The sequence below is a fragment of the Telopea speciosissima genome, chromosome 1 (assembly GCF_018873765.1).
Source record: "Telopea speciosissima isolate NSW1024214 ecotype Mountain lineage chromosome 1, Tspe_v1, whole genome shotgun sequence".
In the NCBI taxonomy this organism is placed as follows: Eukaryota; Viridiplantae; Streptophyta; class Magnoliopsida; order Proteales; family Proteaceae; genus Telopea; species Telopea speciosissima.
In genome coordinates, this window is record NC_057916.1 from 29,766,287 (window position 1) to 29,904,486 (window position 138,200).

General features: G+C 39.9%; 5 protein-coding genes, 1 non-coding gene and 2 pseudogenes across 7 annotated transcripts; 6 read left to right on the plus strand and 2 right to left on the minus strand.

Annotated features, from left to right (window-relative positions):
* Window positions 1-4,518: 4,518 nt before the first annotated feature.
* LOC122663629 (structural maintenance of chromosomes protein 1) lies at window positions 4,519-85,175 on the plus strand. 2 transcript variants are annotated; one of them, XM_043859233.1, is made up of 18 exons: window positions 4,519-5,212; window positions 7,018-7,254; window positions 17,314-17,547; window positions 20,424-20,662; window positions 24,492-24,758; window positions 24,920-25,190; window positions 26,463-26,587; window positions 38,730-38,839; window positions 38,931-39,038; window positions 39,107-39,246; window positions 47,366-47,455; window positions 47,556-47,764; window positions 73,357-73,526; window positions 80,949-81,058; window positions 81,179-81,552; window positions 84,064-84,315; window positions 84,546-84,770; window positions 84,889-85,175. In XM_043859233.1, exons 1-18 carry the CDS (start codon window positions 4,775-4,777, stop codon window positions 84,935-84,937), a joined length of 3,648 nt encoding a protein of 1,215 aa, XP_043715168.1. In that variant the 5' UTR covers window positions 4,519-4,774; the 3' UTR covers window positions 84,938-85,175. The 2 variants fall into 2 exon arrangements, with proteins under 2 accessions (XP_043715168.1, XP_043715175.1); XM_043859240.1 differs by having other exon boundaries at window positions 26,511-26,587.
* Window positions 85,176-93,777: 8,602 nt separating this feature from the next.
* Window positions 93,778-97,661, plus strand: LOC122643372 (patellin-4-like). The gene is made up of 5 exons (XM_043837018.1): window positions 93,778-93,787; window positions 93,880-94,412; window positions 96,834-96,958; window positions 97,050-97,191; window positions 97,395-97,661. The coding sequence occupies exons 1-5, from the start codon at window positions 93,778-93,780 to the stop codon at window positions 97,659-97,661; spliced, it is 1,077 nt and encodes a 358-aa protein (XP_043692953.1).
* Window positions 97,662-101,897: 4,236 nt separating this feature from the next.
* TRNAR-CCG lies at window positions 101,898-101,970 on the plus strand. Its single transcript has one exon. It is a non-coding gene; the product is annotated as a tRNA-Arg (tRNA).
* A 2,563-nt stretch (window positions 101,971-104,533) lies between these two features.
* On the plus strand, window positions 104,534-106,652 carry LOC122648056 (11S globulin seed storage protein 2-like). The gene is made up of 5 exons (XM_043841328.1): window positions 104,534-104,978; window positions 105,209-105,492; window positions 105,617-105,684; window positions 105,748-106,147; window positions 106,257-106,652. The coding sequence occupies exons 1-5, from the start codon at window positions 104,570-104,572 to the stop codon at window positions 106,638-106,640; spliced, it is 1,545 nt and encodes a 514-aa protein (XP_043697263.1). The 5' UTR covers window positions 104,534-104,569; the 3' UTR covers window positions 106,641-106,652.
* Window positions 106,653-109,365: 2,713 nt separating this feature from the next.
* Window positions 109,366-114,084, plus strand: LOC122643439 (12S seed storage protein CRB-like). The gene is made up of 3 exons (XM_043837077.1): window positions 109,366-109,605; window positions 112,702-112,890; window positions 113,767-114,084. Exons 1-3 carry the CDS (start codon window positions 109,366-109,368, stop codon window positions 114,082-114,084), a joined length of 747 nt encoding a protein of 248 aa, XP_043693012.1.
* Window positions 114,085-118,723: 4,639 nt separating this feature from the next.
* Window positions 118,724-120,802, minus strand: LOC122643565 (11S globulin seed storage protein 2-like). The gene is made up of 5 exons (XM_043837205.1): window positions 120,709-120,802; window positions 120,384-120,615; window positions 119,874-120,157; window positions 119,226-119,702; window positions 118,724-119,107 (listed from the first exon to the last, which is right to left on the minus strand). Exons 1-5 carry the CDS (start codon window positions 120,790-120,792, stop codon window positions 118,724-118,726), a joined length of 1,461 nt encoding a protein of 486 aa, XP_043693140.1. The 5' UTR covers window positions 120,793-120,802.
* Window positions 120,803-131,685: 10,883 nt separating this feature from the next.
* On the plus strand, window positions 131,686-133,746 carry LOC122643649 (annotated as a pseudogene).
* A 2,023-nt stretch (window positions 133,747-135,769) lies between these two features.
* Window positions 135,770-137,716, minus strand: LOC122642761 (annotated as a pseudogene).
* Window positions 137,717-138,200: the final 484 nt, after the last annotated feature.

Here is a 138,200-nt window from a genome sequence, read left to right on the forward strand (position 1 = left end):
TAAATGGGATCTGCTACATGGATCCCTGCCCTCCAATAGGCTCTATCCGAGGTCATACTTGGGACAAGACCTAGGCAGCGATACATGTCCTTCCTCACAACTTCTCCTATGGTCATTTTAGGTCTGCCCCCAGTTCTTTTGCTATAGTAAATCCAAACATCCTTCATATATCCAATGGTTGGATTTTTCACATTTCCCTTCCATGCAACATAACTATCGTTAATTGTTTAACATTTGGATTATACATTAGTTCTATCTCTTGAATCATATCAGGTAATATGAATTTAACCTGGAACATCACTGTTTTTCCATCATTGATATGTCTCAAGACATAGATGTTGGTCCACTGGAGTGTGTGGAGTGTTGTTATCATTTTTGGCAACATAGTTTCTCATATTGGTGGTATGGCATAGATACCGGTGATTTGGCAAAGCTGGAATGGTCAAACATGCTTCTACATAGTATCAACGGTAATTTGGTCATTTGAGTAGGTTACAACGGCATTCAAGCATGAAGGATGATTATTGGTAGTATATTGGGTCCCTAAGAAGTGTTTGGAAAAGGCCCTAAGTAGCAGTTGAAGGCTCCTACATCAAAAGTTGTGATTTCATAGGTTTACATAGTGGGATCCACTTTGAAGCTATTTTAGAAGTTTTAATGGTAGAACCAGGTGAAACACTCTTCACAATAGATGTTCCTCGTTGAATCATGATTACAACGCAATTTGCCTCACCTCTTTTCTATGTCAGATGAGGAAGTTATAGAGTTCTTCGTGTCGTTGCTTGAAAATGAAGCGAATCTGGAGAAGGACGTTTTCTCTCATACTTGGCCAAATTTTTTGCCTTAAATTTAACGACCATTCCATAGACAGTCATTTCCCTTTAATTTACTAAAGTTCCAGAATGTTTCTATCTGTTGGATCAAGATCTATGGGCTAGATTCCAATTTAAAGGCATACAGTGAGGCGGAGAAGGGTTGATATGAGAGATGCTTGCGCATGACTTTTTAGTGGCTTGGCGCATGATGTGTTATTCACATGTGTCACATTGCAGCAATGTTCTGGTGTATAAGCAGGTGATTATCTAGTGCATCACAGAAGTATAGTTATCAAGTAAAGATTTTATTTAAATCCATGAGATTAATTGTTGAGTTAAAGTATAAGGAATATTCTAAAGAATATTTTCATCTTGGATTAAAAGTAAAACGCGTTTTGCAATTCGCGTTGACATCATCAGGCAGATAGATGTACTACCGAATATTTGAATTGACGTCGTTACACATGGATTGGCATGAATGATCTTAAAAATTACGAATTGTGCCATTTATTTCGAATTTCGGGACATCCATCTTTGGAAGGTTGTATCTTGGCCATCTGGGGTCCAAATTGGACGGTTTTATTTTTTTTTAAACTGCGTGTTTTTTGGAGAGCTATCCATTGGAGCCACTTTCAGAGGTAGAAAAAGCAAATAAAAATATGTTATGCATGGAATACACTAATTGATCGATCTGTGAAGCAATAATGAACATTGGGATGTGTGCATCGACTCTCGAAGGGGTACTGCAGTAGATTGATCGTTGGAATACATATGATAGAGGTATTCTTTTATTCTACAAGTCCTATTATTGTTTTTTTGGTTAGCTTATGTGTTGAAAAAAACTCTAGTTTTGTTTATGTATTGGGGAAGGACTTGTAATTGATTTTCAATTTAACATTGTAATACCAATCAAGTTGGGGCTTGATTGGCTTTGGGGTTGTAGCCCTAAACTGTGTAGGAACATAGTCAAAAACAGGTGTTGTTGCACCTGGATTGTTACGGCGATCAGAATTTGAGTAGTGTATTGGGAAAATACAAAACCCTTTACAGGTACTCCTCTGTGGACGTAGGCACTCTTTGGCCGAACCACGTATATTTGGTGTCGTTGCATTACTTTTATTACATGTTTTTTAAGTGTGTGTGCTGCAGAGTGGTGGTGCATTGTCCAATAGATCTAGCCACACAGTGGTTGCAAGGTGGACATGCATGTATGATTGATAAATTCAGAATTGCCCCGGCCAATCTTGTTTGTGCAACCTTCACAGGGCTTGAAATAGATATTTGTTGAAGCATTAATTCACCCCCCTCTTAGTGTCAACCTAGGATCAACAATAGCTGTAGATATCATGTACCATATCAAGGTATCCATATTTGTCTAGGGGTGCAAATCTCTCTATAGTACGTCCATAGAATTGGTAAACTATTTTGCACACTACTACCATTGTGTCAACAACTATTCAAATAGTAGCTTGTAGTGGTTAATAGATACACATAACTCATCATCAATTAAAACCAAAAAATGATGTTATTGACTACCAACATGCTAAATCATACAACACTGACAAATCATCTTACAACCACATACATTAACAACTCAAAATTAGTATAAATCACTCAAAATCATTATACAATGAGAATCCACAGGTTTGAGTATAACCAACTAACACTTTCCTACCCAAAACTAGTACGAAATCCCTCAAATCAATATAAAGTGTCATAAACAATACTGGGATTTTATGCCTCCACATAAGCAGTTTCAACATACAGTTAATACAATGTTTTACTTGCACTATAAACAATACTGGGATCAACCATTGATTCATTGAGTTAAGCAAGGATTGATCCCACATAACAATTCAGGAATCGTTCATAACATTCAGTAGGGATGACTTCCATGGATGAATTATTCAGGGATTAAAAAATCACAAGGATTGAAAGATAACATAACATTCAATATAACTAACTCAATAATTTAGTAATTTTTGCTAAAAAATGATAAGGAAATGCAAGTATTTTCCTAGCAAGTATTTTCCTAGGGTTAACCATTGATTCCAAAAAAAGCTAAATAAAAATGGGGGTTTAACTTACAGTGAGGGGCTGAACTTGGTTTCCAAGTGCAGGGATGAGTCACCAAATTCGAGTAGGGATGACTTGCAGGGATGGGTTATTCTCTCCTTCTATTTTTCCCCTGTTGAATCACAAGTCCAGGTACAAGGATGAGTATCACCAAAGAGCAGTAGCCATGATGGATATAGGGTTCTGGAGGAAAAGATAAGTAGGGTTTCAAGAAGGTAGCGAATCAACTAGTTAACCTTATGAGATCATCCCACCGCAAACCGAGTGCTTTCTTAGGTTTTTTTCCATCAGAGAAGAAAACAAATCCACCTAGTGCAAACCAAGGGTTGAGGGCTTCCTTAGGGTTTTCTGCCAGAGAAGAAATCTTCTTTTTCTTTGCATGCAAACAAGGCTAGGTGCTGTGGGTGGATCAATTAATTTGAGGTGTTGTGGATGGATCAATTGGATTTGCAAGTTATGGTTGGGTTGAGAGATTTCATGGAAGGTAGATGAGACAAGATGTCAAAGATGATGGATTGAGTTAGCATTTCATTAAGGGCCAAAGGGCAACTTAAGGGGCAAAACGGTAACATCAACCCTATCAAGGGTAGTATGGGCAATAAAAATTCGATTTTCTAACTAAGCTGTTACCTAACCTTAAAACACTAATAGATTGGGGTTGAGTGTAATGAAGTTTGGAAAGTAGGAGTGGTTTGAGTATTTGTCAGAATTGTAGGGAAGGTCCATGTATTTAAGGCAAAGGTAAGGGGAGGTTAGAGTAATTTACTCTTTTTTTTCCTCCTCCAATTTCGTGGTTGAGTTGCGGCCTTGAGGGTTGGGAGTAAGGGTGTTAAACGGTCCAATTTCGGTTAAACGGCTCGATTTGGTTCGGTTTTGACTGCTTGAGGGTAGAAACCGTAACTAGACCAAACTAAACAGTCTCATAATCAAAACTTGGACCGTTTGGTAAACGGTTTTACATGGTTTTGGTTAGACGGTTACTAGATGGTTTCATAAACCATTTACTAAAAAGTCTAATTTACACTGGTTAGCTGCTGCATTTTTTTATAGAAAATGGGGGCCTTTGGCAGTGTATATAACCATTAAGGAAGACACATATAAAAATTAAGAATGAAATAGAAACAATGGAAGCCATGGCTAGAGCTTCAAAATGGAGAGACCTAGAAGCACATAACAGTATGAATCAATAGCTCCCTTGAAACCAAGGTTTTAAACGGTTAGACGGTTTGGTTATAATCAGTTTAATTGGATTACAGTATTACACAGTTTGAAATCGTTGGATTAAACGACCTAAATCAAACCGGTGTCATTTCTAAAACCATAACTGGACCATTTAACTAAATGGCCTATTGGTTTCGGTTTGGTTTTGACACCCTTAGATGAGAAGACGAGAGGGTCAAATGTATTATTAAGATAGGAAGGGGTGTATAGGGAAATTTTAGAAAAAAAGGGGTTTGAGTTAAACAAACAGGACGCGAATTAATGAAAAATGTAACTGAGCTTTTTCTGGACATTTGGAAATCCGCTCGGTTCAGAATTCAGATGATACGTTCGTTAAGTTTTTATTCCCGCCATTTCAACTCCTTACGTTTCTCGCCCAAAATTTTCTGATGAAAATATTTCTCGCCCAAATTTGCTACCCTCAGTTTTCCAATTTCCATCTATTCGTCTCCGAAGCTAGTCGCCCTAACCGCCTCCCCTCCCGATGATACCCTCGAAAAAACGCTTGATGCTAGAAGTCCACGCAGAGGTAGCTTAAAGTGATAATTTTCCCGAAACCCTAGTTATGATACCAGTACTCCTTAGAGACACTCGCTGCTGAAATCATCTCAAAATACTAGTTCAGAAATATCTACCAGAGCTCGAGGTAGGGTTTCGTGAGGATGCCGTCCCTAATTTCTCCGGGGAAAATAGTCCGTCTGGAGCTCGAGAACTTCAAGTCTTACAAAGGCCACCAAGTCATCGGTCCATTCTATGATTTCACTGCAATTATTGGCCCCAATGGCGCTGGAAAATCGAATCTCATGGACGCCATAAGCTTCGTACTTGGTGTGAGGTCGGTGCAGTTGCGAGGTGCGCAGCTGAAGGATCTTATATACGCATTTGATGACAAGGAGAAAGAGCAGAAAGGAAGAAAGGCGTTTGTCCGGCTTGTTTATCAACTCGGAAATGGTTCAGATCTTCAGTTCACGCGGACGATCACGACTGCTGGGACCAGTGAGTATAGGCTCGACGGGAAGGTTGTGACCTGGGATGAATATAACAGTAAACTGAAGTCGCTAGGCATTCTTGTCAAGGCCCGAAACTTCCTCGTCTTTCAGGTAGTCTCATTCTTTCATATTGCACTTTTTTTTTTCTTTCTATTTTCCCTAGAATTTTCCGGCATTTTCACGTAATAAGTTAGTTCCAATACATTATTTATGCCCGAGATAGTACATTTAACACCCCCCCTTTGGGTGAAGGGGGGGGGGGTTACTGCCTCACGTCAAATGCTTCATAGCGAACATAAGGGGATCCAATTAATGGGTGTTGCTTTTGATTTATATCTCTATTGAAAGGGAGGACTAGTTTCAAATATATTATTTTCGTTCATGGTCCCATTACTGTTAGTTTAGATACCAAAGCAAAACCATTGGGAGTGAAGAATTGGACACTGACTTGTGATAATAGGCCATGTTTTTTTTTTTGGGGGGGGGGGGGAGGGAGCCATACCAGAAAAGCAGTTATATGTTGCAATATGGACAAAAATACCATTGACCTTATGTTAGATACTTTTATAGTGGTGATGACAGGATCAGCTTGTGTGAGTTTATGTTCAAGTCTAATATGAATCAAATACAAGTATTAATTCCTGAACCAAACTCCAACCCAATTGGATTCTACTATGACAAAATTGGGCACTGCTTGGGTACAAGCAATGGTTTAAAACCCAATACAGGTGTTAACCCAGGATGGGGCTGGGTTGAGATAATATGGATTGATTATTTGATTGTCGAGCTAACTGAGTGATCTGATAATGCAAGGTCATATGTATGTGTAGAATAAGTTCTCTCAGTCTCATGGTTCTCAAAATAATAATGTTTTTTGGAACTAATAATAGTCATTTTTATTTATTTTGTGTGAGGAACTAATATAGTAGCATGTTCTCTATATATTTGTTTTGTTTAATAAGTATTCAATGGAAAAAATAATTTCCACTTATTTTATCTTATTTATTGTAGATTTAATTTTTCAATAAGATGGATTGTGTTGGGAACATTGAAAACCCACACAAAGAAACTGCATATCTGTAAAAGAGAAAATTAAAGTAATTGATACACCATTAAGTTGAATTCACTATTATCACAAATTTTTAGGTTATTTTTTCTCAAAAAAAAAAAAGGAAAAAAAAATTACAAGGGAATTAAGACTCCCAATAAATTGATTCAATTACTAAAAATAGACCTCCTCAATAAGTTGTCGCTTTTTCCAGTTCATTTAAAATTACTAAAAGTGGACCAAATGCAATTGAATACCTGAAGAAACCCGAGTAACTACTGAACCCTACTACCATTCATGACCCAAATTTGAAAAATATCATTTGTTGCCTAAATAAAACTTGTTATATATAATCAAAATGAGAACCTAAACCACATAAACAACTTATCAGCCCCACATCATTTTCATGTCCTAGAATCCATGTGGGTTCTGTCTTTTGTAAATAAAAATTACACCAAAAGACCCATGCTATATTTTAAATGATCCATACATGAGCTACACCAACTGATAAGTATATGCTGATGGTGATGCAAGAGAAAAAACTCCTCTGGACAATTGCTAAATGGTGATTGTCTTTTTCATTACTTCATCTTTTTGATGATTCTGATCTGCACATTCTTTTCTGGAAACATCCTCTTTGTGAAAGCAGGGGTAGGGCTGCGTACATTATGACCCTCCCCAGACCCTGCAGTGGCAGAAGCCTTGTGCACTGTGTACGCCCTTTTTTGGTCTATTTATTATTTTTTTATCTTCTTGTGTTTTTATCCCAATAAATATTTAGGTTTTTGTATCAAGCTAATTATGCCACAAGTTATTAGGATTGGATTACTTGAAATTTGAATCTTGTACCATTAACTTTCTTTTGTAGGGTGATGTGGAGTCAATCGCCTCCAAAAATCCGAAGGAACTTACTGCGCTTCTTGAGCAGATCTCTGGGTCTGAAGATCTTAAGAAAGACTATGAGGACTTGGAAGAACAAAAAGCCAGGGCTGAAGAACAATCAGCACTTGTTTATCAGAAGAAGAAAACGGTGGTCATGGAGAGGAAGCAGAAGAAAGAACAGAAAGAAGAAGCGGAAAAGCATCTTCGCTTGCAAGAACAACTGGTATGCATTTTAAGTTCTGCTTCTGTTGACACTTTTTATGATGTCCAGAATTATACCAGGCTGTAGCTGAACTGCGGTAGACTTTGGTAGCTTCTGAAGCTTACTCTCCTATCATCCGCACATCACTTTAAGCAATTTTACTGATGTAAAGAGTAAACGAAGCTGTATAATACTGGGAAGCAGGGTTGAATAGAAAAATAATGTGTACGCAGTCCTCCCACTAAAAATCAGCTCCTTTTTCTACCAAATGAAAGGGTCACTACTGATGCAGGCTTAAACCTACATCCTAAACCAACCCAAGGCCCACATCAGTAGCTTGGTTTAGATATGCCAAATCACCAAGTATGTGCCTGCTATACCCAACAATTCTTGGTTTATATGGAAGACCTGTGGTTTTATTTTTAGTTATGAGGAAGGAATACTTAGTTACCTACTAAAGTGGGATTCATACTAGTCAAATTGACTTCTTCCTAACAAGAAGCGCAAACAGAATGGTGTGTAAGGACTGTAAGGTTATCCGTGGGGAGAGCCTGATAACCCAACATAGACTGGTGATCCTGGATATGTGTCTCAGTGCCCAGAAGCATAGGAGCAGAGAACCTATGCACCCTAAGATAATGTGGTGGAGATTAAAAGGGGAGTACCTAAGGATACCTACTAATAATGTGGTCAAACAAGGAAAGTGGGACTTTGAAGGGGACACTAATGCGATGTGGTACGAGTTGATGATTTGTATTCAGAGGGTTGCCAAAGATGTGCTAGGGGAAGCGAAGGGTGGTTGTCAGGCCCTTAGGGAGACTTGGTGGTGGAAAGATGAGGTCCAAGCATCTATTAAGACCAAGAAAATGTGTTTTAAGACTTGGCAAAGGACTAAGGAAGCAGAGGATAAAAAGAAGTATAATGATGCCAAAAACGAAGCAAGGAAGATCGTGGGGATGGCTAGGGCAAAGAAATATTAGGATATCTATATCAGCCTGAACATAAAAGAAGTGGAAAAAGCTATATATAAGATAGGGGAGAAAGTTCTCTGTCCGGGAGTGTGGCCTACGCCAACACTCCCATGTGTCTATCTCTCTCCTCCTCAAAACAAGGGAGCAGAGGTATCTTTTCATATGGGGAGGAGAGAGATAGACTCATGGGAGTGCTGGTGTAGGCCACATTCCCGGACAAAGAACATTCTCCCATAAGATAGCTAATATGAGAGAAAGAAAGAGTAGAGATTTCGATAAGGTGAGGTGTATAAAGGGTGATGACGAAAGAGTTTTGGTTAGGGATGAGGACATTGTGAAGAGATGGGATGAGTATTGGAGATAGGTTGAGTAAAAATGACCTGGACGACTACATTATTCAACAAGACACCACACGTCATAGATATTACTAAAGGTTATTGTGGCAGAAGTTAATGAAGCCTTAAGAAAGATGAAAGCAGACAAAACACTAGGTCCAGATGAGATTCCAATTGAAGTATGGAAAACCCTAGGAGGTTGTGGGGTTTATTGGTTAACCAATCTATTTAACAAGATTATGAACACAAGAAAGATGCCAAATGAATAGAGAAGAAGGATTGTAGTCCCGATCTACAAAAATAAAGGTGATATCCAAAATTGTAATAACGATAGAAGCATAAAGCTGATGGCGCACTATGAAACTGTGGGAGAAGGTTATTGAAGCCTGTTTGAGAAGAGAGACTCATATCTCGATTAACCAATTTGGCTTTATGCTAGGTAGATCCACGACAGAAGCTATCTACTTATTGAGGAGGCTCACGAAAAGATATAGAGATAGCAAGAAGGATCTCCATATGGTCTTTATCGACCTGGAAAAATCCTATGACCGAGTCCCTAGAGATTTAATCCAACATGTTCTAGTGAAGAGAGGGGTGTCAAGTAAGTATGTGGATGTCATTAAAGATATGTATCAGGGAGTGGTAACTAGTGTGAGATCTCTAGGAGGTCAGGGCAAGGAATTCCCAATTATGATTGGATTACATTAGGTTCAGCCTTAAGTCCTTACCTTTTTCGCATATCATGGGTGATATAACCAAGAGCATTCAAGACGAGGTCCCATGGTGTATGCTCTTCGCCGATGATATCGTTTTGGTGGATGAGGCAAAAGAAGGGATTAACTCTAAGTTAGAGCTTTGGAGGTCAACCTTGGAAACAAGAGTATTTAAGATTAGTAGAACGAAGACGGAGTATATGATGTGTAATTTTAATCACGCTATAAGGGATACTGATATGGTGCGAATTGAGGAAAGAGAGATGCCGCAAACTGGCTATTTTAGATATCTGGGGTCAATAAAAAATAAAGAAGGTGACATAGAGGATGATATTTCACAGAGAATTAAAGTGGGATGGATGAAGTGGAGAGGTGCGTCAGGAGTGTTGTGTGACCGATGTATTCCTTTAAAGCTTATAGGAAAGTTCTATAGGACTGTTGTTCGACTGGCCATGATGTATGGGGCCGAATGTTGGGCATTTAGAAGTGTCATATTGATAAGCTTTGTGTAGCAGAGATGAGGATGTTAAGATGGATGTGTGGAAAAACAAGGAAGGATAAAGTACGGGATGAACATATAAGAGCGAACTTGGGAGTTGCCCCGATCAATGACAAGCTCTGCGAGAGTCATTTAAGGTGGTATGGTCATATTCAACGGAGGCCTAGGGATGCACGCCCTAGTAAGGAGGAGTGAAGTAAGGAGGAGTGATATGGTTCCGATTGAAGGTGCTAAAAGAACTAGGGGCAGACCTAAAATGACCATAGGAGAAGGGGTGAAGAAGGACATGCATAGTCTAGGTCACAAATCCCATTTAGCTGAGTTTCTCCCCACGTGTGAGGCTGTGTCTCTTTCCTCTTTCATTTTTCATTTGTCATCTCTTTCCCCAACCCTCTTTTCCCATCTTTTCTTTCCCTTTTTTGGTTAGAACTTTGTTTTTCCCTACTTTGTTTTGTTTGGTTCCATGTAGCCGACCCCATTAAGTTGGGATAAGGCTGAGTTTGTTGTTGTTGGTTTTGAGGATGCAGTTTCCTAGTTGTAGAAGATGACTTGCGGTGTTTTGAGTACCCTATCTTCCCATTCCTATATTTTAGGATTTTGGAGAGCTATCCAAGGAGTTGCGAATTTGAGAGGATTGGGTCAGCTCTACATGGAGTTTTTGCTTTATTACCTTCCTACATTTTAGGAAACTATGTGAAGGTTGGAATGTCCAAAAGGAGAGCTCTACAACTTGGGCAATCTTGAAACAAGTTTTTACCTCCCCCTCCTCATTCCTACAAGTTAGGAATTGAATCTTATCTTAAAGATCACCAACTCGCCAAGCACATGGAGGCTACAGCTCACGCTTTTGGAGCCCCCTTCCTTATTTTGGGTTTTGTTAATTTTATTATACATTAATTTTCAATGAGTCTAGGTTAAATTGGGATTTACTTTGTTGTTTAATTGTTGTCTTATTTTATGATGTAATTGCAATTAATTTTAGCCTTAGGATTTAATAGGCTTAGATATTCGAATTAGGATTTTGAAATTTTATAAATGTAAGAGCTTTTCTCATTGAGGGTAGTGAATGAATGAATTAGAATTTGCTTTGGCAGACACTATTGGTGTATAAACCTGAAACCACGGAGAGTTTCACTACAGTCTTGAAGAACTGTAGCTTTCCCTTTCGCAATTTTCTTTCTTTCTTTCTTGTGTTTGTTTTGCATGGTTGCACATCTAGAAGAGTATGTTTGAGTCTCCTGAGCCGTAGCTTCCAACAAGGCTGCATCAAATACTCAGTGCTGGTCCCTCCTATGCAGGGTCCTGGGAGGGGTGAGTTGGAGTTGTCCCAACCTTTGGCATTTTTTGCGCAAAGTGGCCGTCCTTAAGACTCGAACCCAGACATTTGCCCTGACAGCTCGACCCTTTTACTATTGCTCCAAGCAATGGCCCCTTGCTCCTTTTCTACTAAATGCCAACTGATAAATAACTATAAGCCTCTTAGGTTACTATCCAATTGAATTGGAGGGTGTCAATTGGTATTTAAATTCTTCGTGTAGCAGGAAATGTCCTTGAAAATTCCTATACTTATTTCCCTCTAGAAACCTTGCATATTGTGGAAGAAGTCATACTCCAATACTGTTGCTGCCTTTACAATGTATCTGTAGGCTTGACTAAGGCCCATTTTCTGCATTGGGGCATCCACAATTAGCCACCAGGGACACAAAAAACCTTTAATGCAAGGTCACAGTGAAGGGACTGGTAAGTGGTAACTCACTCTGTTGATTTCTAGGTTTTTCCATTGTTGCTGCTTTTCAAGAATCATTTACCAAGTTGATGTACACACATCCTATTCATCTATGGGGAGTCAAATTTTCTTCGTCATCGCGAAGCCCTCTTTGTGCAGCTCAGATGAATTGGGGTTTTATGCTTCAGAGGCAAATTTATATTTGCCTATTAGAGAAACTAAATAAGATGGATTTTTTTGCTTCTTATTTGACATCAAGATCGACTTGTACTAAAATTCCTAATCAAATTAAACTTTTGAAAATTATAAGTGCTACCACGTAACCCTATCAATAAATTGGACGTAAGTTTTCTAATACAACTAGCAATTATGAGATTTTCGTCTTGTTGGGAAGGTAATTGGTTAAGCTTTGAAATGACACTAGTCATGATGAACAGGCAAGTTTTGATCCCAAAAATAGAACCACAAACAGTGAGAGTAACTCATATAAATTCAAAAGAGCAATTAGTCGTGTTGTTCCATGCATGCTCATATGTTCCTTTCAGTGGAAAATGAACTTTTCAGAGAAAGAAGAACTCTTCAACACCGCAGGGAAGGAGGCAGCATCTATCAATCAGAAAAAACTTCAAAGCATAGGATATAAAGGAGGTAAGATTGAGGACAGCATCTAGATCGAAAGATCACCTCATTAGAGCTGCCCTTGAGTGAAGAAGGGAAACCAAGAGAAGAAGAGAAAGGAGATCGAAGGTAGGAGAAGGAGAAGAGAAGAGAAGAGTGGAGATGGAGGCTGAGGAAGCTTGGCTCAGAATAGGGTTGGTTCTGATACCATGTTAGCTGAACTGAAAAATGGTAGAATGGCTTGAGTAAGTTTTGTCTCTCCTCAGTCCTCTATATATAGATTTCATTAATAGGAACAGAATTACAAGTATACCCTCCATAGTCGACTATGATAGCTAAGGAGAGAAATAAGAAACAAAATAACAAAGAGAAATGCCTAAAGTACCCTTATCGGGTTACATAACTTAAACATAAAAATCAAAGTACCAGTCCATTTGCCTGATCCAGTCTAGCAGGACTTTGGCATCGATCTGGCCATCGTAGGAGGATGCATCTACCTTTACTAGTCTCCTGGCGTCGAATCTTCTATCATATGGCTCAAGGTCTTCATCATCCTTGTGTGGGGCATAGTTTCTCTGGTCACGATGCCCACGGGGAGCATGACCTCTACCCCTACCTCTACCATGACCATTTCCTAGGACGGGAACCTCTATTTTGCCATCAGCCTCAGAGTAGGCATCATCATGTTCATTGAGGTTTGGCTGCCTGTCGGTGTGTGGGATTGATGCTTCCACAACAGTAAGCCTCTCGGTAAGGGCGTGGAGGTTCTGCTCGAGGGTACAGAGGTTATTGGCTTGAGCTTCTCGGGCTTCTCTGCTCACACGCAGCTCGGCTTGAATTTTTCTAACTAGTTCTTCAAAGTTGAGGGGGATGGATCCATAGGTTGATATGACCTACCACTACGAGTGGTCATGTATGGGAAGACATGGGAGATCCTAGGACTCTTTGTCCCTAGAATGAAATAAAAGAAAGCTAGACTTCTAGACCATGCTCTAATACCAGGTTGATGTAGGACAAATCCTAGAAGTTAAGGTACCCTGCAATAGGACATGACCACAGGTTATAACACCTTAATATGGACTTGAAACAAGGGCTGGAATTTACACAACCACATTCAGCATTAGAAATAATTAACAGAATTTACTAATAGCAACTATCATCATAAATCAAATGAATAAATACCATAGGCTTTAGGAAACAATTCTAGCAACAAGTATGGTTAGTTCCTCAAAGCTAGGTTAGAAGATTCAGGGCATTGCATTCAAAGAATCATTAAGCATGCATGACAGTCCACATAGATTAAATAACCACTAATTAGAAGCATTAGGAATATAAACCAAGATCAAGACAATGCAATTAATTCAAAATTTGGTATTGTTTTAGTGCTGAAAAGGGTGGGAAAATCATGCAAACACAATTATAAAATTCTGTTTTAAGGTTAAGAGAAGGGATAGGTTCTAGAGTTTAGTTTAGGGTTAAGGTTTTCAAGATAAAACCTGGGGAATGGGGTGGGGATGGCTAGAAATAGGGTTAGGATGGGGAACAAGGGGTTTCGGTCGAGAGAGATGGAGGGGAATGGTGATAATGGGGGCTGGAATGCTTCAGCCGCAAGGGACATGGGGGGGGGACAGGATTTTGGCAGCAGCAGTGGGGGGAAAGGGATTCACGACAGCAGCTGGGGGGAAAGGGAGAAGAGAGCGAAGAACTAAGAAGTGGAAGAAGAGAAATAAAGAGGGAGAGAGAAGAGAGAGAGAGACGTACCTTGAGGGAGAGAATCGTAGAAAGGGGGAGGGGGAGACGCAGCTCTTGGCAGCAAATTTTCTTCATTCATCAATAATTCCCATAATGTGGCTGATTACAACTTAAATAAAGACATAAATGTAAATCCCTAAAATACCCTTAACCTAATTAAAACAAAAGAAACTAAACAAGTGCTCTCACTTAAGTTGTAAGGACTGAAACGAAACTGCAGAATTAAACAAATAAAAATACTAAAATGCCCTTCACTTATTTAACATAAGTACTAAAATAAAATGACTAAATGACCCTAGATGTCTAAACAGCCTCGCGTTAGCCTGTAGCCTCTGAAATCATCATCGAACCATAGCAACTGGCTCCGTGGAAGTAGTCTCTTGTGCCTTTGGTAATGGTGCACAAAGGGCCTCTGGTAATGGTGTGACATGATGTCCCCATCAGCCACCCAATTGTAGGATCAATTCTTTCTATTCATCCTATATCAGTATCACAAATTTTGACTAGATTTAAATAGTTAACCAAAAATAAAGCCGAAATTCCAAAAAAAGAGTAGTTTTTCTAGTCTGGCAGTTCTAAGTAGTATCTCTAACTGGCGTAAATATTTGCCACGTGGCAGGTTGGATAGAGCTGAAATTCTGTAGACAGACCAAGGTCCACATTTCACATGTCAAATAAGAGTTGACCAAGTGGCAAAATAGCTTTAAAAATTCCAGTGAAAAATTTAACTTTTCTAAAAAGAAATGGATGGCTAGGGATACAAGGGAACCGACAATACACAGGAGGGTATACGGATGAATCTGAGTCTAAAATTTTACATGTGGCTAATCTAGAGTCTAGACCATTTTCAAGATATGGGTTGAACTTGCCACATCAACCTTCTATGTGGAAAGACTTGGTGTTGCATTAGAGATACCCTCTAGTATTGCCAGACTAGAAATTCTTTTGCCTTCTGGAAATTACCTTTGCAACCTCAAGAGTAGATTTTGTATCTCATTAAGGGTCCATTGGCAAAGGCTAAGGGTTCTCCAAGTTGTAAAGCTATGGCGAGGGATATCGCCTTTGAACCAGACTAACTTATGCCAAGGGACGAGGATATACCCCACCTTTTTTTTGACTGCCCTTTGTCCTCCTCCATCTGGAAGAAAGCCCCCACTACCATTTGGCCCCGGTGCAAGAGACCTCTGGCCTTTCATAGAGAATGGCTCAGGCTTGACATGACATGCTCTGGTAGCTCCATCTGCGACATTGTTGGTAAGCTTGTTTTCGGTTATGCAATTTATCACATTTGGATGGAGCGGAATCTTAGGAGATGGATCTCCAAGTCTAGATCTTATGATTTGATTTGGAAAACCATCTCTTTTGACGTGTCCTCCAAGCTCAGCTTTAACCCCCATAGGTCCATTTTAGATACCCCAAGGAACAGGCATATTGTTGTATCCTGGGGTCTTGATATTTCTCTCTTGCAGCCTCCTACCTCTTGTTAGGTAGCTTGAGGCTTGTTTCCTTTCCCCCCTCCCTTCTTCTTTCCCCCCTTGTATCCCCCCCCCTTTTTTTTCCTCCGCCCCCTCCTGGGGTTTGTTAATAGATTTATTTATTCACCAAAAAAAAGGGGTCGATTGCACTGTCCTGCTTTCTGCATCACAAATTGAAGTGCTTTATGTTGGCCTAAGGTTTGAATTATATTCTGGTGCTTTTAAGAATTAAAACGTGTAATGTAGTCCTAGGTAGGAGTATTTCCACTAGGAACCAAGGTAATAGGATCACCAACCAAGACTGCTGAGTTGGCTGGGCAGAATTAGGGTTTTAAACTAAATTCTAGGGTTAGGTATGGGGGAATAGGACACTGGATATCTGATTTTAACATGCAGGCTTTGGGAAGGCTTTTACAACCGAATTGATACAGATTTAAATCAAAATTCAGATTCCAGGATTTTAGGGTTAGGGTTTTGGGTTTTAGAGCTTAGGGAAACTACCAAAAATAGGGTTTACAGTGGGATTTATGACCAGGGCTTGAGGTCGAGTGTGAGGGACAAGGGAATGGAAGTTCGGCTGTGATTTGAAGGAATTCTGTCGGTTGAATAAGTCTAGACAGAAATTAGGGTTTTTTTGGGTTTTAATGGAGAAGAGGGATTTAGGGTTTTGACTGTTGATTATGGGCAGCAGCTAGGGTCGACTGTAGATAATGGTGTAGGGAGGCTATGGCCTAAGTTTGATTGATTTCTGATGGAGAAACAGATCTGGACAGAACTCAGCAGGCTAGGGTTTATGAAAGTAAAACAGAAAAATAAAGGGGGATCGAATGGGGAAGGAGAAGGAATAAGAAAAATAGAATTAAAATTCAAACTTACCACAGGAATCCACCAGCAGCAGCTTGAAGGATGAAGGATGAAACCACCTTCAGAGAGAGAGATCCTCCCAGCCGTCACGGTGTAAGGAGTCGCAGGAATCGACCCATCCTTTCCCCCTTGAAATCCACAAGGATGCACACTCCAAGGAGTAGGAACAGCAGCAGCAGAAACAGTATTTTTTTTCAAAATTTCAATGTGGGGGAGCCTCCCACGATTTCTACTTTTATAATACAGGGCCAATGGCCAAATCCTAGTACAAATTAAAGTCTCCTCCTAAAATCGTGGAAGGGAGAGATTTAATCTAACTTAACTAATTTAAAACAGTAAATTGACTAAGATACCCCTACTAACTTAAAATAAAAGAATCTAACTAAAAACCACTAATTTAAAAGAAGATTTCATACTAGCCAATAGGATATAAGGACCTATTGACCAATAGGAACATTTCACTTAAATTAGACCAATTGAACCAATTGGATGCAACCAATTCTAAACCGATTCAATTTAAAAACAGGAAAAATAAACTAAGTATGGAAAATAATAATCCTAATCTATGGCTCCCTATTTAAACCCTAAGTTCAGGGCTTCTTCTTCTTCTTCCTTCTTAGAGCTGCATCAACGTGTCTGTGGAAGGCTAATGCTGTTGTTTTGTTTTGGATTTTTATAAGTTATGCAATTTATATCTCATTTCTGAAATTCCATATTTTTATAGGTCCAACGAGCAATGCTCACTCTAGTGCTGTTTGCTTGGTTGTTATTCACATAATCTTGAGATGAGGCACTGGCTCATTCAAATAAACTAGATGACGTGTTTGTTCATATTTGTAACAATGAACATCTGGAATGATTTTGATGATAGTTATTCACAAGAAAATGGTTTGGTCATTGCTTTATTGAAGAAAATGGTATGGTCATTGTTTTATTGGTAGTATATACATTCATACAATTTACATGTCGTCACACTTGTGCTTCAATTTACCATATGAAATTCAGTTCTTGTAATGGTGCTATTTTCTCAGTAGCTGTATTCTTTGCAGTGCAATAAATTGATACTTGTGAACCTCTCGAGATTTTCACTGTTTTGATTGGATATTGTTCAACCTTTCTGTGTGCAGAAATCTTTAAAAAAGGAGCACTTCTTGTGGCAATTATCGAATATTGATAAAGACTCGAAGAAGATACATGATGAAGTTGAAGCAGAAAAAGGAAACCTTGAAGATCTTAAAAAGGAGCAAGATATATGTGAACTCGAAGTGAGTGACAAGAAAAAAGAAAATGCTGGATATTTAAAAGAGATTGCTTTGTGTGAGAAGAAGGTTGCTGATAAAAAGAGTAAACTTGATAAGAAGGTGAATTTCCTAACCTACTTTTCAATGTGATATATATTTTTCTTCTGACATGAGGACCACGTTTATATTCTTCCTATACTTGGTTTTTCCTGTCATATTTAATCTATTTGTACTAGGGTGGATGGCCACTTAAATGGAGCAACACAGAGCCTTTGAAGTGAGATTTGGAAAGATCCAAAGTTTTGGATTATCATTGGTGCTTGTATGCATGCATTGCACTTGGCGCAATCATAAGGTTGCTCCGTTGCGACCTAGTGATCACAGGTTTGAGTCAGGAAATAGCCTCTCTGCGAAGCGGGGGTTAAGGCCGTGTACATTATGACCCTCCCCAGACCCCGCAGAGATGGTAAGTAATTTAGTGTTGTGGGTGGCTGGGAGTGGGGGGGCATACGATGTGGGGTTTATTTACTTTTCTGATAGTATATGTTGACTTTAGAGGCTGTGTGGTCTGCAAATTTCCCTCCCCTGTTTTTGCAATGAAGTTTCTAGAGTAGCACAACTCAAACATTTTTTTTGGATTTTGATATGGTATGTCTGCATGTATTCTTCAAGACCTAAACTTGTGCTTATTTTTGTAACCTCAAAGCTGTTTTTTTGATGCAGTCAATAAAAGCATATTAGCATAATAGCTGTCATCTCCATACTTAATGATTTTTTAAGCCTGAAAGATGAATCTTTGTGATGGTGACCATGTTAAACGGGAAAACCTTGGATTGTTTTGTTGAAGATCACTGGATTTGCCTACGGGTTTACTGTTGCACTTGTGAACAAGGGAAGTCTTCCAGGCTTTTGGAAAAAAATTTCTGTAGCTTGATCAGGATTGAGTTGAAGTTGATTTATTAGAACCTTCAATTTGCAAGAGCCCAAGTAGGGGGTCTCTTTTATGATCCTTTGTCTAGTTAAAGTCTGATGGAAGGGGGCTATGTTCTAAGTTAAAGTTGTAGTTGAAAGATGAAGTCGGAATTGATGTTTTATCATGAAATTGAGAATAATTGATTGTGGATTGCAATCTGGTGAAGGGTGAAGCAGTAGGACAGTCGTACTGCCAACAAAAGATGTCAGATGGGAATTGAATCGTTATTGCCATCATGATGTGTCATTCAGAGCTCATTATTCAAATGCCTGTGTGGTGAACAATTAAGATTTTTGGCTTCAAATTTCAAATTCGATGACAGACTCATTAGGTGCTTGGTACTGCACCTCAAGGTCAGAGCCTTCTGAGGGATAGAAATGCAAATTTTCACTCGCATAACTGAAACTAATTGTAGATGCATCTTGAAGCAGAAGCCTGATGTAGTTATGTACTGAGTTTACTTACAGTTCCTCATCACAGGCAGAGTGGAAGAAGTCTTCAATGTCAAGGACGGAAGTGTCCTAGGCAGCACAGCCCATTGTTTTATCAGATGGATGCATGTTCTTAGACTTTCTTTGTTCTGTGTTTAAAATATGTGGTTGCAATATCCCACCTTTGTAGACTTGGTTGCAGATTGGTGGAAAAATTCGATTCTGAAATAGGAAACTGCAAGGCCAACTGATATAGGATCTTTGTCAGAAGTAGTGTTAACCTCATCCTTTTGGAGGTTTTGTTTTCTTTTACAATTGGGTTACATCAAGGATCAGCTTTAAGCCCTTATTTGTTTGTGGTTATCATGGATGATTTAACCAGAGACATACAAGATGAGGTTCTTTGGTGTATGTTTTTTGCTGATAATATTGTCTTGGTGGATGAGACAAGAGCAGGGATTAATGCCAAGTTGGAGTTATGGAGATCAACCTTGGAATCAAAATGTCTTAAAATAAGTTGATCAAAGATGGAGTATATCTTGCGTAACTTTAGTTACACTAGGATGGTTAACGAGGTGGTGAATATTGAGTGGGAGGGAGATTCCATAAAGTGATTATTTTAGGTATCTAGGCTCCATCATAAATAAAGAAGGTGATATAGAAGATGATGTTGCTCATAGAATTAAAATGGGATGGATGAAATGGAGAGGTATGACCGGAGTGTTGTGTGATAGGCATATTCCTTTAAAGCTTAAAAGAAAATTTTATAGGACTGTCATACAACTGGCTATGATGTATGGTGCGGAATGTTGGGCACTTAAGAAGCTTCAAATAGATGAAGTGTTGCGGAGATGAGGATGTTGAGTTGGGTGTGTGGCGAAACTAGGAAGGATAAGGTAAGGAATGACCATATTAGAGCTGATTTGGGATTAGCTCCGATACAATATAAGTTACGAGAAAGTCGTTTGAGGTGGCATGGCCATGTAAAATGGAGGCCTTGGGATGCGCCAGTACGGAGTGATTTGATTCAGATTGAAGGAACTAAAAGAGCCAGGGGCAGGCCTAAATTAACTATATGAGAAGTGGTGACGAAAGACATGAATAGCTTAGGACTTGAATCGTATATGATTTTGAATAGAGCTGATTGGAGAGCAAAGATCCATGTAGCCGACCCTATTTAGTCGGGAGAAGGCGATGTTGTTTTCTTTTACAACATATATGTATGTATACACATAGATATGTATAGGAACCAATATTCTCTGCTTGAGATTTTGCTTATTTTGTCTTATACCATTGTCGAATAAAGCTCCAACATATCTTTCTGTCTAATGATGTTATTGTATTGATGCTTTTATGGATAACTTGTATCTATATTCTGTGTTTTGGACATGGGTTCATGATATGCTGTCTTAAATAGAGATGAAGCATTCTTATTAGTTATACACAAATATTATATTCAATGGCCTCTTGGAGGAAACTACTTTCAACATTCAATTATTCAACAAGTTTGTGTTGATTTTTGTTGCATTCTGCTTTATTGATATCTGGTACCTGACCTCTAGATTTTCATTTTGATTTGTTCTTGTTCACAGCAACCTGAGCTTCTGAAGTGGAAAGAGGAAATCTCTCGCATTAATTCAAAAATCAAAAGTAGTAAGAAAGACCTCGACAGAAAGAAAGATGAACAGAAGAAGCATGTAGAATTAATTGAACAGCTGAAGAATGACTTACAGGATGTGTCCGCAAAGCTAAACGATCTACATGAAAAAGGCCAAGATGGGGTTGGAAAACTTCAACTAGCTGATGATCAATTAAAGGAATATAACCGGATGTGAGTGTCTGACAATCATATTTTTGATAGGAAATTAGGAATTAGCCTTATGATGCCTTGCTCCTTATTTGCTATTCAAGTTAATCAAAAAGTCCAGTATAACCTGTCTATTTGTATTAGATTTTATATCCTTCTAACACAAAGGTTCATTCTTTCTCAAATTGAAATTATAAATCATTTCTACTGACAATTGGTGTCATTTCCAATGGTTGGTCTGGTTCCTTGACTAACAACCAAGGCTTCAACGTTCCTACATGAACTCAATATGTGGTGTAGGACATTATATTCTGGACGATATGCTGAACGAGGGTTGAAAATATGAATTAGTCTTCTATTATGAGAGGCTTAGAACTTGTATGAACATTTGGTGCTCTGCTTTTCTGTCCTGTCTCATGGGATTCTCACTGATTATGCCTGTCCATTGCATCCAGCTTTCTTTATACTTGACACTCAGACAATTTCTGGAAAATATTGGACATGTCACCCTGTGTTCATATGAATTTCATCTAAAAGCATTACATCGTGTTGCAAAATAAAGCCCTCTCTTTCTAAGGAATATTTTGAATTGCAAAGTTATGATGTTTTAAATTACAAGGGGAAGGCCTAAATTGTGGTGGGTCATATAGTTGAGTTAGGCATGTGGCCAATCTAGATGATGCGATCGTGGGGTCAAAAATACCCTGTTGGATTAGCCATGGGCCCACCCAAATACCAAATACCTAAGTTACAAGGAAGGAGTTTGAGATCTATAATTTATCAAAAGTTCTCAAAGAGGAGTGGCAAACTTGTAATAAATCAGAAGTTGGATGAATCTATTGGGTCTTCAATAAGAGAATGGAGACAATGGGCTTAGGATTTATTGTAATGGGACAAACTTGGAAGTAAAGTTAATTAAAGACTAGGAAGTAAATAGAGATGAAGGATTGAAGGGAGGGGGTAGTTATGGAAGTGGAGTAAATAAAATAAAGAGATAAAGCTATCGTGGGAAGGGGGAGATTTCTTCAACCTCACAACTCCTATGGTAAGGCAAGAGAACCGAACTGGATTCAGGTGGGAGATCTCTCCCCTTTGGACACCATTCCTAAGCTCAGCCCTGTTGATAGGAACCAATTGCAGACCTGGAGGATCATAATAAGTTAATATAGTTTCTGCAACTCAGATCTGACGGTGAACAGAAACCAGATTTGGTTTCGGACTTCAACCTCAGAATATGAGTGAAATAAAAGGGTAGGGAACTTGGAATCAGGTTGCCCTAGAGTGATAAACCACTACCAAAATATTGGGAAGGAAAGAGATGGGAATCGGCAGATTGATCCCCAATTGTGGATGACTCAGAATACAGCCGGAACAGGAAAACCCAGTTAAGAAGGGATAAATAGAGAACAAGTAGAAGAACTAGAGAAATGGAAGAAGAACAAATAAGGAATAAAGAGAAGATGGGGGAAGCAAGCTTGTACAGAAAACAAAGATCTGCCAAAAGGAAATTCTGAAAAGAACGAGCAGGGAAGGAGAATAGAAGAAAGGAAGAAAGAAAGAAAGAAGAAGAGGGGAAAGGCACACAAGCACAGCCACACAGCCTTCTCAAATCAATTCATTCCATTTTTAATCAGCTGTCGATTATGCTCCATTGCATTACACACATTATATATATATAAGACTACTAAAAATTAGAAACTCTCAAGTAGGAAACTAAGAACAACTCAAATTGGGAAACCAAATACCCTACGTGGCTAAACTTCCCAAAAATAAAAAGATTATATATCATCCTAATAAAGATAATAAAACAGGTTTGGCCTGGTCCAAGGAAGTGCTCCTGCATCTCCAGAAGATGCCTGTCTTTCCAGTAGATGGTCTAAATTGACCACATTATCCATCCATATGGTTCAAATAGGATGGGTCATCTTGCAATGAAATCTTAATAGCTTACCTAGAAAACTTTTAGGCTCCATCTAGTTGGAAGTGAAGTGGAGTGAGGGAAATGGAAACAAAATGAAAATAAAATTTTCTAATCTCAACCAATAATTATTGTGTAACTAAAAATTTTCTAAACCTAGTAATTAAACTTAGCTCACTTTTCAACCAACAATTCCTTTGAACTTGAATAGGAAAAATAAAGAATCCACTTGAACTACCATGATTACAGTAGTTTTCACTTTCTTTTTTAAATTAATTTCACTTTCCTTCATTTCCCTTTTCCTGCAGCCAGATGGAGCATTAATATGTGTGTGCATGACCCACCTTAAAGCCTTTTTATCTTCCCTCCCCCCCCCCCCCCCCCATCTTCTGATAACAAGAAAAAGATTGCTTCTGGGACTTGTTTTGATTCCTCTAGGTGAATGGAATTTACTTTAGCATCTTGGAATTCATTCAGTTAGGTTGGAAAGGAATTGTTTATATGGAAAGAACAGTAGAAGAGACTTTGACAACATTAAGTCCATAGCTATGTGCTTATATTCATTCACTTCATATGTATTGAACTTGCTCTTGTACCCAGTTGATTGAGGTTAAGAGATCTGATTTGGCAACATTTTCTATACCTCCTGGCTGGAGAGTTATTTGGGATCTGGGATTCTCTGATACTTACAAAGAAGAGGGTGACAAGGCAGGTGGTTAGATGGAAGCCTCCTCCAGAGGACAATTGAATATGGATGGCTGCTTGCTTGGCAGCCACAGTCCATCTGGTATTGTCATGATACTCATATTTGATCAGATCTATTCAATTGGTTGCTTCCCAGTTGCACATATTCTTTTAATGGAATCCAAGGAGTGGTAATGAGGTCGCAGATGATCTTGCAAAGCAAGGGTGTTGTGTGACCTAGATTATTTTTCGGGGATGTTTTGTCTTTGTTACGGCTTAGGGTTTTGATGTAGGGTGTTGATGTCTATATGGTGTTGGGATCTGGGTTGTATCTCTTGTTATTCTTCTTGTTGTTGTATTACTAGCTTGTACTTTATTATCCTATTTTATTAAGAAATTGTTACTTATCTCCCCCTCCCTAAAAGAAAATTGCTACACCTTGGGCACAGATGTTCAGGCTAGTAGACTGGGTAAATACATTCGATGGGTAGATCATTTACAAGATACGAGCAGCTTATGCCATAATTTCTTTTGCTTGTTTGATGTACTCTTCATCCATTTTATGCACTAATAAAGTTGTTATAGACTTATAGTGTGGCCAGGAGGGGATGAACAGGCATACAGTGCTTCCCTTTATCTAGCCTGGAGATTAAGCTCTCCTGGGACTGTGAAGCTTTTCCTTCCAATGGGTGGTAGTTTTTATTTTATTTATATTTTTTGGTTGGGGGGGGGGGGGGAGTGGTGGTGTGTAATTGTGGGTGTTTTGGGTTGTGTGATAGAAGGGGGGCTGGTGTTCGTTTATATTCCCTTTCTGTTTCTCTTTATGTATTCCTGTGTCTTCTTCATTAATATATGTTTTTTTGTTCTTTCTAACTGGAAAAGAAGTTATTATAAAAAATGGTCTTTCATTCACAAGTAGTTTTTAATCTCTTGTTTTTTCTTTTCTATTTGGTTTGGTAGGTTTATATAGGAGATGGGAGAAAAAAATTTAGGAAATGGCACAATTTGTTCTTAGCATCTCGAACAGACAAATAAATCTCTACATGCTTGCCTCACAGACTTACTGTAAATTGTTATATGGATGTACATAACAATCTATCTCTTGCATTACCCGTTATGAAAAAAAGCATTTTATGTAAGTTCATGTTTGTGAATGGTGCTTGTGCTTGCACTTTATCATTGTTATTATTTATGTACTTCACTGAATCATATAATGCTCAAACAACCGTCTTTGAAATTTTGATGTTGCAGTAAGGAGGATGCTGGGATGAAAACTGCAAAGCTGAGAGATGAGAAGGAGGTCCAGGATAGGCAGCAGCATGCTGATATTGAAGCTCAAAAGAATTTGGAGGAAAATCTTCAACAGTTGAGAAACCGGGAGCAGGAGCTCGGTTCACAGGAGGAACAAATGCATATAAGGCTTAGAAAGATTGTTGATGCATTAGGAAAACATGAGGAGGAACTCGTGCATGTAAGGAAAGAACTGCGAGCAATGCAAGATAATCATCGGGAATCTAGGTCAGTCAACTCATTGTATGCTTCCATTCAAGTTAGGGTATGCTTGTGAAGATTTATCCATATGCTTCCTGCACATGCTTTGGGTTTCATTTACGTAGGTGTCCTGTATCTGGAGATGTTCTACACTATGGATTAAAGTGTCATTTTTTCTTCTTATACAGGAATAAACAAGAATCGTTGAAGTTGAAGATTCGTGAAATAGACGATCAGCTACGTGAATTGAAGGCTGATAGGCATGAAAATGAACGAGATGCAAGGTTTTCTCAAGCTGTTGAGACCCTTAAGCGTCTCTTTCCAGGAGTCCATGGTCGTATGACTGATCTTTGTAGGCCAACACAAAAGAAGTACAATCTTGCTGTTACTGTTGCAATGGGTAAATTTATGGATGCAGTAGTAGTTGAGGATGAGCATACCGGAAAAGAATGCATAAAGGTATAACTTATATTCGTTTTCTAAGATGATTTTTTCTGACATTTGTCTTGTTACTTTTTCTTTATTTCCTTTTAACTTCATTATGACATTGGAATTGAAAAGTATAATAAATGATGTCTTGACATTATAACTCTCTCTCTCAGTCAATCAATCTTCAATCATGCTATAGAGTATGGTTAACTGTAGAGTATGTGTATTGAACCGATTGAGTGATTGTGTAATGGGAGATTGACAAAGTGATCCAAGGTGTTTAAATAACTGTACATAGAAAAAAGAAATAAGTGAAAACCACTGCTTTCTGGTTGTGTGTTTATGTGCATACTCTGTTACTTGATGTCCAAATTTAGTTGTAGGTTGTTGCCCTCTTCCTCTGTTACTTGATGTCCAAATTTAGTATTAGGTTGTTGCTCTCTTCCTTTGTTACTTGATGTCCAAATTTAGTAGGTTGTTGCTCACTTCCTTCTTTGAGAAGTTGAGGTGTAGTCTGGGCCTTCTTCTTATACTTCCTTTGGCTTACTAGTTGGAGGGTCAATACTTGTCTGGTTCCTGTTCTCTGTTTGTGTGTTTGTGTCAATGACCTGCTGAATGTCTTGTCATCTTTAAAGTCTTCTTGTATTTTTCCTCCTAAATGGCCCATTATCCTGCCACTGCAAGTCGGAAACCAATAGCTTTCCCATATGCCAAATAGAGATATAGACCTGAAGAAGTTCATTATTTTTATTTGAGCTGCACAATTTAGATTGAATAATTCCAGAGCACAGGATAAAATTGCAATGGATGAACAAGTAATTAGCGTTCCCCCACCAATATACTTGTTGAGAAGACATGCAGAATGTACCACTTTCTTGTGTCTAAAGCTTAAGATAACATGCAAAGCTTTTTAGTTAAAAGTCTGAGGTTGTTAGGTCTGGAGCTTTATTGTTGTGACATGTGATTTCAATGATGATAGATGTGCTTCTGACAAGTCATACTGTACATCCTGTTATTATATGGACTGATGGACATGTGGATGGAAATATATTCATTACATGGTGGTTAGCTAATCAATGTTTTTGCATTTATATGTGTAATTGGTCGTTTCATTATTTGCAATTCTTTTTTTTTTTTTTTTTTTTAAACATTTTCTGTGTAAATTTGTAAAGAATCCTACAATTCGTGTTTGGATTAAAAACCCTCTCAGTAATTTGCAAATTGATTAAGTTTTATCAACTATAGTTATGTTAACAATATACATGTATGTCTTACAAGTTTTGTTTCTCTTTTTTCCCCTAGTATTTGAAAGAACAAAGGCTTCCTCCTCAGACATTTATACCTCTGCAGTCGGTCCGTGTAAAGCCGATCATTGAGAGGTTGCGCACATTAGGTGGATCTGCAAAGCTGATCTTTGATGTGATTCAATATCCTTTTTAGTTAGTTCAAGTACTTCAGTACAAATGGTGGAATAGTGGAAAACTTGGCATGGTATCAATGCATGCCTTTTTGAATAGATACTTTTCTTTAGACACTTTTTTTCCCCTGTCTGTGTCTTTCAGCATTCTTCATTTTATAAGCTGCAGTGCTGCACGCATGGGGAGAAACCACAAATCTAATGTTATGATAGTACTCATTATTGCAACAGGATCCCATGCATGCTTTTGTATTTTGTGCAAGTAGTTCAGCCGCTTTTTATAACATGGTGCATTTTCATTTTATTTTTCTTCTTGGTGCATGCGTTATGATTGCACACTTTCACATGGAACATTGGTCATACATATATGGATGCAAATGGAAAATATGATAGTGGGTAGGCGATGGATGCAAACATTCACATGCTTTATATATTGATATTTTATTGAAATAAATAACAACTTTATTTGATAGATGAAAACAAAAAATAGAATGATACAAAACATTAGAAGCCAAACTCTTGTAAGACAGCTACATCAAAATAGTAAAATTTGTGAAACTCCTGTGAAGAACCCCACAACAGAAACTCAAACAGGATTGATAAGGCAAAATGACAAAGGAATTGCACAAGGTGATGCAGTTACGTGCCGGATAGATTAGGAGTTATTTTATTTTATTCCTTTGATAGAGGTCTTAGTTAGGTTAGAGTTAACTTTACTTTCAGTTTCAGAATTGGAATAGGACTCTGTTGTTTAAATCTATAAAACTGTATTTACCCAACAATTGAGATTTCAGATGTTGGAAATTGAATGAAAGTTTTGGGTTTTTACCATGGGTGCCAAGAGCTGTGCTTACTCCTCTATCCTCGTCTCATCTTCTCTCTCGTTCAGCTTTGATTCCTCTTTTCCTTCCTTATTCTGGTCCTTTCCCCCCCCTGTTCCTGCAATCGATACTCTGTTTTGATGTAGGTTTGAGTCCACAAGAGTGAACTCGATCTCTCTTGTTTGGTATCCTTTCTAATATAGCTCTAGAATAGGAGGCAGTCCTACTAGAGGCCAGGTGAGCAATGGTTCTGAATTAGTCAGCCGATTGGGGCAAAGTGGGCTGATTTGACTCAAAACTAGGGTTAGGTTAAGGGGAATGAGTGAATGTGATATATGAAAATGATAGGCAGGTCTTGAGGAAGCTAATGGTATAGGTTTTAAATAGGTTTAAACAAAAATTTAAAATTCTGAAATTCTAGGGTTAGGGTTTCGGGTTTCGAGTTTTGGGTTTTAGAATTTAGGTCAAATTCAGGGTTTTGAGTGGGATCTATAAGGGCTGGGGCTGAGGTCGAGTTTTCTAAATAGTGAGGGGAAGGCTCGACTGAAGTTTGAAGGGGAATGGATGGCTGGAAGTATGGTTTCTGAATTTTAGGGTTTTACGGAGACAATGTCAATTAGGGTTTAGGGTGCTAGGATGGGTCAGCAGACTAGGTCGAGTATAGGTAGTGGTATGAGGGGGCTGTGATCTGAATTTGATTGAATTCTGGTAATGGATTAAGGTTTAATGTAACTTAGATGATCTAGGGTTTAAGGGAATCGATGAGATAATGGAGGCTAGGGCTGGAGGATGAGAAGAAGGGAATGACTGAAATTAATTAAATAACTTACTTGTTGAAGGAATTCTTCAATGGAGGCAGCAGCTATGTGATAGAAGGATAAAACCACCTTCCAGAGTTCTAGCTGAAGAAGATCCTCCCAGCCGTCACGGTGTAAGGAGTCAACCGGATTCCACCAGTCCCTTTCCACCTTGATAGAACCACAAGGATGCAAACTCACAAGGAGCAACACTCAACAGAGCAGGGCAGCAGCAATGGCAGCAAATAAACGCTTTTCATTAATCAAATTCGTGTTCAATGTTTGCCCCCCTTACAACCTTATATAAAAGACTCAAAAATAGACTCCTATTCTAAAAAGGAAAGGCCTAACTCAATCTTTGACCTATTAGGTAACTTAAACTGTCTAGGAAACTAAAATACTAAAGGAAATAGACTCAAAACATGCCTGGACTTATAGTGTTCTAATCTAGCCCAACTTACATCACATGACTACTTAAATTGTCACATGACCACTTAACCAAGTCACATGATCACTTAAATTGAACCAATTGGATGCAACCAATTTGAACCGGTTCAATTAAAAAACATAAAAATAAACTAAGTATTGGGTGTGCAACCTATATACCCCTAGTTTAGGCTCATTAAAGTGGCCTATTACATTGAAAACCCTTGGGAACAAAGGCCCAACATATATATATATCCCAACCCTAGACTTATTTCTAAAGAAATAAGCCCATTTTGATGATGAATCTGCATCACTTTCAACCTGAAACCTTGTACAAAGGTCTTTCTTTGAGCGATCTGTCCTGTGCAATCTGGTTCCAGAAGACTGACTGTAGCGTGTGCATCAAACTTAAGTTCATACCTGCAACTGAAATCTCCACCAGATTTGTTTCCAGAAACTGACACTTCAGATTTTTCAAAATTTCTGGATTATTGTTATGTGGATCCCAGAGCTATGAGGGTTAGGATTATAATCCTATAATTTCAGTTTGAATAGCTTGATTTTGGGAGATTTATTTTACCTGAAACAAGCTTGTGTTACCGCTGGTTTTCTCCTCTCCTACCGTAAGGTAGAAGATGGTTTGGTGAACTGTTTTAGACATCACCATAACTACCCTTTTCCTATATTTTCAAAGGGATCGAGACGAGACTTGATACGAGTTCTAAAAGTGCAATATCTCAGTTAAGATCTCAGGTATGTCAAGATCTCGGGTCGACCCCCATGTTATCCTTTAAAAGTATCGTAACTCGACAAAACTCGAGATATCTCGATCGAGTTCAGTCTAGAACCTCTTTTCTTCCCCTTTGAAGGTTGTGAGCTCATTTTACCTCCGGATTTCAACGTACAACCTGCCGGAGAGTTGATTCAGCTACACAATTGAAGGATTCATCTCAAATTTGAAGCATTTTTCAAAGGGGACTTGGCATATGCTGATAACAACTCTTATATGATTGCTATGGAAAACTATGTCCAACAGTACAACAACACTATGACATGGGAAGACTATGTGGCACTAGTGGGGACTGAATGCATGATTCAATCAAATTTTATGTGATGATAGTTGTAACATTGTTAGACAATTTGATGTATCACTTTAACATTTCAAATCTTATTTAAGTTGTTTTACATTAATTGAATGTTTTGGTTGCTTTCTATTACTAAATTATGTGTAGAGTAGGGTATTTTAGTACGTCGTTGCCTACCAAGCTAGGGTCCAAAGTGATACTCTTATTTGGACTTTGCTTTTGCAAAATCTGATAGTGCCATTGTGTTTACATGGCCTAAACTAGGCTGAGTAGCAAGTTTTAAACCCAAACTAGGTTTAAAACCCACCGAAACAAGGTTTCGAGTTGGGAAAAAAAATGCACCAGCTCGACCGAGATCTCGAGATATCTCGAGACAACTTGGTTTTTCCCAGGGTCGAGTTCCGAGCAAGGATTTAAGTTTCGGTATCGGGTATCGTATCGGTCAGGCGATTTTAAGAGACGTATCGTATCGTATCGGAGATACGTATCGATCGGTGCAGAAACGCATGAAAATGATCAAAATACACATGAAAATACACTTTTGGACACAAAAAACAATATAAACAAGCAATTTGTGTCATATATCATGCATATATACTAAGAATTGTGAATAATCAATAACCAGACAAGTGCAGCACTTTGAAATTGTTATAAAAGATTAAATGATGAAATTCTTTACATATAGAGTCACTCTATTGCCATGAAGAATGTCGGGGTGGATCAAAGTCATGTCTGAAAGGGTCTTTAACAATAGGAGCGACTAGGATGATGTTGTGTACTGTCCGAATATAAGCACAATACTGAGCCCAGTCAAAATACTGATGGTAGTGACTCTCCCACTCATAGTAGAATCGTGTGTACTGCTCTGGAGTGGCTAATGTCACGACAACACTAGGTTGTGCTTGTGCTTGATTCTCTCCGTATCCATAACTTCCATACCCTACAGAAGCCCCATGTCCATAGCCTGAAGAAGAACCTGATGCATAATGTCCATGGCCTGATGAAGCACCAGCATAATCAGAACTAATGCTAAGTAACTCCATGCCACTCATAAGAACATCACTATCATATGGATTGTGGGAGCGCTTGGCAGACTTGCCCTTATGCGGCTTCCGCGAGTAAGTCTTATGGCCAGCAGGCTCAGCACCATGATCCATATCTTGGGTAGTATGTGTGTATCCTGCTTCACATGTGAACTGAACCCCAGCACGATGTTGTGAAGCCTCATGGCTACCACCACTACCTCCAGCACCATGGCCACCACCACCACCACCACCACCACCACCACCACCACTACCATCATCATCATCGTCATCATCATCATCATCATCATCATCATCATCATCATCATCAGTAGCAGCAGCAGCAACAACAACAGAACCACCACCACCATCACCATCGTCGTCTTCATCCTCATCATCAACATGTTGTTGATTTCCTCCATACGGATGACTTGACCTCGTCCTCCTGACTAAACCTTCTTCAGAGCTACTTTCATTTTCTTCAACATTAGGACAAGGATCTTGTGATGGTGGCTGTGTTGCATCCTCATCCATCTATTGAATGATGCTCTCTATCACTGGATCAGGTTTGGTTGTCTGGCGATCCTCACTTAATTGATCCATCACCAATACCTTATCGGTATCTTCTATCCATGCTCTAACTGGATCTTCATCGTCAAGTAGGTGGTTGATGTCGATTGGGTTGACATCTACATCATCTCCTTCTCTTTCCAGCTCTAAATATTTAAGCTTCAGCTTCATGTTGTAATGGACATACACTAGCTTCTCCAACTTTGAATAACTGAGACGATTCCGGGGTTTGGTGTGTATCAACCCGAATGTACTCCAGTTACGTTCGTAGCCACTAGAGGATGCCGTCAGGGATAATACTCGAATTGCAATTCGGGTTAAGTGTGGAGCACTAGTACCCCCATAATTGAGCCACCAATCAGCTGCACAATAATAAATGAAATATTAAAAGACAAAACCTTAAAATAAATTTTAAATGATATAATAAATTAGGTAAACCTAACTTACCTGGGCGTTGTGTGCTCCTAGCATGGATAGCCATTCTATCAGCAAAACCACGAGTGGCCTCCCGAAAATACTTAGCCTAGAGAGGTATTAAAAAAATATATATAGTAGTTCCACTTCCACCAATCACTCTATTCTTGGTTTCAATCATTTATACAACTAATTTAGTTCTAACCTCATCCATGGCAAGTGTGGCCTTCGCTACATCCGGCTCCATTCATTCACAACATTCCTTAGGGCACGCAATAGATCCGGTCTACACCCTATATCATTGGAGTATTGGATATCCGGATTCAAATAATATCTCGCACATGGTTTGTAATGGATGGTTAGAAACCTAGAAATTCTAATAATAAATAAATAAATAGTAACTTACTAACTACTAAGTGTTTAAAATGAAACCAAAGTCATATACTTATAAGATTACCTGCCCAATGAACATCTTGAACCAACATATTTTCCCATCGATCGGATATAATCTTCAAATACTTCTTGTTTGATGTTGGATTATTCTCATGTATTTTTCTCTTCACACATCCCATGGCATCTACCATCTTACCCATGGTCTGCTCTTTATCCCCATCAACCTCTCGAAGCAGACAAAAGAGTGGCATCAAAACATTATAAAGTCGGCCCATTTCAGCCCAAAAATTTGAGGAGGTAACAAGATCTTGAACAAATCTCCCAATTTCAGACCTTGCATAATTGCTAGTCAACCACTCAGTAGAGGTGAACATCTGTAGCAGCCCATGCTTTCGGGAAATGAGGCTATCAATTGCAATGTAATTTGTTGCAAATCTTGTTGTTGCAGGCCTCACTAAATCCCCTTGTGTATAACTCCTCATCAATGCCAAAACCCAACTATGGTTGTAAATAAAGTTGGTGATTTTCCTTGCATTACCAACCAACTTTTGGACCTTGGGCAATTCTCCTATGTCCTTAAACATCAAATCTATGCAATGAGCTGCACATGGTGTCCAAAATAAATGTTGCCTCTTTAACATAAGCAACTGACCAGCTTTCTTGAAATTTGCTGCATTGTCAGTTACTACTTGGACAACATTTTCTTCTCCTATGTCCTCCACAACTTCATCCAATAACTTGTACAAGTAGTTGGCATCTTTGATTTCACTAGATGCATTGACCGACTTGTGGAAGATCGTCCTTCCATCACAGTAGATAAGAAAATTGATGATGGATAATCTTGTTGGTCCACTCCATCCATCACACATGATGGCCACTCCATATAGTGGCCACTTCTCCTTGAACCTCTCTACATACTCATGCACCTCTTGGACAATATCATCCAAGTAAGGCCCAGCAATCTCATGAGGTGTGGGTGGCTTAACATTTTTTCCACACCGCTGAATCTCCTTTACTATGGCCTTGAAGTGGGGATCTTTGGCCTTATGTGGTGGAATCATAGAACTGTGGAACCATCTGGAGATTGCTCTGCCTATCCTTTTACTAAGTATTTTGGGTTGAAAGCTTTCTTCAATCCTCTGTTGGCTAGCATCCCTTGCTCTATAGACATTAGGATCCATGTCTCTGATATCTGGGCTCTTCTTTCTCTTACCCTTACCACTCTTTGTAAACCGGTCAAACATCTCCTTTACACTGGTTGCTCTACTAAGGCCAACAGGCTGCTTACCCTTACTTAGAGATGGACGACAAGAGGAACCAACACCAATATCTACAGGCCCTGGCGGGTCGAGTTGATTGACTTCTAATCAATTGCTCGGCTCTCCATTGTTGCTCTTTTGCTTCATGTCTTGATTGTTTCATCGCCAATGCCAACTCGGGTCCTCCTCTCGCTTCTATATCCGATCCTTCATAATCTTCAAAATCTTCCATCAAATTTTTCACCAATGCATCAACATCATCATGTGCTTGCTTGGATTTTTTTGGAATCTCTAAGGTGTTTTTGCATTGCCCCGCTTAACTCTACAGCCTCGTGTACACTTGGAAACGTTTCCATATCCTCCGCCATGTGCTCTTTTTGCCGAGGTACCCCACCTCCAAGATGTTGGGTGTCACAGAAGTTGCATTGTGTATGCAATCTATTATTGTTTATTTTGGTACAATAAGACCACCCAATGTCTTGTTGTCGCGGCATCGTCCTAAATACCAAACAAAAGTAGATAACTATATAAGATATATATTAAACAATATTCAAATCCACACATCAATAATTTATTATTTATACACACATTATGATGCATGTCATGCATTGCATCATCTTCTTTTATTTACTATCTTGCAAAGTTGCCATAAACAATATTTAAACATTTTTCTATTTTCTACAACTAGTTACACATTATTTAATTTTTTAAATAATTAAAAAAAATGACATAATGTACTACATATATGAATCTAAGTCTTTGATTCTATTTCAGCCAATTATACATTTTATCAAACTATAATGAAAGAGTATAGATGGAAAAATCAGATTTTTTACATTTTTTTAAGTATTTTATAAATTCAGAAAATACCCAAAAAAAAAATAAAATACAGATTTTAGGGTAAATGTATAATCTTCTTGGGATGTCATACATCTATACATAATGTACTCCATATCTTATAAACATTACCATTTGTTTTAAAGTTAAGAAGAAAAAAAAAAAAAAATTTCATTTTAAAGAAGGAATTTTCGGTTTTGGGTAAAAATGGTCAAAGAAACATGGATTTGAAACCAAATCTTTGTAAATGCATACAAAGAATGCAATTTCTATGTATGTTTAACATATTCTCTTTGATTCATACCAAAAAACATATCAATAATCAAATATTAAAGCAAAAGATTCAAGTTTTTTTCAAAAAACTTACCTAACCCTTCAAGAACAGCTTTTGAATTTGAATGTAGGCTGTTAGATCCACCAAATGATGTGATTTCAGCTCCTCTAAGTTCGTTTTTGGCAAAGAATTGAAAGCCCTCAAGAAATCTTACCCAAAAAGCAAGTTTAAATGTGTTTTTGGAAGGGTTTCTCAAAGCTGGGAAGACCTTTTTTCCGCCTGGACTGCTAGAAATCGAGTTTTGGGTGAAAATGATGAAATGGCCATGTGTTTTTTAAGTTAACGATACGTATCGAGACGTATCGAGTCGTCTCGGTATGTATCGGTCGATACATATCGATACATATCGAGACGACTCGATACATCTCGATACATATCGTTTTTTAAATATAATAAAATAATTTTTTTTAAAAACTCTCGGCTGTATCGATACGTATCGTATCGTATCGATACATCTCGATCGATACGTCTCGATACAGTCGAGACATGTACATTTTTAAAAAAAAAGATACGTCTCGGCCTGTAACGTATCGACCACGACCGATACCGAGACGTATCGGCCGAGACGATACGATACGGACCGAGACTTAAATCCTTGGTTCCGAGTTTTAGTACCATGTCCTATAATACCCTTCCCTTTAATTTGTAAGTCATCTTTGGCCTTATTTTGTGTTTGTTCCAAGTCCATCCCCCTTCTTTAATTCCAATTCCCTATTCTGTTCTTTCTTCTACTTTACCTCAGTTACCCTTTAGGATTTTCTTTAATTACGATACTGCCACTCCATTATATTTCAGTTTATTTTCCATTCTGCCATTACTTTTATAAAACTTCAAAGTATTTACTGTTTTGCCTCTAATGCTTTTGATTTGAATTATCTAACACTTGGGCGGGCCCATAAGCGAACCTAATAGGGTATTTTGACCTAGGTTCTGCATCACAAGGTGTAATTACTTCTAATGAAACCCGCTTAAGTTTTGAACATGATCATTCACATATTTCGAGAACTCGCCAGATCTCGCTGAGTTTCTCGGTTTTTCGAAATCCGGAGACGAGACAGCCTACGAGTCTCAAAATGTCAATATTTCGCCGAGATCTCGGTTTGACATAGGAAAATGCCCATCTAGGTCCTTTATATGAGTGCCAGATCTCGAGATCTTGCTGGAAATTCTTGGTATACAGACACCTATCTATGCCAGGAACCAAGACAGACACTTATTTATGCCTAACAACATTTAAGTAAATGTTTTTGTATCTGTATTTCATTTACTTAAGATATTATTCATAAATAAGCAAATACCCCCCTATTTGAATCAAAACAAATCTTTCCAACAAGTCTAAGATTGCTAAACTCTGATTTATATTGAAAGAGTTATGTACCGGTCAAACTTAATTTGGTGTGCGCAAATGTTGTCAAAATCGCTCTGAATGAAAATAGTTTTTTGGACATCAAAACAAATGAATATTTTACCACACTTTTGGTTTTTAGCAATGTTTTACCATAATAAGATTTATGAAAATTTTAGATTTGAGAAAAACCCCAGCATTAGAAAGTTGAAAATTGCACCTACTGCCGAAAATCCAGTTTTTGTTCTTGAACTGGGGGGTTGACTTTTTTTCCTTTTGGAATTTTATTTTTTAACTATTTTTATTGGATTCAAATAGGGGGGTATTTGCTTATTTATGAATAATTTACTTGTGTTTGTCCCGTGTCTGTCCTGCTTTCCCACTAATTGAAACTCCTATTTGGACTTTGTTTTTGCAAAATCTGATAGTGCCATTGTGTTTAAACGGCCTAAAATAGGTTGAATACCAAGTTTCAGACTCAAACTAGGTCTAAAACCCACTAAGATGAGGCTTCGAGTCGAGGAAAAAAAAAGTGCACCAACTCGGCGAGATCTCGACTCGACTCGGGTTTTCAAGGGTCCGAGTTGGCACCAAGACCCGAGTTTTCGAACCTTGATCATTCATAATTGCTGAATTACCTTACTTACCAAGTTTTCATGTCTCTCCCTTTTGGGGGAGCTGCATCTCGTCTATCGTTTCTTTCCATGGTTGGACACCATAATGGCGCAAATTGTTGTTTGAATGTTAAAAGTGGTTGAATCAAGTTTATTCACATGTCATTACAAATGACATGCAGACAGATACATTTAGTGCTTGCTTGGTAAATTTGTAGTTAAGGGTTGGAGTGTTTCGGGGGAACTTTGGCTTAAAAAATTGCTGATATACACAAGTTTTGGCCAATGAATAGAAATCATTGTTGGCCCTTCTAAAATGGCAGTCTACAGAATCTATTGTAAACTGCTTTGGTCCTTTTGGAGGGCACTACAACCACTCTTGAGGCATTCTTCCAACTGCACTTCATATCCAATATCCATGATGCCTGGGGATTTGCATTAAATTCTTACTCCTGGATTTAAGCCTCTTTTGTATGTTCTTTGATTTTGGAATATGGTTCATGCCAACCTCATTTCAAATGAGCCAAAGAACCATTAATTCATGTTTAACCAACCCCTAAAGATCTTCTGATGCAGTGACTTGGTCTTATCATCTGTTTGGAAAGTTGTGGCACAAACACATTCCTTTAAAATGGTTTCTCATCCAGATTGGATTATAAGGAACTTCACTGCTTATGCTCATTAAAATTTGAATCTTTTCTGATCAATTTTAGAATGTTAATCCCCGCTCATTGATCAACATTAGTATGATCGAGAGATTGCCTAAATTCTTTTAGGCAGGGAATGTGTATTGGCCTTCCTTTGTTGTAATGTAGTCCTAGGTAGGAGTAATCCCACCAGGAACCAGGGTAATGGGGTCACACACAAAGGCTGGCCGATTGGGTTAGGGTTTAGTAATTTAGGGCAAAACTAGGATTAGGGTTGGATATTGGGAAAGGGGTTTATAGGGTATTAATGGGCAGGTCAAGAGGGCTATTATGGTATAAAAAGGTTAGGGTTTGGTTGAGTTTTGAAATTCTGCAATTTTGGGTAGAATTGAATTTTAGGGTTTTGGGTTTGGGTTTTAATGGAGCAAGGAGATGAAGGGGTTAGAGTGGGAGTTTGGGGCTGAAACTTGGATCGAGTGTTAACAATGATGTAAGGGATGCACGCTGAAAGTTTGGTTTGAAACTGATGGACAGATTTGAAGTTATGAGGTTTCCTAGTAGAAGTAGGAGAGAGGGGTAAAACTGTAATTTCAGACAATCGGCTGGGTGGATGGTGCTGAAATTTGAATCGAGTCTCTCTTAGGGTTTGAGGAAGATTCGATCAAATTTTTAGCAGGTTCTAATGGTTAGATTTAGTTGGGCAGAATTTTCACGAAAATCACCTTGTATGTGACCTTCTAGAAGGAAGAAGAATAGTTGCAGAATTTCTTACTTGTTGCAGGTCTTCAATGACAACAGCTTTGAAAATGAATAATGGGATCTCCCGATCTTCATGATGCAAGGAGATATGTAGCAGCCCTCCCGATCTTCACGATGCAAGGAGTCAATTGGAGATCCACCAATCCCTTCCACCTTGATAAACCCACAAGGATGCAACACTCTCAAAGAGCAACAACAGCAATAAAGGCAGCAAGCATAAAACTGAGTTTTATTAATCAAATTCGTATTCAATGCTGGCCTCCCTTACAAACATATATAGAAGGCTCAAAAATAGATTTCGACACTAAAAAGGAAAGGCCTAACCCTATCCTTAACCTATTAGGTAACTTAAATTGACTAAGAAACTGAATAGACTCAAAATAGAGTCCTAATCCAGTCCAACTAAACAACTAAAAGAAAAACTAATAAAATCAGTTAAATTGAACCACTGGTTCGTACCAGCTTTGGACCGGTTCAATTTAAAACATTAAAAACATGAAAATAAACTAAGTATAGGGCTAATCCCGTATGCAACCTATGTACCCATATTTCAGGCCCATTAAAGTGGCCTATTACATAGAAAACCCATGGGATCAAAGGCCCAACATGTATATAACCCAACCCTAGACTTATTCCTAATAAAAGAAGCCCAGTTTGGTGATAATTCTGCATTGTGTTGCCTAGGCTTACATTGGTTCTTATTATGGGGATGCTCTTGGCTTGTCCAAAATTGCAATTAATGCTCCTGCAGAAAAGGTTTCCTATGTTTGTGAATGAAAATTGCACAAAGTTTGTGGTAGGTGGTGCTGTTCAACTTAACAATAGACACATTTGATCCAGCCTTAGAAAAAGCTATTCTATATGCTGTTGGGAATACACTAGTTTGTGATGACCTTGAAGAAGCTAAGGTTCTTAGCTGGAGCGGGGAGAGGTTCAAGGGTAAATGCATCTGGTTGATGATTTAATATTTTAATACTTGGAATGGTTTCAAATCTATGATGGTTGATTGTGTTGATTTTGTTGTATCTAGTGGTAACTGTTGATGGTATTCTTCTCACAAAGTCTGGTACAATGACTGGTGGAACCAGTGGTGGAATGGAAGCTAGGTCAAAGCAGTGGGATGATAAAAAAATTGAAGGTTTGCATTGTGAATGTGTGTTTTCCTTCCCGTTTTATCTTAAATGTTGACGTTTTACTATTTCACAGGTCTTAAAAAGAATAAAGAACGTTATGAATCAGAGATGGATGAGCTTGGATCAATTAGAGAGATGCATATGAAAGAGTCTGATGCATCTGGAAGAATCACCGGACTTGAAAAGAAGAATGATTATTCAAAGATTGAGAAGGCAAGTGAAACTCTTATAAAGACATTGAATTGATGGATCTTTTTAAACTGCTTTGTTTGAATAACCTTGAACTGATCTTGTAATCTTGTTTAAAATAGCTGTGATCTAACATGGATTATTAATGTTGAGCCTGGTGAGACTAAGATGAGTAGACCTACTGGGCATGTGATCATACTGTCACAGCCCACCTAATTATGGCCCAAGGCTAAGACTTGCAAGGCCCATTGACATGGACCTTGGGCCAAGGAAGAACCAAGGTCTAGAACTCTCCATACTTGGAAGAGGCTAAACTCATTCTAGAAGTATTGAAGAACCTCTAGAAGCTAGGAAAGATCTAGCAAGTTTCTAGAGTACTCTTGTAAATATCTAGGATTCTTCTAGACTCTATTCTAGAGGGTTCTCCACCGTTGGATGGAGGACACATGTAAATATCATAGCCATTCATTGTAGGCTTGGTTGCCTATAAATAGAGGTGGCCTCATTTGGCCAAGGCATCAAGCAAACAAGCTATCAAGTCTTGTACTAAAAGCTTTCAAGCAATTCAAGAGCATTCTTTCAAAGTCTCTCTAGTGTTCTCTAAGTTCTCTTCCCAAGTCCCTTGCTAGAGTTGGTGAAAGGTTGACTTAGTGCTAGAGTGAGTGCTAAGTGCCGGCGCGGTTGCTTAGTAAGGTCTAAGGCCGTGACAAGTGTGGTATCAAAGCTTCGGTTGCAAGGGAAGATACTTGTAGATTTGACATCATGGCTAACGAATCGGAAGTGCTAGACATGATGGTGAGTGAGCAAGCCCGTGGGAGGGAGGCCATTCCCACCAAGGAGAGGCGAAGAGGCAAGGATAAGTCTATGGACGTTAGTGGAGCTATGGAGCCACGCCTAGCTCGGGTGGAGCTAGCAACGGCCGAGGTGAAGGAGCGCCTCGATGTTGTAGAGCAAAGTGGGGAGGAGCTCGAAGGCCACATGATGGAGCTCAAGGAGGAGCTAGTGAGCCAAATGGGGGAGCTCAAGGAGTCCCTACAAACCACTCTCAACACCATAATGCACGCCCAACAGGAAGAGTTTGCCAGCTTCAAGGCCCAAGTGTGGGAAGCATTGGCCAAGATGGACGCTCGCATCGATGAGGTACAAGCGGATTGGGCAATGTGTAGGAGGGCAGCGGCCGGGGGAGCCACTACCTCGCGTGAGGTACCTAGGGTGGAGGCACCAAAGCCCAAGCCATTTGATGGGAAGAGAGATGCGCGGGAAGTCGACAAGTTTGTGTGGCACATGGAGAGGTACTTCGAGGCGATGGCACTCGAGGACGAGGCGACTAAGGTGCGGACCGCAACACTTTACCTCACCGACACAGCAACTCTATGGTGGCGAAGGAGGCATGCCGACATAGAAAGAGGTATGTGCACCATAGACTCCTGGGATGAGTTCAAGAAGGAATTAAAGAAGCAATTCTACCCAGAAAATGCTGCTTACTTGGCTAGAAAGAGCCTTAAAAGGCTGAAACACACTGGGTCTATTAGGGATTATGTCAAGGAATTCTCAACACTTATGCTTGAGGTCCCTAGTATGACCGATGAAGAACTTCTCTTCAACTTCATGGATGGTCTCCAAGGTTGGGCCGCGTAAGAACTACAACGCCGAGGCGTGCAAGATCTTGCTTCGCCATAGCAAGAATGAGAGTCATTGGTGGAGTTCAGGAGAGAAGATAATGCTAAGGCCAAGAAGAGCAATGGAGGAAATGGTGGGGGAGAGAAAGGTCCCAAGAAATACCTTCCCAAGGAAGGAAGTAGTAAGGCTACTACAAGCAAGGAGGGTAAGGCCAAGTTTGACAAGAAGGATAAGTTCACTCCAAGGGACAAGTGCTTCTTGTGTGACGGGCCACACTGGGCTAGGGATTGCCCCAAGAGGAAAGCTCTCAATGCCCTATTGGAGAAGGGTGAAGAGGAAGCACACATGGGGTCTGTACAACAACTGGGTGCTATCAAGGCCAAGGCGACGGAGGTCAAGGCCACTACCTCTCAGAAGGGGCTTATGTATGTGGAGGTGCACATCAACGGGAAGCCCTCGTGAGCTATGGTCGACACAGGCGCCACACACAACTTTGTCTCAATAGAGGAGGCAAAGAAGCTTGGACTAAAGGTGTCCAAGGAGGGGGGATGGCTCAAGGCGGTTAACTCCCAAGCTCGTTCCATTGAAGGTGTCGCTCGAGGGGTCGAGATGAGCATTGGGACGTGGAAAGGCACCGTAGACTTGTCGGTGGTGCCTATGGATGATTTTCAAGTGGTGTTGGGTATGGAGTTCTTAAGGAGGGTTAAGGCTATACCCATGCCATTCATTAGCACCGTGTGCATCATGGAAGAAGGTGCACCATGCATGGTCCCAACGGTGCAAGGGACTAAAGAAGGCCCCAAGCTACTCTCAGCTATGCAGTTGGAGAAAGGGGTCAAGAAGGGGGAAGACACCTACCTTGCGGCATTGCTTGAGGAGAAGGAGAATAGCCCTACGGAGGTGTTGCCCAAGCCAGTGGAGAAGGTCCTTGAGGAGTTCAAGGATGTCATGCCACCAGAGCTGCCAAAGAGACTTCCACCTAGGAGGGAGGTGGATCATGCGATCGAGTTGGAGCCCGGTGCCAAGCCACCAGCCATGGCACCTTATCGAATGTCGCCGCCAGAGTTAGAGGAACTAAGGAAGCAGCTGAAGGACTTACTTGATGCTGGGTTCGTCCGCCCGTCCAAAGCTCCATATGGCGCCCCAGTTCTCTTTCAACGGAAGCATGATGGGTCACTTCGACTATGCATCGACTATCGGGCGCTAAACAAGGTAACCATCAAGAACAAATACCCCATTCCTTTGATAGCTGATCTATTTGATAGACTTGGTGGGGCAAGGTACTTTACGAAGCTAGACTTGCGGTCGGGCTACTATCAAGTCCGCATCGCTGAGGGAGATGAAGCCAAGACCACATGTGTGACACGGTACGACTCATATGAGTTCTTGGTTATGCCCTTTGGCCTCACCAATGCACCAGCCACATTTTGCACATTGATGAACAAGGTCTTCCATCCCTACCTTGACAAGTTCGTGGTGGTGTACTTAGACGACATCGTGGTCTATAGTAACACCCTAGAGGAACATGTGCAACATCTAAGGATTGTCTTCAAGGTGCTGAAAGACAATCAGTTATATGTTAAGAAGGAGAAATGTTCTTTTGCCCAAGAGGAGGTGATGTTCCTAGGGCATAAGATTGGGGGTGGAACACTAAGGATGGACGAGAGTAAGGTGCGGGCTATACAGGAGTGGGAGGCACCTACAAAGGTTACCGAGTTAAGGTCTTTTCTTGGCCTGGTGAACTACTATAGGCGGTTCATTCAAGGGTATTCAAAGAGGACAGCTCCACTCACCGATCTTCTAAAGAAGAACAAGGCATGGGAATGGTCAGACTCATGCCAGGATGTCTTTGATGATTTGAAGAAGGCCATCATGGAGGAACCAGTGCTTGCCTTGCCAGACTACGGCAAGCCATTCGAGGTGCATACGGATGCATCCGACTTTGCAATTGGAGGGGTACTGATGCAAGAAAGACACCCCATTGCATATGAGAGCCGCAAGCTCAACGACACGGAGCGGTGTTACACCGTCCACGAGAAGGAAATGACCGCGGTGGTGCATTGCCTAAGAACATGGCGACACTACTTGTTGGGGTCGAGGTTCGTGGTGAAGACGGACAATGTTGCCACTAGCTACTTTCAGACCTAGAAGAAGCTGAGTCCTAAGCAGGCTAGATGGCAAGACTTCTTGGTGGAATTTGACTTCGTCTTCGAGTACAAGCCGGGCAAGGCCAACGAGGTGGCTGATGCGCTAAGTAGAAAGGCGGAGTTAGCTTCCCTTAGCCAACCGGAAGGAGAGCTCATGGGCTTGATCAAGGAAGGTCTACAACATGACCCGGTGGCTAAGAGCTTACTTGCACTTGCCAAAGAAGGCAAGACACGGAGGTTTTGGGAGCAAGATGGTTTGCTCTACGCCAAGAAGAGAAGACTATATGTTCCTAAATGGAACAACTTGAGGAGAAATTTGGTTCGGGAATGCCACGACACCAAATGGGCTGGTCACCCAGGGCAACGGCGCACGCGAGCATTGTTGGAAGCAGCGTACTATTGGCCTCAGATGCGTGATGACATAGAGGCCTATGTGAAGACTTGTCTTGTGTGCCAACAAGATAAGGTGGAGCAGCAACCACCTAGGGGATTGTTGGAGCCACTCCCAATACCCGAGAGAGCATGGGAGAGTGTCTCCATGGACTTCATCAGTGCCCCACCCAAGTCAGAGGGGTGTGGGTCAATCATGGTGGTTGTGGATAGATTTTCTAAATATGGCACGTTTGTGGCGGCACCAAGAGACTGCACGGCGGAAGAGGCAGCAAGACTATTCTTGAGGCACGTCGTCAAGTATTGGGGTGTGCCACGATCAATCATCAGCGATCGAGACCCTCGCTGCACAGGGAGGTTTTGGACGGAGCTGTTCAAGTTGATGGGGTCGGCACTACACTTCTCTACAAGCTTCCATCCACAAACCGATGGACAGACGGAGCGCATCAACAGTTTGTTGGAGCTTTACTTGAGGCATTTCGTGAGTGCCAACCAACGAGATTGGGCTAATTTGCTTGATGTGGCCCAATTCTCCTACAATCTCCAAAGGAGCGAGGCAACCAATCAAAGTCCATTTGAGATTGCCACAGGACAGCAACCCTTAACGCCACATACGGTGATGACAGGCTACACAGGGAAGAGCCCATCAGCGTTCAAGTTTGCCAAGGAGTGGCAAGAGAAGGTGGATGTGGCTAAGTCGTACTTAGACAAAGCCACTAAGAAGATGAAGAAGTGGGCAGACAAGGACAGGCGGCCAGCAAGGTTTGAAGTTGGGGACATGGTGCTTGTGAAGCTTCTACCTCAACAATTCAAGTCCCTACGGAAGGTGCACAAGGGGCTGGTTCGTCGGTACGAGGGCCCATTTGAAATCACAAGGAAGGTAGGCAAGGTGTCTTATGAGGTGAGCCTACCTCCTAAGCTCAAGATCCATCCAGTCTTTCATGCAAGCATGCTAAAGCCTTATCATGGAGACATGGAAGACCCAAGTCGTGGAACGTCAACGAGGGCACCAATGAGTGTCACAACTTCCTACGATAAGGAGGCTGAGTACATGATCGCAGACCGAGTTGTGCGGAAGCGAGGAGTACCTCCTAGTAGGGAGTACATAGTCAAGTGGAAAGGGCTACCGGAGAGCGAAGCAAGTTGGGAACATGTGGACTCTCTATGGCAGTTTCAGGAGCAAATACGAAGGTTCCACGAGGAAGACGCGACGAGGACGTCGCCAACTTAGGTGGGGGAGAATGTCACAGCCCACCTAATTATGGCCCAAGGCTAAGACTTGCAAGGCCCATTGACATGGACCTTGGGCCAAGGAAGAACCAAGGTCTAGAACTCTCCATACTTGGAAGAGGCTAGACTCATTCTAGAAGTATTGAAGAACCTCTAGAAGCTAGGAAAGATCTAGCAAGTTTCTAGAGCACTCTTGTAAATATCTAGGATTCTTCTAGACTCTATTCTAGAGGGTTCTCCACCGTTGGATGGAGGACACATGTAAATATCATAGCCATTCATTGTAGGCTTGGTTGCCTATAAATAGAGGTGGCCTCATTTGGCCAAGGCATCAAGCAAGCAAGCTATCAAGTCTTGTACTAAAAGCTTTCAAGCAATTCAAGAGCATTCTTTCAAAGTCTCTCTAGTGTTCTCTAAGTTCTCTTCTCAAGTCCCTTGTTAGAGTTGGTGAAAGGCTGACTTAGTGCTAGAGTGAGTGCTAAGTGCCGGCGCGGTTGCTTAGTAAGGTCTAAGGCCGTGACAATACGGTGACATAAGTTGGTGAGGAATAAATAAAATTGAATAGCATACACCAAGAATGCATATGAATTTATCTCATTTAGACTGAGTTATAACTTATCTGCAATATATATCCTGTAATGTAGAACAGTACTAGGGCATTAAACCAAGATTCTGACCAGGAATTCTGTCACTAGTAAAGCACCAAACAAATCATTTTCTTTATGTTGATGGCAATCAGAGTCAATATCCTGATTTTTGTTTTTCATTTCTTGATTATTACTGATAAATTATACTTCTTTTTCTTTAAAAAAAAAGGAGAAGACTTGGAAGAACTAGAAGAAACTTAAAAAATTAAAAAATTCTTAGCTTTTTCTGTCTTTAATGAACCTGTCCAACACCTGAACCTCACCCTTTTAAACTCACTGGAAGAACAAGATTACAGAATGGAAGAAGAGCAGGTGAAAGACACAGACAGAAAGAAAATTGTTCTTCAAATGGGCAATACAGTATAAAAAAATTGATATTAAATAGATGCTAGATACTATTGCCATACAGTTCTATTTTTGGATTCAAACAGGTTTGGAAGTACTATATCTAATATCAATACCTATTAGGGCCTGTCTGTAATTACAATTGGATGATCTTGTTTGTATTAGAAATTTACCTAGGATTATTGGTAGTTGAGAACTGTGTAGTCATGGATCATGGGACCCCAGCAATCTGCTCATATGAGGTATGCACTTCTGGCCATGCAAGGTTGTGCTTGGGGCATGATGTATGACTCACCTTATTATACTTTTTGTTATGCTTAATATTTACTCATTTGATTTATTTTAATGTTTTTCATGGTTCTGTTTCCCCGGTAATGGTATTGATTGTTCCCTTCTAAGGTAGAAGTTAATAATGTCAGTCTTGCACACCAGAGATTAGCCCACGTTCAATGCATTCGAATGCTCGCACAGTTCTTTGCTTTAAACTATTAAATATGTGAGAGAGATTAAAAGTTTTTAATCAACATCTTCTGGGCATGTGATCCTCAGAAAGAACGTTAGACAAATTTTGAAGATGTTATTAATTTTTCATGGCAACTTGAGCACTGGTAAGTTTATGACTGGGTGGTTATTACTTGAACCATCGTCAATTTAACTACAGAAACAACAGTTTTTGCATTGTGGGGGCATCGTCTCTGGTTTTCATTGTATTTGCTCCACTATTCTCCACCGCTAAACTGTTTGTACAACAACAGTTTTTGCATTGTGGGGGCACCGTCTCTGGTTTTCATTGTATTTGCTCCACTATTCTCCACAGTTCCATGCTTCTCTTTCAGCAGAAACTTTTATTTGAATTATTTGTTCTTGTACTTGGGTCTCGCTGCGCCTGTATGCTGGGAGCAGTATTTTTAAGGACCATCGAGATATTTTTGAGGATGGTCTGCATCCTTCACCTGACCAGAGGGTCCTCAAGAACCATAGAAAGGTCGGTGGACTGGCTATTTGGATGGTCAGGCCATTGGGATAATTGAGTGTCAATGGACTGACACATTGACCATTTTAATATTTTCATTAAGGAGTTGAGGTGAGTGAGAGTTGAAACTGGATAATTTGTAACTTAGACTTCTTGTGTGTGTGTGTGTGTGTTTAATCCGAATATTACCTGGGACCCGGGGCAGCCTCTAAGCTTTATTGAAATAAAACAATATGAATTCGAAATACAAAGGGGGGGAGCATAACCCGCCTTACCCCTACCCAAGGGAAACAAAACACTCGCTCTCGCAGAGCTAAAAATTACCACCCCAACCAGGAAAAATAAACTTAAAGATAAAAATTACATTCTAAAGACTGGTAATCCAGCTTTGTCTTCCCATAGATTAGTTGTTTACCATTGTACCAGTACCACCACATTTTCTTGTGTTCATTTTGATGCACTTGATATTTCTTCACAAAAAAGCACCCATGATGACTTGAACCCAGGAGACATCTTTTCATTTTGAAAACTTAAAGTTACAGCAGAGCAGCCATGCAAGAGATGAGCATATGTGTTTAGATTCTAAATATAATGTATATTGGGTAAAGAAGATTGTTAACGCACAATCCGATTTTAAACAGTTGTCAGCGTGAGTAGCTTAAGCATAGAATTTAGTTCATTGACAATGTGTTTCTTATTGTTTTTATTTTATTTATTCTCTGTCAACTCCAATTTTGCAATGTGATTTGAGTTAGTGATCTCGTTATTCACTTAGAACAGTTCTGTTGCAGAAAAATATTGAGGATAAACTTTCAAAACTGAAGCAGGAAAAGTTGAATATTAAAGAAGAAATTGGTCATATTGAACCTGACCTTCAAAAGGTGGTTTCATGATGTAATCTTTTTTTGTACTTAATTGAAATTATTTTTTATTGGCTAAGCACCATAGTTGTTGACTTCAGTCTTTGTACTCTGTTGGCAGTTAAAAAGCATAACTGCAAAAAGAGCAACAGAAATCAAGAAACTTGAGAAGAGGATTAATGAGATTGTGGACCGAATTTATAAAGTCTTCAGCGAGTCTGTTGGGGTGAAAAATATTCGTGAATATGAAGAAAACCAACTCAAGGCTGCCCAACAGATGGCTGAGGAAAAGCTAGCTCTAAGTAACCAGATGTCAAAATTGAAGTCCCAGTATGATTTCTAATATCTTCCATGCCCCCCTTCTTTCTTGGTGATTCTTTATTTTTTTCCTCTGGGCATAACCTTAAAATGCTTATCAACATGAAGGTGTCATATTTGAGGACTCTCTCTTTACTGTGGTAGTATGTACATGTCTTGCAATATTCCTGCTTTTTTAGGTGACTTAGTCCAAGTAATATCTTATGGCAGTTACATTTAGATTTAGTTGACTGTTGACCACATAACTCATAAATTTACGTTTTACAAGAGACATCTGCTACTGTACTCTTATGTGTTAAAGATATTTCTTCACTGCGGCATGATGTGGAGCTTGTGGCTCCTTGATCCTAATGATTTCTCTAACAGTCTTGGTTAGGACAATAACCTTGCCACATACATAAGACAAGAACTCTATTAGCTTCACTTTCTTCTTTATTCAGTAGTTTCCACAAGACACAACCAGTCCACCGTCACTGTGATTGTGACCTCTACCATCACCACCATGAATATATAGAGTATTTCCACCTTGAATCCTTTAACCCTTCCAAAATGCAAGGTTCACAACATTGAGCAAGGTATGTATAATTTTGATAATATGAAAATGAACATTCTTAACGTCCTAATTTAGAAGTGCATTTTAAAGAAATATTTCATCAACACGCTTCCAATAACATTATTGACAAATTTAATTCATCTCTTCCACATAGTCCAGATTCCAGAGAATACAGTGACATTAAAAGGATGTATCCTCCTGGGGTACATATAAATGTCGTTTAGCTGTGAAAGATGCAGTTTTGGGAACGTCTGATGTATCCTAAACCTTATTGGGATGTCTTTCCTTGTAAACAATTACTGTGCCAGTTTTATTCAATCACTCTTAATTGACTTATGAAACACGAGCCTATTTGGAGGCCCAAATGCAAGAACATTAAGCCTGCTTATAATCTCCAATTTTGGCCCATTTAAGAGACTAACCACACAGGTTACATAGACTTATCTAATTTCTATTTTAAGTGGTGAGTTCATAGCGGGAAATAGTAAACTTTCTTTTATTTTTATTAATAGTCTTAAATCTGGTTATCTGTGATGGTTTTTGTCTTTATGAGTTTATTCCAGTTATATTTAGTGGTAGTAGTGGTCCCAAGTCAATTATTAGAGTCCGTACCTCTCCTAAAAGATATGATTTGTTCTTTTTATTTTTGACAAATTTGATTCTTCTTTCATAGTTTCTCCTATTTCTTAAGCCCTACTTTCATTCTCTCTAGACTCCAAAAATTTGTATAGGTCTCTAACATTTCTTTCTATTGCACTTCTTCCTTTAATTATTCGATAATGTATTTAAACCGTAATTTCTTTTATCTCTTTGCCCTGTCGTAAAAGGCCTTTCTTGCCGAATTCCATTGTGTTTCTGCCTAGAAATCTGAAACCCCAGACTGTCCTACATCAATATGAAAACAGCAATTGCTTTTCAGATGGCATACCTCCATAGTTGTCACGGCGTCACGGCGATTCAAGTCGGTGGAGGGGTGTCACGTCGATATATCGACATGTCGCCCACCATGGCGAGCATGTCGACCATGTTTTATTTGTTATTTTCTCTATTTTTAATGTGTTAATAGATGTATACTCAAGCCATGTTTTATTTTTTCTCTATTGTTTCTCAAGTTTTAAGAAGAAAATTCAGAAATCGAAGAAGAAATCGAAGAGGGAAAGAAGAAATCGAAAGAAATCGAAGAGGGAAAGGAGACAGGAAGAAGAAATTGAAGAAGAAATCGAAGAAGGAAAGAAGAAATCGAAAGAAATTGAAGAGGGAAAGAAGAAATCGAAGAGGGAAGAAGAAATCGAAGAGGGAAAGAAGAAATCGAAAGAAATTGAAGAGGGAAAGAAGAAATCGAAGAGGGAAGAAGAAATCGAAGACAGGAAGAAGAAATCGAAGAGGGAAAGAGAGACAGGAAGAAGAAATCAAAGAGGGTCGCCATGGCGTTGGTCGCCATGCAACCCTCTCCAGCACCAGGACGCCATGACAACTATGCATACCTCCAGACAAAACAGTTCTTTTGGTTATAGTAGCTTCTTGCAAGTTCATTGAAGCATCGTGGTTCTGATCTACAAATATAAAGGTGGTCTTCAGAGTGGCAATAACTATAGAGTCATAAAACTAATGAGTCATACTGTGAAATTATGGGAGAGGGTTATTGAAACCCACCTGAGCAAGAAACTACTATACAAAGAACCAATTTGGTTTTATGCCAGGAAGATCCACGACAGAAGCTATTTACTTAGGAGACTCATGCAAAGATTTGGAGATTGCAAGAAGGATCTCCATATGGTCTTTATTGACCTAGAAAAAGCTTATGACATAGTCCCTGGAGACTTAATTTGGCAAGTACTAGAGAAGAAAAGTGTTTCAAGTAAATATGTGGACATAATTAAAGATATGTATGATGGTAAGAACTATGGGGGGTCATGGTAGTGAATTCCCAATTACGATTGGGTTAATCAAGGATCAGCTTTAAGCCTTGATTTGTTTGCGCTTATCGTGGATGATTTAACTAGAGACATTCAAGATGAGGTTCCTTGGTGTATGTTTTTTGCTGATATTGTTTTGGTGGATGAAACAAAAGTAGGGATTAGCGCCAAGTTGGAGTTATGGATATCAACCTCGGAATCAAAAGGTTTTAAGATAAGTAGAACGAAGATAGTGTATATGGTGTGTTACTTTGGTTACACTAGGACAGATGATGAGGGTGGTGAAAATTGATGTCTGGGGGGGGGGGGGGAGAGGGAGATTCCACGAAGTAGTTTTCCCTACTTTGTTTTGAAAGGATCCATGTAGCCGACCCCATTTAGTTGGGATAAGGCTGAGTTGTTCTTGTGTGATATAGAGGATGATGTTTCACAAAGAATTAAAATAGGATGGATGAAGTGGAGAGGTGCGTTCGGAGTCTGGTGTGATTGGCGTATTCCTTTAAAACTTTTAAGGAAAATTTTGTAGGACAGCCATACGACCGGCTATGATGTATGGTGCGGAATGTTGGGCAGCTAAGAAGTATCATATAGATAAACTTAGTGTAGTGGAGATGGGGATGTTGAGATGGATGACTGGCAAAACTAGGAAGGATAATGAATGATCATATTAGAGCTGATTTGGGAGTAGCTCCGATACATGATAAGCTAAAAGTCTTTGAGGTGGCATGGCCATGTTCAACGGAGGCCTTTGAATGCCCCCAGTACGGAGGAGTGATTTGATTCAGGTTGAAGGAACTAAAAGAGCCAGGGGCAGACCTATAATGACCTTAGGAGAGTGGTGAGGAAAGACATGCATAGCTTGGCCTTGTATCAAGTATGACCTCGAATACAGCTGATTGGAGGGCAAAGATCCATGTAGCCTACCCCATTTATTTGGGATAAGGTTGAGTTGTGGTTGTTGTTGCAAGTTCATTGAAGACATCTTATGAACGTATCTGAGGAGTCCCATGAGTGAGAAGAGACATAAATTATCTGATGCAACCTATTTCTCTCTTCCTCGGAAGAAAAAGATATGTATAATGGAATTGAAGATTTTCAGAGCCATCAACCTCATCTGTATTGTTTATGAGATGTATTGAAGAAAACTCTTTCAAGATGAAAGAGCTAGTGGCAAAGTGAAAGAGCTAGTGGCAAAGTGTCAAGGTTTTCCAAGAGGCTTCCATGAAAGAAGAGATTTCTTAGATGGGGTGTTCTTAGAAAGATGGAATTTAGGTTGTGAGGAATGACATGCGTAGTCTGGGTCTTGTTCCTAGTATGACCTTGGATAGATCCTATTGGAGGGAAAGCATCCATGTTGCAAACTCCATTTAGCTGAGATTTTTCTGACTCCTTGGGCTGTGCCTCTTTCCTCTTTACTTTCATTCTCACTTCTCACTTCTCATCTCTCATTTCTTCATTTTTTGCGTTCTTCATTGCTCCTACTTTCAGTCAGTTTTCCCTTACTATGTTTTGCAAGGATCCATGTAGCCAACCCCATTTAGTTGGGATTAGGCCGAGTTTTTTGTTGTAGTAACCTCAGGTATTTTCTATTTCTTTGGCCTCAACTATATCATCCTAAATGGTTCTCTACCCTAAGTAGCTTTTAATGATCTCTGGAGGGCTTGGATGAGGGGTTTGCTTTTCCTGCTCCTCTTTTACATGGTAGTGGTGGCTCAGTGCAAGTTGGCATACTCTTGTGCAAGAGGAGTGGGTATGGCATTTTCTTTTTTTTTTTTGTTGGGGGGCTGCTAGGTATGTCTTCTGGCTTACAGCATAGGTGTTGGTCCAGCAGTTCCCATTTAAAATATTCAGATGAGACAAACTCTTCATGCTGTGTTAATAGAGTAATGGCCAACTGTTAACAAAACAATCTTTAATGAATGGCTTGAATGATCTATACGACCAGGCAAGCCCTTTATTTATAAGGAGAAGAATTACAAAAATAGGACAGATTTGTCCCATCTCTAGCCGACTCTACTCTATCAGTAGAGTCGGCAATACATAAAGAAACATAAATATAAAACCCCAAAAGGCCAGAATACCCCTACGGTATTCTGGAGTACATTATTCAACACCAACAATTGGATTGCTTTTCATTCTTTCAGGAAGTTTGCACTCAGTTGCCTATTCATCCTTGGCTTCATGTAAGAAGCATCTCCTTCCTTATGGAGGTGGAATAACATTGATTAAGAGCATTGTTAACTATTATACCGTGGGGTACAATCTATTGTAACACGATAGGGGGAGTTTCCCTCTATCGTGACTTGGTGTTTTAGTGTCCTAGTGTGTCTAGGATTGGTTAGTTGAGTTTTAAGTTCAATTTTATTTTGTTTGTGATTCCTTCTTTAAGGAGGAGTCCTTTAGCATGTAATTTTCAGGTTATAAATAAAGCCATTGGGGGGGGGGGGGAGGGGACTGCTAGATCATCAATTTTACTTCTCTAGAGAGTCCCTAATTTAAGGCTGGATCACGAAGGACCTAGCCCCAGGCAGGATCTTCTTGAATAAAGTTTAATGCTGATTTGATCTTTAAAATAATAGGCAACAATTGAGGAACTTGTAGCAGATCACGCAATGAAATTGATTGAAATAGAAATAAAGTATAAAATAGAAAAAAAAGGATTGGATTGGATCGAGTATCCTACTCTCTCCTGGGTCTTCTCTCACCCACAGCCTCTCACCAATGGCATCTCACGATACTCTCTCACAGAGCAGAAGGCTATGTTTTTGTTTTCTTCTCAATTTCATTAATCAAATTCGTGTACAATGCTGGTCTCCCTTGCAAACTTATATAGAAGACTCAAAAATAGACTTAGACACTAAAAATGAAAGGCCTAACCCAATCCTTAACTAATAAATTATCCTAAATTGACTAGGAAAGTGAAATAATAAAGAAAACAGACTCAACTTCCGCAAGCGCCTCCAGCTTTGGAAAAGCAAACTCCTTTCCTATGCCGGCCGCCTTGTTTGTATCCGCTCTGTTCTCCAAGCAACTTACATCTATTGGTGTGGGATCTTTGCCTTGCCAAAAGCAATTTCCCAGGAGATGGAGCGCCTCTTCTGCGTTTTCCTTTGGAAAGGGGCCGATGCCTCCAGGTTTCTTCACCCTGTCTCTTGGAAGTCCATCTGCCTTCCTAAATCTGAGGGAGGTCTTGGGATTCGTCGCATCAAAGATTCCAACACTGCTGGCATTCTCAAGCTAATTTGGAAAATCTCCACCTGTCATGATTCCATCTGGGTCAACTGAGTCTACTCTCACCTCCTCAAGTCCGACTCCTTATGGACTGTCTCCACCCCCTCTGATGCCTCCAAGATTTGGAGAAAGATCCTTGCCCTCCACCCCTTGGCCCTTCGTGGGATCTCTACCTCCATTTCTCGTGGCTCCTCCACCTCCCTCTGGCTTGATCCTTGGCACCCCCTTGGTATCCTCTTCTGCGTTCTCGGTCCCAGGTCCATCTACTCCTCTGGTCTTCCTAAAGATTACCCCTGTCCAATCTCGTTTCCTCTGGTTCCTGGTCTCCCCCCCCTTTCCTCAACCCCTCCATTGTCGCTCGGATTTGGCCTGCTCTCCCCCCCTCCTCCCCCCCATTGGTGACAGACTCTTATGGCTGCCCTCCCCCAATGGCCTCTTCACCTCTTCCTCTGCCTGAAACTTTGTCCGCCACTCCGCCCCCTCTGTCCCCTGGCACAATGATGCAGAAGCCGAAACCATGATTAATTTGGCTGTTCTTTGATTTTTCGTTGGAGCCTTTTTATTTGTTTGTTCTTTTAGCCTAGGGTTAAAACAATCTTTTTCATGGTTTATCTTCTTAGTTCCCCTCCACGATTTTAGAGGGATTAGTATTTTATTTTATTTGTTTTAGTTGTTTACACTTATACTCCTATTTAGAGTATAAGTCTATTCTATGTTTTATAATTAGGATTCAGATTAGGAATCCCAACTCCTAATCTGATTAGGATTGCTTTAGATTGATTATTTGTAAGGCCTTTTGGCCCCCCTTTATTATTATAAATAGTAGAATCGTGGGAGGCTCCCCCACCTATTATGTTTGAAATTTTGTTTCTTCTTGCTGCTGCCGCCATGACTGCTGCTGCTTCTCTGTCTTGTGTGTCATATCAAGACACCTTGTGAGTTATATCAAGGGCTAGGGTTGGAGAAATCCAGCGACTCCTTGCATCTCGCAGATCGGGAGGTTCTTCTTCTTCTTCAATCAAGCTCTTTGAGTTGCTGCCATTGAAGTTCTTCTATTACAAGTAAACTGTTACAGAATTCTGCAATTAATTAGTTCCTTCTTATTCCCTAACCCAGCCCTACATCCTCTATCAATTTCCATAACCCTCAACCCCATTAAATCTGCAACTCCTATTTTAACTAGGATTCCTTCGTAACTACAGATCTGACCATCAGTTTTCATTAAACTTCTAACCACAGATCCCTCACAGCAGACCTTCCACTCGACCTAACCTGCAGCCTTCATCTCAACAACTAAACCCTAATTTCCTCTCTTCTCCATTACACCCCAACAACCCTAAACTTGCCTAGACTTAACCAGCCATCCAAATCATCCCATACTTCCGCCGAACCCTATTCCCTACCTCTGTGACACTCGGCCAGAAGCTCTTGGCCTGATTCCCTCTAGAAACCCTAGATCCCTTTATCCTCTTTAGTCCTAAAACCCAAAACCCTAACTCTAATATTCTGAATTTCTATTTCTTATTTAAATCTAGTTAGATCCTATACTAATAGACTCCTAAAAACCTGCAGACCATTATCCAATAAACCCTAACTCAATCTCCCATTCCTAACCCTAACTTCTGCCCTAGTAACTCTAATCTGTCCATTCGGCCAGCCCTAAGACAGAGCCTGGTCCTACGTGAGATTTATTTCACCTAGGCTACATTAAATTGGTATCAGAGCCATGGAAGAACATGTCAACCCTGCTGTGGACCCCACACAACCACCCCCACCCGATTCCCTTGCTGCAATCATGACTATGCTGCAACAGATTTCCACAGACCAGCAAGCTCTTGGTGATCGAATGACAACAATAGAGCAAAGGCAAGCTGTGCCTCTTGTAAGCAACCCGCTATATGTAGAGGAAGACAGATTCCAAGTTCATTCTGAAGTACATGGAACTCTGGGAAGGGATGAAAGGGATGAATATCATAGAGGTCATCCCAGACGTCACAGGGACCACAGAGATCAGTCTAGACATGACCGAGACTACAGGGATCGACGTAGGTATGACAGAGATGACTACAGAGAAGACAGGGACAGAACTATTGAAGCACCTCGAAGACCTAACTTTGAGGAATATTTGAGGTCCTACTTCACTGGAGATGAAGCTACTAATCGGCGGTTCGATACACAGAAGGTCAAGCTAGAATTGAAAGAGTATGATGGGCATGGTGATCCACAAAAATTCTATGACTGGCTTACTGCCCTAGATGACTACTTTGACCGGTATGATTTGCCTGAAGACCGAAAGATGAGACTGGCACGCACTAAACTAATTGGTTCTGCTCGAGAATGGTGGCGCAAGGCAGAGCGGGACATGGAACGTGAAGGTAAAGCACCTACCAACTGGGAGGATATGAAGTATGATTTGAAAGAGAAGTACTTACCAAGACACTACACCGCTCAGATGCAAGATCAATTCAACTCCCTTCGTCAAGGGAACATGACTGTATCCGAGTACATGCAAAAGTTTGACTCTCTCTCATCTCGCATTGACACAATAGAAAGTGCTACTCAGATGTTGTCCCGATTCCGGTTGGGATTGAGATCTAACATCCTCAGAGCTATTGGCGTTGTGGATGTTCTGGACGTCAAGGATTGTTTTGAGAAGGCATTGAAGGCTGAAGAATTATTGGTTGGGAATAGAGGATTTGATTCTTCCACTGAGGGTACTGTCAAAACTTTTTCAGCATTCAAGTCTACTACCACTAGTCACAATCGAACTGGAAATTCTACTGCTGGTCCTACTCGATCAGGATACTCTGCTGGTAGTTCTTCCTGTCCTCCACGTGCTAATTATAAAGGTAAAGCTCCCATGGACAGCAATGAACCCCACAAGTGTTTCCATTGCAATGAACTTGGGCACTATGCCAAAGATTGCCAACAAAAGCATAGACCTGTTAATGCGACTGCCAAGGCAGAGGAAACATCTGAAGAGCACGATGAGCGTGGCATATATGCACTACCCCCTGATCGTGATGAAGACTTAGACCGTCACCTTGAAGATCTAGATGGTGGTGCTCAAGGTGTCCATACAATTGCTCCAGTTCTCATGGATGATGCGGTTGATTGTGACAAGGTAATTGGGAACATTTCACAGGGAGACAGTATCAAACAAGTTGCTGTTCTTGAAGAGGTGGGGCTGAATGAGAAGGTTATAAATATTGAAGACCCTATGGAGGTTGGACACATTGATTTTGTGATGCCCCCTTGGTTCTTCGAAGAGAAGGCCCCACGACTTGAAAACCATATTCCCACTGTTATAACTTCAACAGGATTCTGCCAGGGAAGTGTTGAAGCTGCTGCCCACATGTTACTTCCTCCTCCTCATCACAAGGTTCGTGGACGAGTTTCTTCACACAAGCATGGTACGTGGACTCCCATTCATGAAGTCAACAAGCTCAGCCCCAAGTTGCCAGAGCGTTGCATGGATTTCACCCATTCATCGGAGATGAATGTTTCTAAGTCGGGGAGGGTTGATGCAGAAGCTGAAACCATGATTAATTTGGCTGTTCTTTGATTTTTCGTTGGAGCCTTTTTATTTGTTTGTTCTTTTAGCCTAGGGTTAAAACAGTCTTTTTCATGGTTTATCTTCTTAGTTCCCCTCCACGATTTTAGAGGGATTAGTATTTTATTTTATTTGTTTTAGTTGTTTACACTTATACTCCTATTTAGAGTATAAGTCTATTCTATGTTTTATAATTAGGATTCAGATTAGGAATCCCAACTCCTAATCTGATTAGGATTGCTTTAGATTGATTATTTGTAAGGCCTTTTGGCCCCCACCTATTATGTTTGAAATTTTGTTTCTTCTTGCTGCTGCCGCCATGACTGCTGCTGCTTCTCTGTCTTGTGTGTCATATCAAGACCCCTTGTGAGTTATATCAAGGGCTAGGGTTGGAGAAATCTAGCGACTCCTTGCATCTCGCAGATCGGGAGGTTCTTCTTCTTCTTCAATCAAGCTCTTCGAGTTGCTGCCATTGAAGTTCTTCTATTACAAGTAAGCTGTTACAGAATTCTGCAATTAATTAGTTCCTTCTTATTCCCTAACCCAGCCCTACATCCTCTATCAATTTCCATAACCCTCAACCCCATTAAATCTGCAACTCCTATTTTAACTAGGATTCCTTCGTAACTACAGATCTGACCATCAGTTTTCATTAAACTTCTAACCATAGATCCCTCACAGCAGACCTTCCACTCGACCTAACCTGCAGCCTTCATCTCAACAACTAAACCCTAATTTCCTCTCTTCTTCATTATACCCCAACAACCCCAAACCTGCCTAGACCTAACCAGCCATCCAAATCATCCCATACTTCAGCCGAACCCTATTCCCTACCTCTGTGACACTCGGCCAGAAGCTCTTGGCCTGATTCCCTCTAGAAACCCTAGATCCCTTTATCCTCTTTAGTCCTAAAACCCAAAACCCTAACCCTAATATTCTGAATTTCTATTTCTTATTTAAACCTAGTTAGATCCTATACTAATAGACTCCTAAAAACCTGCAGACCATTATCCAATAAACCCTAACTCAATCTCCCATTCCTAACCCTAACTTCTGCCCTAGTAACTCTAATCTGTCCATTCGGCCAGCCCTAAGACAGAGCCTGGTCCTACGTGAGATTTATTTCACCTAGGCTACATTACACAACCTCGTATGGTTCAAAGGCCACATTCCCCGCCATAGCCTCACCACCTGGAGAGCCTTTCGCCTTTGCCTCCCAACCCAAGCCTTCCTTATTCACCGTCACATTCTTGTTTCTCCCACCTGCTCCCTTTGTTGGAACGGTCTTGAGGACATCCCCCACTTCTTCTTTGACTGCCCTTTCACCTCCACCATTTGGAAAAAAGCCCTTTCCTCCATCTGGCACCGAAGTAGGAGACCCCTTCCCTTTGGCAGAGAATGGCATTGGGTGGCTAAGTCCTTCTCTAGGACCTCGATCTGTGACACCATCGGCAAGCTAATCTTTGGAGCTGCTATTCACCACATCTGGATGGAGTGCAACCTTAGGAGATGGACTTCCAACTCTCGATCCTTCGATCTGATTTGGAAAGCCATCTCTTTCGAAGTCTCTTCCAAGCTCAGCCAGGCCCCTCATCGCGCTATCAAAGACACCCCGAGGAACAGGCACATTGCAGTCTACTGGGGTCTCGATCTGGCCTCCCTTTTTCTTTCCACCTCTGCGTAGGTTGGCTGTTGTTTCTCCCCCTCCCCCCTTTTCCCCTTGTTTATTCCTTTTTCCTCTCTCTTTGCCCCCCCTGGGGTATGGTAATACATATTTATTCACCCTAAAAAAAAAAAATAAAAAAAAATAAAGAAAACAGACTCAAAATAGGACTCTAACTAAACTAATGAAGTAAATCCCGTTTTCCTAATTTTACCATATTTTAGGCTTAATAAATTGGCCCAATACATACATAACCCATCCCAAGGCTTATTTCCACTAAAATAAGCCCTCTAAGTGACTTATTTGCATCAATTCTCACCTGCTTGAAAATAATTTGACCTCGAATGTTGCAAAATGAAGGAATGAACTTTGTATGGTGAACATCCCTCTTCAAACCATAATAGCACTCAGGCAGCTTGTGGATGTTAGGAATGTAGTCTTCATGGTATGAAAGTTTCTTTTCAAAGAACTCTGCTGGCACGACAAACTCTATGTTCTCGATTTCGAAATCAGCAGTTATGTCCATGGGGTCGTCTACAATTGTGTCTTCAAACTTCTCTGCTTCAAATTCTAACTCTTTAAATTCTTCTTTGTCGTTCACAATCTCAATGGTTTCTTCAACCACATCGTCAACTGTAATACCAAGTTACACATCGTCCATTGCCTCAACTTTACTTGCTTCAAATTCTTCAACGTAAGCCTCGACATTCGAAACATGAAGGATTTACTCTTCCTTGATGACTGAAATTACTGGAAAGTCTTCTTCGTTAACCTCAACTTAATGTTCTAGTTCTTTGATAGGAGGTTCCTTCTCTTGTTGCTCTTTCATTTTCAAACTTCAACGACTTCCACTCTCTTCAAGTGTAAATACCTTCTGGTGGTAATCTTGTGATACAAAGTTGAGGGTGTACTCAAGGAAGAAGAAGAAGGCTGCTGCCTAGCTGGCAGCCAGCCACGATTTTGATTATTGGGTTGTTATATGTCTTTTATTTTGAGTCTTCTAATGAACTGGGTGGTTCAGTTGGTCTAGTTTAAGTTGTGGTCCCATATTTTAGTTTAGCTAAGTATTTTAATTTTATTTAAGTAGTTATTAGGTCAGTTCACATCAGCTTTGACTGATAGTGTTTTGTAACTCAAGTAAAGGGTCAAGGCATAGTTGAAAATCTCGCCGAAATTTCGGGTTGGCCGAAACGTGATGCTATGTCAAAATTTAAAAAATGCAATATTTTGGAAATTTGGGTCTAAAAAAAGCACCGTTTCGTCAAAATTTCGAAATGGCCAAGCAAAACTCATAGAAAAAATATAATATTTTGGCAAAAGTTCGCCAAAATTTTGATATCTCGGAAATTTCGATCTGGCCAAAATGGCATTCCGAGACGAGATTTAATACTATGGGTCAACTTTGGAAGTTTCTAATTTTGGGACTTTTCAATTTTGATTCCTTGCTGATCTCTCTTATTTCAATCTATAAAAGCAACCTAAAGGGGCCATAATAGCCCATAATTTTTGCTCTCAACTACTGCTGTTATGCATTTTGATTTTCTTGAAGTTTTTCCTGAGTGTTTGATCTGAGGAAGGAACTGGAGTTCGATCCGGTTGACTCCTTGCTGTGGGAAGCCCAGGAGGTTGTGTTCTGTTGGTGTTCTTCATCCCAATCAAGTTCTCAAGCCATTAGAAAACCTACCTCTTCAACCGAGCTGCTCTGCCGCTGCCCAATCTGCTGTTTCATGGTTACTTTCTATTTTTGAGCTTAAGTTTCTATTTTCATTCCCTCAACCCTCAGCCCAATCCTACCGTTAATTTTCTTCACCCTTTTGAGCATACCTTAGACATTCTAAGACCCCCACTCAATACAAGTTTCAGCCCTGTCTGACCTACGGTTTGGCTATTATTGGATTTCCCTCCAATTCTGCCCCAAACCCAGTTTTCTGGCCTAATAGTGAAATCGATAGAGGGGAAGCCTGCTGCTGAATTTTTTTTTTTTTATGCCTTTGAGTTTCTTACTATTTCAAACCTATCCCAGCACCCTAACCTAATCCTAGACCTGCCCCTTAACCCATCCCCTATCATTCCAACCCTATTTCCATCGACCTAGACCACCCCCCAGATTACAGATCTTGTTTTGGGATTGTTGAAGCCTTTCAACCTGTCCTACATTATCTTGTTGAAGGGAGAGCTTTCTTCGCATATATTCCGGTAGGTACTTTTTCTTCAACTTGTACTTCATCTCTTCTCAAGTCCTAGGTTCGCATCTTCTAACTCTAAGTCTTGCTTCATGGAATTTCCACCATTTTCTAGCATAACCAGTCAATCGGGAGTGAACAAACTGTTGTAAAATGGGCAAGGGTATTTTTGTCCTAGGGGTATTTCTGTTCTTATACCTATTCCAGAATGTTCTCTCAACTATTATAAATTAAGAGGGGCTGTGATCATAAAGTCAAGCCATTATTCTCAGATGTTCACATGGTATCAGAGAGGGGATCCACTTTGGGATCTGAACCCCAAGTACGTGTTTGGTTGAAGGTTTCTAAGGAGTCAGATTCGACGGGATCTGGATTCTGTATTTATTTTTGTGTTTGGTTTCTTGGAACACAGTTCCGTGTTGGAATCCACAGATTCACAGGTTTCCATTTTTTAGGCTATTTTGAGAATCCACTAGTATTCACCCCAAGGGGTAAATTCTGCAACGAATCCACGCGAGTCCAAAATCGTGAAGGGACAGAATGGTACTGAAAATAATCACATAGATCGATAGAGACTTCAACGCTCCTCCATTCAAGGGGTAAACCAGAATTGTCTTCAACCTTGTGCAAGGATTCCAATCTTTCAAGTCCTGGAATTTCGGTTAACTTCCCATAACCCTTTATCGTTAATACCTGCAACTTGTTTAGGTTTGAAAGATCAGGTAATCTTTCCATCGAGTAGCATCGATTGATATAAAAATAGCTCCGATTCTTCAGGATTGAGACTTCTGGTAACATGTTTAATGATGGAGTGTGATAAATTGTTAATGTTTCTAAGGATTTGAAGTCATCAAGGCGCTCAATCTTGGATAATTTCAGGCAGCTATCGATTTCTAGTTTCCTCAGCAATTTTGAATCTGGGAAGACTTGGGATTTTTTAAAATGATCTGCAAAACCCTACCTCCAACTCCTCCAGAAAATCCATCCGATCACCTTCAAAATCGGATATGAAACGGCTGCCTTTGAATTTTAATTTCCTCAGTTTCTTCGAGCCCCTCAGTTTTGGTAGCTTCATTAGTGATCTGCAATACACGGTGAAGAGCACCAGAGACTCCAATCCTTCATCAACACCTTCAATATGATGGCCCAAATCGATTTTGAAACAGAAATGGAAGAAGACGATGGCCCAAATCGAATTCAAGCAATTTCCCTTTCTTCTTTCTTCTGCTTCTCCTCATTCTGCAACTCCCTTTCTCAGGGTAACCAAACAGTTTTACAGATGGATTCAGAAGGATTCCATCTGATAGACTTAGGGTAACCAAACAGTTTTTGTTCTCAACTACGAATCGACATGAACCAGATTCGTATGAACCAGATCCAAAATCAAAATCTGATTCCTTAGAAATCTTCAACCAAACATGACCTAATGGTTCCATCTTGAAACCCTAGGCTCTCTATCGCCTCTCTCTCTCTCTCGTTTATTGCGCCACAAGCACTTCCACCGTCTCTCTCTTCTCTTCTTGGTTCCAGCCACCGCTACCGCCTCACAACACTGCTGCCACCACCTACACCAGCCACCACTTCCACCAACACCGCCGTCGCTACCCACCACTTCCGCCTTCATCTAGCCGCTTGTCCACCTTTGCCTCCTTCTCGGTTCACCCTTGGTGATGAGTTTCTCTCCCACCAAGGGTTTTTTGACCACTCCATGGTCTGATTTATTTTTTCGATCCATGGTGATTGATTTTCTTTTTTGGATTCACTCAGTGTTGATGTGTTTGTGACTCTGACCAGCAACTATGGGTGACTCTGAGATCTCCAGTCTCCACTGCATCTATTGGACATGAAGGAGTTAATTGGCGTGACTTTCTTCCATTCCCTATTAGCTCCATTAAATTAAATGGAGCAGTTATTTGATGTGGTCGCGATCTTGCTATATTGCCATTGGTTCCCGTTGTTTTTCAGGCAACATTACAGGGGCACTGTTATGCCTACAACTGCAGGTCCTTCTCAAGACAAATGGGTGTTATCTAACTTTCTTGTGATGTCCTATGTCATCAACTCCATGGATCCTACCATAGCCGTGGGCTACCTTCTTGATACCACTGCCAAGATTAGGAAGATGGCCAAAGACATCTATTCTCAGGTTGGTAATGCTGCCCAATGTTATGAACTCCGCTTAAAAATTCATGCTACCAAATAAGGGGAGTTGCCTCTTTCCCAGTATTATTCCACCTTGCGTAGCATGTGACTACAATTGGATTTTTATGGGTCCTTTACCTCTACTTGTGATGTTGATGCTACTGCCTTTAAAAAATGGGAAGATGGGCTTTGAGTCTTCGACTTTCTCACAAGTCTCAACATTGAGTTTGATCAGATTCGGGCTCATGTCTTGAATCGTGATCCCTTCCCAACACTTGAGTAGCCCAATGCCATGGTGTAATCAGAGGATAGTCGTCGCAATGCCATGGTTTACCCAGTTTCCTAGGAATGGTCAGCCCTTTCCACTAGTTCCCAAAGTTCATCCCATGCAGGGCTCTCTCATGGTACTGGTGATTGTTATGCTCCTGATCGGGTTCCAATGAAGTGTGAATATTATGGCAAGGAACGCCATATATGAGACAAGTACAAAAATTACATGGGCATCCCATTGATATTCGGGGTCGTGGGCAGAGTCGTCCTTCTTCTGCCAAAGCACATCATACTTCATTTGAGGACACTGCTACGGACCAATCTCTTTCTTAGGAGGAACTCCACACCCCGCGTCGTCTGATTACTTGGCTAGATTCATCTTCTTCACCAGCTCCATCTGCAGCTTCGGCCACCTCCCTACCAGGACACTTTGAACCACCTTCTTCATCTTCCTTTGACCATCCGAGGATTGCCTTTTGTGGCCTTAGTACCTCAGCCATATCCATTCCCTGGATAATTGGCTCAGGTGCTACTGATCATATGACCAGTTCTCCCACTCAATTTTCCCAATATTATTCTTTGTCAGGTAATAACAAAGTTCGTGTGGCTGATGGTTCCTTCTCTTCTGTTTTTGGGAAGGGCACCATAACTGCACTCATTATCTTTTTCATCTATATTGCATGTTCCCAAGTTTTCTACTAACTTGCTTTCTATTAGTAGTCTTACATGGGACCTAAATTCCAAAGTAACCTTTTTTCCTGATCATTCTCTTTTTCAGGACTTGGTGACGGGTCGTACGAATGGCAGTGATAAGGTGGCTGGTGGTCTTTACTTGCTTGATAGTTCTCCATCAACACTGGTTTCTCAGGCTACCTTCCCTGACTTGTCTGCATCTACATTGGCTGAATTACATCAGTGGCATCGTTGTTTGGGCCACCTTCCTTTAGGTGTCTTGTCTGTTATATTTCCCAATTTAGTGAAAAATTGTAACCCCAGAGGGTGGGCCTTGGTGCAACGGTAAAGGTTGCTCCATTGTGACTAAGTGGTCATGGATTCGAGTCCGGAAACCTCTCTGCGAAAGCAGGGGTAAGGCTGCATATATTATGACCCTCCCCAGAGCCCGCAATGGCGAGAGTCTTGTGCACTGGGTACGCCCTTTTAGTGAAAAATTGTAACCCCAACAATTTTATTTGTGATGCTTGCACTTTTGTAAAGCAAACTAGAGCTATTTATCCTATTTGAGATAATTGAAGTTTAGTCCCTTCTGGTTTTTCATTATGATGTATGGGGCTCTGCCCGTTGTGTTTCTACGTCTGGTTATCGGTGGTTTGTAACTCTTATTGATTGTTTTAGCTGTACCGCTTGGGTATATCTTATGTACCAGAAGCACGATTTATTGTCCTGCTTTCAATTGTTCCACAGGATGGTCCAAACCCAATTTGATGCCAAAGTTACGATACTTCGGATTGACAATGAGAAGGAATATATTGATGGTTCTCTTCAAGCCTATCTGTTCACCACTCATAGTATTATACACCAGACAAGTTGTGTTGATACTCCAGCTCAGAATGGCGTGGCAGAAAGGAAGAATCGACATCTCTTGGAAGTGGCCAGATCTCTCATGTGTGCCATGTTTGTTCCACCTCGATTTTGGGGCGATGTTGTACTTGTGGCAGCCTATCTTATCAATCTGCTGCCCTCTAGGGTGTTGACATCTCGTTGCCCTATTGAAGTAGGGCTCATCTTCTTTTGTGGTGGCCCCCAAAGTATTTGGGTGCGTGGTCTTTGCTCGCAATCACCATGTCCATGGCAAGTTTGATCCCAAAGGGTTTCGTTGTATTTTTCTGGGTTATTCTGCTACCCAGAAGGGGTACAAGTGTTATCATCCTCCTTCCTGGAAATTGTTATCACTATGGATGTTGTTTTTTGGGAGATAGGCGTATTTTCCATCTCATGCTCCTCTTCAGTGGGAGCCTGTTAGTGAAGAGGTGCCTTTAATTACTTCTTTGGATGTGCCTACTGTGGAAGACACGTCTGTTGAACTCAAGGATGGTATAACAGGGGCAGGAACAGGAGCAATCTCAAGTCCAGGAGGAGTCTGGGAAGCCTGACACCTTGAAGGTATTTACTTGAGGAATGTTGCATAAACAAAAGCAAGTTGATAATACCATCATCATTGCTCCTAACCAGTTGTTGCTACCTGATGCAAGTCCTTCCCCTATTCCTCTTGGTGAGTCTTCTTTGGATCTTACTTTGGATTTACCAATTGCTAGTCTAAACCCCATAGAATTTGTACTCAGCATCCCATTTCTAACGTTGTCTCTTGTAACTCTTTTCTCCATCTTTCCATGCTTTTGTTTCCATTCCTAACACCTGGCAGGAAGCAATGGCTAATTCAACATGGAAAAAAAGTAATGAATGAAGAGATGAGAGCACTGGGAAAAAATGATACTTGGGATTTGGTGAGCCTTAAACCGGTTGATTGCAAGTGGGTCTTTGCAGTCAAACATAAGGCTGATGGAATAGTAGAAAGATATAAGGCAAAGCTGGTTGCTAGAGGATTCACTCAAACACGTGGGATCTACTGTCAAGAAACATTTGCCCCAGCAACAAAGATGAATACTGTCAGAGTCATCTCTTATGTAGCTAACCAACGCTGGGATCTTCAACAACTGGATGTGAAGAATGCCTTTCTTCATGGGGAGCTCAAAGAGGAGGTATTAATGGACATCCCTCCTCATTTTGCTTCTCGTGAAACTAAGGGCAAGGTATGTCAACTCAAGAAGGTTTTATATGGTCTAAAACAGTCCCTAAGAGCCTGGTTTGGTTGTTTCCATAGAGCCATGGTGTCGATTGGCTATAAACAAAGTAATGCTGATCACACTTTGTTTATCAAGAAGAGAGGTCAGCAGTTCACAGTGTTGGATCGTTTATGTAAATGACATTGTGGGATTGAGGTCGCTCATCCAGCTCAAGGTATCTTCCTCTTACAACGGAAGTATACCCTTGACCTTTTATTTGAAACAGGAATGCTGGGATGTAAGCTTGCATATACACCTTTGGAGCCAAGTACTCACCGAAAGAGTAAAGATGGAGAGCCAGTGGATAAGGGCAGGTATCAAAGGTTGGTTGGTCGTTTGATATATTTATCCCATACATGGCTTGATATAGCTTTCGCTGTTAGTGTGGTGTGTCAGTATATGCATGAGCCTCATTCCACTCATCTAGAGGAAGCATATAGGATCTTGAGATATTTGAAGTCTGCTCCTGGAAAAGGTGTTCTTTTCTCTCCTCAGGGTCACTTACGAGTTGAGGCCTACATTGATGCAGATTGGGCAAGATGTCCGAATGACAGGAGTTCTACCTCAGAATAGTGTACCTTTGTTGGTGGAAACCTTGTGACTTGTGCAAGCTGTAGTTGCCTGATCCAGTGCAAAAGCAGAATTTCGGGCTATGGCTCATGGTATTTGTGAGCTCCTTTGGTTGCAAAGACTCCTTCGTGATTTATGTCCTGTTGAGCTGCCTATGCACCTGTACTGTGACAAAATCAGCAATAAACATTACAGATAACCCAGTCCAGCACGATTGTACTAAGAATATTGAGTTTGATCGTCATTTCATTAATGAGAAGCTAGAGCATGGAGTAATATGCCTTCCATTCGTTCAATCTGGTGATCAGTTAGGTGATATCTTTACCATAGTTGTCACAGCTGTTAGGCGAACCAAGACGGTGGAGAGAGCAAAAAAGTAAGGCGACACTAAGTAGACGGCCAAGGCGACCAAGGCGCTCGCCCAGGCGTCCAAGTCGACCAAAGCGCCTGGACGCCTAGGCGCCGCCTTGACAACTATGATCTTTACTAAGGGGATTAATAGTAAAAGTTTTGTATCTATTGTTAGCAAGTTGGGCATGTTTGATATTTATGCACCAACTTGAGGGGGAGTGTTGTAAAATGGGTTCAAGGATATTTTTGTCCTAAGGGTATTTTTGTCCTTGTACCTATTCTAGAATGTTCTCTCAACCATGGTTTAAAGTATCGATCGATACGTATCGGTATCGATCGATACCGATACAATACATACCGATAGGTCTCCTTTTTTTTTTTAAAAAAAAATGAATTGTCTTGAATTGTATCGAAATGTATCGACCAATACGGGTCGATACGATACGATATGACCGATACGTATCGATACCATCGATACGCCCAGTAAAAGGCTCTATGGGTGGTTTAATACGTATCGATACGTATCGGCTGATACGGCTTGATACATACCGATACATTATTGATACATACCGATACACACCGATACATACCGATACGTACTGATACCATCGATACATTCCATAAAAATACCATTTTCACTCACAGACTCGATACAATTCCTAATCTAATGAAAAAATGAAGGAAAACTCTCAACCAAGAGTCTAAAATCCTGCATTTAATCTTGTTTTTCACACTTTTAAACTAAAAACGAATCAAGGAGTGCTACAAGTCTACAACATCATCCTTTGCATCATCCAATACTCTTCATGGCTGTAGATGATTACAACATGTGAGAAACTTCATCTTTTATAACAATTAATGCGCTTGTTTAGTTATACATTATTCACCATTTTAGGTTTTATGCATGACACTTATTACATATTGCTTATTTATATTGTTTTTTTGTTCTAAAAGTGTATTTCCATGTGTATCTTGACCATTTCTATGCGTATTTGTATTGTTCGATATGTATCTCTGAAACGATACGATACGTCTCTTAAAATCACCCGACCGATACGATACCCGATACCGATACTTTAAACCTTGCTCTCAATTATTATAAATAAAGAGGGGCTGTGATCGTGAAGTCACAAGCCATTATTCTCGAATCTTCACACAAACCTAAGCTTCTGCTCCTCTGTTGGGTTGTACCCAGGGTTTAAAGTATCGGTATGTATCGTATCGACCGATACGTATTGGTATCGGTCGGTACCGATACGTATTGGTATCGGTCGGTACCGATACGGATTGGTATTGGTTGGTACTGATACGCCTCTTTTGTTTTTAAATGGTTTGTCTCGGATTGTATCGAAATGTATCGACCGATACAGACTGATACGATACGATACAACCGATACATATTGATACCATCGATATGTCTGGTAAAGGGTTTTGTGGGTGGTTTAGACGTATCGATATGTATCGGTCGATACAGCTCGATACATCTCGATACATACCGATACCATCGATACATTCCGTAAAAAAACCCTTTTCACTCACAGACTCGATACAACTCCTGTTCTAACGGAAAAATGAAGGAAAACTCTCAACTAAGAGTCTAAAAATCTTGCTTTTAATTTTGGTTTTTCACACTTTTGGACTAAAAAACGAATCAAGGAGTGTTACAACATCATTTGCATCATCCAATACTCTTCATGGCTATATGATTACAACATGTAAGAAACGTCATCTTTTATAACAATTTCAATTTAATGCACTTGTTTGGTTATTCTCCATTTCAGTGTTTATGCATGATACTTGTTTTATATTGCTTATTTATATTGTTTTTTATTCCAAAAGTGTATTTCCATGTGTATCTTGACCATTATTACTATGCGTATTTGTAGTGTTCGATATGTATCTCCGATACAATACGATACGTCTCTTAAAATCACCTGACCGATACGATACCTGATACCGATACTTTAAACCTTGGTTGTACCAGTCAAAATATTCCTCTAGAGAATCCAACCAATCAAGGAAGAAGAATAGATCCCTCTGTCCAGCAAAGTAAAGAAAATCTGACTTCATATTTCTTGTATTAACATCAACCCTAGGAGGTGATAGTCTCTGATACCAAATAATGTAATGTTGGATCACAAAGGACCTAGCCCTAGGCAGGATCTTCTTGAATAAAGTTTAATGCTGATTTGATTTTCAAAATACTAGGCAAGAATTGAAGAACTTGTAGCAAATCAAACAATAAAATTGATTGCAATAGAAACAAAGTAGAAAATAGGAAAGAAGGATATGATCGGATCGATTACCACACTCTTTCCCTGTTCTCTCACCCACGGCCTCTCACCAATGGCATCTCACCATACTCTCTCACAAAGCAAAGCACAAGGCTATGTTCCCCCCTCTCCCCTTCAATTTCATTGATCAAATTCGTGTACAATGCTGGCCTCCCATACAAACTTATATAGAAGACTAAAAAATAGACTTACACACTAAAAAAGAAAGATCTGACCCAGTCTTCAACTAATAAAGTGTCCTAAATTGACTAGGAAAGTGAAATAATAAAGAAAACATACTCAAATTAGGACTCTAACTAAACTAATGAAGTAAATCCCGTTTTCCTACTTACCCATATTTTAGGCTTATTAAAATTTCCAATTACAAAATAAACACATAGAATCAAAGGCCCAATACATACATAACATATCCCAAGGCTTATTTCCACTAAAATAAGCCCTCTAAGTGGCTTATCTGCATCAGTCCCCCTTTCTCTCCCATCTCTACTCTTCTGTTCACTTATTCTAGTATTCAGATTCAGATACTGTTACATGGTATCCGAGCAATGAAGAAGAAGGAAAAAAAAAAGGGGGGGGGGTGTGCTCTGTGATAAGGCTGAGTTGGGTTGCTGGTGTGAAGTTTTACCGCTGTGCTGATTTAAAAAAAAAAAAAAAAAACTATCTGCATCGTGTTCTCTTGTTTGCTGATTTATTTTTTTTTAGATCCTCGTTTCAATTTTCGTTTCTGTTGAAGGCTACAGAACCAGGTCCTCTGCTGCTATTTCGTATACTGTAGTTGCTGCTGGCTCTCTGTTCATCGATTGCTTTTGTTTGTTGATTAGCTGTTGTTGAAGACAGTCCTCGATTACTTTGCTGTTGGCGTAAGAGGTTTATTTCACTCATCAGCTGCTGATGATTATATTACTTACCACCAAAGTCCATGGATACCCTTTCGTACTCTACTCTTTGATGATTCTGTCAAGCCGTCTTATGCTGGATTCCTGGTTTCTCGGTTGCAAGGAACCTCTATTTTATTGGTTTCTGAAGAGTTGCCGCTCGATTGCTTTATAAGAAGGATATTGCTCCCTGGTTTGTCTTGAGCAAGGAGACGATGTAATCGATTCTCCCCCTAAGATGGTTCGCTGAAGCTGGTTTCCTCCTTCCGTTCCACCGCCATTGTGTTTTGTTGGAGTTGTGGAGGAATCCATCTTGAGCAGGTTCTTCTTTTTTACCGCTGGCCCCTCCCCCCTATTCCCTGGTTTCATGCAACCAGCAAGATGGGTAACAACCTTTGTTCTGTTCTTTTCCTTTTTTATTTAAGTTTTCATAATTACCCCTCCTATCCTCTATTGCCTTTATATCCTTTTATTAGTTTAACATCCAAGTTTACACCTCTTCAATGAATTTTAATTCCCCTCTTGTCCATTTCCCTATTTACTACCATATTGACCCCTTGAAAATTCTGGTTTATTACCAGATTGCCACTCTCACTTGTACCTTTGATATATTTATAGAATAACCATTATTTACCAGATTGAACCGTGTTACGGTATTACCTACCAAGTACCCCCTTGGACAGTCTAGTTCATTATGTTTCTGCCATTAACCCATGCTATTGCCTATTGTGTACTTGGGTGGATCCTCACCGAACTCAATTGGGTATTTTGATATGATTTTCACATTACTTGGGAATTGCTTGAAGTAATTATAGAATTGCCATTGGGCTTATATATTTACCATATTATTATTTGGGGTTATAATTTTTGAAGATTGGCTTTTGTGTAACAATTATTTGCTACCGTGAGGGGAGATTGGAAATTATTTATTGGGATCTTACTTGCATGAAGATTATTTCTATCGTGAAGGGGTGAATTGAAGATTATTTTATTGGGATCTTGTTGCAATGCTACTCTTGATTATTGGATTTTTTGTGATGCTCATCCTTTGAGATGCTGATTATTGGTGGTCATTATTTGTCTACATATAATGCTACACGTGAGGGGGTTTGGAGATTATTATTCTCTTATCTGGTCAAGTCATCAGCTCAAGACTATTTTTATCTGAAGATTACTATTATTTATTTGTTCATGTCCTCAACAACAATTTTATATGTGAAGATGGTATTCAACAATAATTCATATTTATTTGTTTGTGTCCTTAACAAAAATTCATATTTATTTGGTCTACAACAACCTGATGTTGTCAGGTCTGCAGTAACCTATACTTCCTATGTGGTTCACAGTAACCTATACTGCGTATCTGGTTATTTGGTCTACAACAACTTGATGTTATTTGGTTCGCAGTAACCTATACTACCTAATTTATCATTGGAATTTTTATCTGAGATTTTTCTTTGAGGCTTAATATCTGCCTTTGTTTTAGCAGGTTACTACTTACTACTTGCCTTCATTGGGAAGGACTTTTGATGTAGTTGTTGGATGTTGCACTTTTATCTTTTTTTTTTTTTTTTGAGAAGATTACTACTTACTACTTGCTTTCTTTAAAAAGTATCTTTGGTATTGCTGTTGTTGTTATGATATTGTGGATTGCAGTTAGTGTTTACTACCTCTTGTTTTGCTCATTGCTGATTGGATTTATTCGACATGAAGATTATTATTTGTTGAAGTTGTTGATGATTGACGTCCTTTAGTTGATATTGCTACTTGAATGCATGGAAAGAGAACTCGGTCGAAACATGTCGAAACCACCGAGATATCTCGGTTTCTCGAAACCGAGACGAGATGTGGGTGGAGTTAAAAAAGTCACCGGTTTCGACCAGGTTTCGACCGAAATAACCCATATTTTGCAAGTTTAGACATTCATGCCCATCGAAACTTGAGGAAACCTGGCTCGAAACTAAGACAGATAGTTATTTATGCTAGAAACCAGGATAGACACTTATTTATGTCTAATATCATTTAAGTAAATGATTCCATTTACTTAAGATATTATTCATAAATAAGCAAATACCCCCCTATTTGAATCCAATAAAAATAGTTAAAAAGTCAAATTCCAAAAGGAAAAAAAGTCAACCCCCCAGTTCAAGAACAAAAACTGGATTTTCGGCGGTAGGTGTCAACTTTCTAATGTTGGGGTTTTTCTCAAATCTAAAAATTCCATAAATCTTAATATGGTAAAACATTGCTAAAAAACAAAAAAGGTAAAATATTCATTTGTTTTGATGTCTAAAAATCATTTTCAATCAAAGCCATTTTGACAGCATTTGTGCACACCAAATTAGCTTTGACTGGAGCAAACTCCTTCAATATAAATCAGATTTAAGCAATCTTGGATTTGTTGGAAAGTTTTATTTATAGCGAGGTCTCGAAAAACAAGTAATTTTTGCTGGGCCTTTATCCTTTTTTTAGGTTCATTAGGGTTCTTATTGGTTGAAACTTCTAGTTATCTTGGTAGGAATCTGATATCCTTATTAACGTCTCAGAAAATGATTTTTTTTCCACCAGGGATTGTGATGTCTTTCAATGGTATCGCAGGCCTGTTCATTAGCTCCTATTTGTGGTGCACAATTTCGTGGAATGTAGGTAGTGGTTATGATTGATTCGATAGCAAAGAAGGAAGCTCATGCTTTGTTATCTTCTGGGGGCAGGGATATTTGCTGCTTTGTCCAGAGGCAGAGAATAGTATGGAGCATTGTTTGTTATCTTCTGCTTCTTTCAAGTCCACTTGGACAATTCTAAAAAAGTGGAATTTATTATTAAATCATTAGAATTTGTCTTTCCTGCCCCATGAGCTCACTACTTGGTAGTATGATTCAGCTGCACTTTGATTCTCGTAGCAAATCTGATTGGTGACTTATCTGCTTCAGTTTCTGTTCTATATCTGGTGTATTATGGCACTGGAATACTGACTGTTTTGCTAACAGAATGTATGTGATGCATGTGTAAGCTCAAACGATCAAGTAATTGACTTAAGGAAGAAATCTTGTTTTCATATTATAGTGGTACTAACTTAAATCCATCCTGTTGCTGCTCTGACGTATCTATTTGCATAACATAGACGTGTTTGTGTTGAGTTTTTTGCTTCCAGAGCTACTTGAACAGTCAGAATGTGAATCATGCTGAACAATTTTGTTTTCAGGTTGGAATATGAGGAAAATCGGGACATGGAAGCACCAATCACAAAGCTTCAATCTTCTCTCGGTGCTTTAGAAAAAGAACTAAGGCATGTAGAGAAGAAAGATGCTGACGCCAAGCTAGTGACAGAGAAAGCTATAGATCAGATAAACCAATGGAAAGAAGAAGCACAGGGTACAGTTCTTACTCTTCATATTCTTCCTATATGTCATTATGCTAGATGGTTGTCGAGGAAAAAAAAGTGGGGGGGGGGGGGAATTTCCTGGACAGGTTGTCCAGTTTGAATGTTTTTAGCTCTGATTGCTCATAATTGCTCTGGTTGTCCCATTTCATATTCTGTGTTTCATACATTATCTCTCTGTGGTGTGTGTGTGCGACTCTAAACATGTTTCTATTATACTTGTTTATAATGTATAACCCTGGGTATCTATTCTATGGTTATGTGATCACAGCCCACTAGCTGGCACCAGATCTATTGATTTGCATCCACATTCTATGATAATACCATTATATTTTTTAGAAAATAAAAAAGAAAGAACTAACATGTCAGGAGGAAATCTACATGGTTTTGCACCATGATGGTATTGTAGCTCTAAATAGGAGTAGGATCCTATTAGAGGCCAAGCAACAGGATCTCAATGGGGCTGCTGGTTTGGCTGGACAGAATTAGGGTTTTTAGGCTAAATTTTAGGGTTAGATATGGGGGAATGGGGTAATTTATATCTGGTTTTAATAGGCAGGCCTAGGGGAAGCTACTAAAACAAGTTTGAATCAGATTTGAATCAAATTTTGAATTCCAGAATTTTAGGGTTAGGGTTTGGGTTTTAGGTTTTAGAATCTAGGTTGAAAACTAGGGTTTAGGATGGGATTTTAGGGCTGGGTTTCTGGTTGAGTTTTACTGGCAGTGGGGGGAAGGTTCGATCAGAATAATGGCCAATTCTGATGGTTAAAATAGTCTGGACAGAATTGAGACTGTCTTAGGGTTTTTTGGGTTTTGTGGGAGATGAGGGGAATTAGGGTTTGAGTGATGGGAAGGGGCAGCAGCTTGGATCGAGTATAGGGGGTGTTGAGGAGAAGCTGTGGTCAAAGAATGAGAGGATTCTGATGAGGGAACAGGTCTGGACAGAATTAAGACTAACTAGGGTTTATGGGATTCAAATTAAAAATAAAGGGATCGAATGGGGAAGGAGAATGAATGGAAACAGAAATTAAATTTCAAACTCACCAAAGGAATCCACTGGCAGCAGCTTGATAATTGAAGGAACCTCTCGACCGTCTCGATGCAAGGAGTCGCAGGAATCCACCCACCCTATCCACCTTGAAATCCACAAGGATACACTCACAAAGGAGCAGGAACAGCAGCAGCAACAGCCGACAGCAGCAAACAGATGTTCTAATTCAAAATTCAGTGTGGGGGAGCCTCCCACGATTTGTTTATTTATAATATGGCTTTATGCCAAATCCTAATACAAATTAAAGTCTTCTCCTTCACAAAATCGTGGAAGGGAGTAATTTAAATCTAACTTTTTTTTTTTTTTTTTTTGGTGAATAAAAAATTATATTACCAAAGCCCAAGGGGGGCAAACAGGAGAAGAGAACCGAAAAAAAGGGGGGGAGGAATGTACAAAGGGGGAAACACGGGGGGGGGGGGGGGGGGGGGGGAGAGCAGATCCCAGGCCCAATTAAGTGGGGGAGAGGGATCTTAAGAGAGCACTATCTAAACCCCAGGACACAACAATATGCCTGTTCCTTGGAGAGTCCAAAACAGCCTTGGTAGGAAGGAAGAAAAGTAAGCTTAGTGGAGACATCCCAGAAGATGGCTTTCCAAATCAAGTCAAAAGAGCGAGATTTGGAGGTCCATCTCCTAAGGTTCCTCTCCATCCAAATGTGGTAAAGAGAAGCGCAAAACACAAGCTTGCCAATAGTGTCACAGATCGAGCATCCAGGGTAAGTCATGACCAGCCAAAGCCACTCTCGAGTGAAAGGGAGATGTCTCCTACTGCGAGGCCAGATAAACGAAAGGGGTTTTTTCCAAATGGTAGAGGTAAAGGGGCATGCAAAAAAAAGGTGGTCAATGTCTTTTGAACCATTCCAACAGAAGATGCAAGATGTGGGGACGTGGATTCTGCGGTGGGAGAGGAAGGCTTGGGTAGGGAGGCAAAGGTTAAGGGTTCTCCAATCAAGGAAGCTATGGCGAGGGATGTGGCCTTTGAACCAGACTAACTTATGCCATAGGATAGTAGGGGCTTGGGTTCTGACTAGATTCCAGGCAGATCTAAAGCTGAAAAGGCCATTAGTGGAGGGGAGCCAAATAACCTTATCTGTGTGAGCATGGGGGGAGGGAGGAAGGGTAGGGAGGGAATTCCAGATCAAGGAGAGGGTGAGGGGGGTAGGGGAGGGAGGAACCAGGAACCCTGAAAAATGATGGAGGAGAGGGGAGCAGACTTTGGAATGCCGGAGGAATAAATTGTTCTGGCTCCAAAGAAGTTGTAGAGGACATCAAAGGGATGCCAGGGGTCAAGCCAGAGGGAGGTTGAGGATCCATCCATGATGGAGGAGGAGATGGCTCTAAGGGCCAGGGGGCGGAGAAGAAGGATCTTGCGCCAGATCCAAGAAGAATCCGCAGGGATGGATATAGTCCAAATGGAGTCATTCTTGAGGAAGTAGGAGTAGACCCAATGGACCCAAATGGAGTCATGCTTAGAGGAGATTTTCCAAATAAGCTTCAAAATACCCGCGGTATTGGAATCATGGATTCGGCGGATGCCCAGACCTCCTTCGGAATTTGGGAAGCAGATGGATTTCCAACTGAGAGGGTGGAGGAATCTGTCGGATTCTTTTCCTTTCCAGAAGAAAGCACAGAAAAGGGCTTCCATAGCTTTGATGGTGGCTTTGGGAAGGGCAAAGATGCCATACCAATAGATATAAGAAGATTGAAGCACCGATTTGATGCATTCAAGCCTACCCGCATAGGATAGGAGTCTACCCTTCCAGAGCTGAAGACGCTTGCGAATATTGTCAAGCATGGGAGTGCAATGATGACTAGAGAGCCTAGTAGGGATAAGGGGAAGACCCTGGTATTTCACTGGAAGAGAGCCAAGAGAAAAACCAGTGAGACGGAGGAGGTAGTCTCGGTCAAGGGTCGAGACACCAGAGAGGAAGAGTTTGGATATAAGGAGATTAATGCAGAGGCCAGAGAGACTCTCGAAGAAGTTAAGGGAAGCCATGATCTCAGAGATGGAAGAGGGGGAAGCTTTGGAGAAGATCATAAGATCGTCAGCAAAGGCCAAATGGGTGAGATTCAGATGCTTGCATTTGGGAATTGGGGAGATGGGGTGGAAATCGGTTTTGGCTTGGATGCTCCTAGAAAGGACTTCCAGGGCCAGAGAGAATGGAAAAGGAGAGAGAGGACATCCCTGACAAATACCAACTTTAGATTTGGAAAACCCCGCCAGGGAGCCATTCACAATAACCGAGAAAGAGAGGGTGGATAAGCAGGCATGGACCCAGCGAATGAAAGCAGGGGGGAATCCCATCTGGGAGAGCACATCACTGATGAAGTCCCATCTGAGGGAATCAAAAGCTTTGTGAAGGTCAATCTTCATAAGGGCAGCAGGAGAGTGGGATTTAAATTTAACTTAACTAATTTAAAACAGTAAATTGACTAAGATACCCCTACTAGCTCAAAATAAAAGAATCTAACTTAAAACAACTAATTTAAAAGAAAATTCCATATTAGCCAATAGGATTTAAGGACCTATTAACCAATAGGAACACTTCACTTAAATTAGATCAATTGAACCAATTGGGTGCAACCAATTCTAAACCGGTTCAATCTAAGAACAAGAAAATAAACTAAGTATGAAAAATAATAATCCTAATCTATGGCTCCCTAATCAAGCCCTAAGTTCAGGGCTTCTTCTTCCTACTTGGAGCTGCATCAGATGGTGGTACAATGAGAAATAAAAACAGCCTTCAAGCTATTTCATGATTTCTGGAAATTCTATTTCTCTTTCTAAAGAAATAGCCTCCAGAATGATACGAAACCCTGATTTTTGGACCAGAAACCGTAATAGCCCATAAATTGGAATAGAAATCAAACCAAAGAGACTCGTAGTCATGGAAGCTGGATAATGCCTAGCTGTTTGGGCCTCATAGGTGTGTCTGAACTGGACTATAAGGCTTTGCTTAGGTGACCAAAACTTGAAATTTATATATACTAGTACGGTGCAGGTATTCAACTAATTAAAAGGTTGAATCAAGTGAAAATTCTGTGCATTTTGAGAATTCAAAGTTTAAAGTAGTTGTAAAGAAAATGCCCTGTTTACTTTCAGGCTTCTTAAAACCTAATTGAAAGTATTCTTCAGTGTCTAGGAGATTTTTTGTGGAGGGGGGGGGGGGCAAAGTTACTTGTTTTACCTTCTCTAAATAAGTTAACATATCAATTTCTTTTGGCCTTTTATGCATAGTGGAAAATAAAACTATTGCAAGAAGGATCTCCATATGGTCTTTATTGACCTAGAAAAAGCTTATGATAGAGTCCATAGAGAGTTAATATGGCAAATACTAGAGAAAAGTGTTTCAAGTAAATATGTGGACATACTTAAAGATATGTATGATGGTCTGCTGACTAGTGTAAAAACTGTGGGGGATCAAGGTAGTGAAGTCCCCATTACAATTGGGTTACTTCAAGGATCAACTTTAAGTCCTTATTTATTTGTGCTTATCATTGATGATTTAAACAAAGACATTCAAGATGAGGTTCCTTGGTGTATGCTTTTTGCTGATGATATTGTTTTGGTGGATGAGACAAAAGTAGGGATTAACGCCAAGTTGGAGTTATGGAAATCAACCTTGGAGTAAAAAAGTTTTAAGATAAGTAGAACGAAGACGGAGTACTGCAGAAGCAGGGAGGGTGGTCTGCTATGGTGGGTTTCACAGAGGGAACAATAGAAGAATTAGAAGAAAGGAGGGAAGGGAAGAGGGAACTCACGTTCACACACACACGTTCTCACTGAGCTTCACAAATAACTTCCATTAATCAAATCTTCAAAGCTGACTCTTCTATCGTAGTACATCAATTTAAAGGAAAATACCCTTACATAAAATAGAAACTAACCAAAAGGGAAACTACCAAAATAAGACATATTTTAGAAAAGGAAACTACCAAATAAGCTCCCACGAAATCTACCCAAGAAAGAAAACAAATATTGCATCCTAAACTAAACTACCAGCCCTTGCCAGACCAGAAAACCGGTTTAGGACCAGTCCTTGGTTTGGGCTTCCAAAGTGGGTCATGTTGGTCCAGCCAGGCTAAGGCAACTGCATCACGGAGTATGTGGTGTGTAACTTTATTTACACTAGGACGGATAATAAGGTGGTGAATATTGAGGAGGGAGATTCCACAAAGTGATTATTTTAGGTATCTAGGCTCAATCATAAATAAAGAAGGTGATATAGAGGATGGTGTTTCGCAGAGAATTAAAATAGGATGCATGAAGTGAAGTGGTGTGTCCAGAGTGTTGTGTGATCGACGTATTCCTTTAAAACTTAAAGGAAAATTTTATAGGACAATCAAACGACCAAGTTTTGAAGTATTGGAAGGGTGAGTTTAAGAGATGTATCGTATTGGAGATACGCAAGATACACATGGAAATGGTCAAGATACACATGGAAATACACTTGGAGCAAAAAACAATATAAATAAGCAATATGTAACATGTATCATGCATAAACGGAGGCTGATGAGTGGCAAAACCATGAAGGATAAAATAAGGAATGAGCATATTTGAGCTGATTTAGGAGTAGCCCCGATCCAAGATAAGCTATGTGAAAGTCGTTTGAGGTGGCATGACCATGTTCAACAGAGGCCTTTGGATGCTCCAGTTCGGAGGAGTGACTTGATTCAAATTGAAGGTACTAAAAGAGCTAGGGGCAGGCCTAAAATGACCATAGGAGAAGTGGTGAGGAAAGACATGCATAGACTAGCCCTTGTCTTAAGTATAACGTCGAATAGAGCTGACTGGAGGGCAAGGATCCGTGTACCTGACCACATGTAGTGTGTAATGACTGAGTGTAGTGTAGTTGTTGTCCTTATCCCATTTAGTTGGGATAAGGCTGAGTTGTTGTTGTTGTTGTTGCACCGATGCTCTCATCAAAGGCTTTAATAGATGTATCAACATGTATCAGTATGTATCAATGGTATCGTATTGTATCGGGCCTTGTCGGTTGGTATAGTGCGATACCAATCGATACATACTATTTTAAAAAAAAAGATACATATCGGTATGTATCGTATCGGTACTGACCGATACCGATACATATCGGTTGATACGTTAAACCATGTATACGACCGACTATGATGTATGGTGTGGAATGTTGGGCAATTAAGAAGCATCATGTAGTTAAATTCAGTGTAGCGGAGATAAGGATGTTGAGATGGATGTGTGGCAAAACTAGGAAGGATAACATAAGGAATGATCATATTAGAGCTGATTTGGTAGTAGCTTTGATATGTGATAAGATACGAAAAAGTCAATTGAGGTGGCATGGCCAGGTCCAACGGAGGCTTTTGGATGCTCCAACATGGAATAGTGATTTGATTCAAATTGAAGGAACTAAAAGAGCCAGGGGCAGACCTAAAATGACCCTAGGAGAATTGGTGAGGAAAGACATGCATAGCTTTGGCCTTGTATCAAGTATTACTTGATATCAAATAGAGCTGATTGGAGGCCAAGGATCCATGTAGCTGACCCCATTTAGTTGGGATAAGGCTGGGTGGTTGTTGTCGTCGATGACTTCATCTTGTGCATAGCATTCAATGATTGGTTTTAATATAACATAGTCAATAAGCTCTTGGTTGTTTGAGTAAATAAACTTCTCATTGCCTAATCAATGCTTTAGTCACATTGGATGCGGCAGGTTTAAATGTATTAGTGTACATCAATGACTATGACAGACTCCCTAATAGAACATGACTATTTGACTTGGTTTTGGACAATCCGACCAACTACTGCTGTTTGAAGTAATAGCGACTGAATTATAACTATCTAATTAAAACAAATTTTCATCCATGATGTTTCAAAGATTATGCCCCACAATTGATCAGTCCCATCCTGTAGCTTCTAGCTAACATCATTATACAGGAAGCAGCAGTTGTCAACTAGGCTCCACATTTTATATGCCCACTATTTTGTCATAACAATGAAGATTGAAAATAATCGTTTTTATGGTTTAAATGGAAACATTATCACTTAGAACTAGATGTGTTGGATTTAAGCCTTGGTATTTATCTGATTATGTTCTTCAGGACTAACAACAAAAAGGAAGTTTGAAAAAAATATCCTTTTACAGTTTGCGGCAGCAATATTGTCATTGAAGTAGAGAAGTGATAGATGTAAGCCTCAAGGATGTATTTCTGATAATAAAAAAGATTTTTGGACATTTTTCTTTGTTCTGGATAAAGTTGTTTTATTGGTAATATCTTTTTCCCAAGGGTTTATTTATGAGTTTTCTCATTACTTCCATTCCTCTCTGAGCTGGCATCCTGATCATAACTTGAGGATTCTGCTTCTTTTCTTCTCTGGGTCGTTATAGACTGGAGGTCCAAATCAGACGACTGCGAAAAGGTCATTATGGATCTGAAGAAAAGAGCTTCTAGCATTGCAGTGAGCATTGCAAAATTGAATCGTCTAATAAATTCAAAGGTTAGACATCAGTGAGTTATCATTCTTTCTGTACAAGGCTCTTATGAAGTAGACAATGAAATGTGTAATGTATGTTCTGTATGACTTGCTGCTTACCGTAGTGTTTGTGTGGCATTACAGGAGACACAAATTGAACAGTTAAAATTGCAGAAACAGGAGATATTGGAGAAGTGTGAATTGGATCAGATAAAACTTCCGACTATTGCTGACCCAATGGAAACTGAATCACAGGATCTGGTTTTTGATTATAGTCAGCTTAGCAGATCACATCTGCAGGACATGAGGCCTTCTGAACGCGAGAAGCTTGAGGTTGAATTCAAACAAAAGATGGATACATTAATGTCAGAAATTGAAAGAACAGCTCCCAATTTGAAGGCACTGGATCAATATGAGGCTCTGAAAGAGAAGGAAAGATTAGTAACTGAAGAGTTTGAGGCAGCTAGGAAAGAAGAGAAAGAAATCACTGATAAGTACAACTTAGTGAAACAAAAGAGGTGAGACTTCAAGTCCGTAACTAATGCTTTATCAGTTTCGTATACAGAGATATGTACCCAGAGGTAAAACAATGAGTTTCAGTGGCTAATTGATGTCTATCTCACGACTATCTTCAAGAGGAAACACATCTTTTGTGACTCATCACTCTTTTTTTTTTTTTTTTTGGTTCTATGTTCTGGATTTTTTTGTGTTGTTACTGTAGTCTAATGAACATTCTGGATATTGTACTTATTTCATTCCAATGAATACTTCCTGTACATTTACCTTTCTGTTCTGCTTCATCTGTGCTGGTTCATTCTATTGGGGTTGCTTGATATATTTAACTGAACATTTGGTGCGGGTTGCCATTTTGAACTTTATTCACTTCAGTGAACCAGTCACATCACTGTAATACTGTGACAGGTTTTTCATAAACTGGCTGCTTTTGACCATTTTTAGAGAATCCTATTTTCAGTTCGAGTGAAATCAATTTAGGGGTGTTGTTTTGAAAATTATGATATTGAACACCAATCTGTCTTAGCAATAAATCAATTTTCTTGAATGGAAACTTTGTTTCCCTTGATAAGCTTCTCAATTTAGGCATTAACCATGTAGTTCAGAGTTCAGAAGCCAAGGGCATGGTGTCTGGTTTTTCATCAAGTTCTCTTTCCTTGCTTCTTTCTTTTCTCATCTTCCTTCTGTGGGATGGCTATTTCCAGTTAGAACTTCCAAGAGAGCAAGCTGAAGTTAGAGCTCTGCTTCTCTGGACTCAAACTTTTGAACCTTGGGTGGGTGATGCTAGCCAAGGTCGTGCCAATCATAGCTTTCTTTATTGCTTTAGGCCTTTAGGGGCCTTTCCTTTTTAATTTCTGCTTTGAGTCTTAGTTATGTTTTAGACTGGGTTTAAGTTAGTTGTGGGACTTTGTTTAGGGACTTGGGTCATGGGTTTTTATTTTTTGATTTAAGTTCTAATGAAGGGATATGGTTCAATTTGGTTGGGTGTCTCCTTGTCCTAGAGTCTACTTATAAGTCTTTAAAGTGAAGTTTGATTAGGATATAGTCAAGGAAGTCCTGGTGGTTTAGTTAAAGCAGTTTATTTTAATTTCTATTGAAATCTATGTTTTTCCATGTTATTTCAACTCAATGAATAGTTAGTTTTGTTCTAAAAGGGCATACTCAGTGCATGAGACTCCCGCCACTGCGGGGTCCGGGAGGGTCATAATGTACGCAGCCTTACCTCAAACTCGAACCCACGACCATTAGGTCTCAATGGAGCAACCTTACCGTTGCACCAAGGCCCGCCCTCTCCGCGAAGTGGGGCTAAGGTTAGGGGTCTAAGCATTATTTCCAGTAGCATCTTTCACAACCAATCAAGTGTTTCAGGTTAGGGTCTCCAGTCTATTTCCTAGATCTGTTTTCGTTTTTGATCTAGTTTCAATTCTCTGCACACATTCCTGCTGATTGGTCCGAGTTTCTTACTTTGTATTTTCTGTTAAACAAATGATTTGTTTATTGGTATCTCAGCCTGTGATAATTTAATCGACATCATTGGCGCTCATATATGTGCTCTGGTTACCCATATATTAGAATTCTGTTTTGCTGAACTGCGGTCAAAACCTATTCCATTGGTCCTGTTTAGACCTGAGACTAACCTTACTTTTCTCAACTGCATTAGCTACTAGGACCTGCGGAGTGCAGACCACTTATTTCACGTCTGGTGCATTTCTAATCTATATTGGATTACTTTTTTAATCTTCTTCTAAAGTCTTGTTTGCTGAAATTTTCAGTATTATTTCTTGTGCTTTAATTTCAATTTTATTCTCCTTCTAGTTATTATTTGCTTCTCCTCTTCCGAGTAGGAATGGGATTTTGCTTTCCTAACCCTCGTAGAACTAGGATTCCTGATCCCAATGCGAGTAGGATGTCATTAGCATCCTATTTGGATTTTGCATCAGTGGGATTTGAAATTATCAAGAAGTACTTTCCCATGATCCTGATTCAGAGTATCCTCCTATCCACTTATTAAAGAAATGACTATCAGGAATTAAGTAATCTTTTATTTTTTTTTTAGAGTCCCCTTTTCTGAGAAAGAAGAATAGGTTTGGCTTTGTCCTGTGTGGAGCCAAAGTAGAGGAGCTCAAACTCAGCTTATCAAGGTTCTCCTGTGCTTGGACTTGATGTAGTTCAGCACTTCAGCTCATATAGACCGAGTGGAATATTAATTTTTCTCACTGTAGGTGTATACTTCGACATGATTTTGTGCCGGTGTAAGTTTTGCAAATGTTAGTAGTTTAATCCACCCATATTGTGAAGCATGGCAGAGCCTGTTTTGAGACATAGGCAGGGGTGACTCAGGCTAAATGTCACTCAAATTTGGGCCTCACCTGACCTGCCATGTAGCAGATAATACAACTAGCACTCTTATTCAGTCTTGATAGAACTGTTTCTGGTCTTAAGAATGTGCTACTCTTATTATTTGCTTGTTTGTCTCGTGAAAGTTGATTAAATTGCACTTATATTGGTTTATGCAGGTATGAGCTGTTCATGGAATCTTTCATCCACATCTCGGACAATATTGATAAGATCTATAAGCAACTTACGAAAAGCCACACACATCCACTCGGTGGGACAGCTTATTTGAACCTAGAAAACGAGGATGATCCTTTCTTACATGGCATTAAGTACACCGCCATGCCTCCAACAAAGCGCTTCCGCGATATGGAACAGTTATCTGGTGGGGAGAAGACCGTTGCAGCACTTGCATTGCTGTTCTCTATTCACAGGTTTATTTAAACATTTATGAGCTTGCATGTCTTTCATCTCTCATATTCAACTTGATGGATGCATGTGCATGCACAAAGATAACCTCAAATTTTGTTTCCTATATGTCAACTTACAATTGAACCTAAGTTGTGACTTACATATCACAACTTACAATTGAACCTTGCTTTTCTCTGGTCATGCATGTTAGTCCATGTGCTAAGCAAATTTCGCCTTCCGTGTACTGTTTCAGTTACAAGCCTTCGCCATTTTTCATATTGGATGAAGTTGATGCTGCTTTGGACAATCTGAACGTTGCGAAGGTTGCTGGATTCATCAGAGCAAAATCATGTGGAGCAAGGGGTAATCAAGATGTTGATGGAGGGAGTGGTTTCCAGAGCATTGTGATCTCACTGAAGGATAGTTTCTATGACAAGGCTGAAGCATTGGTTGGAGTTTATAGGGACGCAGAAAGAAGGTGAATCCCTCACCCTCCTTTTGTTTGTTGGCCAAACCTGTAAATCATACTTCCGGTGCACCATGTTTACCTATTGAACAAGGTAGAAGTTTCATACTGATCCCTTCACTGTTTGCAGCTGTTCGAGAACACTGACATTTGATCTGACCAAATACCGGGAGTCATGAGAAGCTCAGGGAAGATTGAGTTGACTAAGTTACTGTATATATCTTCTGATTTGTATGTAGAAGCTACTCCAACTGTAAGATCATGCAAATTGCTGCTATCAAATCGACTCAACCAAATAATTAAGTTTGCAGATTGTGGTAAATTGTATCTGTGCTTTTAAAGCATTGATTGATTTAAGCAAATCATGTTAATGTCCTTCGTTTCTTGTAATTGAATCAACAAATTTATGGTGTACTGTCATTTATTCATTGAAGTCTTGTGACGGAACGTGTGTAGAGTTTGCCCTTTGAAGCATATGGTTTTAGGTATTGGGATCGGATCGGCTGATTCATATCGGTATTGGTCGTGACCGCTACTGATACCTCACCAATATGGATAGACTGATGTGGTATGGACATTCATTGTTTTGTTGATAGAAAAAATAATGTTTTGATCTTGTATCTGCTCAATAAGACCGATACAAGATCAGTTGCGCAGTTAAGAGGAAGATTCTCCAGATTTTATGTCAAGGGAAGGCAATTATTCTAAGGAGGCATTTGAGGATTCCATCAAGGCCGTTGAGGTGGTATAATCAGATATGGAGGATGAGGAGGATGCTGTGGTGGCTCATTCAGATATTGAGGATAAGGATGATGAGTGGACAAAAGATTTGTTGTTTGCTCAAGATGTTAAGCTCAAGAAAAAGAAAAAAGAAATAAAAAAAACAAAAAGAACGAGAAGAAGAAGCATTCTCTCATCAGCCTCAGGATGAATCTCTCGAGTACAATGAACCAGACAATGAGACCTTAGTGATTGATCAATCGGTTGATGACGTGATTTGGGTTGTAAATGTGGATGACAATCCCATTTTGTGTGGGGTCAGGTTGGAGGAAGATTTGGGAAAATCTTTCCTTTTTATTTCGTATTGGCATGCAGCCTACTTAATTGGTCTCTCTCGAGTGGAAGATTCAAAGTTGAAGCATATCAAGGTGGTAATTCATCTTGTATGACAATCTACAGGAAACGTCAAATTTGAAGTAAAAAGAAGGGGGAGCTTCATTGGGAAGTCTCTGCTTGGCTTCGAATGTTAGTTCCCGGATTAGGTTTATTGCTTATTTTCTTTGTTTAGCCGATTGAAAAATCTGATGTTTCATAGAAGATTGCCATGTGAACTCCTTTTAGGACGGCCAAAATTTGATTTTCGAGCAGTCCTTGGGATGACGTTTTTGTTTCTATTTTTTTTCCCCTCTTTCTCTTTGTTTGTTCGATCCTAGTGTTTCTTGGTGTCGTCTTTGCCTTGTAATATGTTTTCCCATCTTTTGTGGTTTAATATATTTGTTAACTAAAAATAATAATATTTACAATCGATACGTATTGATATCAATATTGATAATCGATATTGCCGGCGACAGATCGGTGCCAATACCGTGAACTATATCCGGATTTCTGTACATAAAATTCATTAATTTGAATAGAAATTAGATTTTAGGTTGGGGTTCTCTGAATTTATATTAGATAATGTTGTCTAGACTCCAAACAACAAGCTGCCATGTAAATGACGCATGGCCCCAAAGAAACAAAAAGAATGAAGAGTGGGCGTTAGTCCACCACAATCCCCCATAAATTATAAATCGGCCATAACTTCATTAGGAAGGTGACTCCCACGTCTTATTTTTCTGCAATGCAACCTCTGGATTGTGAAAGGGTGATGAGAATTAATCCTTTTTCGGACATGGATTTGGACCAGCAATTCTCCACTAAAGGTAAAAAACCTTCTTTGGAGAGTCTGTACGGGCGGCATAGCTTCCTCTACGGCCTTGCGTCAAAGAGAGATTATGGTGGATCCTTAGTAGGGATGTAAACGGATCGGATTCAGATCGGATACGGATCGGATGTGATCGGAGCCGGATATTCCCTGGCTGAATACGGATACCTCTAAATGGATTCGGATGCGGATCGGATTCGGATTTTCGACCATCCGTTTACATATCTGCCTTGTGTAACCCGGACCTTCCTCCCCCTAGCGGATACAATTCTCTCTCAATCCATATCTCTTAGAACATGATTCTCTTTTCATCATATTCTAGAACTTGTTTAATCTTCAAAAACCCTAAAAATCATTATTTACTTAATTTTTTATTATTAAGTATTCGGATTTTTTTTCGGACGGATTTTAATCGGAGTATTCGGATTATTTTCCGGATATCTCTAAACGAATACGGATGCCCCTAAACGAATACGGATGCGAATTCAGATTCAGATTTCGGTTATCCATTTACATCCCTGATCCTTAGTGCCAACGGTGCGGCGCAAAAGTGGGGACGGTGGATCATATTTTCCTTCACTGTCCATTTACAAGTGCAGTTTGGTTCGACTGCAATCTCACATACATTGTTCCAAGCCACAATGAATCTTCGGTGTCCCAATGCATTGACGACTGGACCTCATTTTCCACTCATGGGAAGAAAATCTATAAGGATTTGGCGTCTCTATGTACGTTTATTTGCAGGTTCTTGTGGATCGCTCGTAATGAATTTATATTTGCACATTAAGAGATGGACTCCTATTGAAGGTATTGAAACGGCTTGAAGGGCTTGGTCGGAACTTATCAATGCTCCACCTTTGCATGAGCATGTGTTGGCGGGTTATTAATCTTTAGCAACCTCGGAGTGGTAAACTCTAACCCATCCGGTTATGAAGTTGAACTGTGATGCCTTTTTCTTAGCAAAAGAAAATCGTGGAGGGATGGGTTTTTTGGTGAGAAATCATAAGGGAGAGGTGTATCGTCGCAGTTTTGGAATCTTGTTCGTTTGATAATGTGTTGATAGGAGAAGCCATAGCGGTAAGGCAAGGATTATTGAAGGCTATCTCCGAAGGAATCGATAATTTGATCGTGGAAAGTGATAATCAAGAACTGGTAGCGGCACTTCGATCTGAGTCTTGTAATTTCCCTTTTATTGTTTGTCTTATTGTATCAGATATTAGGTATCTTTTAATTTGCTTTGAGTCATGTAATTTGCAGTTTATCTCAAGAACCGCTAATGGTGTAGTAGATGCTCTTGCAATGAAGGTCTTGTCCGTTGTCGGTAGAACATCTTGGCCACTTTCCGATCCCTGCTTATCTGAGCTTCTTCAGTCAGATTCCAGGAGTGTAACTCGCTTTTCTGAATAGATTGACTTTTTACCACAAAAAAAAAAAAATTAATACTTTTTTTTAAAGTGATGTGAATCTTATGTAATTGTTGGATTTGGTCATGTGCCAAATTTTAGATTTAAATTTATTGGAAAAGAGAATGCCACTTGGTCATGTGGCACACGTTGTTCCTGAACCTTGATACAAGGGTGCATGAAATGATCGTCGCACCCCCTTGAACTTAGAAAATGATCAGGAGTGCAGTAGTCATTTTCATGCCCTTGTGTTAAGGCGCAGGGGCAATGTGTTTGCTACGACCTGATGGGATTCTTTCTCCCATTTTTTTTTATGAGAATAAAGCGATTAAACATTAACAAAATAAATAGTTTACAACATCATCCTTATTGATAGCCTCTCAACCCTTGCCGTCACAGCCCATATTTCGGTTGTAGAAATCATCTAATCTGTTTTTTCTATCCCAAGTAAAAATCTCTCATAGTCATCCCTTGCTTTTTCCCCCCCATTAGTATAGTTTTTAAATGATCTATTTATCGGCATGTACTTGATTATTTCTGTGGCTTTAGATTTTGTATTTTCTTTGCCACTTGGCCGACTTATTTTGAATTGAAACTTTATTTGTGAATTGAGCACCTCAAGGTGTATTTGTCCAAAAGCAGTTCACTATATTTTTGTGCAGTCTAGAGAATATCCTCTAGAGTCTAGAGAAACTCTTTCTATGCACAAGAGGGGCAAGAGATTGCTGCCTGGTCCCTATACCAAAGGAGTGGCCAAAGAGTGTGTGTAGTGGCATCAACATTGGATAGAAGTCTTTTATTTCATAGGAAGCGAGACAGTAAATTTGCACGCTCGTGTGTCTAGGTGTAGGGTTCACGTGACCTAGGGGTGTCAATACCCAACCCGAACCGATGAAACCGGCCCGAACGAGCCCGAATGAGCCCGGACCACACCGGACTGAACTCTTAATGGTTCGGTTTGGTTTGTGGATCCAAAGAGGCAAACGGTTTGGTTTAGTTTGGGCTAGCCCGACGGTGCACCGGTAGCCCGAACCGTTAGGCCCGAACCCAAACCGAACCGACCTAGCCCTAAATTAGTAAATGCCTAATGCCCCATTGTCCCCTAAATGTGTTGTGATAGTTTCTCACTTTATCTCATATCCTTTGTTAGTGATTACCCAACCAATTGTATCCATAGGCCATAGGACATAGGATACAAAAATGCATTGTATTTGAAATATTTTATGTACTTATAAGAGAAAGAAAAGAAAAATTAGCACTAACCGGACCTTACTAGTTATATAAAATCGGTACCAAATCGAATCCAAACCGATATCAACCCGTTATCATAAATCGAAACCGACACGAAACCAAACCGCACCGAAACCGAACATTTCTTAATGGTTTGGTTTCGATTTCTATAAAAGTCACACCGAAACCGAAAAACCCGAATCGAAACCGGCTCGAACTGGCCCATTGACACCCCTAACGTGACCAAGCAACGTTCATTTTCCCAAACAAGAGCATAATATATATTGAGTTTTCTGTCTAACTACGTAGTGTATGCTAGCGCCTCCCTATGTCGTCTATCACTCACCTCCTACATTAGGGGGCAAATATGCCATTTTATAGAAAGGAGGATAGAGATAGACACAAGAAGATACTAACATACGCTTTGTAGCCTGGGAGAGTTCTTTTCCCATATATAATATTAGAGAAAAGTACAACAGTTGGCGGTGTAAAATAAAATCTTTCTGCATGACGGTACCGCACTAATCACTTTTGTAAATATCTGATAATACCCTTAAACTCGCTACTTTGGATCCAAAATACCCCAAAAGCCATCCCTTGTTTTATAATATATATATTTTTTGGGGGAAGTGTTCTCTGTTAGGGAGCGTGGCCCCTGCACATGCACAGTGAATCAAATGGGGCATTATTTACCCATTTCATGGGGACAAGGTGGTTATTTTGTCCTTATGTATCTTAGTGTAGGGTGTACGCTCCCAGATAGTTTTTTTTTTTTTTTTTCCATTTTGTTTTTATAATACTTAAGGAATCCCTTTATTAGGGGAACAATAAGTTAGCCCATGGCCCTAGCTTTTATAACTATCCGGCAGGTCATGTAATTACCCACACCCTCCGATTGAACAAAAACAACAATCCTAATTTTATCCCAACTAAATGGGGTTGGCGACATGATCCGATAGAAGCTATGGTAATAAAAGAAATAGGAGAAATAAAAAGAAGTAAAAAGAAGAAGAATAGAAAATAAGTAAAAGAAAAAATCAAAGCATTAGTCAAAATAGCATCCCAGGAACATTTTCCTACAAGGGTCAGGTTGGTTACACGGGTCTTTGTCCTCCAAACAATTCTATCTGCGATCATACTAGGATCAAACCCTATCATATGCATATCCTTTCTTACCACTTCTCCAATAATCATCTTAGGCTTGCCCCTACCTCACTCCTGGTTGAAATAAAACCCTTAGTCTTTCTTATCTTTACTCTCTCGAGTAGAGATAAGAATTCTCATGCGCCAAAATCTATGTTTAATGAGAGTTCTACCTCTTTCCTCTTCTGCTATGATTTCAATTTGGCTAGTTAAGTTGCATTTAGTTTCATGGTATCAGAGTGCCATAGCCAATCTCTGTCGATTCTGGTTTTGTCAATGGAGTATTGAATGGTTTAAAACCAAGACTATATACTTGTGAAGGAAAACTATTGCCTATTTGAAACCTACTGATATTTTATGAAAAGAAACAATTATCTTAAAAAAAAAAAAGAAAAATTAAGTGAAAAGCTCTCACACATCCGCTTGAGAAAAATTCTCTATGACAGTCATATATGGTAGTGCCCCATAGAAGATTGATTGATAACCCCCATTAGGGTATTTAATATACAAAGTTTCAGTCGCATATGATGTGCTATTTATCAGAATTAGGTGTCCCCATTAGGGTATTTAGTATCACTACCTTTGTTATATAAAAATAAATAGGCTAACATTGCCTATACAATGCATTGTTCATTATTATTTATTTATTTTTTCTAGGGTAAATTACATGTCACCCCGTAGTTTTCAAACGAAACTCAGATTACCCCTTGGTTTTTGAAAAAATTCAAATCATTCCTTCTATAGTAACGGTGTTAGTCTGTTGTTAGTTATTAGTGTGAAAGGACTATTTTACCCTTGTACTAAAACATTAGAATTAAATTTACAATACTACCCTTCATCTTCAACATTGGTAAAGGTAGTTTAGGGATTTAAATTTATTTAACTAGATGACATCATCACTTAACAACATAAAACTAGCGATAGAGACTAATTTGTCATATTGGGGTCTAAATCATGGGGTTATATGAGTTTTTTCAAAAACCAAGAAGTGGTCTGAGTTTCGTTTGAAAACCAAGGGGTGGCGTTTAACTTACCCTTTTTCTATCTTTCACTCTGAAACTCAACCAATAGGTATGTATCACCATTATTTATATCATTTTTTTGGTAGGAACCATTATTTATATCATTCACTCATACTAGAATCGAAGAACAACACGAGCAAACATGGCTTGTCCATATTGGACTTCTTGCATGTGTACAGTCTCAAAGCAAACCCTATAGTTCCTGCATTAATCACAAAATCATCTTATTACTAATCTTAATTAAACATGTTAATTTGGTTTACAAATTTAGAGAGAGAGAGAGAGAGATGTACATGGTGAAAAATGCATGGACTTGTCTTTTGCTGATTGGGTATCCACGAGAGAGAATGTGATGAAGAGAGAGTGCTATCATCAGGTGCGATTTGGAGGTCAGATCTATAAGGGCTCGGTTTCATCATGGGTTACTTCCTTCTAAGGACAATTAGAAGGAAGACTAGCCCATAGTGGACTCGGGGAAAGGGGGGGGGGGGGAGTCCAAAGTCAGATATTAGAGAAATAACAGTTGTCAGAGTTGGAGACGGAAAGCTCGTTGCAGAACTCAAAGATGAATCCAATAGACCAGTAGAGTGAGAGTTGAGTTTTTGTTATCTTTTGCTGAGTGTGGTCTCCTTATTTATATGATGTCCCTAGAAATGTCATTTCTGTCCTTTGGATCACGTATTCCTTAGGTAGACGGGAAATCAATGGCTGAACTGATGTTGTGAGCAGTTATTCCTTTTGTGAGCCATGTGTAAAGTTCTTCGTGCATGGTCTCATAGATCATGCTTGGTTCTGGCCCAATAAACGTGTCACTTGTTTATTGGAAGCCTATCAAGAAATATTGCCAAGACCTTATGACATGTCTCTCTCATGGATTTCGAGCCGGCTGTGGGAGATCTTTTCTTTACTCCATGATATTTCATCTTTAATAAATGATGTGGGTAATGTTTGTATTAAGAAAATGGATAGCAATGTTATCTTAGGTCGTGCATAGGCTAGCTAATTAAAATAATTATAAGATAGACTTAGATTAACTTTTGATTAATTAATATAATTTCTTTTGCTTTGTCATAAAAAAAACAAAAGAAATAATATTAAAAAGGCAAAGATTGGCTGTGCTGGGCAGTTAGGTAGTTTTTTAGACTTATCTTTTAATTGTTTAAACTCTGTTTGACAGAGAAAAAATGAAGTGATTTGATGGAGTTTGAATATTTCAAAAATTTCCGTTCCCTGCCAAAGCTAATCCAAAACCACTCAATGAGACATCAGATTTGATGATATACTCAAAAAACGGTCCAGATTTCTTGGCGCTAGGTAATGGACGGCTGGACTTTAAATCTCATTACGCGGTTTTGTTAAGAAAACAGCTGCCTCTCCCTCCATACAAAGAGGAGGCTAGTGGAGAGAAAAAAGAGGAAAAAAGAGCATCTCCCCTCTCTCTCTCTAGAAACTTGAAACTAAGAAAGAAAACAAAAAGGCCAAAAGGCAAAAAAAAAAACCAAGAAAGGAATTTTTGTTAACAGCGACCACCTCTGACGTTCAGTTTTCCGGTCAGTCCTCTACAGGGCTGCCGGGATTCTGCTCGTAGAGAGTTCTGGTTCGAGTTCGACGATCTATGACGACGATGGGTCATGAGATTAGCAAACCCTTCTCCATTGAATACGATGAAGAAGACTGCTCCATTGAATACGATTCAGAAGAAGACGAAGAATACGAAGAAGTAGAAGAAGAAGAAGAATACGAAGAAGAAGAATACGAAGAAGAAGACGACGTGTGCATAGAGCTGACACCCCATAAGAAGGAAGCAATGCTCGAATTCAGATGCATATTGCAAGATGCCATCATGAATAATTATCTCTTCTCTAAGGATAGCCATAGCCATGGCCATAGCCATCGCCATAGCCATAGCCATAGCCATAGCCATATCCATCGCCATAGCCATAGCCATAACCAATTCATATGCAAATTGCAAGATGCCATCATGAATAAACATATCTTCCATAGCCATAGCCATGGCCATAGCCATAGTCATGGCCATAGCCATGGCCATAGCCATAGCCATAACCATGGTCATAGCCATAACCATGACCATAGCCATGGCCATAGCCATAGCCATAACCATGACCATAGTCATGGCCATAGCCATAAACATGGTCATAGCCATGACCATGGCCATGGCCATAGCCATAGCCCTAGCCATGGCCATAGGCATGGCCATAGGCATAGCCATGGCCATAGCCATAGCCCTAGCCATGGCCATAACCATGGCCATAGGCATGGCCCATATGGCCATAGCCATGGCCATAGGCATAGCCATAGCCCTAGCCATGGCCATAACCATGGTCATAGGCATAGCCATGGCCATAGCCATAACCATGATCATAGCTTGGGATCGGAAGAGAATCTCTTGGATATCTCCCTTTGGGGAGTCCCTCTGTTACCCAGTGAAGGTCACGATGGCACCGATATCATCCTGTTGAAGTTCTTAAAAGCCAAAGATTTCAAGGTTTCTGAAGCATTCGAGATGCTTCGAAAGACTTTGATATGGCGGAAGGAATTCAAGACTGATGGGATTTTAGAAGAGAAGTTTGATTCACAATTTGAAGACTCACGGTTGTCATATTTCTGTGGTACTGATAGAGATGGTCGCCCACTGTTGTACAATTACGTAGGGGTTTATAAAGACAGAGATTTGTACAAGAAGACATTTGGGACAGAGGCTAAACACGAAACATATGTGCGTTGGAGAATCCAAGTTATGGAGAGGGGTTTACAAAAGTTGAGCTTTAAACCTGGTGGGGCTGATTCAATTATTAGTATTATGGACATGAAGGACTCACCGGGTCCCCGGGCGATTAAGGAGCTGCGATTTCTCGGCAACAAAGTCATTTGGATGATGAATGACTTCTACCCAGAGACCATTCGAAGATTTGTGAGTGTTCAATGCAGCCCTTCCTTCTGTTGTTTAGGATTTTTCTGTTTTTTTTTAATTCTTTTTAACTGCTCTATCATCAAATCATCAGTTTAATTGTTGGATTGATTTTGCAGATGTTTCTTCAACTATTTTCATTTCAATTATTGATTTTTTTTTTTTTGGAAAATTGGGAGATTTTTAATCTAGGTCTTGGAGTGCATGCCACTAACTGAAGTTAGATTTCCATGAAAGAAGTCATACCATGGCTAACTATATGTATTTAATGTGAAGGATATGAAAGCGATCATAGCCCCTGTTAGCCTATTTAGTCTCATAAATTGCTTTAAATTGCTTCTTTGTTTTGCTTGCAAACAAACGTCTATAATATATCTGTGGCTTCTAGTGTTCTCATTCTCAACTTCTTGTTTGGCGGCACTCACTGAAGCTAGATTGCCATGAAAGAATTGACTTACTATGAAGGATATGAAGTTCATAGCCCCTGTTTAGCCTGTTTCATCTCAACTCAACTCAGCCTTATCTCAACTAAATGGGTTTGCCCCCCCCCCCCCCCCTCCCTGTTATCTTGTTTAGTCTCATAGATTTCCTATTTTGTGTCATAAATAGCTTCTTGTTTTGCTTGCAAACACATGTCTCTTCTAGTGTTCTCCTTTTCAACTTTTTGTTTGGCGGCACTAACTGAAGCTAGATTGCCATGAATGAAGTGACTTACTGTGAAGGATATGAAGTTCATAGCCCCTTCTGTTAGCCTGTTCCAACTCAACTCAACTCAACCTTATCCCAACTAAATGGGGTTGCCCCCATTAGCCTGTTTAGTCTCATAAATTTCTTATTTAGTGTCATAATTAGCTTCTCATTTTGGTTGCAAAGTCACATCTATAATATATTTGTGGCTTCTAGTGTTCTCATTCTCAGCTTCTTGTTTGGCGGCACTAACTGAAGCTAGATTGCCATGAAAGAAGTGACTTACTGTGAAGGATATGAAGTTCATAACCCCTGTTAGCCTGTTTCAACTCACCTCAACTCAGCTTTATCCCAACTAAATGGGGTCAGCCCCCTGATAGCTTGTTTAGTCTCATCAATTTCCTATTTAGTGTCATAAATAGCTTCTTGTTTTGTTTGCAAACACATGTCTATAATATATCTGTGGCTTCTAGTGTTCTCATTTTCAACTTCTTGTTTGGCAGCACTAACTGAAGCTAGACTGCCATGAATGAAGTGACTTACTGTGAAGGATATGAAGTTCATTGCCCCTTTTGTTAGCCTGTTTCAACTCAACTCAACTCAAATCAACTCGACTTTATCCCAACTAAATGGGGTTGCCCCCGTTTGCCTGTTTAGTCTCATAAAGTATATGAAGATCATAGGCACTTGTTAGCCTGTTTCAACTCACCTCAACTCAGCTTTATCCCAACTAAATGGGGTCGCCCCCGTTAGCCTGTTTAGTCTCATAAATTTTCTATTTAGTGTCATAAATAGCTTATTGTTTTGCTTGCAAACACACATCTATGATATATCTGTGGCTTCTAGTGTTATCATTCTCAACTTCTTGTTTGGCGGCACTAACTGAAGCTAGATTGCCATGAAAGAAGTGACTTACTGTGAAGGATATGAAGTTCAAAGCCCCTTTTAGCCTGTTTCAACTCAACTCAGCCTTATCCCAACTAAATGGGTTCAGCCCACTGTTAGCGTGTTTAGTCTCATATATTTCCTATTTAGTGTCATAAATACCTTATTGTTTTGCTTGCAAACACACGTCTATGATATATCTGTGGCTTCTAGTGTTCTCATTCTCAACTTCTTGTTTGGCAGAACTAACTGAAGCTAGATTGCCACGAAGAATATGAAGATCATAGCCCCTATTAGCCTGTTTAGTCTCATAAACTGCTTCTTGTTTTGCTTGCAAACACACGTCTATAATATATCGGTGACTTCTAATGTTCTCATTTTCCTACTTTGAGTATGCAAACAAAAGCTATCAGAAGCAGGGATTTTATCTAGAATTGAACATAATTCAAAACAACACATACAGCTCAATTCAAGTGTTCAAGTTAAAAATATAATCATAAATCAGTTCAACTCAACTCACTAAGCCTTATATAGACTATTTAGATTCATGGATTTTGGCATGCTTTGTTTCTCATACAGCTTACCTGCATTTTTTCCCTTTTGGAGGCAAACTTATGTTTCACTGTTCGAAACAGAGATTATTTGCTTCTGATTCTAAGAAAGGACTGATAGCACTATTAACACTTTTATCTGAGCACTACATTCTACCCCTTATCATGGTGTTCTTTTACATGGCAGATTTAGTGTTAGAAGCAAATAATAGAATATCAGTAATGCTCTCCTTCTGGTGATTCTTGACTCAAACTTTAGATACTTTAGTTTTCTCATTTATTTGCGTCATTTTATTTGCAGATATTCTTAAATGTCCCTCTTTGGTTTTATGCATACCATACTATCACCTGCAAGATCTTAGATCTGAGGAATAGAAAAAAGTTCATCTTTGTCCGGCCAACCAGCGTTGCAAAGACCCTTACCAAGTAAGACTCGTCAAATTTTCCATTTATAAACATGGATTCTTATCTCTTGCCATTAATCCCCAAAATTTTGATACACTTTTGCTTTGAAAAGGTCTACTGCCCCAGAACAACTTCCAGTTCAATATGGTGGTCTTAGAAGGGAAAATGATGATGAGTTCTCGCCGGAGAATAAAGTTTTGGAGATGACTGTTGGAGCAGGTGCAATAGAAAGCATTCAAATTCCAGTTCATGAGGTAATTAACATTTTCATCAAAATCCAGTAAATTGCTCGTAACCATGATTAGGAGAAACAAACTGACATCCTTGTGCATTGAATGATTTCTTTTCTGGTCAAGAACCTTATGGCCCCTAATGACTAGTTACTCTGAGTTTCTTTCGAGTGGTTGTATATATTATCTCTCTCTAATGGGTTTTTTTTCTTCATTGAAATTATCAGCCAGGAGTGACGGTGGTGTGGGATGTTACAGTCGTGGGAGGCGATGTGGTTTACAGAGAGGAATTTATTCCTGAAGATGAATGCTCTTACACCATACTAATTCAGAAGGACAAGAAAATGGAAACATGTATTAGAAATTCCTTTTACATTAATGAACCTGGGTTGATTCTGTTGACAATTGATAATGGGGGCTTCAAGAAGAAGAAAGTTTTCTATAGATTGAAATCCAAACCCACCGTCCCCATGCATATGCTCTGCAGTCATTAGTTCCTCCACCCCCCCCCCCCCCCCAACCCATCTTGTAATCTTTGTTTTCATCTTCTTTTTGACCTGATAATTGCTTTGGTTTGATCCATTTGCTTTTAAATCATATGTTTTTTTTTTTGAGTTTCTGTGGGTGCATAATGTAATCTTCATTAATTTTCATGGACATTGCTTATTTAGTGATAAGAAAAATTCAAATATCACAAAAAATTGGTGAAAACTTGACTATGCTGCTCAAGAATCTTATACTGAAGAGACTTTGAGCATTGAGAATCCCATTATATAGGGGGAAGGGAAATAAAAATTGTTTTCCCTACAATTGATTGGCACACTAACATATTGGGGGTCAGGTTTTTCATGAAATTTTTGTTCTTCCTTTTTGAAAGTTTACAGTTATCATATGGTAAGCAACAGGTAGCAGTGGGTGGGGATATGTTAAAGAGGATCTGCACAGTCAAGTTTCAGTCCACACAAAGGCCACAAACCTCAATCATATAATGTTTAAGGTTAACGATATATATATTTTTAAATTTGTTGCAAATTTGAATGCACATTTTCATCTAGATAAGTTGTTCATTTTGGGTGGAAATTTGTCTCATTAGATGACGGGGACAAAGTCACTTATATGTTTTTTTGGGTTATTATTCATGTAACAAGGGTGGGTTACGTTTGGAAAAATAACAAAATGGTGAATTGACCAATATGCAATGAGTAATGAGGTATTGAAGGGTCAATTAAGTGACGGTATACTTGACATTTCAAAATTTTATTAGAATCTCATGAATTGATATTTAAATGGCATATCTGTCTTTTCATCATATTTTCCTCTTTAACCCCAACTCTCTCTCTCATTTTTGGCCGGCGACCGAGGGTCGTTGCAACGACTTGAGGGAAACAGTAACCCTTCTTCCCCATTCGGGCCTCCGACCACCATTGCAACGTGCAATCTGGCATGTCCTTCTGCTGTCCAGCTTCAGTACAGATCTTGTGCCCCGTCTATGGATTCGCCTCTTCAGTGAGAGACACATTTTGTCTCGTCAAGGCTGATGCTGTAGGGCCGCTGGTGCAAACACTGAGCGATACTGACTCCGGTGTAGCAAAGGCTGCGCTAATGGCACTCAACTCTGCTAACAGACCACAACACCGTCTCACATGCTGCCGCCGCAATAGTGGATAATCAGGGTCTGGAGGCTCTCTTGGAGGTGCTGGAAAAGGGGGTCCCCATCGGCTAAAGACCGAGCCCTTAACCTATTCCGGAAGATCCTAAAGCACACTCAAACCATAAATGTACAGTCCCAGCGTTCCGAGACAATTCTGATTCGCCTCCTCTCAGACAACGCACTCAAGAAGAAAGCCGTTTTGGTGCTCAAACAGATGAACATTATTCCAGAACAATCGTCTTATTTCTAAATTGGTTTTCTTAATGCACATTGTAAAGAAAGACGCTAACATGGTACATGTGTATTATTGAGGCCAACCATGACATTTGAATTCTATGAAAAATCTAACCAATATTAATAATTAATCCTAGGAGCAATAGACAGGTGCATTTCCTTTCGTCTACATCTATTCTCCTGTTAACACATTCGTTGATTAGCACACACACTAACAGGAGGCTAATTGCTGTGATAAAATTTTATTTCTTTGAATCAATTAAACAAAACCAAGTTTCTGCATTACCAAGTAATATCAACAGATTTCTTTCCAAAGGACAAAAAACGTAGGGAGGGGGGCGGTTAGATCCATGCGTAGGAGCACACCGAATTCATTCACATATGTGATTGCAATACTGCTGCACCGCTGCCTCAGTTGCAGATTCCGACAACTCCGATCGTGGCATGGTGTAGAAGGAACGAGGGATGAGGAAACGAGAGATTGGGGATTGGGGAAGGAGGGAGTCGGTGGACAGTGTGAGAGGAAGAGGGTTTTGGACATTACGATTTAACCCTTTATCAAGAAGTTTAGTTGATTCCAACAATTTACGATTCCAACAATGTGTGATTTCACTCATTTATCCTTACAGATTACAGATTTATTTCCAACTGTGTCCTTAACTTTAGTTTTAAGAGGGTAGATGGTGTCTTGTTATGTTTGGACAAATAACAGACCCTTGTAACGTTAATACTTCCCCTTTTAAAGAAAAGTCAGCATATAAAGAAAGATTAATATACGAAGGAGGAGAATCCTAGCAAAAAAGATCCGATTGTAAAGAGGCACCCAAAGAGGCTAAATAGTCAACCACAACATTGGCTTCTCTAAGAGAGTGGTTAAAAATAATCTGATCCAGCAGTTGTTGATGATGGATGCGATTTTCCACGGAATGGCTTGAGTTGTGCCTTAGAGGATATTTATAATCAAGAGATTATCGCTCTCAATGATCATTTTCTTCAATCTCATATGAAAAGCTGTTTTCAAAGCCTGACGAACAACTAACGCCTCGGCAACAAGGGCATAATTCCAGCCAATGCCTTGAGAGAAACAACAAACAAAGGAAGCGGATGAAGATCTATATACTCCAATACCAGCTCTTCCTGGATTTCCTTGACTAGCTCTATCGATGTTGAACTTGAAGAAAGACTCTGTCGGAGCGATCCATTTGACAAGTCGAAGAAATCTTTGATTGTGAGGAAGAGAGTGATGCAGATGGTCTTTAGCATTGGCAATAGCTCTCACAGTGATATCTCTTGGATTAAATGGAGATTGTTTGAAAATGAGATCCCAATATCCATTCCAGATGTGTCAAATAATGTTGCAAAATAGAGAAACCTTTATTTTGTAGTCCCTGCTGATGTGTTCTGCATATTTGGTGGCTTCTATTATCCTCGATCTGATGTCTTGGGTGGGAAAGAAGTTAATCAAACCAATTTGTTGCCAAATGCTTTTGATAGTGGGGCAATCAAAAAAGAAATGGTTAGCTGATTGGAGATGTTGCTGACAGATGAAGCATATTGGGTTGAGATTAAAACCTCTCCGATTAAGGAAGTCCGGAAGGGAAAGTTTTTGATGGAGGATTTTCCATAAAAGGTGTTGGATTTTTGGGACAGTGGGGAGGTGCCAAATTTTAAGCCACAGGGAATTCGAGGTATGAGAGATGCCATTGCTGGTAATGTTGTACGCCGAAGCCACAGTGAATTCACCTGAAGATGTGCCCTTCCGAACAAGCCGATCTTCACAATTGAAAATTGGAATGGGAACGGAAAGAATTAAGAAAGCAACATCTGGGTGCCACCAGTGGAAAATCATCTCCCTTTTCCATGAATTGAAGCTTTGAACAATGAAAAGATCAATAGATTGAGGGGCATTGGAAGGGAGAGGGAAAGGGGCTTTAGAGGGAGGGAGGTTTGGGATCCAAAAATTGAGCCAAGGATGTATTGAGCGGCCATTCCCCACTTGGAAGAAAGATCCTTTACGGAGAAGCTTTCTAGAAGAACAAATGGATTTCCAGCCCCATGAGGAAGAGGAGGGGCATTTAGCTTGAAAAAAGGTAAAAGAGGGAAAATACTTAGCTTTCATGAGATTCGACCAGAGAGAGGATGGAGGATGAAGCAATTCCCACCCTTTTTTAGCTAATAGGGCCTGGTTCATTGAGGCTGATAATTTCACATTTAAGACACCAAATCTCTTGGGGAGGCAAATCGTATTCCAAGATATTGTAGGGACAAGAGAATTGCAGCCATTTGACCAGTAGAAGCTTCTACTTATATGTTGTAATATTACATACCCAATTTCTAATAGGTGATAATTAGTGAATTCACCAAAAGAATTTTTTTTTTTTTTGGGTAAGAGACGATTAGGAGAGAGAGAGAGCTTAGCCTATGCTGCCATGGACATCCAGGGAATGATTTGGAATGATCATATGTAGATCCAATATATACTTTCCTATGTATAGGTATATTCCCTTGTAAACTCAATTATGGGAAAGACAATGCTATTTGGTCGTATGCAGCATGCGGCCCCCACACTCAAACACAGGGCCTTGCAAAATGACCAACGCATCCTCAAGTATTTTGCCTTTCCATGGGAGGCACGAAGGTCAATTCACATGGCCTAGTGTCTAGGTGTAAGGCCCACGTGCCACATATGGCTAGGTAGTGTTCTTTCTCTCCTCAATTATATACCTTTCATGAATTGCAATGTAACTTTAAGTAGCCTTGGAATGCTTTATTACTCATCAAATAGTTTATTTTTTTTTTTACGTAAGATATTAAAAAATTTTTTGAATCATCAATTACAGAACTTGTTCGCGTGGCCTAATGGATAAGGCGCTCGCCTCCGGAGCGGGAGATTGTGGGTTCGAGTCCCATCGTGAACGTCCCATTTTTAAGGTCAACTGGAACTGTTTTTGTATCAGAATTTCTTTTCTTCTAAACCGGAAGTACTGAATCCAATAATGTAAATTTCCTTCAGTCTTAAATGTCTAATCAAGAAACGAAGCCATAATTGATTGATGATTAAATTGGCCTAAGCCAAAGGTTTATCATTGCCGTAGCGGTGTATCAGCGTTAGATCTATTAACGACCATGAACCTACGATTCTCTGAAACAGTTCACATAATACGGTCAAATCTCTTACTAATTTTGTACACTTCTGTACTATTTTGGTACTGGGAGTGTCAATGGGCCGAGCCCAATTCTAAAGTATCTTAACTCAGTCCAAGCCCAGCCCTGTTGGGCTCCGCCCAATTTTAATTGAGGGGAGTTGGCCTTGATTGACCCTGGGAACTGAGACCAAAACGAGTTTGGGTATCAATTTTCAGAACCAAGATGGGAGTCAACACTTGTATCGATTTTCAAAACCTAAGATATGGTATATTCTTTTTAGGACTCATGGCTCGCCCTATCTTTAGAGAGAGGGGCTTGAAAGACCGGAACAAAACTACCATTTATTCTTAGATGGATTAACCAAGCAACTCCATAGCGCGCTAGCTGATTTACGATCAAAGAAGCAACGGTACAATGCGTTAGCATACGCATCTTCTTGCTTGCTTGCTGGGGCGCGTTAGCACATCCGTTTTCTTTGCTGAGTGCACTAGCGCACCTAGCTCACATGTCAAATTTTAATCTTAAATCGAATATCTATCCCTCATGTGTTTGACCTGCATTTCTATGTATATCTATCCACACTAGTACTGTGACTACTATTGGCTTTCTTTCAATTACCCAATTTAGTCCGATTAACATGAACTCAATTATAAATAAGTCACCACTGGATCGAATAGAAACGTGGTAATGCCTGACTTGTGAAGTCTAATTAATCAAACAATCGATAACGACGCAAAATCTTAAATTGATAGGATCCGATTAGATCTGATCAAAACCGACCAGGTCCAACCGGTTGACACTCCCCCTCACTAACTGTTTTTTTTTTTTTTTTTTTTCTTTTTTAATACTTGGACCCAAAGAGTTGAACTCATAACCTCTTCTTTGCGAGGTACTGATCTACTATTTTATAGATCTCTACACAGCTTTTTTTTTTTTTTTTTTGGTAGAAGATCTCTACACAGCTTGAGATTACCAAATTACATTCTGTTTTCGATGACTTTAAGTGCATAAGATATCTCTTTGTATTATTCAAAGTTCCAAAACATGTGATGCAATCATATGATTGAGCATTAAGGGATGTGATCATACTATATCATGTACACGTGTTTGCTATCACTTAAAGGCATCATTAAACAAGTTCAGTTCCTCTACACGTACATGGAGGTGAATGTGCATGTTCCAAGGGAAGAAGGGGTATTTATGAAAACAAAAAGAACATGTGGCTGCCTCTCAGATGTATGTTCACCTGCACGTTGCACGTACATGCAGATTATCCATTCTCTCATTAAACTAGGGCTGCATGAGGCCCAGGCACAACCTTTTTAGTCGAAGTAATTAAACAGGGGGGAAGGGGCGTCAAAACCTAGTCCAACTCGATTGAAATCGAACCAATACGAGTTTATTGGATCATGTTTAGGACTAGAGTTTTGTGACACCGAAATCAAATCGTACCGCTCTAAAATCAATAAGACAACGAACCAAAATAACCCGATAGAAAACGGATAGCAGCTTGAAAGTCTATAAAAAAACACATTTTTTTTCATACTTATTGATATATTTACATGATAAACCGAAATCAAACCGATAAAAAACTGAAATCAAACCAAAAACCGAACTAAAACCGATGCATTTATTGGATCATATTTTGGACTCTCATTCATTCTCGCATCAAACCAAAACCAATCCAAACCGACCGATTGACACCCCTATCCGAGGGGGAGGGGAGGGGAGGGGGGGGGGGGGCTCTTCATTAACGTGTACTCCGCATGCATTGGGAATTTTCCCTACGATGGATGAATATATGGCAAGCAATCTCTAACGCAGAACCTTACGAACTACATATATAATTAAATCTTAACAAGCCATGTGTACCAGAGCAAAGATCATAACTCCAGATATCCTACTTCTCTCTTTAATCTATTTGTCGTTTCGGGTTTGTGGGCCATGCTGATGATCAGAGACTCAGAGTAAGCCCAACAAGTGGTTAATGAAGTTGGAGAGGTGTTATGTGAGAACTGAGTAACACTTCGTCGCTCACCACGTCTGTGATGCCACCATCAACACGAAGCTGCATAACCTTGTGACCATTGCTAGGTGGCGTACGTTAGTAAATGTCAAGACAGAGGACCCCTTTAAATGCGGGAATGATACACCTGAGGTAACACAGACCGGCCACAGTTTGATTCCTTTCCACAACAACAGTCCAAATCTTTCCTGACTATAAAATGGGTTTCAGGCCCAGCCCATTTCAGTAACTCTCACCTTCCATTTCTGCAGTCTATATTACTGTTTACTCTACTCTTCATTGCTTTCCTGGTCTGTTAAGTGCTTTTAGTACGTAGTGCTTGCTTGCCGTGAGCTCACACAGCCATGGCTAAGAAACTTTCTATTCTACTCATAGCCACTTTCCTCTCTTTACTTCTCGTGGCCAACCATGCTGTGGCCAACAAAGAAGTCGAGGCCACCAAAGAAGTCGAGGCCAACAATGCTGAGGCCAAAATCGAACTTGTGACCAACAATCCTGAGGCCATCAATGAAAACGAACAGAGACATAGGCAAACACGCCTGAGAGAAGCTCGCCAGTGCCGTCTCCAGAGTATCTCAGCGAGTCAACCCAGCCGAAGCATTCAGTCAGAGGGAGGCGTGACCGAGTTCTGGGACGAGTTTGAGGACCAGTTCCAATGCACCGGTGTTGCAGCCATGAGAAATACCATTCAACCTAACTCTCTCTCTTTGCCCAATTACTCTCCCTCACCACGCCTCGTCTACATTGAACAAGGTCTGTATGTGCTTGTGTGTTTAGAAATTTCTATTTTTATTATGAGTACGACTGACTTGATTGTGTAGAACCACAGAAAATCCCAAATCACCTGTGAATGTGTCACTTGGCATGACGCGTTTTAAAATCTTGAGACCTATCTTTCAAACGGATCCGGATAATATCATACCATCGATGGGGCCAGGTTCATGACACTTCAGATTCTAATTCATGAATATTGATGCACACAGGTCGAGGGTTGCTAGGAATAACCTTCCCAGGCTGCCCAGATACATACCACTCATCAAGAGGAGGACAGTCTGAAAGGGGCTCAGAGGATAGAAGCGAAGAACATGAAGGAAGGAGGAGGAGGAGTGACCAACACCAGAAGGTACATCGTGTACGCCGAGGACACCTGGTTGCAATTCCAGCTGGCGTAGCCCATTGGTGCCTCAACGATGGAAACGAAGAGCTCGTCGCTGTCTCCGTCTCCGACCTTAACAACCAAGCCAACCAGCTCGATCAGAAACTAAGGGTAACTATAACCAACCGGATTTTCTCATCTCTCTCTCTCTCTCTCTCTCTCTCTCTATATATATATATATATATATATATACACTACTTAATACTAATGGTAGACTTGATGGAACGCAATGCAGTCGTACTACCTCGCCGGGGGGCGAAATCATGAATCACAGAGAGGGCCACAAAGAAGGCAGCAACAAGGGTCAGGGTCGGAGAGTGAGACCGACCAGAACATATTCAGAAGGCAGCAACGAGGGTGGGAGAGTGAGACCTACCAGAATATATTCAGAGCCTTTGATGAGAACTTAATGGCAGAGGCCCTCAACGTTCCTGTGGAGACAGTGAGGAAGATGCAGAGGGAAGACAAGAGAGGTTATATCGTTAGGGTACGAGAAGATATGAGCGTAATCCGACCCGATGAATACAAAGAAGATGATGAGAGAGAAGAAAGTAGAGAGGGTGGTCACAGATACGGACAACGAGAAGGAAGGTCAAATGGACTTGAAGAGACCGTGTGCACCGCAAGGATCCACCATTACATGGACAACCCCAGAGAAGCTGATGTCTACTCTAGACACGCCGGCCGCCTCAATCTCGTTAACAAGCTCAAGCTCCCCATCCTCTCTTACTTGGACTTGAGCGCCGAGAAAGGCAAACTTCTTCCGGTAACAAAAAAATTAAAAAAAAAACTCAAAACAAAACCGAGTTGACTCACTGGGTTATACTACGACGGTAACTCATCGAGTGTTGTTGTTGTTGCTGTTATTATTGCAGAATGCCATACACGCACCGCACTGGACGATGAACGCACACAGCATAGTGTACGTGACGCGAGGAGAGGCGCACGTGGAGGTGGTTGGGAACAACGGAGAGAGGTTGTTGGACGATAAGGTGAGACAAGGAGACATATTCAACGTTCCACAGTACTTCGCTTCGACAGCTAGGGCAGGGAGGAACGGGTTTGAGTGGGTAGCCTTCAAGACCTCAGCCATGCCCATTAAGAACTCACTTGTAGGATCCACTTCGGTGTTCAGGGCAATGCCAGCCCAAGTCCTTGCAGAGTCTTATGGGCTCAGAATCCAGGAAGCCCACAACCTCAAGTTCGGCAGGGAGCAGCACACTGTGCTTCTGCCTCCAAGCAGGAGTTCCTCTAACTAAGGCATCTATTACTATTAGCTACCTAGAGAGTAACTACTATGAGTATCCTTTTGCGTTTGTAAAGAGAGAGAGAGAGAGAGAGAGAGAGAGAGAGAGAGATGAGGAGGTTTCTTTTCCTTCAAGTAATAAATGTTTAGGTCTTTCGATGTGATCTACCAATAAAGAACGTAAGTTTGGTATTTTCAAGTTTTTTATCTGTTTTATTCTCTTCTTTATTCTCTTTTACAGATTTTGGGTCCCGAAAAATTGTGCATGGATTATGCTTAGTTAGACAAGCTCTGTATTACCAAACTCCACTCATCCTGCAAGTTTTATTTTCAATTTGGATCCTCTGCTGCCACCTGCCCGTGCGGCCGGCGTGCAGCCTCACCTTACACAGGCAGGGCCTGAACAGTGAATACCACAAGGATCTCACCCGGGTAGGGTATTCGAGCAGTGGGTTGGATGGTTATTTCGCCAGCCTCGTACTCTACCCGTGCACGGGTACCGGCAGCAGAGGATCCCGATCTTTATCTAACACAACTACCTAATATAACACTGGAGGATCCTGTACAAGACTATATAACGGAAATCCAATAAAAAAACAATCGAGAATATCTGGAGGATCAGGACAAAGTGGAACTTCTATTAAGGGATAAAACCCTAGACCAGTAAGAAACATTATTTAATACCCCCATGGGCCGGGTTTGGTTTTTTTGTTTTTAAATTTATTTTGAAACAAAACCTGATTGCAATGGATCCAAATGAAGTAGGAGGTAAGAGCCAGGATGCAATATAACCAATGCAAACCAGATAAGGCGATGCCAGTCTCTCAGAAAGAGAAACACATAGACCTAATATTGGGTTTTCCATTAGAAATTATGAGCGCATGCCTAGCACCACCCAGCCCAACTTGAAAGATCTGGTAGTTTCCATCTCTCTTGGGTTCATAAATACTCCTTTAGGATTTTATATTTTTCAAAATATCCTTCAAGACTTCAAGTCGGTAACTATGATGATTAGGGCAGTAGGAACATGGCTGCAACCCAGTCAGCAGCCTAGTTTTGTCCTGTCATGTAGAGTCAAAGAAAAGCTTTCCACAGTCGGGATCCAAGGGTCTTGCTAAACATATGTATCTTCACCGTTCCCTATTCGCATATACACAATCTTCCTAAGTATAGGCAATACCTTAGTTATACTATTCCAAACCCAAGAACCCTTCTTTTCCTAAACCTTAATATCCTACAAGGATTTCGATCTAACAAACTTAGCTCTCAAAATAGAAGATCAAATCTCACCCTCATCCGTCAGTAATCTCCAAGCCAATTTGATTAGTAGAGCTTTATTATGAATTTTATGACTCCTTAAGCCAAGAACACCATAACAATTAGGTAAACAAATTTTCTTTCAAGCAATCAACCACCCTTTCTTTTTGACCTGCTCCCACACTCCCTTAAAAAAACCCTAGCATAAATCGAATCCAACTTCTCACACACTTTGGGAAAATAGAAGCATTCCATCCAATATGTGGGTAGGGTTGACAAAACAGATTAAATTAAAACAATTCTTTACTCCATCAATGATATACTTTAAGCCCTTTGATTTAGCTTTGGAGTAAAAGAGCTTAGTTCCTACATAAGTTGCATCGTCTTGTATGATTTTAACCCCTAATAAAAACTAGTCAATGATCTTTAGTCGTTTCTACCAAAGAAAACAAAAATGATCATTAATCGTCATTAGAGACATTCCTATTAAAAAAACACATCACATTTACTATAGTTCATGTACTGCCCTAAGAGACCAGAAAACAAATCCAAAATGGCTTTGGTAGTCAATGCATACCCCCTCTTGGCTTGACAAAAAAATAAATGAATCATCAGCAAACAAGAGGTGTATAATTATAAAGCGCCTCGAGCCACTTTGATATATAAAAACATATTGAGTTCCTTATATACTCCTAGTAACCTCTATATATAACATCTCTATAGAGAAAATAAAATGAGAGGACGTAGAGGATGTCCTTGTTGTATGCCTCTAGAAGGATCAATGATTTCAAAGTAATTCCCCTCCATTTTAATAGAATAAGAAACTATGTTTGACTCAGTGATGGATAAGATAATTAAGGTCTACCCCACAGATACGAGCAATTTCAAAGTAAAACACAATCATCAATAAAAGGAAGAAGTTAGTAAAGATGCATATATATGATGAAAGGGAACACATTCTCAATCCGAGAGTAGTGCGTGCAAAAGCATCAATAGGGGTGGGATTATACGTCTTTCATGGAGGCAGGGTGGTCATTTTGCCCCATCTTGTGTCTGGGCGCAGGTGCCACGCTCCCAGACAGAGTCATTTTTCCATGATGAAAACTATAAAAGCAATGCAAAGCAATGAACAAAATAAACAAAGGTAAAAGGAAGATCATTACAATATGAGGAGACTGTAAATGAACTAATATACTAGCAATGCAAAGCCCTAAAACGAAATCATAATCATCGTAGCGTGTATATGTCTCCACTATCTAAATAGGTATTGGCTACACTCACCTTCTAACATACAAAAGAAGAATACAATAAGAAGAAAAATATGCCAAAGAAAAAGAGAATAATTAAGAAATGTACCTAGTGCAGTAGATCATGAAGTGGAGAGGGTTAAAGCAATTCCAAGAATTTAAGGAAGCTCTTCATAAGATGAAGATTATTTCCTCCAAGTCAATGGTTAAAGCAGGTCAGCAATCCCCTCCAACATGGCGAGGCCTCTTCCTCACAAAGGCTTCAAACTCAACTTAGATGCATCCCTGAGAGAAGGCCAGGGTGGCTTGGGTTATGTGATTCGTGATGAGAAAGGTGTTGTGATTGCGGCTGTTTCTGAACCCTTCAACTTCACCTCTATCCTTCAGGGAGAAGCGTTTGCCATCAGAAATGGACTGCTATTGGGAATCTCAGAATGTATTGAGTGGCTTCAAGTGGAATCTAATTGTCAGGAGGTGGTCAAGTTCATCACTTCCGACTACCCTTCACCATTTGAAATTGGGCCCATTATCTAGGACATCAAACTTCTAATGACTTACATTAGAACTTGCTCTTTCTCATTTATTCCCATGGAGATTAACAACGTGGCTGACTCCCTGGCTCGGAAGGCTAACTCTGTAGCGGGTAGGACTTCTTGGCCAATATCCACTCCTTGGTTGTCGGACATTTGTAATTCTGACACCTCATGCTTTTCCCACACTAATGAATGAAGTTCTCATTACCAAAAAAAAAAGAAACGGAGAGGGTGGAGGGTGTCCACAACGCAGGAGGAGGGCTAGGATGATTGCACAAAGCTTCCGAATTCGTATTAAGAATTAGGGTTTCTATTAACACTCCAAAGGCTCTTTACACAGGCCAAGAACTTCTTCAAAACATTGAGGAATGGTCTATTTAAAGACCTAGGAGGCTTCCTTAGTCTAATGATGATGTAGAGGGATCAATCCCACCCCAGAACAGTTGATCTTGGGTGAGGATTAAGTGGCTAGATATCAATAGCCCAAAAAAAGGATAAAACCTTTAGGCAATCAAAATTGAGGGACTAACGTGGTAAAACACGCCTTAGGGCTTTCTTAGGGGCCAAGGAATGAACCTAGATAGTGTCTGGGCTCATAAAGGTCACGAACAAGACGTTGTGTTGGTGGAATTCACGAAACACAGAGTCCAAAATTCTGAAAAAAAAACCTTGAATTCGACACTTAAGGTGCTTTATTTGATGTTAGAAAAATGAATTTCAACGTCGAACATGCAGTCGAAGAAAGAACACTCGACATAGACTCGAGGGGTATTAAATGTCAAACAGGGCCCAATGTATGTCCACACCCAGCCCTAAGAAGTTTGACCTGGAAGGAGTTTTGGTCGACGTGGGAAAAAACCCATTTGATGTTGAGTAGGCATTGAGTGAGACACGCTCGGCGTTGAATCATGCTTATTTCATGTCGATTCACCCATTTGGAGTGGAATCCAAAATTTTCTACGAGGCCTTTAAAATTTTGGTTCTATTTTGGACCGGGCTAAGCCTGACCCAACCCAGGTTTTATCTGAAACTTTGAACACCTACATCTTGAGTTCCAAAAGTTCGAATTAGATGATTCCAAAGGCATTTTATCACAATTTCTACATATTTTTACTTGGTATGAAATTTAGGGACTGTTATAGTCAACAAGGAATTATCTCTAGTGTGGATCCCACAGGGTGAAACGAAATCTTCTCTTAATCAAGGGGTAAGTGAGCTTATTTTCATACCAAATTTTAATGTGATGAAATAAAATATTATTTGGATATTTGGGCGAACTTTGAGGCCAGATTGCCACATTCCAACCTTGTTTACCCTTCATGGGCATTTTAATCATTTTAGATAGATGATCTCTAACACCATCGAGATTGCGGGAAGTCCCTTAAGTCTAAACATAGAACTTTTTCTTGATCTTGAAAAAGTATTCATCATCTTTTAATTACGAACACCCTTTGAGGTGGCAAAATGAGGTCTCTACAAGTATCCAAACCATTGATTGAATCAATCCAAGAACCAACCTACATGAAGAATGGGGGAAGGATCAACGCTGCCGGTGTATATTGGCATCTCACACATTACATGATGGAGTGTAGGGACAATGTTCTCTTTGCTGCAGCGCAGGCTGCCCCTAGGCACATGGGCCTGCCACTCAGGGGGCCCGGGTGGTCATTGTGCCCACCCCCATGTGCCTGGGCGCAGCCTGCGCTATGGCACAGAGAACAATGCCCCGTGAGTGCAATTCAGATCATCTATGGCACAACTGCCCGTAGCGGCCTGTGCGGCGCAGACTGGGCCGCGCACGCCATGACCGCCTTACCCCCGCTCGAGCAAGGCGTTTGGGTAGGGGTAAGGCGGTCTTCGCACGCGCGGCTTAGTCTGCGCAGCACAGATCGTTATGAGTAGCGCGCCGTAGAAGATTTGGATCCTCGTGAGTGTATTGTGGTTTGGGATCCAGATCCTCTACGGCGCGCTACCTGTAGCGGCCTGTACCATGCAGACTGAGCCACACATGCAAAGACCACTTTACCCCTGCCCAAACGCCTTGTCCAAGTGGAGGTAAGGCGGTCATTGCACGTGCGACACAAGCCGCTACGACAGCTTCGCCGTAGACGATCTGAATTGCTTGGTTTGAGAGAAGAGAGAGGGAGACAGAGTACTAGCACTGTGCATGTCATATCAACAGAAAACAAACCTTAATTCAAACTCTTACATCCTTCATTTTCCAACAAAACACGCACGAACACCCCGTATCCGTGTCGCGTGGCCAACCCAAATGGTCCACAGAAATTAATTAAGGTGGCAACTGGAGTTGAGGATCAGCGTTAAGTAGGCATGCAGAGTGAAGAATGGCGTAGGCCCCAATTTATTTCTAAAAATCCACCTAAACATTTGTCAATCTGTAACCCATCTTCCTCTCCTATAAATACTACAGATCATTCGCTTCCTTCTCCTCAAAATAGTACTTGAAAAGTAGTCTTCAAAACTTCGATCAAAGTTTGGTTCCACACCATGACCCAATCTACCATGCTTTCTCTTTTCGTTTGATTTATCGCCTTGTTTCATGGCTCCATAGCCCAGTTAGAGAAACACCAATGGCTCCCAACCCAGCGAGAGCAACAACACCACTTCCAAGGCCAGAGACAGTGCATGATCGAGAACCTCAGAGCTCAATAATGCAGACACCGTATCGACCCCGAGGCTGGTTACACCGAGTACTGGGATGAGAACAGCGATGATTTTGAATGCGCCGAAGTTTCAGCAACTCGAAATGTTATCGAACCCCGAGGCCTTCTTTTGCCTTTCTTCGACAACTCTTATAGCCTCACCTACATTATCCAAGGTTAACAACCTACCCTTTTTCTAGTTTCTATGTTATGTGTCTAACGGGACTCAATCTAAGTGTATGAGCATTAAATTGCGCCAATTTAATATAGGATAGGTTAAAAGACAAGATTTGATGTGTTCCATCAGCTATAGAGTTTTTGACGTATCAATCAAGTACCTAATATTATATTTGATTCCGTGATTCATGAAACAGGTAGGGGTTATATGGGAGCTGTGTTCCCTAGCTGTCCTAAGACGTTTCAATCGGCTCAACACTCTCAAGGGTTTAGGGGAGGAGAAAGCCAGAGATCAAGGCCAGATCAGCATCAGAGGATTCAACACTACAGAGAAGGAGATATCATCGTCATACCTGCAGGAGTGGCCCATTGGTGCTACAACGATGGTGATATACCCCTTGTCACCATCACCGTGCACGACAACGGCAACAACAACGCTAACCAGCTCGACCAAAATCTAAGAGTACGTAAAAAGAAATTTAGAAAATCTCTCTCTCTCTTTGAGCCAACAACATATAATGAGTGACTCATAATTGATTCATTAATGGTATGCAGAGGTTCCAAATAGCCGGGACCTAGCAGAGACAGAGAGGTGGCTCGTCACATGAACAGCACCATAGAGGCCAACAACAGCAGAGACAAAACAACAACCTCTTCAGTGGTCTTGATGTTGAAGTACTTGCCGACCTTTTTAGTGTAGGCACCGAAACAACAAGAAAATTACAGGGCAGAGATGATGTTAGGGCCATATCGTTAGAGTAGAGAGAGACCTTCACGTGGTACATCCATCAAGAGGTGAAGAACGTGAAGAAGAAGAACAACAACAACAAAGGAATGGGGCTTCGAGGAGACCATCTGCTCCATGAGGATTAGGGAAAACATTGGAGACCCAGATCGTGCTGATTTTTACTCACCAAATGCCGGACACCTAACCTCTGTCAATAGCCAAAAGGTCCCAATCCTCAACTATCTCCAACTGAGCGCTGGCAGAGAAGTTCTCTACAGTGTAAGCCCTTTCTTGACAGTTTTCACTATACTCTAGGTAGTCTTCTCCATGACTTAAAAGTTCCAAAGCTAATTGATCAAACACGTTAAATCAAGCTTTTAACCCTTTCTCATACTAAGTTGGCCCAATCTAGCACCCATACATTAGTTCACCATAACAAGGCTTATATTTTTTTTGGCAGAACTCAATCCACACACCTCATTGGCACCCGAACGTGCAGTGTAATTACGTGACCAAAGGAAATGCTCGCATTTAGATTGTTGGGAACTACGAGAGACCAGTCTTCAATGGAGAGCTACATGAGGGTCACATACTTATAGTACCACAGGGATTTGTGGTGATGAAGCAATCGGGAGATGAAGGATTCGAATGGGTTTCATTTAAGACCAATGAGAATCCAAAGACCAACCCACTTGCTGGAAAAACGTTAGTGCTCCGGGGAATGCCAGTTGATATATTGGCCAATGCGTTCCGGCTGTCGAGGGAGGAAGCAAGCAGACTTAAGTACAATAGGGAAGAGGTTCAAATCCTCAGACCAAGGTCTCATAGATCTCAGGAATGGAACTCTGCTTGAGTTAAACAATGTCTCTGGACTGTAGGGTTCCATTGTTTTCTGCTAGAAAGTAATCTATCTATCTTTTGATGTACGTAGTAAGTAGTAAAGTAAATGTTAAATAAAAGCTCTATTTGGGCTGGGAGGTTTGTTATGCTTAATTAAAGGATATTTCATTCATTTCATGTTTAATCTTAAAAGAAACTCTCTCCCTCTGTGGGTGATCAATACAAGCATAAGAAACACTTATCTAAAACTATAATAGGCCAAGAATTATAGTTTCGAAGTTGAGAATCTTGAAACTTTTTAGTCTTTGTTCACCACTTCACCTTCCTTTGCAACTGCAACAGAAGAGAAGGGGAACGCCAAGAATTAGGGGTTAACGATCCCAATATATCGGAAACTAAATATTCGGTTCTCACTCAATAGGGAAGTCGATATTTCATGTAGACTCCTATATATCTTGTAAATCTCTTGAGTATCTCTGTGAGGATCAATCTCTTTGATTATATAGCCGACTAGGGTTTAACATCCATCTTGTATATATATATAATCACTTTGATCAATAAACACAATATGATTTCCACTCCTAAAACTTGCGTTGGATCATGATATAGAACCCACGCTCTCTAAAACCCTAGCCGATCTTTTTTCTCCATTCCCTAGCTCTTCTCAACAGCAACCATGTCGCTAGAACCTGGTTCAGTTTCATCTACCGCCATCCTTACCCCGCCTGCTACTGCTGCCGCCCTCTCTCTCTCTCTTTCTCTCTAACTATCTTCCGGCTTACCAGATCTAACTATCTTCAACGGCAAGCTCAACTCACCTCTTTTCTATTCAGTCAAAATCTCTATGGCCATGTCGATGGTTCGAAGTTGTGTCTTGCTGATCCCACTAAAGCGTGTTAGAAAAAACAAGGCCCAAATGGGGATTTTTGCAAAAGAAAATGAAATAGAAGAGAAGACCAAACGCACAAAGACACAACACAAGAATTTTACATGGTTCACCCCCAAGAAGGTAGGCTATATCCAAGGTCGGCGATAAAAATTGGTTTCACAACTTTTCTGAGGAACAATTACAAACCCTCAAATCTCACCTTTTCCTCTCAACGAGATAAGAACACTTTATAAGAAAGCCCTAACCCAAAAAACTACAGAAATGCCCCTAGAAGCCCAAAAAACCCATCCGGTCTGGTTTGGATCAGAACTGAACATATATCGAAATACATATCGATTCGAAGGTCTCAACAATATGTAATATAGGCATTTCTGGCACGCTTCGAAGCTGAAACGGCCCTCCGAAGATCCCCACTGCACTTTTTGGACTGAGATCAGGCTTCACCAATAATAAAGTGGTCTTATGGGATCAACAAGACACTTCTCTTTTGAGCCTATTAATGGCCTCTCTTACAGAATCTGATCTCTATCGTTCTTGGCAAACTACGAGCAAAGCCATCTGGGACGCCCTCTCTGTCTCGTTTGGCTTTGCTTCTCCAACACGAATGATGTCTCTCTAACTCAGTCTTCAACGTCTAACACAGAAGGATGATGGATCAATTCTAGTTAAATAACCTAGAGGGGGTGAATATGTTATTACTAGTGGATTTGTCTCTTTTTTTATTACTTGTGAAAAGTGCTCTTTTTGCTATGAGTCCGCTCAAATCTCCTGGGGTTGATGGTTTTCCACCAGCTTTTTTCAATGGTATTGGAATATTATTCAGGTAGAGATCTCTGTAACTTTATTAAGGATTTCTTTAAATGAGACTCTTCTTTGCCTTATCCCAAAGGTGAAAAATCTAGGGAAAAAAACTGATCGGCCTATTGCTCTTTGCCCTGTGGTGTATAAAGTGATCACCAAAATTATGGCAACAAGGCTTAAATTGATCTTAAATGATGTGGTATCCCTTTACCAATCAGTCTTTATTCCAAACAGATCCATTTCAGATAATACTTTCATTGCCTATGAATTATTTCACTACATAGAAAAGAAAAAGAGAGGAAGGAAGAATTTTGTAGCATTGAAATCAGATATGAAAAAAAAGGTTTATGGTAGGCTTGAGTGGGGCTTTATTGAGCCAATACTTCTAAAATTTGGCTTCTGTTGGTGTTGGGTGAAGATGATTATGGCATGTCTCACTAATATTTCTTATGGTATTCTTGTAAATGGTGTATCATGTGGTTATATAACACCCTCACGGGGTGTGAGACAAGGCTGCCCTTTATCATCAGCATTTTTTATTCTTCGCTCTCATGCATTGATTTGACTTCTTATGCATCATGAAGCTACAGGTGCAATCCATGGTGTAAAGGTATGAAATCTGGCAATGCCTATCTCTCATATATTGTTTGCAGATGACAGTCTTCTTTTCTCTGAATGTAAGTTAGAAGAGTTATACACTTTGAGAGACTGCCTACCTACCAATTGCAAGGCATCATGGCAAGCCATCAATTTGCAGAAGTCATGCTTGACTTTCTCCCCAAATACACACATTAAATGGAAGCGGTGGTTTTTTAGGATACTACACATTCCATATGGTGATGGACCTAAAAAATATCTTGAACTACCTGCTGATTTTAGTTTGTCTAAATCTTTGCTATTTCAAGATAGTAGCACCAAAGTAGATAACAAGCTTCAAGGATGGAAGTCAAAGCTTTCCTCTCATGCTGGGAAGGAGGTTTTGCTACGGTCAGTTGTTTTTTCTATGTCTAATTATGCTAGTATGCACTTCAAACTACCGGCTTCCTATCACAAACATTTGAGGCTGGTGGCATCAAATTTCTTTTGGGGTGAGACAAATGGGAAACCAAAGATGCATTGGATTTCTTGGGATCAATTATGCCAATTGAATGAGCCGGGTGGACTAGGTTTTTGTGATCCTTCTATACATAATAGTGCTATCTTATCCAAGATTGCTTGGCGTTTATGGTCCGATGATAATTGTTTGCTTGCTTGTTTTCTAAAATCCATTAATTATCCGCATTGTTCCTTACTAAATGCGAAGGAAGATAATGCTCCAAGTTGGGGCTTGAGAATTATATTAGAAGGAATAAAGGTACTAAACCAAGGAATACGTTGGCATATTGGAGATGGGCAGTCGGTTGACATTTGGACATATCGTTGGGTGCCTACCATTAAAGGTTATAAGGTACTTACACAACGCCCTGATTTTTGCCCCTTTCATATGGTGAGTGATCTTATTGACCATGAAAATATGAATTGGAATATGGATCTGCTAGACACTTTAGTTTGTTCTTCAGATGTGATTAATATATTACAGATCCAGCTTCCTTTATTTTCAAACCCTGACAAGCTTGAATGGATGGCTTTGAAGAATGGGTGTTTTTCGGTGAAAAGTGCGTATCACATGCTCTCTTCACAAAAAACTGATGGTAGGATCTTGGCTGCATTTACCTCTCGCACTCATTCTTGGTCAAATATTCCATCTGTTGCTTGGAAGAAAATTTGGTATTCAAATATTTTACCAAAGATTCAGCGCTTTTTGTGGAGATCTTGCGCTTCAAGTGTTGGCACAGCCGATACCTTGCGATACCGTAATGTCAATGTTGATAGTGGATGCCACTGTTGTGGTAATATGGAGACAATCTCTCATATTCTACTTGGAAGTCCTTTTGCACGGGTTGTATGGTTTGGAAGTTCTTTGGGGCATGTTTTATCATCAGTTGATGATCCCTCTTTGTCCCAATGGATTCAGGCATGGGATTCTATAGCATCTCCAGATAAGGTGACCAAACGGGAAGTGGTTTCACTTTGTACCTTCATATGTTGGATGTTATAAAAAGCTTGTAATGATGTTGTTTTTGGACGATGCAGATGGACTCAAGAAGTTATCCGATCTTCTCTCTTGGGTTTTAGAGATATTATGAAATCCCAAACTGTCTTTGATACACATCAAATTTCATTACCTGTTGCTTCAACAAATTTGGTATCTTGGAGTGCGACAATTCCAGGCCAGGTGAAAATAAATTGTGATGCATCTTTACCTTTAAATGGGTTTGCAGCTGGTATTGGAATAATCAGTCGCGACTGTGCTGGTCATCCTCTGCATGTGGTGTTGATTACAGCACATTTTGGTGATATTGCTTTGGGTGAGGCTTTGACAATTGGGAATTCTTTACTTGAAGCAATTGCTTAAGGTTATGATCGGATTATTATTGAATCGAATAACAAGAGTATAATCTCATATTTGCAAGGAGGGCTGCACTCTTCACCACTCTCTTTGCGTACCATCTTGGAGATGTATACATCTATCTTCTTGTTTTTAAAGTTGTATCTTTTGTTTAGTTCCAAGGGAGATTAACGTACAATTGTATTGACTCCCTCGCAAGTATGGTCCTATCGGTAACGTGCACGATGGTGTTGCCTATTTTCAATACATGGCTAATGGATTTATATGTTCTACAGCCATGAGTTTTCACGTTTTCTAAATAAAGTGCTTTTACCAAACAGACAAACATAAAAACTAAGAAGAGAATAAAACAGATAAAAGACTTGAAAATACCAAACTTACGTTGTTTATTAATGGTAGATAGATTACATCAAAAGACTTAAAAATTTATTAGTGGAAGGAAAAGAAAACTTCTCATCTCTCTCTGTCTCGAAACGCTAAAGGGTACTCATAGTAGTTACTCTCGGATATGCCTTAGTAAGAGGAACTCCTGCTTGGAGGCAGAAGCACGGTGTACTGGTCCCTGCTGAACTTGAGCTTCTGGGCTTCCTGGATTCTGAGCCCATATGACTCTGCAAGGACTTGGGCCGGCATTGCCCTGAACACCGAAGTGGACCCTACAAGTGAGTTCTTAATGGGCATGGCTGAGGTCTTGAAGGCTACCCACTCAAACCCGTTCCTCCCTGCCCTAGCTGTCGAAGCGAAGTACTGTGGAATGCTGAATATGTCTCCTTCTCTCACCCTATCATCCAACAACCTCTCTCCGTTGTTCCCAACGACCTGCACGCGCGCCTCTCCTCGCGTCACGTACACTATGCTGTGTGCGTTCATCGACCAGTGGGGTGCGTGTATGGCATTCTGCAATAATAACATCAACAACAACAACAAAATTCGGTGAGTTACCGTCGTAGTATAACCCAGTGAGTCAACTCGGTTTTGTTTTGAGGCTTTTTTTTATTTTTATTGTTTTATTTACCGGAAGAAGTTCGCCTTTCTCGGCGCTCAAGTCCAAGTAAGAGAGGATGGGGAGCTTGAGCTTGTTAACGAGATTGAGACGGCCTGCGTGTCTAGAATAGACATCAGCTTCGCTGGGGTTGTCCATGTAATGGTGGATCCTTGTGGTGCACACGGTCTCCTCAAGTCCATTTGACCTTCCTTCTCGTTGTCCGTATCTGTGACCACCCTCTCTGCTTTCTTCTCCTTCATCATCTTCTTCATATTCATCGGGTCGGATTACGCTCATATCTTTTCGTACCCTAACGATATAACCTCTCTTGTCTTCTCTCTGCATGTTCCTCACTGTCTCCACAGGAACGTTGAGGGCCTCTGCCATCAAGTTCTCATCAAAGGCCCTGAATACGTTTTGGAAGGTCTCACTCTCCCACCCTCGTTGCTGTCTTCTTTGTGGCCCTCTCTGTGATTCATGGTTTCGCCCCCCGGCGAGGTAGTACGACTGCATTGCATTCCATCAAGTGTACCATTAGTATTAAATAATATATATATATACAGAGACAGAGAGAGAGAGAGAGAGAGAGAGAGAGAGAGAGAGAGAGAGAGAGAGAGAGAGAGAGAGAGAGAGAGAGAAGAGAGAGAGAGAAGAGATAGATAGCTTGGTTATGGTTACTCTTAGTTTCTGGTCGAGCTGGTTGGCTTGGTTGTTAAGGTCGGTGACGGAGACAGCGATGAGCTCTTCGTTTCCATCGTTGAGGCACCAATGGGCTACACCAGCTGGAAGTGCAACAAGGTCTCCTTTGTGTACACGATGTACCTTCTGGTGTTGGTCACTCCTTCTCCTCCCTCCTTCTTGTCCTTCGCTTCTATCCTCTGACCCCCTTAGAGACTGTCCTCCTCTTGATGAGTCGTATGTCTCTGGGCAGCCTGGGAAGGGTATCCCTACCAACCCTCGACTTGTGTGCATCAACATTCATGAATTAGAATCTGAAGTGTCACGAACCTGGCCCTATCGATGCTATGATATTATCCGTTTGAAAAATAGGTCTCATGGTTTTAAAATGCGTCATGCCAAGTGGCACATCCTCAGGTGATTTAGGATTTTCCGTGATTCTACATAATCAAGTCAGTAGTACTCATTATAAAAATAGAAATTTCTAAACACACACAAGCACACACAGACCTTGTTCAATGTAGACGAGGCGTGGTGAGGGAGAGTAATTGGGCAAAGAGAGGGAGTTAGGTTGGATGGTATTTCTCATGGCTGCAACACCGGTGCATTGGAACTGGTCCTCAAACTCGTCCCAGAACTCGGTCACGCCTCCCTCTGACTGAATGCGTCGGCTGGGCTGACTCGCTGAGATACTCTGGAGACGGCACTGGCGGGCTTCTCTCTGGCGTGTTTGCCTATGCCTCTGTTCGTTTTCGTTGATGGCCTCAGGATTGTTGGTCACAAGTTCGATTTTGGCATCAGCATTGTTGGCCTCGACTTCTTTGGTGGCCTCGACTTCTTTGTTGGCCACAGCATGGTTGGCCACGAGAAGTAAAGAGAGGAAAGTGGCTATGAGTAGAATAGAAAGTTTCTTAGCCATGGCTGTGTGAGCTCACGGCAAGCAAGCACTACGTACGAAAGCACTTAACAGGCCAGGAAAGCAATGAAGAGTAAAGAGTAATACAGATTGCAGAAATGGAAGGTGAGAGAGTTACTGAAAAGGGCTGGGCCTGAAGCCCATTTTATAGTCAGGAAAGATTTGGACTGTTGTTGTAGAAGGGAATCAAACTCTGGCCGGTCTGTGTTACCTCAGTCGTACGCCACCTAGCAATGGTACCAAGTTTATACAGCTTCGTGTTGATGGTGGCATCACAGACGTGGTGAACGACGAAGTGTTACTCAGTTCTCACATAACACCTCTCCAATTTTTATCAAACACTTTGCTGGGGTATTGGCTATGAGTCTCTGATGATCATCACCCTCCCTGGCCCAGGAACCCGAAGAAATAATAGAATAATTAAGGACGAGGGACCTACGGTGTTTGGAGTCTTTAATTACCTTTGTTCTGCTACACATGTACATATATGGCAGCCATTAATTTGTCCTAGTGAGAGTCTTGAGACTCAATCAGGATTCGTAAGGTCTCGGGTTAGAGTTTGCGTTGCCATCTAGTCCATTGTAGGAAAAGAGTGTAATTAGTAATCTCAAGCTGTAGAGCTCTACAAACTACAAAGCAGATACTGTTTAGGAAGCTAGGATTTTGGAGATGATAGGCAAAATCAATGTGGATTTGGGCCATAAATAAACTACTCATGGGCTTTAGTATTGAATCTTAATCAGCCATAAAGGGTCTGTTTGGTAATATCTATATTCTAAAAACTATTTCTGAGTCAGATGTATTTCTTTTTAGGGAAAAGAACATTACCTGGTCGCATGGCTCCTACACCTAGACATAAAATCACCTTGCCCCATGGAAAGGCGGAAATTCCACTCAGGTCAATGCTTATGCGTTAGCTCCCATTGACCTGCGCACATGCAGGCTCTAGAGGCCCAGGCAGCATTCCCTTGCCCTTCTTTTTATATATTTCTTTTACAATATTTCTATGGGAAAGAAATGCGTTTGGTAGTGTTGAGAACAAATATTTATAAATTATAAAAGAAACGATAAACGCCTTAGAAAGAACGAAAAAACTGTTACCCAAAAAAAAAAGGAAAGAATGAAAAACACAAAAACGAAATAACTGTGTCTCTTCTACAAATTACTGTTAAGACTCGGCTCCTGTCAATCCGGGCAGCAGTGCTGCATGTGCAGCACCTGAGATGAGGTGGTGCGCATTTACCGCCTTACCCCTACCCAAATGCCTTGCCCGAGCAAGGGTAAGGCGGTCAATGCGCCCGCCTCATCTCAAGTGCTGTACACGGCTGCACGCTGCCCGAATTGACAGGATCTTTTTCAAGCCAACTATGTTACCCACATGGCAAGCTACTTAGCTGAGTCAATCCTACCACAATCTTAACTAGCCACACTTAGCTCATGATCTATGCTGAAAGGTTTGACTAAAGGTTTTATAATGTCGGCCACCGACGTGACGCACCAACCCACTTATTTTATTTGGGTATGGGAACAACAGCATAATGTAGAAAACAATAACATAAAATGATGCAGAAAAGAATGAAAATTGTAAATAAACAATCACACAATGCACAAGGATTTACGTGGTTCGACAAGATTACTTATGTCCATAGTGAGACGAGATCTATTTCATTATTAATAGAGAATAGGATTGCAGTTGCCCGTCCACCTCTCTCAGATTGCATTATAGAAAAAGAATCCTCGCTACATAGCAAAACCTAATACAAAAATTTTACCGAAATAACCATATAGTGCTTAATTTTTTCCTTAAGGCCTACGACCTCTTAGTGGCCCTTTAGAATCAACCCACATATCTAAGCAACGGAATACAAGACATTGTACCCCAAAACAAAATACTTATGGAGTTCAAAACTTAGCTCAAGAGAAGAGGATGTCCAAAGTCCAAACTGGGGTACGTACCAAGCTTGGCAACTTGGTTTTCTTACACCCCTACTGGTAGCTAGGCTGATCCATGAGCAGTTGACAATTGGGTGGGTTAACCCAAACTCTCCTAGCCCACAGGCTTTTCAAGGTTCTGATCGATCTTCGATTTAGAAATTAAGGATTGAGTTTCTTGTCCAGCTACGTAACATACACTAGCACCTCCCTGTGTCTATCTCTTTTCTCCCTGGGGACAGATATGTCATTTGATAGGAAGAGAGGAGAGAGATAGACACAGGGATGTGCTAGTGTATGCTACACATTCTGACAATGTTCTTTCTCCCTAAATCCCAAACAACTACCTTGATTTGTAGCTCGACACCAAATCAACTGAACCTTAATGAGGGACATTCTATATAAGGTTAGCCCAGATAAGGGTGGCTTTGGGCCAACTTGGTCTGGATCAGGTTTCAGTTAAGGTGCCCCAACCCAGCCCGAATTGCACAATGGGACAGCCCAACTGCTACTCTAGTGCAAAGCTAAATTCTAACACAACCGTCAAACAGGCTCCACTCAAGCAGAAATTGGATGGCTTGGTCAAGCTGCTGCAATTTTTTGTTACGTGCATAACCATGCAAAGGAGAAATAATAGGGAGAGTAGTCATGAGCTGGGAGTTTTTACAATTATTTGATGTGGTAAGTAGTTATGTTTTATGTAAGGGTGTTAAACGGTACGGTTTTGATTATACGGTGCGATTTAGGTTCAGTGCACATTTTGTAAAATAGAAATCAAAATCGCACCGGATAAGAATCACCTAAAAATTAGAATCGTTTTATATGCGGTGCGATTTTAGCAATTTCTATTCGGTTTTGATTATCCGGTTTACATGCAGTTTGTAATATTGGTTTCACCTTTGTACCCTTTAATTTTATTTTGCATATCCTTGTTGTAAGGGAAAAATTATATTTTTTCATATACATCTAACTCAAGGCATAGTTCACTTAGACATGCTAGTTGCAATGATAATGTTAAGTGATTACTCAAGACCGCAAAGTACCGCAAGAGAAACCAACCTAAGGACATCACTAATCCATACCCCACTCAATTCATTAACAAAATCCACTAAGACATGCTCGTACTAAAACCTTTCGACCCTTCATGAATTTGGCACTTAAACTGAAATTCAAAAAAATCTCAGTAAGAAGTCCTAATATTTTGGAGTGCTTAACCCCATTCTTAAACAAATAAGCATATTCTTCATCTCGATTTTCTACTCGGTTTCTATTCGGTTTTGAATCGAACCAAATCGCTAATAGAACCTATGAAATCATAATCGTGTCGTTTTTATACAGTACGGTTCGGTTCGATCGTAAACAATCAGTTTCAGTTTTGACAATCGGTTTCGATTCCATTTTGACACCCTTAGTTTTATGTGGCTAACTAGTTAGGAAGTAATTGAGATAAGCTAGGGAAGGGGGTAGTTCGATAATTAAATAGTAGTTATCCAAATTTGTATCATTATTTATAATTAAAGAATGTAATGGAAAAAAATGAGACTAATTAATTTCTACAATTTCTCTGTAGAGAGAAAAGAAGTCATGGCTTCCTCGATAAGGCCAAAAACATTCGGCTTCGTCTATAAAGCCAAAGTTTATCTAATTTTCTGCTTTATCTTTATCTTTACGACCCTATTTTGTCTCTTTTTACTTTCTCTCTCTTCACACCAGTAACAAATGGTATCAGAACCAAACAAAGTGGAGCCATTGATAGAGGAATCCTCTATCTCGTATGGTTCCTTTCTAAGGAGTTCCTTCGTTGACAAGCAATACTCGACCAACGAATTTCTATCTTTAACTAGGGGTGTCAATTCCAGGCCCGATCGAGCCTGCCCAGTTAAAGCCCCGCTCGGCCCGATTACTAAACGTGTCGGGCTTAAGCCCGACATGTTTAGTAATCGGGTCATCCTGGTGTGGGGTCCTAGCCCGTTGGGCGCCCGACCGGAACGATCAATACCAGGCCCTACCCTTTAACTTATAAACTTCCCCTCCCCTTCCCTCCAAATTTCCTTTTTCTATTTGTTTCTTTGTTGGTCTTTGACATTTATTGGTTAGATACACTTAACGTAGGTGAGATGAGGCTTAGTTTTAATTTTTAGATCTTACTTTGTTAGATGTGCTTCTATTCGGTGTTGTGCTGCTATTTTTTTATTCCCCTCTACTTACTTTGTTAGATGTGCTTCTATTCAGTGTTGTGCTGCTATTTTAGTTGGGATAAGCTTTATTTGACTTTAAGTTGAGGTGTACCGTGACTACCCAACGATGTGATGGTTTGAACTTAAAATTCTGGTTGCATGTCAATTAGTAAGCCTACACCGTTTAGAGACAGTTTAGAGTTAAACGGTTCATTAGCCCGTTTAGAAGGCTGCCCTGATTAAAGACCAAACACCGACCTACCAAAATGAAACCGTACCATATCCACCCAAGACAAGCCCGAATGCCTAAACGGTCGAATACGCCTGTAAAATTGGTGAGACCCAGCTAGGCCCAACCGGTTGACACCCCTATCTTTAACCATCAGCAAGGTGTTTCATCGGCTATTTTCTCTCTACTTTCCTATTTTGTCTCTTTTTGTTTTCTCTCTCTTCCCACCACTTGTACACGCACTATTTTTCTTGTGGGTGCAAAGCTGCTTCTTATAATTAGAGACTGCTAATTAGGTTTTGGAGATAGAAGGTTTAATGTAAAACTTCATTAATTGCTAGCTAAAGAAATAGTAAAGTAAGCATTTTGTCCCTTGTCCATTGAAGGACCAATTGAAGATATTGGGAACACCTACTCACCTAGTTTACATTGAAAAGTAAAGAACATTAGGGATTATAATCAATTATTTTGGTATTCTAGATAATAGCACTTAAATTTTGTTTAGGATTTCTTAACAGACGATGAAACCCTCTTTCTTTGTCCATTGTAGGTCTTTAGAGCTTTACAGTACCACTCACAGATGATGACAGTATCTTTCTTTGTGACTGATCTTCCTTTTTAGGTGGAATTGGGTCTATAATAATTAAGCTGTTGCATTATGGCAGAGAGGATGACCGTTTGATCTAAAGGAAGAAAATAGATTAATTAAATAAATAAAGTATTCTCTTCACTTGTAAGCAAGCTTGGCTTGGAATCTTTCTCTACCAAGTTGGAAACGAAGGGAAAGAGAAGTAGCCTTGCCGTCCACATATGTACTGTACATATCCAAACTGGGGAGAAAGAACAACCTCATAGGAAAAGTGAGCTACCCAAAAGTCAAAACGAAAGAGAGAAGAGCGAAAAAACAAAAGAAAAACAATAAAAAGTGATGGCCACTTTACTGCATCGAACTCCTTTCCGGGGAGCCCAACGCCCAAGGAGTTCCCATGGGGAATCCAATGGCTGGGCTGTACTGCATACATCTCAACAGCTGATTGGTGCGTTTCAAGATGTGTGCGGCATAATCCAGTCGTTTGATGCCCCCTGGGTACTCCTTGGATGCTAGTTTCCTTAGAGAAGAGCCAGATCCCACTTTACTCATCAGCATAGAAAGATGCATTGCCCTTGTTTGTTTTTGGATAAACATAAATATCATTGAGTTTTCTTTCACTCACAGTGAAGAGAGAATCTTTTAATCCATGGGTTCTTATGGTAGGATGGGATTCAAAAGAACATTTCAGATCTTTGACAGTTGTGACAAATTATGAATGGACCCAAGTATCTAATTGGATCGAATTAGATTGGATTGTTTTCAAAATCATCAAAAGAACCATGGTTTACAAATTGAAAAAATGACTATGTAACCTGATCTTTTGAATAACAAGTTCACAATTTCCATATCTCGGACCGTAATTTCTGTTGCATAATGAAAATATGTGTCTCTTACTATTATACTAACAACGTGAGATTTCTAAATTTCAGAATATGGAATGGGTGGAAAGGCAACCATCCAAGGGGACGTGTATAGCTATGGGATCCTTTTATTGGAGATGTTCACAGGAAAAAGGCCAACGGATCAAATGTTTACTGGTGACTTAAATCTCCATAACTTTGCAAAAGCAGCTTTACCTGTACATGTGATGCAAATTTTAGACCCAACACTCCTACCCAAGGAAGAACAAAGTGAAGAGATTGAAGAGATTGCTAGCAATAGGATTGAAGGTCCTAGTAATAGGGCAGATCAATTGCAAGATTGCATAACGTCAATAATTGAAATTGCAGTCCAGTGCTCCATGGAATTGCCAGGAGAACGTTTGAACATGAATTATGTTGCAAGAGGACTACATTTAATCAAAGGAAATTTTTTTTGAAGCAAATCTGTCAATATAGAACAACTATGCCTGATTATAAGGTGATTCTGAATTTATTATCTTTGTATTCATTGTATTGTCACTGCTAGTTAATACTCATGATAAACTAGGGGGAAAAAAGTTCTAGTGCATGCAACGGAAGTAGCCTGATGTAGGGTTAATCACACCAAAGTTTTAAAAATGGTGTCGTTACTGTTATGGATACCAACCAGGGTCGAGCAGATCACGACCAATACCAATACGGCTCTACCAATAGGCCAGATTCAGTACCATTTTAAAACCATGATTCACATATGATAATAATTAATTTGATAATTGGAAGAATTTAAGACTCAATTTCAATCTTATTGGAGCCCAATCTGTATCACGGTTATATCAGTTTTTGACAAGTAACTCTATATTCCAAACTTTTTTTACCGGGCTTATGAAGGAAAAAATTTAAAATGGAGGCATGGCCCTGGAATTAGGTTGGAGACTCCTCAACAAAGTGGCACTGTCTCCAGATTCAAAAGATATGCTTCAAGTGAAAGCGAGGTCATCTCATATTTGGAACTTCATATTCCCCCTAAGATTCAGATATTTTGATAGGAATCTGTTAGAAATGTTGTTATCATGTATCTTAGGAGTCTTTTCAAGCATTTGATGACATGATAATGGCAACTCTTGCGAGAAATTCCTATAGCATGTTGGTTGAATATACAAAATTTGCACTCTTACTCTTTCTTTAATTTTAAAGCCATTCCTTGTTACTCATACATCATAAACTCTCTAAATTTGAAAAACTTGTGATTTGAAACATGCTTAGTTATGTTGCAATTAGATGTTATTACATATGAAGTGTTAGGAATAGTGTTTGTTCTTAGAAAAACAGATTTTCATCCTAAGAGCTTTATAAGCAACATGCCTGATATTATCAGCCCTTGGAAGCCTCCAAATAGGCTGATTCAATCTAAACTTTGATTGGACTTTTGAAGTATTTTGACAAACTAAGATTGAGTATTCTTCTCACTTTAGAATGTGCTTTTTACCCAAAATCTATTCTGAGAATGCATACCAAACACATCCTAACGCATCATCAGTTCAATCACAAGAATTCACTTGAGTTGTTTTGTGGTTGTGTAATATGTGGATTTTAATGTGCAGGTTCAAGATCAGTTGTAAGAATGGAAATTAGGGCTCTTCAATAAGAATTGCAACAAGCCAAAAGTATGAAATTTGATGAGCAACTGGGGGAGTCTGATACAAAAGAGACAGTGACCAATTTTGTTTGATGAAAAACAGTTATACAGAATGGTCATGCCTCTACTTTAACCTTGTCACTTAGATGTTAATGATCTTTTTACCAAGTTTTAATTTTCTTTCGCATATTATATGGGTAGCTCACTTGTTAGCTCCTTTTTTTGTTTGTTAAAAACTTGGTAGCTACCTTATGTCATAAGGATAACATATCTCATGTTTCTTATAGTATGGATTTGTTTACGAAGTTTTTTGGTGTGTTATTTCATAATATGAGTGTTTCCATATATGAATTCCTAATTTTTGTAGTCATAATGAAAATCATTATCTTCAAATGAATAGAAAGGGAGAAAATAGAGTTTGAGCTTTTATTATGTGATTTTGCTTACCTCCAATGGATGACAAGAGAACTGTTGTTGATGAAGAGATACTCATTTGTCAAAATTTTCAAGACAGGGCAGGGCAAGTGAGTAACGTTTTTTTTATTTGATGTTTCTTTCTAGGTAGTTTTCAACTTAATTATAATGTCAATAATTTCCATTCTTGAAACTTTCTGTGTTTTACAAGTAAAGAGACTATCGTTTCTTCCCTCCATGGGCATATTCGTTACCAATATGGACCTTAAAGATTACAATCAGTCTAAAGGATATTTTACTGAAGCATACTGGTATTGGATTGGAGTAGGGGTGTTGATCTGTTATGTTTTCCTGAACTCTCAAATGTGATTCAACATGTTTTAACAAGGGAGTAAGATACTCTGTAGACATGCCACAAGTATCCTAATTTTTCGACAAAAATACTAAAAGTATGTTAGGAAGGAGAATCAAGATTTTATATTTTTGTCATATTTTCTTTTTCTTTTTCTAACTAGATTAAATGATGATGAAAACTGCAGGCAGAAGCAACAAGATATACTAAATGCAATGGGTTCTATGTATGCTGCTGTTATCTTTCTTGGGATACAGAATGCATCTGCTACACAACCAGTTGTGGATATTGAAAGAACAGTTTTATATATATATATATATATATATATATATATAGAGAGAGAGAGAGAGAGAGAGAGAGAGAAAGGGCTGCTGGAATGTATTCAGCTATATATGCCATATGCCTTTGCTCAGGTATTTAATGATATCCATCTGTTTAGAAGAAGATTGTAAAATTTCTTCTGGTATCTCTTCTTCATATACTTTATTACACTGTTATACTTTACCTTCTATGGTATGATGACAGTGGCCATACATGACACCCAACCGTAACGTTGCTGCTGTAATTTTTGCGGCATTCTATGCAATGTGGAACCTCTTCTCCGGAATCATAATTCTAAAATCAATAAGTTATATTCAAATAGTGAAGTCATTAAGGAATATTATATTCACATTTTACGTGGACAGCCTTTGTCTCCCTTCTTTAGCCAGCACCAGAGACTTTTGACCTCTTTGATGACATCTTTCTCCTATCTGATGGGAAGATTGTGTACCAGGGCCCCCGTGAAAATATGCTTCAATTCTTTGAGTACATGGGATTCAAATGCCCTGAGAGGAAGGCAGTTGCCGACTTTTTACAAGAAGTAAGTATCAAGTAGCAGGCAATGATCATCTATGCATTTCTTTTGAAAATCTTTAGTATGTTTAGAAACCCAATGGATATTCTATGCCGCATCTCTTTTGACAACATTAATCTATCATGACCTAGTAACATTGACATGATAAACAATGGTACATTGACATGATAAACAATGGCGGTTATACCCAACCACAATCCTTTTATTAAAGTATCATCTTTTGGTTGAGGCAATTTCAAATATTGTTCTCACGAGTTCAAAACCATTAATCTTGTTTCTCTCCTATGTTTCTTTCTGTTTCTATTCCCACTTTTGATGAAGCAGTAACTGATAATCACAATCCTTTTATTAAAGTATCATTTTCTGGTTGAGGCAATTTCAAATATTGTTCTCAAGAGTTCAAAACCCTTAACTTGTTTCTCTCTTATGTTTCTTTCTGTTTCTATTCCCACTGTTGATGAAGCAGTAACTGATATTTCATTCATTTTTTAGGTAACATAAAGAAAAGATCAGCAATAGTACTAAATTGATAAAGATAAGCCTTACATGATATTAGGATTTGCTTGATAGATAAGCAATAAGTTTAGTTTTAGGTGACATTTTATATTAAAGATAATAAACAATATTATATTCATGTTTCAGTAAAAATTGAAACATCCACCAGTTTGATAGAGATCTCAATTCCTATGGTTATGGGAGTTGGATGCTAAGAACAGGTGTTCAAAATTCTCATCATGCTTATCCATGTCAATCTATTAAACTGAACATTAATAAGATTCACTGCAGTTTTGATTCTGAAGATCCAAACAGAGACAACTATGTTTATTTTTCCCACTGCAAGCTCTTTTTTTTACAATCAACTTCATAGGTCAAGTCTTTTTTCTATGAATCAGATGAAATAAGGAAATGGCGGATATGGGGCTATTTATTGCTGTCAATGAGTTCCTTGGGAAAAGTTGGGGACAAGTAAGAAAATTTTTTCCCTTTTAATTCAATCCTAAAAATAAATAGAAATATATCATAATGAGAGGTCTTGAGTAAGGAAAATCATTTTTAAATTTCATTGTTGTGGCATAGGTTCTACCCCAGTCTACAGAGACTCTGGGAGTGGCAGTCATGATGTCTAACAGATTTTTTACTGAAGCATATTGGTATTCGATTGGAGTAGGGACGTTGATCTGTTATGTTTTCCTATTCAACATTATTTTCACTGTTGCTCTCTCTTATCTGAATCGTAAGAATAATATATTGGTATTTTTTGAACTCTCAAATGTGATTCAACATGTTTTAATAATCTAATCAAATTACTGCAGCATTTAAGAGTTCTCAGACAGTTCTAACTGAAGAAGACGGTCCTAGCAATGAAACCAGAGAATTTTAGCAACGTATCATCGATGAGAAGGAACCTTATGGGTCAGAACTCATTCAGATGTGATTACTTGAAATTGATCTCTATTGAGTTAAAACTTACTCCTCCTTTGTCCTAACTTAATGACTTTGCTATAGTACAAGCAGAAAGCAGAGAGGGAACTCAAAGTCTAGAATGTGAGACTTCATCCAATAAAAACAAAAAGCGGGGAATGGTTTTCCCATTTGAACCTCTTTCAATCACATTCGATGAAATAAAATACGCTGTAGACATGCCACATGTATCCTAATTTTTCAGCAAAAATACTAAAACTATTTAGCTAGCAGAGCAGCATAGTTTCTTATTTGCTGTCTAATATTGGATACAGGAATTGAAAGAACAAGATGTTACAGAAGACCGGTTGGAGCTTCTCAAGGAAGAGAGTGAGTGGAGCTTTTAGGCCCGGAGTTCTTACTTTCTATGATATGATGACAGTGGCCATGACACCCAACTGTAACATTGCTGCTGTAATTTCTCCGGGATTCTATGGAGTATCAAACCACTTCTCCGGATTCATAATTCCAAAAACAGTAAGTTACTATGTTTTACCAATCTAAGAGAACAAAAGCCACGCCACCCCCCCCAAAAAAAAAAAAAAAAAAAAAAGAATTGGATTTTTTCTTCTTCTTTTATTTTAGTATAGTTATTTTCCAATCTCAAATCGATTAATTATATGCAGTATATCTCAACTGTATCTCATGAAGGCAATTGATGGAATAAGTAGAATAAAAGATGGTCAAAATCCAGCAATATGGATGTTGGAGGTTATGATGATGGCCCAAAAAACAACTCTTGGAGTAGACTTTGCAGTTCTCTATAAGAACTCGGAACTATACAGGTGAGTTTAATTCCTGATTCTAATAAGGTGTGTGAGTTAACATAATATATACTGATGTTATAATCTCAATTGTAATTTTTTCTTTCTTTCATTTTTATACTGAACCATTCAGGAAGAACAAATCAATGATCGAGGAACTAAGCAACCTAGCCCTGGTTCACAAGAACTCCATTTCTCTACCCAATACTCTCAATCTTTCATCAACCAATGCCTCACTTGCCTTTGAAACAGCAGTGGTCCTACTGGCATAACCCATCGTACACTGCAGTTAGGTTTCTCTTCACAACCTTCACAGCCCTCATGTGTGGGACAATCTTTTGGAATCTTGGATCCAAAAGGTATTCTATGTTAGGAAGGAGATATCAATATTTTACATTCTTGTCATATTTTATTTTTCCTTTACTAACTTTTTTAAATGTTGAAAACTGCAGCTAGAAGCAACAAGATATAATGAATGCAATGGGTTCTATTTATGCTGCTGTTATCTTTCTTGGGATACAGAATGCATCTGCTGTGCAGCCAGTTGTGGATGTTGAAAGAACAGTTTTTTATAGAGAAAGAGCTGCTGGAATGTATTCAGCTATGCCATATGCTTTTGCCCAGGTATTTACATCTATCTGTTTAGAAGATTGTAAGATAAGAGCATAAGCGGTAATTACTTAATTTTGATTAACACATTAAATAAAAGTCCTGTTTCTATTTCAGGTCTTCATTGATCTTCCATATGTCTTTATACAATGCATAGTATATGCTCTTATAGTGTATGCAATGATTGGGTTGCATTGGGAGGTTGCAAAGTTCTTCTGGTATATCTTCTTCATATACTTTACACTGTTATACTTTACCTTATTTGGTATGGTGACAGTCACCTTGACACCTAACCGTAACATTGCTGCTGTAATTTCTGCGGCATTCTATGCAATGTGGAACCTCTTCTCCGGATTCATAATTCCAAAATCAGTAAGTTACATCTATGTTTTACCAATCTAAGAGAACAAAAGCACAAAAAATAATAGAAGCAAATTTTTAACTTTTATTTTTATTATAGTTACTTGCAAACGTTTTCATGCACTGCTGTGTAGATGCTCAACCGGCATTAAATGTGGTTAGATTAGCATCAATGCCCATTCGAAGTGACATAAACACCTCTGCCCCCTCTATTTGAAGGAATTGATGGGAGAATCTCCCGTGTACGAATATCTTCCTCATAATTATTTGGCTGTGCATGGTGCACGTTCACACATATAACCGTATAATGGAGACCAACGCCGTGCTGAAATACCATACCCCACTATATGACGACTCACGCAATAGCTTGCACGAAATCCGTACCTGTAATTATTTATTTTGGTGATTGTGCATGAAATTCCTCTCTTTTATGTTTCTACCATTTGATTCTTAACAGAAAATTCCAATGTGGTGGGTTTGGTGTTACTGGATGACCCCTGTTGCTTGGACAATGTATGGATTGGTTGCATCTCAATTTGGAGATATACAGGAAAGGTTGGAAACAGGGGAGACAGTAGAAGAATTTGTGAAGAACTATTTTGGCTATGAACACAGTATCCTTGGAGTTGTTGCTGCTGTGATTGTTGGGTTCACCATAATATTTATTTTCGTATTTGCTGTCTCAATAAGGTTGTTCAATTTCCAGAAAAGGTAATTAAGAAGATCTCATACTGTACAGTGGAGAAGCTAAATCAAGCAATAACCTCTAAGTCGGGCATATAAATGTAGCAGATGTAATGCACGATTCGAAAAATTTACAGAATAAGTTCAAAGCTCTAAAGATTTTCAATTTGGAAAAAATATTGAGTTTCTGTTTTTTTCTTTCTTTTGTAATGTTTGTATAATCTTGGAGTTGGAGTGGTGGTTTTTTCCCTGGGTTTTAGGACTGATTCTACCCTACTTGGGTTGTTGTAGAGAGGCATAGTAAGCTTATCTGTTGTTTGGGGTTTGGGCTGAAAGTCGCCCCATTTATATTATTAATTTGTTCAATAGGGGAAATTTACACATGCCTCCCCTGAGGTATCTGTTAATTACCAATGCATCCATGATGCTTCACTATTTACACGTACCTCCCCTACTTTTCAAAATATTAAATAAGTTAATGTAGTCTGTTAATCTGGTATGAAAACGTTAGAATATATCATATATTTACCAAATTGCCCTTCCTGTTAAAATAAACCTTTGCTTCTATTATTTCCCTTATTTCTATTCTTCAAGAACCCTCATGGCAGAGAATCATCCATGGTAAGGAGAAGCCCTAACATGCAACTCATTTTGCCCGCGACGATGACTAACCTTGGCGGGCTTGTCACCCATTATTTTCAGTTCTATGCACAAGATACGGCTCGATATATAGGAAGAAATTGAGAAAAGAACGAGTACACCAGAAGAACAATTAGTAGTGATCTTTAAATCAAACTCTGGTGTGGCAAAAACAACCTTATCGTGGATGCAACCCCTTCCATCTCTCTCTCTCTCTCTCTCTCTCTGTTGGGATAAGACTGAGTAGTAGTAGTAGTAGTAGTAGTAGTAGTAGTTGTAGTAGTAGTTGTTGTTGTTGCTGTATTGGCCTTCCCACTCAAAGAATATTTAAGAATACAAATCAAAACCATTAATCTGTGTCACTGTTTGAGACAATGTGTAACTCTGTTGAAGTCTCGTATACTGAGTGAAGTGAGTAGACATGCCATCAATAAACTCCTAACTGAAATAGAACAAGGTAACAGCTGCAACATTTTGAAATTCCTATGCAATTGTCTCATTAATTTTTGTAAAAATGTGCTGATCTCTGCGCATGGTTGTCGTAGGGGAATCAGAAAGGCTGGTCTCTGGAACATTTTGATATTATCTTAAAACTTTATGTTCGTATATCTTACTCAAGTCTCTGTTGTTTGTAAAGATGAACATTCGGTATCTGTTGCCATTAAGGATGCTAGGCATGCTATGGTAGGTAATCTCACTATGACCCTTCATTAGGATGTAGGAACGTTTTTACTTAATTAAGCCTTTTCTTTTGCACCCCCAAAAAAAAACAAAATGTAAAAACGAATTCTAGTTGATTTCCTGGTAGATTCTCTATTTTGATTATTGGACAAAGCAAGCCTTGCTATATGATTGATGATTGAATGAACTGCATTATGGTCAGCTGAGGAATGTAAAAATGCTTTGCTGAAGGTAAGCTCGTCATTTCAAATATCCAGTTAACAATATATCTGTTTCTTTGATAACAACTATAATGTACAATTAGAGAATGATTGAACACAATAAGGCAGAATGGGTTACTCACTCAAAATCAGCTGGATATGAATTGTATGGTTGCTCTCTGATTCGAACACATCTCCACCACAGCAGCCTGAGCATTCACCATCGCACCGAATGACAGCCCCAAGATAGAGCACCCAAAGGAAGCAAAATCCATCCATGACTACCTTCCTGGTCAGTGCTTCTTTATATTCGATGCTTCAGTCAGATTTTCCTGTGGCCAGTTTTGAAGGGGGAAAGGAAAAAAAAAATTAAGGTTGAGAGGCTTGGCAATGACACTCTGTAGAAGCTTTTCTCCAAGTTCATCTAAAAGTGGGGAGTCTCTCACAATACAGATTCCAATCTACCGCGACAAGATAACTCTAACTGATGAATACAGATTCCAATCTACCGGGACAAGATAACTCTAACTGATGAAAACTCCATACTCATTTGAACAACAATTAATCAACTTCTATCCAACTCTTCGTTAAAAAATCAGAAGTATCTGGGAGATATCCCTCTGATTGTAAAAGTTGATGCATTGCAAAGATAGTTTCATGTATGATATCAGTTTGTGGGTGTCTGCAGTCCGCCACAAAGAATTCATGTATGAGACCATTTATTTCAACAAAGGAGCAACCTGGCTGTTTATGAATCCCATGAACATTCATACTTTTCCTAACCCTCTTCACATCACTCCACCTTGAGGCAGCAGCATAACTATTAGACAACAAAATATGAGCTCCACATTTTCTTGGCCCCAACCCCAGAATCTGCCCCGCAGCAAACTCTGCCAACTCAATATTCCCATTAATCTTACATGAAAATAGCAGGGATCGCCAAATAACATCATCAGGCTCAATAGGCATTGCCCTGATAAGGTTCTCTGCTTCTGCCAAAAGGTTGGCACGTCCAAGAAGATCAACCATACAGCCATAGTGCTCAATTCTAGGGGTGAGGTTACACGTTTTGGTTATCAAATTGAAATAGTAAATTCCCTTTTCCACCAACCCATCATGACTACAAGCAGATAGCACCCCAAGAAATGTGACATCATTTGGTCTAACTTCACTTGACAATAACATATCAGAGAACAAGTCCAGTGCTTCATCAGACTTACCATTCATGGCAAGCCCAGAAATCATAACACTCCATGAGAACACATATCGTTGAATTAACTTATGAAAAATTTCAAGAGCCTTATTAATATCACCACTCTTTGCATACAAATCAATCAATGAATTCTTCACAGTAAGGTTCATCTCGATTCGATTCCTTTCACAGTAAGCGTGTACCCACTTCCCCTGGTCTAGTGCACCCAAAGGCCCACATGCAGAAGCAACACAAGCAATTGTCAATTCATCTGCCATCACATTCTCAATCTGCATCACCCTAAACAACTGAATTGCTTCCTTAAACAAGCCCAACTGCGAATATCCTGCAATCATAGATGTCCAACAAACCACATTTCAATCCGGCAATCTATCAAACACATTCTGAGCATCCTCTACGCAGCCACATTTTGCATACATATCAATCGGTGATGAACCCAAAAAAACATCCAGGACAAATCCATTAACCGTAACAAATCCATGAATCCTCCTACCCAAATCCAGGTCTCCAATCCTTGCACAAGCCGTTATGGCACTAACTGTAGTTAACTCATTTAGCCTCTCTGAACTAGCATCAATCATTTCACCAAACAATTCCAATGCTTTCCCACAAAAATCCCTCTGCAAATACCCTGAAATCATACTATTCCAAGACACCAAGTCTCGGACCCAAACAGGAACCAAATCAAATACCCTGCGAGCAATTTCAATCACACCACAAGCTGAATACATCGAAATAAGAGAATTCTGCACAAAGACATCAAACTCAAATCCCAATTTCAGACTCGACCCATGAATTTCTACACCCTTCTCGAGGAATTGGATTCGGCTACAAGCTTTAAGGATGAAAGGGAAAGTATAGTTATCTGGTAAAACATCATTCTTTCGCATTAAATTGTAAAGAGAGATCGATTCCCAAGGCAAAGAGCTAAAAGCGTAAGCTCTGAACATGAAATTCCAGGCGAAAATATTGGGGTTTGAGATTTGGGAGAAAAGGATGCGAGCAGAAGTGAGATCAGAAGATGAGAAAGATAAAAGGAGCTTACTTGATATAAAAGGGTCTGTGAAGCGGCCACTGGTGATGGCCTGAGAGAGGATTTGATTTAATTGACGGGTGTTTTGGGACTTTTCTAACAGAGAGAGAGAGAAAGAATAGTTATAGCAATGGCGAGTGATCCATGGAGGGTTCAAACCGTTGGAGAGGAAGGATTGGAAGGTTTTAGATCTAAGAGAGTTCTGAGCAGAAGAATGTAAGCGGAGCATCAAACTCATCAATCTCAAACAGCGCGGGAAAAGGTGATGAGTTTATTATGGACAGTTCGTAATTCGTATGGGTGGCAGCGGTAAGCGCTGCAACTGGACCGAGGGGCCGGGTTTTTTAAAATCCAGGCCCAAATTAGAGTGAAAAACCTGCACGGAGAGAAACATTCAAAGCTAGTGGAGGAATCAAGAAACAGCTTGTGCGGGCCCCATTTTCTAAGATCCGGTCTTAAGATCCATGGAAGCTGATTATGGGATTCCATTGCGTATGGGGTTGATCTTTTTGGGCCAGCCGGCCGGGTATCTTGATGAGACAAAAGCCAAATTTTTATCACTTTCAATTCGCTACCCCCTCCAATTCCCTCCAATCCCTCATATAGGAGCAGAAATGACCACCCTACCCTACCTTGGGTAGTGGATAAGGTGGTCAATTCCGCTCCTATGTGAGGAATTGGAGGGAATTGGAGCGGGCAGGAATTTGACCCTGATGCGA

What these genes read in the sequence shown, in the direction of transcription:
- LOC122643372 (XM_043837018.1), top strand. An exon ending in GTTGCAAAGACCCTTACCAA is followed by an intron (nt 96,959 to 97,049) that starts GTAAGACTCGTC and finishes TGCTTTGAAAAG; the next exon opens with GTCTACTGCCCCAGAACAAC. An exon ending in TTCAAATTCCAGTTCATGAG is followed by an intron (nt 97,192 to 97,394) that starts GTAATTAACATT and finishes TGAAATTATCAG; the next exon opens with CCAGGAGTGACGGTGGTGTG.
- LOC122643565 (XM_043837205.1), bottom strand. Translation starts at nt 120,792, where the DNA reads ATGGCTAAGAAACTTTCTATTCTACTCATAGCCACTTTCCTCTCTTTA. An exon ending in CCTCGTCTACATTGAACAAG is followed by an intron (nt 120,158 to 120,383) that starts GTCTGTGTGTGC and finishes TGATGCACACAA; the next exon opens with GTCGAGGGTTGGTAGGGATA. An exon ending in AGCTCGACCAGAAACTAAGA is followed by an intron (nt 119,703 to 119,873) that starts GTAACCATAACC and finishes AATGCAATGCAG; the next exon opens with TCGTACTACCTCGCCGGGGG.
- LOC122648056 (XM_043841328.1), top strand. Translation starts at nt 104,570, where the DNA reads ATGGCTAAGAAACTTTCTATTCTACTCATAGCCACTTTCCTCTCTTTA. An exon ending in CAAAGAAGGCAGCAACAAGG is followed by an intron (nt 105,685 to 105,747) that starts GTCAGGGTCGGA and finishes AGGGTGGGAGAG; the next exon opens with TGAGACCTACCAGAATATAT. An exon ending in AGAAAGGCAAACTTCTTCCG is followed by an intron (nt 106,148 to 106,256) that starts GTAACAAAAAAA and finishes TTATTATTGCAG; the next exon opens with AATGCCATACACGCACCGCA.
- LOC122663629 (XM_043859233.1), top strand. Translation starts at nt 4,775, where the DNA reads ATGCCGTCCCTAATTTCTCCGGGGAAAATAGTCCGTCTGGAGCTCGAG. An exon ending in GAAACTTCCTCGTCTTTCAG is followed by an intron (nt 5,213 to 7,017) that starts GTAGTCTCATTC and finishes TTTCTTTTGTAG; the next exon opens with GGTGATGTGGAGTCAATCGC. An exon ending in GGATGATAAAAAAATTGAAG is followed by an intron (nt 39,039 to 39,106) that starts GTTTGCATTGTG and finishes ACTATTTCACAG; the next exon opens with GTCTTAAAAAGAATAAAGAA.
- LOC122643439 (XM_043837077.1), top strand. Translation starts at nt 109,366, where the DNA reads ATGGCGAGGCCTCTTCCTCACAAAGGCTTCAAACTCAACTTAGATGCA. An exon ending in TGGAATCTAATTGTCAGGAG is followed by an intron (nt 109,606 to 112,701) that starts GTGGTCAAGTTC and finishes TTCATGAAACAG; the next exon opens with GTAGGGGTTATATGGGAGCT. An exon ending in CCATTGGTGCTACAACGATG is followed by an intron (nt 112,891 to 113,766) that starts GTGATATACCCC and finishes GCTCGCATTTAG; the next exon opens with ATTGTTGGGAACTACGAGAG.